General features: G+C 40.3%; 17 protein-coding genes across 23 annotated transcripts in view; 8 read left to right on the top strand and 9 right to left on the bottom strand.

The window, feature by feature from the left end:
- ggt5a (gamma-glutamyltransferase 5a) overlaps positions 1 to 7,174 on the bottom strand; it is an 8,862-nt gene extending 1,688 nt beyond the window's left edge. The window contains exons 1-9 of the mRNA XM_042488224.1: positions 6,943 to 7,174; positions 6,431 to 6,558; positions 6,243 to 6,338; positions 4,357 to 4,543; positions 4,095 to 4,255; positions 3,710 to 3,856; positions 3,344 to 3,462; positions 1,769 to 1,953; positions 1,407 to 1,498 (exon numbers count right to left, since the gene is read on the bottom strand). Of these exons, the coding sequence (XP_042344158.1) occupies positions 1,407 to 1,498; positions 1,769 to 1,953; positions 3,344 to 3,462; positions 3,710 to 3,856; positions 4,095 to 4,255; positions 4,357 to 4,543; positions 6,243 to 6,338; positions 6,431 to 6,558; positions 6,943 to 7,109 (1,282 nt within the window). The 5' untranslated portion in view covers positions 7,110 to 7,174. The remainder of the gene's footprint in view (positions 1 to 1,406; positions 1,499 to 1,768; positions 1,954 to 3,343; positions 3,463 to 3,709; positions 3,857 to 4,094; positions 4,256 to 4,356; positions 4,544 to 6,242; positions 6,339 to 6,430; positions 6,559 to 6,942) is intronic.
- A 3,409-nt stretch (positions 7,175 to 10,583) lies between these two features.
- Positions 10,584 to 18,012, top strand: asphd2 (aspartate beta-hydroxylase domain containing 2). Of its 2 annotated transcripts, none has more exons than XM_042488662.1 (4): positions 10,584 to 10,868; positions 11,937 to 13,135; positions 13,597 to 13,710; positions 14,529 to 18,012. In XM_042488662.1, exons 2-4 carry the CDS (start codon positions 12,271 to 12,273, stop codon positions 14,657 to 14,659), a joined length of 1,110 nt encoding a protein of 369 aa, XP_042344596.1. In that variant the 5' UTR covers positions 10,584 to 10,868; positions 11,937 to 12,270; the 3' UTR covers positions 14,660 to 18,012. The 2 variants fall into 2 exon arrangements, with proteins under 2 accessions (XP_042344596.1, XP_042344595.1); XM_042488661.1 differs by having other exon boundaries at positions 10,584 to 10,872.
- Positions 18,013 to 20,737: 2,725 nt separating this feature from the next.
- Positions 20,738 to 32,658, top strand: cabp1a (calcium binding protein 1a). The gene is made up of 7 exons (XM_042488418.1): positions 20,738 to 21,659; positions 28,724 to 28,754; positions 28,951 to 29,094; positions 29,194 to 29,303; positions 29,410 to 29,484; positions 29,592 to 29,664; positions 31,867 to 32,658. The coding sequence occupies exons 1-7, from the start codon at positions 20,904 to 20,906 to the stop codon at positions 31,890 to 31,892; spliced, it is 1,215 nt and encodes a 404-aa protein (XP_042344352.1). The 5' UTR covers positions 20,738 to 20,903; the 3' UTR covers positions 31,893 to 32,658.
- Positions 32,659 to 35,921: 3,263 nt separating this feature from the next.
- On the top strand, positions 35,922 to 42,064 carry mlec (malectin). Its single transcript, XM_042488463.1, has 6 exons — positions 35,922 to 36,135; positions 36,646 to 36,866; positions 37,381 to 37,559; positions 37,952 to 38,128; positions 41,098 to 41,155; positions 41,762 to 42,064. The coding sequence occupies exons 2-6, from the start codon at positions 36,665 to 36,667 to the stop codon at positions 42,004 to 42,006; spliced, it is 861 nt and encodes a 286-aa protein (XP_042344397.1). The 5' UTR covers positions 35,922 to 36,135; positions 36,646 to 36,664; the 3' UTR covers positions 42,007 to 42,064.
- Positions 42,065 to 47,726: 5,662 nt separating this feature from the next.
- si:ch211-170d8.2 (uncharacterized protein LOC571755 homolog) lies at positions 47,727 to 50,750 on the bottom strand. The gene is made up of 3 exons (XM_042488395.1): positions 49,816 to 50,750; positions 48,452 to 48,596; positions 47,727 to 48,305 (listed from the first exon to the last, which is right to left on the bottom strand). The coding sequence occupies exons 1-3, from the start codon at positions 50,240 to 50,242 to the stop codon at positions 47,960 to 47,962; spliced, it is 918 nt and encodes a 305-aa protein (XP_042344329.1). The 5' UTR covers positions 50,243 to 50,750; the 3' UTR covers positions 47,727 to 47,959.
- Positions 50,751 to 50,833: 83 nt separating this feature from the next.
- On the bottom strand, positions 50,834 to 61,430 carry hps4 (HPS4 biogenesis of lysosomal organelles complex 3 subunit 2). Of its 4 annotated transcripts, XR_006105917.1 has the most exons (13): positions 61,100 to 61,428; positions 60,518 to 60,608; positions 59,760 to 59,903; positions 59,538 to 59,645; positions 59,208 to 59,324; positions 58,596 to 58,690; positions 58,438 to 58,510; positions 53,935 to 54,053; positions 53,170 to 53,815; positions 52,918 to 53,044; positions 52,772 to 52,791; positions 52,519 to 52,630; positions 52,152 to 52,241 (listed from the first exon to the last, which is right to left on the bottom strand). XR_006105917.1 is itself a non-coding variant. In XM_042488392.1 (12 exons), exons 1-12 carry the CDS (start codon positions 61,129 to 61,131, stop codon positions 52,073 to 52,075), a joined length of 1,833 nt encoding a protein of 610 aa, XP_042344326.1. In that variant the 5' UTR covers positions 61,132 to 61,428; the 3' UTR covers positions 50,834 to 52,072. The 4 variants fall into 4 exon arrangements, 2 of the variants coding, with proteins under 2 accessions (XP_042344326.1, XP_042344327.1); XM_042488392.1 differs by lacking the exon at positions 52,772 to 52,791 and having other exon boundaries at positions 50,834 to 52,241; XR_006105916.1 differs by having other exon boundaries at positions 52,772 to 53,044; positions 61,100 to 61,430.
- A 3,738-nt stretch (positions 61,431 to 65,168) lies between these two features.
- LOC121944925 lies at positions 65,169 to 67,408 on the bottom strand. The gene is made up of 7 exons (XM_042488883.1): positions 67,073 to 67,408; positions 66,809 to 66,983; positions 66,629 to 66,699; positions 65,973 to 66,146; positions 65,797 to 65,894; positions 65,651 to 65,722; positions 65,169 to 65,564 (listed from the first exon to the last, which is right to left on the bottom strand). The coding sequence occupies exons 1-7, from the start codon at positions 67,086 to 67,088 to the stop codon at positions 65,421 to 65,423; spliced, it is 750 nt and encodes a 249-aa protein (XP_042344817.1). The 5' UTR covers positions 67,089 to 67,408; the 3' UTR covers positions 65,169 to 65,420.
- Positions 67,409 to 68,731: 1,323 nt separating this feature from the next.
- On the bottom strand, positions 68,732 to 71,486 carry LOC121944577 (cytochrome c oxidase subunit 6A, mitochondrial). The gene is made up of 3 exons (XM_042488410.1): positions 71,374 to 71,486; positions 70,008 to 70,150; positions 68,732 to 69,046 (listed from the first exon to the last, which is right to left on the bottom strand). Exons 1-3 carry the CDS (start codon positions 71,471 to 71,473, stop codon positions 68,957 to 68,959), a joined length of 333 nt encoding a protein of 110 aa, XP_042344344.1. The 5' UTR covers positions 71,474 to 71,486; the 3' UTR covers positions 68,732 to 68,956.
- Positions 71,487 to 73,171: 1,685 nt separating this feature from the next.
- Positions 73,172 to 75,722, top strand: asgrl1 (asialoglycoprotein receptor-like 1). Of its 2 annotated transcripts, XM_042488657.1 has the most exons (8): positions 73,172 to 73,190; positions 73,700 to 73,806; positions 73,899 to 73,982; positions 74,078 to 74,161; positions 74,240 to 74,284; positions 74,517 to 74,656; positions 75,104 to 75,219; positions 75,339 to 75,722. In XM_042488657.1, exons 2-8 carry the CDS (start codon positions 73,719 to 73,721, stop codon positions 75,490 to 75,492), a joined length of 711 nt encoding a protein of 236 aa, XP_042344591.1. In that variant the 5' UTR covers positions 73,172 to 73,190; positions 73,700 to 73,718; the 3' UTR covers positions 75,493 to 75,722. The 2 variants fall into 2 exon arrangements, with proteins under 2 accessions (XP_042344591.1, XP_042344592.1); XM_042488658.1 differs by lacking the exon at positions 74,240 to 74,284.
- A 22-nt stretch (positions 75,723 to 75,744) lies between these two features.
- pla2g1b (phospholipase A2, group IB (pancreas)) lies at positions 75,745 to 77,379 on the bottom strand. Its single transcript, XM_042488659.1, has 4 exons — positions 77,125 to 77,379; positions 76,872 to 77,013; positions 76,060 to 76,193; positions 75,745 to 75,863 (listed from the first exon to the last, which is right to left on the bottom strand). Exons 1-4 carry the CDS (start codon positions 77,171 to 77,173, stop codon positions 75,745 to 75,747), a joined length of 444 nt encoding a protein of 147 aa, XP_042344593.1. The 5' UTR covers positions 77,174 to 77,379.
- A 973-nt stretch (positions 77,380 to 78,352) lies between these two features.
- LOC121944867 (phospholipase A2-like) lies at positions 78,353 to 80,431 on the top strand. Its single transcript, XM_042488803.1, has 4 exons — positions 78,353 to 78,427; positions 78,853 to 79,009; positions 79,094 to 79,221; positions 80,141 to 80,431. Exons 1-4 carry the CDS (start codon positions 78,388 to 78,390, stop codon positions 80,263 to 80,265), a joined length of 450 nt encoding a protein of 149 aa, XP_042344737.1. The 5' UTR covers positions 78,353 to 78,387; the 3' UTR covers positions 80,266 to 80,431.
- Positions 80,309 to 85,570, bottom strand: prkab1b (protein kinase, AMP-activated, beta 1 non-catalytic subunit, b). The gene is made up of 8 exons (XM_042488802.1): positions 85,237 to 85,570; positions 84,877 to 85,040; positions 83,014 to 83,183; positions 82,824 to 82,917; positions 82,548 to 82,662; positions 81,764 to 81,897; positions 81,601 to 81,669; positions 80,309 to 81,057 (listed from the first exon to the last, which is right to left on the bottom strand). The coding sequence occupies exons 2-8, from the start codon at positions 85,021 to 85,023 to the stop codon at positions 80,980 to 80,982; spliced, it is 807 nt and encodes a 268-aa protein (XP_042344736.1). The 5' UTR covers positions 85,024 to 85,040; positions 85,237 to 85,570; the 3' UTR covers positions 80,309 to 80,979.
- Positions 85,571 to 89,879: 4,309 nt separating this feature from the next.
- Positions 89,880 to 91,272, bottom strand: LOC121944104 (transmembrane protein 233). The gene is made up of 2 exons (XM_042487781.1): positions 90,944 to 91,272; positions 89,880 to 90,032 (listed from the first exon to the last, which is right to left on the bottom strand). The coding sequence occupies exons 1-2, from the start codon at positions 91,100 to 91,102 to the stop codon at positions 89,880 to 89,882; spliced, it is 312 nt and encodes a 103-aa protein (XP_042343715.1). The 5' UTR covers positions 91,103 to 91,272.
- Positions 91,273 to 92,323: 1,051 nt separating this feature from the next.
- On the top strand, positions 92,324 to 97,817 carry unc119.1 (unc-119 homolog 1). Its single transcript, XM_042488493.1, has 5 exons — positions 92,324 to 92,643; positions 94,220 to 94,333; positions 95,307 to 95,415; positions 95,555 to 95,727; positions 95,853 to 97,817. The coding sequence occupies exons 1-5, from the start codon at positions 92,409 to 92,411 to the stop codon at positions 95,963 to 95,965; spliced, it is 744 nt and encodes a 247-aa protein (XP_042344427.1). The 5' UTR covers positions 92,324 to 92,408; the 3' UTR covers positions 95,966 to 97,817.
- A 1,552-nt stretch (positions 97,818 to 99,369) lies between these two features.
- Positions 99,370 to 101,627, top strand: c6h12orf43 (chromosome 6 C12orf43 homolog). Its single transcript, XM_042489046.1, has 6 exons — positions 99,370 to 99,499; positions 99,860 to 99,890; positions 100,691 to 100,789; positions 100,912 to 100,982; positions 101,094 to 101,181; positions 101,261 to 101,627. Exons 1-6 carry the CDS (start codon positions 99,385 to 99,387, stop codon positions 101,622 to 101,624), a joined length of 768 nt encoding a protein of 255 aa, XP_042344980.1. The 5' UTR covers positions 99,370 to 99,384; the 3' UTR covers positions 101,625 to 101,627.
- hnf1a (HNF1 homeobox a) lies at positions 101,548 to 109,664 on the bottom strand. Of its 2 annotated transcripts, none has more exons than XM_042489044.1 (10): positions 108,977 to 109,664; positions 107,081 to 107,280; positions 106,760 to 106,940; positions 105,312 to 105,571; positions 104,871 to 105,013; positions 104,645 to 104,786; positions 104,367 to 104,555; positions 104,175 to 104,290; positions 103,990 to 104,074; positions 101,548 to 102,272 (listed from the first exon to the last, which is right to left on the bottom strand). In XM_042489044.1, the coding sequence occupies exons 1-10, from the start codon at positions 109,279 to 109,281 to the stop codon at positions 102,142 to 102,144; spliced, it is 1,752 nt and encodes a 583-aa protein (XP_042344978.1). In that variant the 5' UTR covers positions 109,282 to 109,664; the 3' UTR covers positions 101,548 to 102,141. The 2 variants fall into 2 exon arrangements, with proteins under 2 accessions (XP_042344978.1, XP_042344979.1); XM_042489045.1 differs by having other exon boundaries at positions 105,312 to 105,514; positions 108,977 to 109,663.
- A 6,235-nt stretch (positions 109,665 to 115,899) lies between these two features.
- Positions 115,900 to 135,876, top strand: msi1b (musashi RNA binding protein 1b). Its single transcript, XM_042488269.1, has 12 exons — positions 115,900 to 116,036; positions 116,325 to 116,365; positions 116,898 to 116,979; positions 117,136 to 117,220; positions 124,510 to 124,551; positions 127,083 to 127,175; positions 130,512 to 130,560; positions 130,997 to 131,079; positions 131,169 to 131,286; positions 133,828 to 133,908; positions 135,294 to 135,350; positions 135,724 to 135,876. Exons 1-12 carry the CDS (start codon positions 115,978 to 115,980, stop codon positions 135,792 to 135,794), a joined length of 861 nt encoding a protein of 286 aa, XP_042344203.1. The 5' UTR covers positions 115,900 to 115,977; the 3' UTR covers positions 135,795 to 135,876.
- Positions 135,877 to 136,552: the final 676 nt, after the last annotated feature.

Raw genomic sequence — 136,552 nt, 5'->3', positions numbered from 1 at the left:
GACCAACAGTCCGCACGCCAGCAGCTCTGTGAGCCTGTACCTTGAGCAGGATTTTAACATCAGCATACTAACATACACACAATTTTTTAAAAAATGCTCGCACATTAATGTTTAGCGGGTACAATGTTTACTATATATTATCTGAGGCTAGCATGTTAGCATGCTAACATTTGCTCCTTAGCACTAACCAAAGTACAGCTGAGGCTGATGGGAATGTCATTAGTTAATATGATTTACTTGCATAAATAAAAAATATTCTTGGACAGAGAGGCAGGCTAAAGCTTAAAGGAGCATGTGTAAGATTTAGGGGGATTTAGTGGCATCTTGTGGTGAGGATTGCAGATTGCAACCAGCTGAAACTTGTTAGAATTCCTTCAATGTTAATTGTTTGGGAGGTTTTTACAAGGAGTCAAATTATCCCAAAACAAGTGGGGCCGGTGAAATCACTGAATAAAGCAGTTTTGTGTTTGAAAAATGTATCTTTTTTCCAACACTCTCATTGCAAGAGGACTGTTAACTACAGAAGCTGACGCAAAAACCTGAGTATCAACATTGTGGGTTAGTTGTGGGAATGGGTGCTGCGGCATTGGTTTATATGATTGAATATTGAAATATTACTATAAAATAGGTGTTGGACAGGACAAGAATGTTGCTTCTTCATGTTTCATTTTGGACATGAAATGTAATTTCTGACATGAAAGTCTTGCAAGTATTGAACAAACTGAAAGCGCTAGATGAAATTAGATATTATAATTCATCCTGAGAATAAATGTCTGCACAACATTTCATGGTAATCCATTCAAGGTACAAGTACAAAGTAGATTTATTTGTCATTTTTCTTCCACGGTTGTTGAGATGTATCATTCTAAACCAAAGTGGAGAACCGACAGACTGACATTACCATAGTCTGCAGTTCCATTAGTGGGGCTAAAAGAGGTTTGTAAGCCTAAACATGTTGTGCGCTGTTACATTATAAGAAGATCTTTGCCTGATATCTACATAGGCTGTGTGGATGCTATTAAAGCACTTCTGTGCAAGGTATTTAATCCTGTGCCAGAGGTCAGCTTTGCAGTAATGACAATATGTTCATTTGCCTTGTGCAAGTGTGAAGGTTTTCTTTGATTATTGGGGTAAACACATATAACATGGAGGGTTTTGGGGTCTTGAGCATCGAACACTTAATTTCCTACATTCTGGTGAATTTTTATGCACCAATTTTAGCACCATTTTAAGGTGGATATGTCTTTAATTTTGTCAAAATAAAAGTCCTCTGCTACTTTCATGTAGTGCAGTTATATGACAATAAATTACTTGTTACTGACAACAACAAAACTGTATTGTATTGAAAATGAAAATGTATTGAAATGATCTCACTGATGAGAGACGCATCGTGCTGATGTTATTACCAGGAAAGATGTTATCGGCTCTGCCACAGAAGTCAGACAGCTGATTGTTGAGGATGACTCCGGTGGTCGGAGAGAAGACCTTGGAGCCAAATCTGTGAAGAAAAGACACTAAATGAACCAGATCTACTTGTAACACAGACACACTTCTAAAAATTGAGCTTTTCTCTAGCTGTGCTGTTACAGAAAACTTTTGGTCTGTGATGACTGGAGTCTTTCAAGACGAGAGATTTATTTTCAAATTCCTTTTACAAAAACACTCATTTCTTAATCTCTTAAATCTTCTTACTCCTCTACTTTCAAACCAACAGTAATACGTGATGGTTGATTTCTCGCTGTGAAGCAGAAACCCGTCAGATACTGACATGTGGTTGATGGTGCTGGTGACAGACACAGCAGAGCCGTCCTCAGCCAACACAGACACATGCGTGGTGCCCACGCTGTCCAGAGACGGGGTGATGTTGTAATACTGTGGACTGTGAGTCTCGCTGCTGCTGATCAAGCTCCGTATGTGCTCGGCAAAGCTTTCTTCTGTGAATTTCTTGGCCATCTGTGACAGAAACAGAGCATTCAAAAACACACACGCACGTAACAAAAAAAACATTCATTTCAAAGGTAAAGTTATGATCATATTTCAGGCTTCTTGCTTTGTGGGGGATGACAAGAAGAAACTGCCAGAACATATTTGCAAGGGGAACTTCAGCCCATTTTAACCCTTTCAGTCCCTATTTTTGCACTTCTATCGCCCAACTATCGCCCAAATTAGATTTGTGCTTTTTTAAAAAAAAAGCTATAAAGATTTGAATGTAGTTTAACCCAACTTGGCCTACTGCAAGTTAAATTATTAAAACTACATGTTTTAAACATGATTTTCACAAGGTACATCGATGAGGAGGGGGTTTGACAATCACTAAGTGTTTACAGGGGTTACTTTTTGTTTATGTGGTTACTTAAAAAAAAGAAATTCTGTAAATAATAATATAAAATTGTAGATGTTTGATTTTTGGGTATGTGATGTATGCATATGTGTTAATTAGAGTATAGGTTTAAATTAATAAGGAAATGGCTAATCAAAATTCAATTATGCATGGAGTCTATCTTGAAGTTTTCATTTCAATATCTGGGGGGAAACACGTATGAAACGATGGGTTTGGGGGTCTACAGCATCACTTAACCCTTTGAAACCTGAAGCAACATCACTTTCCTCGTGCTGTTTTCAGACACATTTCACAGAACCTTTGAAGCCTGAGCTAATTGGTGCATTTTTACCCAAAAAATTTGGGGGAAAAAGGCAATGAGGAGCTTGGCATGAAATGTTCCACAAATTGAAAGAAATTAATAATAAATAATTACCTTGTTATTGTTATTTTTACTTTTTAAAAACCTTCTTAAGGGTATTTTTCAGGTACATTTTTTGCTTTTTACTCATATTTTTACACATTTTTGGGTCAGTTTTTCCTTTGTTGCTCAATGCCTTCTTACCATGTTAATTTTCTGGTGATACTTTCATGCAGCAAATTGTGCTTTTTCTACATCAATCTATGGTTTACATGTCTTTTTAATTTTTTTTATCTTTGCATCTCTTGTCTACACTTTTGCTATTTTTAATGGTGATTATTCTTTTAAATTTCTTAAATCATTTAATAATCAATTTTACCTTTTATATCTTATCTCTATTCTTTTATTGTAATTCTGTATTCTTCATTATGTTTTTATATTTTATTGCTCTGTAAAACACTTTGAATTGCCCTGTTGTATGATATGTGCTAGACAAATAAACCTGCCTTGCCTTAAATTTTGTCAAAGCTTCCTTCGTGTTTTTAATGGTGGGGAATATGTGCATTGTTGTTTACAACTTTTACTTAAGTGAAGGATATAAATACTTCTTCCAGAAGTGTTTATAAGCCATAAATGGACTTAACTACTTCAAACTAACTTACTTCCTCTGAGCTGAAGCGTGGATCACGGATGTGTGCCTTTAATCCATTGGCAAACTTGAAAGCTTCAATGAGGCGATGATAGGCCAGTGTCTTTTGTGATGCTGGATTCAAGTTATACCCTGTAAATTAAGAAAACTGTTTAATCTCCCCACATGTATTCCACTGCAGTATCTTTGATGCTTCCTTTCATGAAACACTCATGTTCACACCTTCGTTCAGTCTCCTCATTAAGTTGAATAACTCATAAGCAACAACCAAGCAACATATTCATTTGGCATTTCTCTGTTCAACGCAGCTAACAAGCCTCATTATGTGGCTTCAAAGTGTGGATGAGCCGCAGCTCTGCAGACTGTGTGCAGCAGGAACCTTTCATGACGTTGAGGATGAGGCTGAGGATGATGCCTCCTGCAGGGGGTGGGGGTATGTACATCTGGTACTCTCCCAAAGGAACGGCCCACGCATCAGTCACAGTAACATTATACGATGCCAAGTCTCGCGCCGTGATTGTTCCTCCTGAGCAAAAACATTGAAACAAGTGGCTCTGCTAAGCAGAACTGAACAAAGTGCAACTCAGCTCCACATAATCAAGACATTTAATGGATGCAGGCAGCTCACACTGGAGTCAGTGAGTGATTGCTGCAGTGCTTTACAGAGCCAATTGATTTGTTCATTTGTAATTAGATCATTGTGCCATCGTGGCAGAGATAGAAAATGGCTGAAAAAGGAGAGGATGAAACCCCTCTGACATTACCTGCGTCCTCTATGTCACGAATTAAGTCCTTTGCTATGTTTCCAGTGTAAAATTCGTTCGCTCCGTGTTTTGCAATTGTTTCCAAAGTGTCGGCCAGTTTCTCGAACTTCACAATATCATGAGTCTTCAGCAAGTTCCCATTCTCATCTGTATAGAACTTCCTAAAGGACAAATACAAAGAAAGAAAATATCACTTATGGGTTATGTAGAATGGTGCAATATTCATTTTGTTTCTGAGCCAAGTTTGGGTTAGCTTTCATACCGTAAGGGCTGAGTCAGGTTCGTGTTGATGTACGGGATGTATCGACCCTGGATCGGAGGGATAGGAAAACCTTCTCTGGCCAGTTTAATGGTCGGCTCGAAGAGGGTGTGCCATGGCAACTTCCCATACAGATTGTGAGCCTTCTCATAACCTCGAATTTCCCCTGGGACCCCAATCCATTCGCTACCTAGATGGATGGATAGAGAAGTAAGTTTCAACAACATTTACTCGAGGTCTGTGCTCAGGCACGATTTTAGGTGCTTCTAATCAACTAATTTACTATTAATTTACTATTTGCATTTAGAGGTCTATTGTGTAGGATTTAGTGGCATCTAGGGGTGAGGTTGGAAACTGCAACCAACTGAAACTTCTCCCCAGTGCCAAGCATGTAGGAGAGCTACAATGGTCGATGCAAAGACTGGAAGGACCCTATCTAGGGCTGGTGTTTAATTTGTCCATTCGGGGCTACTGTATAAATAACATAGCGGACTGTTGAGGAGGACCCACTCCTTATGTAGATATAAAGGCTGATTCTTAGGATCTGCAGACATTACGATTCTTACTTTTGGGTGATTAAACACTAATGAAAACATGGTACTGATTATTCTGCAAATATGTCCCCCATCAATTCTACATTATGGACCTTTAATGGGACTTAATTCTTCTACTCTACACCACATTTTAGCCAGAAATATTAAACTTTCACTCCATTACCTTTATCTCACAGCTGAAGTCACAAGTAACTTTACAGAATCATGTGGCCAACAACCCTTCTAGTTTACAAAACAGTGGTGCAAAATTAGCGTCACATTTTTAAGTTGTTTGACTCTCCATCAAATATCTCACTAGGTTTTAAATAATAACTGTTATTATCATACACCTGAATCTTACACCTGAACAATCTAGATTTATAAACAGTACTACAGGAAAGAGGAAAAATATGTATTTCCATGTTGGGGTAACTTCCCCTTTAACAACTTAATAATCCTATAAATTGTATACTAACACATTAGTCACAGGACCATTTTTAGTACATTTGCTTTCATACTTTAAGCAGATTTTACTGATAATCCTTCTGTACTTTTATTTAAGTAAGCTTTCGAATGCAGGCTAATTATTTAAGATGGGGTATTTTTACATTAGTGTATTGGTATATTTAAGTTAAGCCTCTTAGTACTTCTTCCACCTATAAGGGAGCTAGGTAGCCTAGAGCAGACAGAAAGATAATTGTTCACATCTACCAGTTTACTTAGATAAATGTGTTTATGGACTCTCTTCCCTGTAGATATGTTTAGCTGTTTCACAATGTTGTTTTCAGCTTTTCTTTTTCCTTCATTTAACTATTATACACTAAACAAAATTTTTTTCTGTCTAATAATGTTGTCATTATATCAGAGAGATAGTTCTTTCCCATCTACTTAAATAAACTTACAAGAGCACGGCATGATTAATAGCTGCTCTAGGACTCCTTTTCCGCTGTGTGTGGGGTCTTGGCTGAGAGCTCAGCTGGTGGCCAGTTTCTATGTCAGGACTGTTGGGCCCCGACAATGTATACAATAAGACCCAAGTGCATGGGAAGCATGCATTACAAAGAAAAAACAAAGACATTTGCATGTCCAAGAAAGGAGTGACAGTATCTACACCCCTGGACCTGACATAAATATTTCAACTTTGTGCCCTTATGTGGAAGGTTAAGTTCTCCAGATGTGAGCTACACTGAATACTCATCCTTGCTTCCTCGTGCGTGATAATGCATGAACCTGGTGACCTAATACCCGAAACAACAACACTCAGAGCGAGAAAAACAAGAAATGCTGAAAACAAAAGAATCAGGAAACGAAAACAATTGCAGGTCTTTTAGATAAGGTGATATGCCAGAGGAGTACCTGATATCATCTGGAAGGTCTTGGGGCATGACTTGAGCAGGTCAGATTTAAACGTGGCAGGCACAGTCTCTCTGGAGTTGATGATTTTCACATTGCCTTTTGAAAAGAGGGGTTATGATCAATAGTCTCCACCGCAGGGCACTGGTTAGTTCTGCTGCATTAGAGGGCTGAATGAGTGTGGCTGTTACCAGAGCTGTCCATCACTGTGAATATGGACCCCCCTCCGATGCCCATGCTCTGCGGGTTCATGACGGAGGTGCACAGCAGCGCAGCAATGGCGCCATCTACGGCCGAGCCCCCCTGTTTTAGTATGTCCCTGAAAGAGATCACGCACATCATGCCAATCCATTTCCGTTATGCTGCTTGCAGCCTTACCTGCCTGATAGGGAAATGGCGTGCTTATGTTTTGCATGTTATGAAAAACACGTTCTTGTTTATTAAATATTAAATATATAGACTTACATTTGATTCAGTGAGGCATGTTTATCAGAATTTAAGCTGTCACCCCTCTGCTGTGTTCTTTTCTAGCCTATTAAACTATGAATAGAATAGTAGGTAGTTTTGGTAAGTGCCAAATAGGCAGTGCGTGCTGTGCGTCATATGAACTCTGCTGCCTCTGATAAGCGCCTTGCAGACCAAAAAAAAAAAAAAAAAAAAATGGAAAAGTTTGTGCACCCATAATAACTAAAGCGTCACTCACCGTCCAATCTGCGAACATTTCCCAGAGTCTGCGGCCACAGCGGCGCTTGAGAAAGTGTCATCTGGACATTTGCGCCTCACGAGCACAGCAATACACACAATTATTGCAACCAAGCAGAGCAGCATCAGCGCGCAACAAGTGTACACCCTCGCCTTTGACCTCGCCATGGCTGATCTTATCCAGTACCTCCACGAGGATCATTAAAGTTTTATCTAACCTTTGTAGGTTATCACCTCTGGTTAATGAACTTTCTGACTGACTTGATGAGTAGGAGCACAGCAGACCCAATCAGAAGGGGCGTGCACGGCTCAGCCAGGCTCCACCTCCCGCCTGGGGCGCAGGAGGGGAGGAACTATATTTTGTCCCCAGCTGTTGTGCCATGCCTGAGGAGGTTTCACCTCGAACCGTACTACAGACCTGCCCCTGTGGCTCTCACACAGCAGGGTGATGAACTTCACTCAGGGAACAGATAGCAGGTTTCAGATGGAGATACACTCTAGTCTACTAATTAGGATCTTAGAAAGTGATCCAGATAAAAACAAAAAAGGTATTCCCACCTTTAAATCCCAAATTGTGGGATAACTTCACTTGTGTTCAACAAATGCCAATTAATGCTTTGACAAAAAAAAGGATTTACATTCAGTTTCTGGTGTTGCGCTCAGATGCCTTTCAAAAGCAATTTAATCCTTTTCAACTTGAGCAAAAATGGTTTGATGTCTTTTAAAAAAATGTAGGGAAATGCAATGTCCAACCTGGCAAGAAATGTCCCACACATTGTGAGCAAATATTAAATTAAGACAAGAGAATGACGTTTTTTTTTAAATGGGGGATGATTATTTTAAAAACATCAAAAAAGAGAAAAAATCCCAGAAAACTATAGGCTAAGTGTTAATATATGTTAGTATTATATAGGTGTTATGGTCTTTTTGTTTGTTTATTTTGTTTTTTTCGGGGCATTTCGTTGATTGTTTTTGTTGTTGTTTTTATTTGTTTTTATTTCTCCCCTTTTCAACTTATTTTCAAGTAATTTTCTTGTAACTTCTTATGAACCCTTGCCATGTTCCTTATGCATTTGTTGACCCAAAAAACCATTTGCTCAGGTTTCAAAGGGTTACAGCTCCAGACAGGGCCTGTCAGACTGATGTTCATGAGTTTCTGTTATTGTTGTTATTGTGTAATGATATGTTGCTGTACTTGTTCTGAGTAGTCATGCACCAGGTAACAAGGGTCCTGCAGTCTTTAAGGGGCCGGTGGTGTGAGAGCCACAGGGAGGAGCGTCGGGTCCCTGTGGGACGTGAGGTCTGCGGTTAGATCCTTCTAGAAAAAGTTGTCGTATTTTGTCATAAACTATCACCATCAAACTACTGCTCTATCACTGCTTGAGCGCAATCCAGCCAAGTGGCAATGCATCTTGGGAAATGCTGTCTGCAGTCATATCGAACTGTAGTCGAGGGGCGAGCCATGAGGCATACGGAAGAGGGAGGCTGTCAATGCAGTCAAGTCAACCTGAGATGACCAGAGCGACACCGGATATCAGGCAATGTTGCTTTCAAAGTAAAATAACTGATTTATTAAAACATGGAAAACAGAATATCGAGGGTTTTTGCAATGCTGCTATTTGATTATTTTATTTATGAAATGATTGAGAAAAACATCATGTCTCTATATTTTAAATAAATACTAATAAATCAATTATCAAAATGTTTGCAGATATTTTTTTCGTCATACCTTAATAAGTTGATTAATACATGAATCAACCAGTAGCTTTAGTACTGATTCTGTGGCTTCACAACTCAATTTGTTTTAAATTAAAAATGCCAGAGCAGAAAGATGTGACAGCTGTTGTTACTCTGCAGATTGAAATTGTGATAATAATGACATGAAAATACATCTTTTGTGATTACTTATTACAAAATCTAAATAATAATGTATAATGAATAAATATATCCAGCAGCAGTTAATAAAGCAATTAAATTTAGCTCTACTATTACCACATGCAACAGTAAAGTGATGCACACATTAATGCATCAATAATTCTAGTACAGAGACGTGATATATAGCATATTATCCCGAAAAGGGCCTAATAAGTACTTTTACTTTTGGTAAGTAAAAGTTAGTACTTTTGCACTTTTACTTAAATAAGAATATGAATGCATGACTTTTTCTTGTAACAGAGTAGTATTGCTACTTACTCCAACAGTGCAATAGTACCAATAGTACAGGTCGGTTCACTTGTCATTGAGAGTTCGAGCCAGTATGTGATAACAGTTGTATAATGTCCTCTGTTAGTTGGGAGCTCTGTGAAGTCTGACAAAATCACTCTGTATTTTAGAGAAAACCTGTGTTATAAACTGAGAGTACTGGGTCTGAAAGAGGAGAGAATTTAAAGGTCTGGTGTGTGGGATTTAGTGGCATCTAGCAGTGAGGTTGTAGATTACAACAGAATAAAACTTAACTAGTGTGCAAATGGTTGAAAAAACAACGCAGTAACACAAATGGTAACTACAAAACGCAGTAGCACAAATGGCCCCGTCCAGAGCCAGTGTTGGGTTTGTCCGTTTGGGATACTGTAGAAACAATATGGAAGACATGCTCAGTATGTTAACCCCCCCCCAAAAAACAGCTCATTCTAAGATAATTGAAAACACATCAATAATCATAGTTTCCGATGATTATACACTAAAGAAAAAAAATATTATGATCATACTTCATATGTGCCAATATATCGTTTCTGTTGGGCGCAGGTCACAAGCTTTAAATACATTGGTTGAGTGGTTGAGAAATGGTAAAACCCACTGACAGATGTAGAAGGGGGGCAATATATTTAATTTATGAGGAAAAAAAGGAAAATATAGAATGTGGAGATACAAGGTGTGTGCCCAGCAACGAAAATATCCTCTTAAATCCTCCACACTGGACATTTCATATGACAAGAAAATTCTAATGGAAGACGCTACCGTGTTGCATTATGGTAATTGTAGGATGCAGCATGTTTAAGTCTTGACTATTTCTCTTTTTCAATCTGTTGTTCCCAAATGGTGGAACAAACTTCCAAACTCTGTGCGTTCTGCTGAGTCCCTTTCTACTTTTAAGAGACAATTGAAAACTCATTTGTTCCGAGAACACCTAGGCACTTAACCTGACTCTTCTCCTCTTTGCCCTTTGGGGTAAATTAAGTCAGATGGTCCAAAACCCAGCACCTAATGATTATCTAGCACTGACAAAGTTGTGTGATGTTGTATGTTGACTGTCATCGTAAGTAGTGATACTGAGATTGTTGAATCCCAGATGCTGAGATCGCCACTGGTTATTACTTTGGTTCCAAAAAAAAAAAAAAGGTGTTGCTTGTGTTGTACGTCACTTTGGATAAAAGCGTCTGCTAAATGAAATTGTAGAATTGTAGAAAAGTGGCTAAACTGCTAAAGCAGTCCTTTAGGAGGAAACAGCAGAAATAGCTGCTCAGACTTGTTGACTTCTTGTTGTTTGGCATGGATATCACAGGACTTCAGAGTCGTGGTGGTTCCAGAACTTTTAAAGGCTGATGTCAACAAGCGTCTCACAGACTATTATTTTGAAAGGCCCAACCGGAAACACTGTCTTGCTTTCCTTTGGTCGCTTGTCGCTGGGTGTCTTCCCTGGTGGAGCTTCAGTATTTACAACAATATTGTCTGAAAGCCTGGCCGACGCTGCTGTCCATTAGAGACAGACAGGGAGTGAAACCGTCGCTGGGGACAGTCTTCTCACTCCTCTCTGCTACACGATGGCTGTGGGCTCCGGTTAGGACTTCTTTGGTGCATTTTGGAGATATTTCCTAGAATGTTGGCCAGTGATATCCGTCTACCGTGTGCACTGCAGTGGTGCGCAGCTTCGCCTGGAGAAACACCTGTGCGCCTCTCCTCTCCACCGGCCACAGTCATGAATGTTGAGTAGGTATGGATGCAAACCTGTGCACGAAATCAACGCACCAAAACATCCACGTAGATACAGACGAGGAGCTCGGTTAGTGCTTGTTTTTGACGAGGCTTATTGGACGTTACAGCTCGTCAGTGTGTTGGTGATCAGTTTGTATGGCAGCTTGGTCCCGTTGGCTCTGACATAACATGGAAACAGTGGAGGGATAAAGAAGGGTGTATGTATGTGTGTGTGTGTGTGTTTTATATGGCTTTATGGTTGGGTTTTGATGGTCAGTGTGTCCTAAAAGCAGCAGGAGTGTGTGGGGGCTGTGGGGGCGTCTTGATGCTGTCAGACAGGATGTAGGGGAGGATCTATTGGAGCAGGATTACCCGACCATTTTTGGTGAGGGAGCATCGTGGAGTTCTGATCACAGTTGACGCATTGCACTCCTCGCGTTTTGGCTGCTGGTCCATTATCATTATATAATCATATTCATGTAATCCAGTCTCTTTTTTTTTTTTAAACTAAGGCCTATACCATTACACAGACTACATCTCGCCCCCTCCCTCCCCCCGAGGATCCGTTTATGCAGCTCCTGCTGAGCAACCTATGAATGCCAATTATACATGTGGGTGGGTATCAACACTGTTTAAGTTTACATAATTCACTGTTTTGTGCGCGCGCCTGTGTGCGTGGTGCGCAAAAATATAAAAAGGGAGACATTTGTGTTAAATGCAGCAATGTGCCAATGACTCATGGTTTTATACAGTGCAGTACAGGAGTGTGTGAATCCCAAAATGTGTTCAAAGTGTGTGTGTATGGGGTGCAGTCATTTTGAAGTCCACAGTGTGTGGGTGAGTTTCAGCAGGTGTGTGTGTGTGTGTGTGTGTGTGTGGTGCATACAGGATCAAACTCTGAGGAGGACGGATATGTTTTCACTGTTATGATACCTGCATCAGGTTAACTCATTCTGGATGCCAACACATAAAAAGAGTTTGGAGTATTGATGTCATTTACAGCGACCCCCCCTCCCCAATATCAGTTACAGTATCACCCTCTCTCCTCACCCCTCTTTCTCTCCTTCTGTCTTTGTTTTTCAGAGAACAGATTTACCTAAGGCGCGGTGTCTGTCTGCATTTGTCTGAGAGAACCACAGAGGGAGCAGCACAAATACCGCACAGCCAGACATCATGCAAGGAGAAACCTTTCCTCGTTGCAGAGTGCTGAAATGTTAGGTCTGAAGAGCGAGTGTGTCAGATCAGATCAGCAGACTGTGTACCATAGGGGGGGCGATAAGAGCTGCTTGACACTAGACTCTCTAATGCCCTGTGTGTGCTTTAAGGCCCCTTTCGATCAAGAAAAGACGTGTTAACTGATCTCTCATCAGCACTTTTTTTTTTACCCCCACCGTCAGATTCAGCAATCTGAGCCGAGATGGAGTGGTCGCTAGAGAATGTGAGGGAGATGGTGGCCGGAGGGATGCAGTCTATAAGGGAGTGTGAGATCTGTGCGTTCGCCATAGCCATGTGTGTGCTGCTGCTTTTTATGTGGTATTGTTACAGGGTGGGCCGGGAGCACGGCTCCAGCCCTCTGCGTGGGAGGTATCTGGCTGGGCCCAGCCGGATCGGAGGGGTGGTGGGGGGCTTCATGAGTTCAGACTGCCGTGGCAGGGGGAAAGGGAAGCATGGCTCGATGTTAGAAGAGCAGAACGGCTTTGCTTTCTGCCAGTCGTCAGAGTGTTTCCGATGCACCAGTGCCGGAGAGAGTCTGAACCAGAGGCTCTATCACAGCCTGCAGGATTATGCCAAACGCTACACCTGGTCCGGGATGGGCAGGGTGCATAAAGGAGTCCGTGATCAAGGTCGATACCTTAACAGCCGACCGACCATCCAGCGGCCAGAAGTGTTCTTCCTCCCAGATCTCCCATCAGCTCCTTTCTTCTCTAGAGAAGTACAGAGACACGATGTGGAGCTGCTGGAGCAGAGCTTCCCCGCCCTCCTGGCCGAGTTCGAGAGCATCTACCACCAACCTCCAGCACGCAGCGGCTCCTCACTGCCACCAGGGTGGAAAGCCAACAACACCCCTCGGGGGCAGTGGTGGACCTACTACCTGGTCAACCAAGGCACCCCTCTGGTTCTTAACGTCAGGAGGTGTCCAAGGGCCTGGAGGGTGCTGGGCCAGCTGCGCACCTTCATCGCCAACAACGTGTTCGGAAACGCCTGCTTCTCTGTGCTGACGCCCGGAGCTCTGATCACTGAGCATTACGGTCCAACAAATGTCAGGCTGCGCTGCCACCTGGGTAAGAGAGCTAAAATGTTTAGTGAGCCGTAACTGATTCAGCCATGTGATTTCTGAGGCTCGTTGTGTGTTCACCTCCACACAACAGCAGATAATTAAAAAAAGAAAAAGTGAATCAGCTGCTGTCGAATTTAGAGACTAAAAATCTAGATCCTCTCGGGTCATGGTGGCACGTGGCTGAATTCAATGGCTTATGTGGTGATTTTTATTGCTGTCACTGCACCTGAGCTTTGATTCTATTTCCAACATTACCCCGTGAGATGGCTATAAATAGTGATGTTTATTGTTGCGCAGACAGGGTCTTTCATAAGGTGCTTTAAAACAGAATACTGTAATAATGCAGGACACTCTGAGACTAGGGCATTTTGTCAGGGATCTGTTACCTGGGAGATTGGTTGGCAGCACAAAACGCTTTGCTGTCTCATAATGACACATGGATGGTTTGCTATTTTTCTCTGGCAGGTCTCAGAGTGCCCCCCTCCTGTGAGCTTGTTGTTGGTGGAGAGCCACAGTGCTGGTCTGAGGGCAGCTGTCTGCTTTTTGATGACTCCTTCCTCCACAGGGCCTTCCACGAGGGTAAGATGGGATTAAAACTGAATCTTTTATTGCACTCTATCCTTTTTTATTTATTTCTTTAAGGAGGATTGACCTAAAAATGGTATAATCCATTATCATGAAAGTCAGTTAAGAGCTTGTCTGAGGCTGATAGGGTTTGATCCAAGGCTTGGCAATATCTTGAGATATCGATATCATGATATGAGAATAGATATTGTCTTAGATTTTGTAAATTGTAATATCCTAAGTGTTGTCTTTTCCTGGTTTTAAATGTTGTGTTACAGTAAACAGATGTAATTTTTTGAGCTCACCAGACTTTTCTAGCTGTTCTATTATTTGCCAATATGATACGATTCGATATGATACTATACAATACGATATGATACGATACAATACATTACAATACCATGGTAAAAGGTAAATGGACTGCACTTGCATAGCGATTTTCTAATCTTCATACCACTTAAAGCGCTTTTACTCATGTCACATTCACCCATTTACACACACATTCACACAATGTTGGCCGAAATATTGCACAAAAGACATATTGCACACACCCAGTGGCAAAACATGATTTAACTATTGCCCAGTTCCTGCAGAGTTTACTCACTTAGTCTTTACGTCCACATTACTTATGATTATTTATCAAAAATCTCATTGCGTAAATATTTTTATCAAAGCACCAGTAGTCATTCCTAATATCATGGCACTATCAATATCAAGGTCTTTTGTCAAAAATATTTGATTTTTTTTCCATATCGCCCAGCCCTTGTTTCACATCAAGATCATGTCAAAATGGGGCTCTTTGTTTTTCTGTTGCAATGTGTCTGTGTGTGCAGGCGGCGCAGAGGACGGCCCCAGGGTGGTGTTCATGGTGGACCTCTGGCACCCCAACGTGGCCGCTGCGGAGAGACAAGCCTTGGACTACATTTTTACTCCAGGTCGCTTAGAGGACAAGGAAGGGAAATAGGTGTGAGTGAGAAAACCATGTCTGACCAAGAGACAGATGGCGTTTAGGGAAGTGTCGGTAGGATTGGGGAGCAAACTCTTTTTCCGCCTCCAGACCAGCTCTCACATTCACTGTGTACATATTCTCCGTCTCATACAGTATCTCTCATAACTCCTCTTAGCAGATGACCAAACATTGGGCCTCTTTTGTCAATAGCGTTCATGTTTTTCCCTGGATAGCTGTATTAACACACTTGAAAGTATCTACTTGAGTTTTGAGTAGGAGCACGATTGTTCATTTAGTCATTGTATAAACATCATGGCAGGGACATTTTAGTTTACTTATCATTTTTTTATGGTGATTCTTTGAATGTTCAATGCATTTGCATATAGATGAATGATGTGACCCTTCAGTTAAAAAAAAATTACCCAGCAAGCAGTTCTCATCAAAAATATTTTTCATTTTCCCTTTCCCTCTAAATTTTGGCCAGTTCTTGAGTAAAATGATCTCAGTCCAACATCCTTTGTTTAGCTCATATTGGTTTTTATTTTAGTGGCTGTTTGAAATAGTTCATAGTAATAGTTCAACCGGCTCTTAGCATGCTGATAAATAATGCGTCACCCTCTTGCTGTCTTGCTTCACGGCATGTATGGGTGGGTAGGCCAACCTGCCCTATAAGCTATAAGGGACCTGGAGTCATTGAGTAAGCATCAATGGGCCTTGAACTCTTCCCAAAACATTCTGTGTAAAGTATTGCTGGTATCACTTTACACAGAAACTCACAAATTAAATACACATAAATTAACGCCAACATATATTTTCACAAGGGCTAAGAAATTAGATAATTCAACTTTTTTGTATTACTCAACACATTCAGCGACACTTTAGATGAACTTTTGATTCAAACCAAAACACAATTGCCAGTGGGTTTGCACTTTTTTTTCCGTTTCAAAACACCCACTTTCGAATGTGGGACATACTTTTGACTGTTTGAATTTTCATGAATGAGTGGAAAATCTCTTGCTTGCAGAACGGTGACACATTTTTCAGTGATTGTAGCGCTTACTCACATCAAATCACAGCTAAAGTAAAGCTAAAGAGAGGGCAGTGGTCTCAACCTTTTTCATGTCAAGGACCCTGAAATAGATGCACATTAGGTCACGAAGCCTTATTTTAACAAGATTTTGCTTCAGGCACCTCCATCTGAAAATATTTAGATTGTTAGTCAGTCCCTCCAGGATGTTGCAATGTTATGATGGCAAATTCATTAACACAAATTCAGCCAACGCCTGACAATTCTGTACAACTTTGCAATTATGTCTAATCACTGCAAGGTTACCAAAATAATTAACTATTTTAAATGGGTAAACCTCAGACCATTGTAGAGGTGCGTGCAGCATATTGAGTCGCTCAGCCTCTCTTTCTCCGTGTGTTTATCGTGAGACTATTGCTGTGGGACTGGATCTTTGTTTAGTGGACACAGTGGCAGGGCTAACTGTTAGCATCACACAGCTTACGTTACCCAACAGTTATTAACGGCTTTCATGACGAAGTCGAGTCGTTTTGATGTAAACCGCTGCTACGGGGCTCCTGCCTGAGCAGTAAAGTGTGACGTGTTGGTATGAGATCATGTTGTGCTGTGTTGGCTCCAGCTAATCAGGCAGAGAGTGGTCTTTTAGCGCTGCGTCAGATATCAGCTGTTGTTGCCCCCCCCCCCACTGCCTCTTTTTTAATTCTGTAGAAAACAATGAATGAGCCACAAATTAGTGACATCACAACTTATTTTGCAATTTTCACTTGCCCTCAGAATTTCTTTGAAAAAAAAAGTGCCTACAAACATCGCAACATGCATCATAATGTTAAGAACAGCTGCTTTGAAATCAGGCCGCAACTTTCCCAAAAACAGCCTGTAAAATTCTGGAAGGACTTTTTCGTTACGATTCAGACCAGAATTCTGTAGTTGTCAAGTACTGTTAAGGAGATAACTGTGGAGGAAGTGAAACCTTTAATTAGAATAGTCACTCTTATGACTCTTACTTATAGTGGATTAAATAGCGAAAATAAATTATTCTTCTACTCAATTACTCAAGGACCGCTGGGGGTCCCTAAACCCCCCGTTGAGAACCACTGAGCTAGGTGATCATTGCTACAGTGATGGAGGATTTTAGGTTGGTCAAAACATTGTCACATACACATCAAACCAGATAACAAATATGTCTAGTTGCACAGTGGCTTTATGAATACTGATTTATGATAAATAAGCAACTGCAGTGGTGTTGTGTAAATGTCATTTTAGCCGAGTTGAATACAGGATGCATAAATCGAGTTGTATGACTAAACTGGCTGTGGATATCTCAGAAAGTGCTTTTTTCAGTGTGATAGCATTATCTAAAGAAATGACTGATTTTTCGTGTCATTTGTCATATCTAGATGTGTTTTGATAGATGTGATAACTGAGGCCCAATGTTGATCATGACATGAATGTTTACAGATGCAGCTAATGTCTCTGTCATGACTCCTGCCAGTGTGGTAGTTTATTGTGCTCCCCTTTGAAAAAAAAAAAAAAAATCCTGCTTTCACAAGACATGGTTAGATAAGCACATTTTTAGGTCAAATCGTGTGAGTCGGCCTGTGCTGTAACACTGAAGAAGAAGCGTTTTTGGTAAATTTACTAAACTCTTGTAATTTGGTTGTATTTGATATCAGGTTTGTATTTCTGTAAATAAGGTTGAGGTTAAAGTAAAAATGAGCTGAACGGTCTGAGATGATTGTCTTCAATGCTATAACTATTGTGTTGTCTTGATTTGCAGCTAAAGCGATTTGCATCTCATCCTCCAAAAGGCCAACCGTGGAAAAAAATCATTTTGATATATTCGATTTGTAGATTCTGTAAAATGTTTATGAAGTACTCTCTCTCTGTTGTTCTGTGACGTATTTATTTTTTAGTCACTCTGTAATTTTGCGGCGCCACATGGCATCCGTTATCAAAGCCACAATTCTTCAAAAGCACTTCATGGATATATGTGCACAAAAAGGTAGTGACAGTTAATCTTCAGCAGCTTTACGGGTCCATCGCAATTCAAGATACCCATCTATTCTATTGTAATGTTTACAAAATGATTTACAAGCTGTTTACAACATCCGACACACCGACACTCACATTGAGCTGTCCATGATTAGGTTTAAAATCAAGAGTGCTGTTAATCCACGTATGAAAACTGTCATTCCCAAAGCATTTGCTTTATATATACAGTGTATGATGGGGCAACCATTTTGTTTACATTAGAATTAAGGATTTGTCCTTCAACACATTCTTGTGTGGATTTTGAACAGTATTTCTGTACATTTAATAAATGGTCGAGTATCTTATTTAACCAGCTGTTGTCAGAGGTGTCACTTTTACACACACATCACTGTATGTGCGCTCTTTAGTCCATTCTGCTGAGTCATGCATTTTGTTCTGTTACACTAAAATGCTGATTAAAACATACTGCAGGAGCTAAGTAGTAGTTCAGGAGCGGAAGAATCAAGTCTTCTGTGCAAATGCCACTCGGCTTTTGATGATACACTCTGCAACATACAGTAAAGGGATGAAATAGACTGTGTTGGCTCTTTTCAGGCAGATGCAGTTTTATAATCAGGGCACAGGGAGGCGTAGGCATGCAATGATGTGGTCGATGTTCTGTTTTCTCAGCAGTTATTTCCTGTCAGACCTGCACTGCCCCTGGAGGATATGAAGCCGTAAGCATTAAAATGCTGAGGCAATAACATCATGTAGTAGTGTCTCTGTTACACTTTAACGTCATGTTAATCGCTTCATTAAGAATTTAATATAGGGGGTTCATATTTGGCTGTGCATCTGCCTCCGCAGACGAGGAAAATTATTCTCAACACAAAATGGGCTTCACCTCTTCTGATCACATTTGTGTTTATCTAAAGGTGCACAGGTGTTGCTGGAGCTGTAGGCCTGTAGATTTGGTAGATGGATGTTGATGCTGATAATAATAACAATACAGAACTAATTAGAAAGCCCTTAGTGCTTGTATTAATATGCTGCATGTTTTATGGGCACAGACTTGTTTTGTTTCAGTGTCACAGCTCTTGAATTATTAAAGATAGCTATAATAGTTAATGCTGCAATATTGCTCAGTATACTAATTACAGTAGCAGTGTGAGTAACGCTCTATGTGTGTTTTAGAGAGAGAGAAAGCAGGATACTGTAGCATGTGTATGCATTGTCCTTTGAGCAATACATGCTCACATCACTAACTCATAGAATAATAAGATATGGACATGGGTTTAGGAATATGATAATATGCCTCATACAAGCCAGTGGGATGATTAGCTGTAGTGGAGTCCAGGGACCTCTAGGTGTAGCTGATGGAGTCCAAAGTGCCCCTGACAAAGTGATGAATAGTTTAATTTGACTTTAATTTCATTCAAATCCAGATAAGAAGCACAACTAGTGAAAGTGCATATGAGAGCCACGACAGCATAAACCCTTGCAAAGTGTCTCGAAATAATGCAGCCACACAACAATCGATAAAGTTTCAGTTAATGTAAAGTTAACTTACAAATATAATCCAAAGTGGGAATTACGTGATGGTTATTTGCTCAAAATTGATTGGTAATGTATTTTAATGTAAGTGCAATTATATACTGAGACAGAACGGGGGGGGGGGTCATCGCTAAAACAAATGTTGAGCATCAAACAATTAATTTCCTGCATTCTGGTTATTTTTATGCACAAATGTCTTTAATGTTTACAGGAGAAAATACTCATGCTACTCAATACTCACTACCTTCATGGTTTCATTGGTGGGACAATTGCAAATGTCTACACCTATGGCTAGATAAGTGCCTTTTTATTTTTGCATCTTTTTACTATTTGTTTTTCTAATTTTATATAAGTTGTATTGCCAGACAACCGCATTTGAGTTCAAATTCTGAGACCCCACGAGCCCTGCCCCTCCCTCTGCAACTTCCTTGCTCAGAGCCACTAATATTAAAACGAAAATCAAGTGCCCTGCGGAGCAGCATCCACGTCTCCCTGAACCACCTCCACTGGTGACATCCAGCCAGGTGTCGATAGTGTTTGCCCTAAAGGCCCAGACACACCAAGCCGATGATCAGTTGTATGCCCACACTGGGCCGACAGCAAGTGTCCACGGCTCTCATCCCCAAGCAGTAGTCCCGCAGCCTTGGCCCTCGACGGCTTTTTGTCCTCTGATTCAGCACGTTGAATTGGCAGCAGTGGCCGTGGAGCCAATCAGTGAATGAAATCACTCTGATTGGTCTTTCTGCTCAGCACACGTAAGGAGAAACAGACGTGAAAAATGTAAAAAAAAAAAAAAAAGGACTTAAGTCAAGAGCGAGTGAGTTTGAAACAAACTATATAACATATATATATAATATATATAGTAAGACTGCTTTTCTTCTGCCATTGAGCTCCTTAGCAGAAACATTTCCTGGTTTGTGTTGTTCACTGCTGTGCATTAAATATGCTTTGTGCTTTTAACATTAGATTGTCTTGCTAAGATGCTAACTGGCTGACGAGCATCATGGTGGTCGTCCTCAGAATATAAACACTGGTTGGCCGTCATTTTGCTGTGTTAATGTGCAACTTTTGGGCTGACACATAGTGACATGAGGTGACACAACAGGGGGTGTGTCTTGGCCTTCAGCCTTATAATAAATAAATATATAAGGAATTAAAATCTGTCACTGTATGTGACTTTATTTTTTAAATAATTATGAGAGGGGTGCCCTTTTTGGCATGTGCACCTGCTCCCTGAATTATCTGTGCATGCCCCTGGTCTACACTAGTGATGATTTTATTTTTTTTGGTTTGCATAAAGTGGATCATGCCATGTAATTTAACAGTTCCATATGAGGCAGCTCTTCATTATCTCCTATATCAGATTGGTGTAATGTTTATCTGATCAGTTTGTCTTTGTCATGGAAAAGTTTGCCGACCACGGATCTATCTTACTACCGTCCACGCCCACGTCATTGCCACGATGCCAGAAACCAGCATACACATCAATGAAAAGGTGACGCGCTCTGCAGCGACGTGTGTGCCCCTCTCTGCTCAGCTGCCTGCGCGCGCTCCGGCCGCGCTGCCGCACAGCAATCAGGTGGTGAAATGTAGCCTAACTTACCGCGGGCAGCCTCTGCTATGCTAGTATGGGTCGACAATGGCGAGAAAACGGTGTATGATGTCGACGATCAACCAACCGAGACAGACTAGACCAGATCCGCAGCGATGAGCTCCACCTTTCCAAAATCTGAATCCACGACCTCCTTACTGAAATCATCCTCTGCGGCGAGGAGACCGACACACCTCCCTGAACGCACAGCAGAGAGCCGGAGAAGTCAGCATCACCATCAGCATCAGCATCAGCATCAGCACCAGCATCACCACCGTCCCGCCGCACTCCAGAGCAGCAGCAGCAAAGCCGAGGAGTCCTTCTGGTCGGCCGAGTGCGACATCAGCGCCCGGAGACCCCTGTGCCATCCGTCCCTGATCGGCAGCCAGGACAGTAGTAACGATGCAGCCACTCGGGGCAAGTGTAAGTCACATGCCACCCACAACCAAGTTCCCGACCCGCCGGAGCCAAACGGCGAAGCGGGCCGAGGTGTGAGGGAGCGCTGCAGGTCATCTAAACCCACACACCGGCACCACCACCGCAGGAAGCACAACCGGGAGGAGCGTCCACCGGCGGCAGCGGGACCACCTGAACCTGAGCAGCCCCGTCGCTGTCACACGCACGCACGCCAGGTCCCCAGGGTGCCCTCTCTGTCGGACAGCAACGACGACAGGGCTCCCCTCTGTGAGCCAAGGGACCAGAAAGGGATCAGTTTGGCGAACAGCGGCGGTCAGGTCAGCAGTCCATCCCCGTCCTCTTGCTCCCTGGTCCCGCTGTCCAGCAGGTCCTCTCGCCGCTCCCGGAGGTCCAGTGCTGCCTCTTCTGCATCCGATATAAATTTACGCACCATCCTAAATTCACTGTTTGGGCAGGTAAGGCCCTAAAATACTGGTATCGCTCATATTTTTGTGTAAATAAGTCACTTTCATAATTATACAGTAGTATAAAAATATTTTTAAGAGTTTTGTGAGTAGAATGCAGGGATGTTCCTGGACATTTTGGGGCCCGGGAAAGCTGTGACAGTGACTCCCCAAACCTAAATCCTAATTTATGTCAAACCTAATCCTACATAAATTAAAAATAATAATAAATAGTATAAAATATGTATAACATAATTGGTTTTATAAACCCAGTATGAAATCATGTCTGTAGTACTGCAGGCTTTGTCTAAAAATGTAATGCATTAAATTCACTCTGGCTTGCAGTGCAGAAAATAGTGCTCTGTTATTTTTACAAAAGTGCATGCAGATTCGAAGTGGTTAAGTGTTGCTTCTGGCTACACTGACGTCCTGTTTACAATCCATATACGCTAATGTGCTCTGTGATGCAGTCTGCAAACACTGTCATTACTGGATAGGCTGGACGGGGAAAAGCTTCTTCTACACATCCATTTCTTATGTAATTTGTAAATACAGCGCTACCTCCTACAGACGCTCTCAATCGGGCAGACCTTTCTTATTGAAGTGGATCTGCTGGGGCAGATGAAATGCACTAGTATGGAGAGGTGGAAATCTCTGATGTGCTAATGTGTATTTGGGCAAAGATAAAAAAGATATATATTTATATTCCTCTGTCATTTAATCAGCAGCGCTGCAGTGATTGTTGTGTTTGAAGGAAATCACTTTCATGTTCCTGTTGGTGATGGAGGCTCTATTTTGGGCGTTTGACACAAAAGAAAAAAGCTCAGTTTGAAACGCTTTGGTTCCTGTCAGTGGTGTGATTTTGCAAAATTTTGGCTCACCGAGCTTAAGTCTGTTAAGCAGTTTTTAGTTTTACATCGCAAATCCTCAAAAAGCTCCACCTTGCTGCATTAACTCCCAATAATATGTTGTTTACTGACGCCATTGCTTCCTCAGGAGTCAGAGTTTAGCTCTCGCCATGTAGGGTGTTTTGGGTTTTAATCTGATCATGAATCAGGATTTGAATTAGGAAACTCTCAGAGACTGGGAACACGGAGATCATCCATTGCGGCTTTCGGAAGAAAAATCTTCAAATACTTATAGTATGAAAGCCTATTCTGCAAATAACTCGTGAGTCAGTCTATGAGCAGCTCTGTGAAAACATTAGTGTGACCTCAAAAAGGTCTTTGATGAGACAACTAGATGGAGAGGAGTTCAATGATGGGCAGAGATGGAATGCATGGTTTGAGAGACCCACACGCTATCTTTGAAATTTTGTCCGAACAATGCATTCAAAGTAAAGTGCATTTTTAGTGTTTCAACAAGCCAGGATGGGAGTACGTGTGAACAGATGGTGTTCAGGGATGAGAATTGTTTGAAACCTTTCACAAAGGGATGCATATCCCCACTTATGTTCTGTGCAGACTAAGATATTACCTCACCAGTCAGCTGTGTTCTGATTTTCTGCAGAAATACACACGTAGATGTAAATTTCACCATAACAGATGGACCATACAGTAAAATTCTTCACACAGTCTTCATGTGTTTCTCTGTGGTGCCATGTGGCGGCTGTAGGTCAGAGTGACCTTGTCTTTTTGTGCAGAGGGCAGAAGATGATGTGTGGGGGTTGTAAGGCAAGAAAAACAAAGGCACGTGCAGAAAGTACAATACATGAATTTAAATGCAATCCTAAAACTGCAATCTGACAAATTAATCTGCACTTGAGTGTGAGCGCACAGGTGAGGAGACTGTAAATAGGTCATTACAGAGTGTTCTTGTAAATTTGCCTGGCACTGATTTTCACAGCCTCAAAAGAGCAAACACCTCACAATATGAATGTGACCCTGGAGCAAAGGTCACTTGCTTGCCATACTATATTTTTCTGCTGGAGAGCGTATTTCTTTTGTTTATTCTTACGTTTAGTGCCTGCGAATCCGCACTGAATTGTCCACAGAATAACTGTAACAGTTTGGTCGGCGTGACATTCGGGTGAAATATCTCCCAGACAGTGGACCACCTTCTTTCCTTTAATAGGCATAATTCTGTTTCCCTCCTTGGCTGACTTCCCTCTCTCATTTAGCTCCTCACCCTCACTCTTCTCTTCCTCTCTCCCTCTCTTACGGTGTCATTGGCTGCTCTTAATATTGCTACGTTCACTTACTCAGGACAGTGTGATAGGGCGCAGTTTGCGTTTTTTTCAACCAGCTGTAGATTAGTATTCCAGTCTTCATGGGTCTTGCTCTTGTTCGTACTCCTCTCAAAATCCAAACTGCAAACTTAAAGGAGAAAAGGTCCTCATGGTCCTTTTTAGTGCCTCTTTTCTCCACTGGTATGGGAAACTGCCTAGACTGGCCTCTGAGAACGGTAGGACTGTTTTAAGCATGATGCATTGCTTTACCCTGTCTTTCTCAGTTTGTTTGGGGAATTTTGAAAGTGAAACTGCTAAATGAAACTGGACAGTAGTATCCTCAGAAATTCTTCAAAGTTGTGCGCACTTGTATGCCGACATTTGTTTTTGGATGTCTATAAAAATCAGTCATCATATTACAAAAAAAAACTTTAAGATTTCAAAATATTCTTATCTGTATGTGTATTTTTCATGATTGTACATGATGTAAACATATTACATGATGTAATCTCACATTAGAGAGGCTTTTATACTCAAAGAGCAATCCCCCTTTTTTTAAGTATTAGCACAACAGGTCTTGAATTTATTACATTCCTCTAGATGCTTTTTTCTAAGTTGTTAATCTAATCATGTGTTAAGATGTTCGTGCATTATGTGCAATACTGTTAAGTTCTCATATTTTGTTTACATTATGTGATGGCTATTGGCTACATCATGATCTCTTTATAGCCTAAGTATTGATTATTAGCTTACTTTGTTCCAATATAAGATCACCATACAAACAAGACTGTCTGTGTAACAACATATAAATTGCAGAAACAAGCTTGTAGCAAAGCTAAACTAAAATAATCACACTGCATTTGCCAATTCGACCGTTTGCCGAGACTCAGTTGGAATAGGCTTGTGTCTACAATGCCCAATCGGGCACAGCTGGGCAACCATCAACAGGCCAGAACCTGTTTTGGTGCCAGCAACAATTTCCTCCGACGGCCGTGTCTCAGCTGGGACAGGCCCGTCTCTACAATGCCCTAGTGGTCCCACATTTGGCAACCATCAACTGACAAGAGCTCATTTTGATGCTGAACGCTATTTTGTCCGGCAGTTGTGTATCAGATGGCATAGGCCCGTGTCTTCAACACCAAATTAAGCTCAGATTGCGCAACCATTAATGGGCCAGAACCCATTTTGGTGCCAACCACAGTTTCCTCTGGCAGCCGTGTCTCAGCCAGGACAGGCCCGTGCCCACAATGCCCAATTGGACCCAGATTTGATAACTATCATCGGGCCAGAACCTGTTTTAGGGCCAGCTGAGATTGCAGATTTAAAAAAATTACCAAAAAAAACATTAAACTGGCCAAAGCTGGCTCACATTTGACCTCCTGGAGCCAGAAAAGAGATGAGCCAGCAGACAGTAGGCTGCAATTTGGCTGAGTCCAATGGCTAACTGGGATCTGTATAGTGTTTTCGAAAGACATTCCATTACAATCATCATCATACAGTCATAATCGTTCTAAAATTTGGACTTAGGAGTTTTAATATCCCCACTGTTAAATGTTGGTGGTAATGACTTTTAAAATTGAATTTGAACTTATTCTGAAATTGCGCTGCTAGCAGTTGGTAGATTAATGTTAGATTAATGGCTTTAGCCTTTGTCACACTTTTAGTGTGCAGCAGGATCTATGTTCCTAAAAAAGTAGGCTACTGTATGTCCCACAGAAGAAAATGTTTCCTAATGTATTTTGTGATCACAACATATGTAGCCTGTTCTCCCTGGAACATTAGCTCTTCTCTCTGCCTCTGAGTGTGTTTACTGTTCCCGTGACAGTGTATAGGTGTGAGGTGCCAGTCCCTACAACGTGGCGTGTAAACTGTTATGAACGATGAGTGGAAAGTTGGCAACATGCTGTTTTATTGATGCATTTTGCCTTTCTGCCATGTTTTCATATTTTTAACATTGTTTCTCTCTCTTACATACACACATGCACACACGAAATACTTTCACAGAGATGTAAACATCTGTCTGCATTTAATGTACTGCTCCGATTCAAAAATATAGAGAGTCTGCATTGACTCACATGCCCTCTTTAAACTTGTATCTTTATTGCACTGTGCTCCAAAGCTGATCTCTAACACTGTCTCTGCACCCCTCTGGAAAGACGCTCCAGGATGCTGAGAGGAGATTCAGAGGGGTGCTGTCCAGTGAGGAGATGGGCCAGGCAGGGTATCTTGGCCCTTATCAGGAGTCCATTGTTTCCATGACACAAAACTGCGTTCTCATGAACAACATACGGTTGCATACCTGTGTCTTCCTGAGTAAAGGCATGGCCAAGAGCAGGCAGGCTGTACGTAAGTCTGGAAAAACACCTTTTTTTAAACTCTATCTGTGTGTATTTATATCAGCATCATATCTAACTTCGACAGGATTTCTATCATTAACAAACAAGCCGCCACAACAGCGATCACTGCTATGTTGTTGAGAGCCTTTCAATTACTTTCCATCACAATACTCTTACTATTTCCACTCCTGCTGCTTTTGTCTGGTATCTTGCCAGCAGTCAGTGGGGAACACACAGGTTTGAAAAATGACTGAGCCTGAGAGCTCACAATCGACTACAGTGTTTAGGGGCTTGTGCATAAATGCAATGCCTCATTTGCTTTCATGCCAAGAGTTGGGTAAGAACATTGATACCCCTCTCGTGTCTGACAGTTGATTTTGCAGCTTGAGCTAGTAGCCAGTTAGCTTAGCTTAGCTTTGCGCTAAGACTGGAAACAGAGGAAAAGCCTGACTCTGTCTAAAGGTAATAAACAATGTCTATAGCTAACACATTATATCTTTTTTGTTTAATTTATACAAAAGCAGAGTGTAAAAGGGAGATGTTGTGGTTTTACAGTGTTTTATCTTTAATTTGTGAGTTTTAGAGAGGGCTTGTAGGTGGATTTTGTCTCCTTCAGACAGAGATAGGCTAGTTGATTCCCCTTGTTTCGGCTCTTTGCGCTATGCTAAGCTAAGTGGCTGCTGGCTGTAAGTTGATATTTACCTTACAGACATGAGAGCTGTATTGATTCATTGATACAGCTGTCATGTCTGATAGTTGAATATGTAGCCAGAGCCAGCAGCTGGTTAGCTTCTCTTAATTTAGCTTAGCTTACTAAGTGCCAAGGTCATAAGCAGGGGAAAACAGCTAGCCTGGCTCTGTCCGAAGGTAAAAACTGTCTTTAGCTAACACATTGTATCTTGTTTGTTTATTTCATACAAAACCGAAGTGAAAGAATGAGAGGTTGTAGTTTAATGGAACGTTTCATCTCTAATTTGTGAGCTTTGGAGTTGCTGATAGATACTTTTTTTACCTTCTGACAGAGACAGGCTAGCTGTTTCTCCCCGTTTACACTGTGTGTGTGTGAGTGTGTGTGTGAGTGTGTGAGAGAGAGAGAAAGAGAAAGAGAGATAGAGAGAGAGAGTATGTGTGTGTACTCCTATTATTTTCTATTTATTTTAATTAATTAATTAATTAGTGTATGTGTGTGTAAATATATACATACATACATATATATATATATATAATATATATATATATATAATTATTATTATTATTTCATCAGATAGTGGATGACCTGAGGACCAGTTATAATACGGATATTTATACACATATTTACTCATGTATTTTGTGTGTGATTATGTATTTAGTTCTAGATATGTATTTACAGACATATACCTTGTTTGCGTGACTGTTCACATATATGTATTAAAGATGGCGTTTTGCAGTGTAAATCTACTCTGATTATGAGCGGTTGTGCTCGAAACATCACTTTGGTGGAATAAGTAAGAGATAACTAGAGCCCTTCTGTGTGCGAGCCTTTTTTTTTTTTTTTTTTTTAATTCCATGCAATACCAAAGATTAAAAACCATTGTTGTTTGATGGAATATTTGAGTTAATTTGTGAGTTTTAGAGATGCTGGGATTTTGTTTCGTTCAGACAACAGGCTGAATGCTTCGTCCTGTTTTCACTCTTTGTGCTAAGCTAACTAGCTGCTGGCTGTAGCTTCATATCTTACAAACATGAGATTGGTATCAACGTGCTTATGTAACTCTCAGTAAGAATCGGATAAGAATGTCTTCCTTTTCACTTCCTGTTACTAATTTATAACTCCATCTGTATAATCCACAGGTCACATGTCATCATGTCTACGCTTTTATAACTTAATGATCAAGCAGTGTACGGTGATAGCAGGAGAACTGCATGAAAATACTGAGCAGCGCTGATATTTTACTTTCAGTGGAAGTTTTTGTAACCTGGTGGGACTGGGACAAGTCAGTGTATAGAGGTGACGGTTGAAAATTGACAGTGATGGACTGACAGATTGAAGCCTTGGACTGTCCCTCTCTCTACGTCAGCAGTTCCGGTCAGGCAGTTTTTCGGGCCTGACGTCAACACACAGTGTTGTGTTTAGACGTCTCATTGCTCCTGCTGTTAACCCCTGAGAGCTCTGGGGATATGTCTGCCTCTCTCTCTGCCCTTTAAAGGTTGCATTCAATGTAAGCAAGCGCTGGAAAAAAAATAGAAACAGTCACATTCTTCTGTGAACTCGGGGGGGGGGGTTATGTTTCCCAGTCATGCTTCATAGGAATCAGCCTATTTATACTTGGAGGTTTTGTCATCAAGATGTGAGATAGTTTGAGTCTATTGGTAACACTTTTTCCCGTTAGGCATCCTTAGGTTGAGCTTCACGAGAAGGCTCAGGGTTCTTATGGAGGTGATCGCTGATTTAGGTTTGGGCATCACTAGAGTCACAGCGTTGTCAGCAGTGTGTTCGAAGGTAGCTCACACACAGACGAGTTGTGTTTGTTTTGATGTGTCATCTTGATGACTGCTTTTGTACTGACCAATGGTTAAATGTCATTTCTTAACAGGACAGAGAGCTGCGGCCAGAAGAAATGGATGGTAAGTCTCTCTTTCTTCATTGTTCCCTCTCTCTTTATTGATGTTTAGCAGTCTAACAAAATGTATTTCGCGATGATTCAACAACACAAGCTTTACAGGACAAAGATAAGAGTCCAATTAAATCAAAATGAGGGCATGTTTTAATATTTGTATTTAACATTTGATCGTTAATTATACGTGTGTTGTCGCTCCACAGAGTTGCGGGATGCTTTCAAAGAGTTTGACAAAGACAAGGACGGTTTCATCAGCTGTAAAGACCTTGGTAACTGTATGAGAACCATGGGATACATGCCAACAGAAATGGAGCTGATTGAGCTGAGTCAACAGATAAACATGAACTGTGAGGATCTAACTTGTGTATTCATATGTCATACCTAATGTTGTATCCTGTGTGTGTATTGTGGTTTGAAATTCTGTGCCAAAATCTCTTTTTCTTAAGTGGGAGGTCATGTTGATTTTGAGGATTTTGTAGAGCTGATGGGCCCCAAACTCCTCGCCGAAACTGCAGACATGATTGGAATAAAGGAGTTAAAAGATGCGTTTAGAGAGGTAAGAGTCTCTGGATATCTGCTCTCTGTAGCTTTTGTTGTGTGTTTTTTTTTTTTAGTATATGCTTTTCCACTTTTAATGCCGATTCTGTGCTCTTTGTTCCCAGTTCGACACGAATGGAGATGGCGCTATAAGCACATCTGAGCTCCGAGATGCGATGAGGAAGTTGTTGGGCCAACAGGTAACAGTAGGATGAGAGAGAGAGAGAACAGAGTCTCTGAACCACTCTTGTATGAATGCCCGCTGTGTGTGTGGTGCTCCACTTACTCCTGCCAACCTTTGTTCCAGGTGGGTTTAAAGGAAGTGGAGGATATCCTGAGGGATGTTGACCTGAATGGTGACGGGCTTGTTGACTTTGAAGGTAATTCACCCTTTACGAACTAATTATTCAAAGGGACAGTTCACCCCAAAATCAAAAACATACATTTCCCTCTTACCTGCGGTGCTATTTATCAGTCTAGATTGTTTTGGTGTGAATTGACAAATGTTGGAGTTATCGGCCGTAGAGACGTCTGCCTTCTCTCCAATGTAACCGCTCTAGCAGGGTTCCTACAGCTTAAGGCACGTCAGATTTAAGACTTTTTAATGTCACACAGAATTAAATTTAAGACCTTAACCCTTTGAAACCTGGATTGACATTGGTTTCCGTGTGCTGCATTCAGATGCATTTCACTAGCGTTTAAACCATTTAAAACCTGAGCAAATCAGTTTGATTTGTTTGGACTTTCTGAAAAATTAAAATAGGCAATGAGCAAGAAACTGTGACAAGAAAGTAACCTGAAAATTAAGTTTTGGAAAAAAAAAAAAGAGAGAGAGAATTATTAGAAAAAATCTCCAGAAAACTATAGTTAGGCTTTTTATGATTCTACATTTAAAATTGTGTTATAAAATGTCTATATTATATACATACACTTTTATACATATTTTTATCACTTTTTTTGTTAGTTGTTGTTTTTTACTTTTGTTTTCTTGCTAATTTTCAGGTAATTTTCTTGCAAAAATTTTAAAATCTTTTTACGTCATTTTTAGTTAAGTTGCTCATTGTTTTCGTCTCGTTTTTAGTTTTTAGCAAATTTGCTCTGGTTTCCAAGGATTAAAAAATAAAATAAAACAGGTAGTTAAAGACAGTTTTTCTCAAATGTTTAATGTAACATAAAACAAGATTTTTGTTGCTTCAGCTACCCTGATCTGATGTTAATGTGAGAGGCACAATTAAAATATATATATATATATATATATATATATATATATATATATATATGCTACAAGTTGCCTTGAGATTTTATTAACACAAGAAAAAAGGGATTAATGGAATGCTACTTCCTATGTCCCAAACATTTTTTAAGACTTCTAAAAGACTGACTTAAGACAATTTAATACTAATTAAGGCCTTATTTTCAAATGAATGAATTCAATGCCTTTTTAGACCTTTTAAGGATCCACAGAAACCCAGTCTATATGGCAGTCGGCTTGTGGTGCTCAAAGTGCCAAAAAATTACATTTGAAGAAGAACAACAACAACGTCTTATTCCAAAAATTATGACCAGGTTAATTAGATAATTCACAAGCTCTGTTGTGAGCAATTTAAAGTTGAAACTATTTTCTTTCTACTGAACAACACCGCCAACCTTATCACTGCACAGAGGGAAGCAGCAGTCCCTCACACGGTTTGTGATGTTGCCATCGCAGCAAGTACCACAAACTCAGCCAATCCCAGTGAATTCTGATTGCCCAATGACTGCAACTTTAACAGGTTAATCTAATTTCACTGAAGAGCTGCGCACCGCGAATTGATTCACTCAGCCCTGCTCTCTTTGTTTATCATGAGACTGCTACTGTGGGACTGGAGCTCTGTTTCTGGGACAGAGACACACACACAGTGATAGGGCTAACTGTTAGCATCACACATTACCTAACAGTTATTAACAGGTTTAACGAAAAATTTAATTGTTTGGTGTGGATGTGAGAATAACGGCTCAGCGTGTGATATTAACCATTACTACAGGGCTCTGGCCCCCTGAATCTGTGGCAGTACCATAACAGTTTTTGCAATTTTCACTTGCCCCTGCAATGTCATTGCAAAGAACACCTACAAACATCACAACATTAATCGCATTTTTTTTTTAGAAAAGCTGCAGTGAAATCCGACTTTTCAGGCCACAGCAATCCCCAAAACAGCCCGCGAAGCTTTTTTAGAAAAGCTGCAGTGAAATCCGACTTTTCAGGCCACAGCAATCCCCAAAACAGCCCGCGAAATCTTGGAGGGCTGGTCTACTAATGGCCGAGGGGCTTTTGGTTGTGACAGCATGTAAAATGTAAACATTAACAGCATCCTCCTTTGCTGAGCTGTGACGTTTGCTAGCTTAGTGGTGCTAGGTGAGCTATCGATGCAGGTGTAGTTTGGTAAAAAAAAAAAAAAAGAAAAAGAAAATAAGGTAGATATTGAAACTTCTCACCAAAAAATATCTTATTTTGATTTGGGGGCTGAACTGTCCGTTTAAGGTATGTTGTGTAGTTTAGTGCAACTGTTGCATTTATTCTTTATCCTCTGCTCTCTTCACAGAGTTTGTACGAATGATGTCTCGCTAAGATCATGAAATGATCGGTCCTGAATGTGAAGCTGTGTCCTTCTCTATACTTGACCAAGTACACCAGAGGACAAGCTAAGATCTCTGAGCCATCGAAAATCTGAATGACACTGGAATTAAAACTCCTTGAATGTTACGGAGCGAGGAATCACCTCACACTTTCTAATCAATAAGTGTTCTTCCTGAAAAGTCTCCAGTTCAACTGAGGCCGAATTTGCTGTAGCCTAGCTGATGATTGTCCAACTTATGTTTTTGCACTTTAATTCTCACTAAATAACTTCCTGTGTGGATAGATTGCTGGTGTCTTGTCTCATCCTCTACGTGGTAAAAGTAAGTCTCGCAAAATGTCGCCTTCGATGTACAACAAAGTCTGTCTGAGAGAGTGAATGCCTGTAGAGAAGGTGTAAAAGATCAGAGCACTGTTGAACATATCGGTATGTTTTCACACAGTATGTGTTTTAATAGAGATTATAAGTGGAATGTCCTTGTCCTGTGACATTGGGGCTCCATCCAGGAACCCATGTGGCAATATAACACCTGTATTGTAACTGCGTGACCATCTGTGATTCTTCACTGCGCCGGTCGAGTCATGTAAAAGCATCACTGTCTGACAACTACAAGCAACAATGAAGCAGATCTCTGATATTAATGAGAAACAGAACTCTGATGTACATTTCATATATTATTCCCTACGGTTTTAGATAAAGGGCAGTTAAAACGCTTCTTACAAAGATGCACAGCTCTTGCTTTGCAGCATGTCTTTCAAAACTCACATTTGAATTCCTAGAGTCTTTATCCTAGCTTTAGGAATGAATAATGTCTGCTTTTAATATTCATTTTAATAATGCTTTTCATATTGCCCTGTCTAAGATCAGACAGTAGGAATGACATATGAAGTGTAGCCTATTTACAATGGATGTGACTATGTTGTACCTGTACTGTATGTCAATGTCAATATGATTGTATTTGTGGTAACGTTCCACACATCTGTCTCGTCAAAGCAATTTTTATGCATGCCAAAGAGAGAAATTTATTAAATTCAGTATGCACATTTGCATTTTTTTTGTCTAACAAAGTAAACAAAATATTTCGCCAAGTTAACTGTAGAAAAATAAAAGGTGTTTACATTTGAGCCCCTTTTTCTGTCGTGATGTTGCCAAAGAAAACACAGGTGCAAAACAGTAATAGTAAATGGCTTGTTTTTCAAAATGTCATCATCAGTATATTAGTACAGCACTGCTGCTGTCGCTGCATGCCTTAAGGACAAACGTCCTTATCACATCTATTATTCATACACCTCTCTGGTAAGATTGCTGGCTGGATAAGCTTTACCTGCAGAAACACTGCAGAACTGCCACTGTGCAAGTCACCACACAAAAGTAACTGTAAATAACTGTGCTGTGTCCCCGTGTGACCTTTGACTAATTTTGCTTCTTTTTTTTATAGGCTATGACATATATAGTTACACATATTACTAAAGACACGTTTGATAATTACACCGTGTGGATAAAATGTATCTTAAAGAGATGTCCTACTTCATTTGGGAGGCAGAAACAGGCAGTATTTGCATGCTTTTCTTACATACCGAGCTACTGCAGTGAATTTATGTCACTGTTAAAAATATTTGGCAACACATGGACATCATAGTAAAAGAAAGCTGAGCAGATTAACATAACACTAGAATGTGCAGTGCAAGTGTTACTTTCCAGCCAGAAAAGAATAGAGGAGATTGTTGAAGCCACAGCAACACCCACGATAAAACTGCACTATTACATGGTGCTTCTGGGCCACGTGTCTGCTGGAGAAACATTTTTGCAAGCAGCAGCAATAAGCTGCCAGCAAATATTTGCAAATAAACTTATGCAAATTACTTTGCGGAAACGTTATTATGACTTTGCAAGGGTTTGCTGTGAATGTATAGCCGATTGATTAAATCTGCAGCACTGTAGCAAGCAATGTAACTATTCAAAACTGTATAGTCGCTTTTAAGGAAATACGGCGTTTCAGGGTATGTTTACCAACGCTGTGTTAGGTTAAAAAAAAACAAAAAACTCATGAAACACCTGTCATCCATAAAGGTATTGCTGTTGCCATAGCAACTATCTTCATTCATTCCTTTCTGGTCAACTCTCGAGTGCACTGTGTGCGCGCTGCGTTGGACTCTTATGATTGGACACGACACGGACCATACCATACCGGAGGGAGGGGGGCGTGAGGATTTCTTAAAGAACACGTGTGATATTACTATGTTTAAAAATGTGTATACCGTGACCCCACGAATTACAATACCGGAAACATAATGGTGACAGGATCTTACCTTTGGTTGTCAGTGTGAGGAGAAGTGGTGATTGACAGGATCCCGGTTTATACCTTCATGTGGGTGAGGAGAGATTGATGAGTAAACATGTGTGCAAAGGGAAACACTTTGTTGCAATATAATATAGTGCAAGTACAATTGTCATTTATAATATACCTTTTTTTCAGCATATTGGTAGTGTCATTTATGTAAGCATGATATATTGTACTATACTATAATGTACTCACTTTCTTTGACTTAAAACCAGTGTTGGAATGTAACTATGTACATTTACTCAAGTAGTGTACTAAAGTATGAATTTGAGGTACCTGTACTTGTACCTGTATTTTCTTTTTGTGCTACTTTATACTTTTACTCCACTACATTTGAGAGGGAATATTGTACTTTTTACTTCAATAGAGGAGTTGGCATGTTTTATTATAAATTAAATTACCAAATGGTTAATACAAGTACAGCTGTAACATTTAGCTGATTAATCAATCAGCTGATTCGCATAAAATCAACTGCCAATTATTTTGATAAACACTGAAGTATTTTTAATAGATAATTTAAATACTTTTTATGATTTTGAATCCTCACCACAGCGACCACACCCAGCTGAGGAAACTTTGGCTCCTGTTGCCAGTGAAAGGACAGGGCAGGTCAACCTTAGAGTCCCTGCCAGGTGAGCATCTGTCAAACATCACATGCCGGGTTTAAAAGGCTCCTTGTCTCCGCCTCCGGTGGTCCTAAGGTTGTGCACCTTCTTGATGCACAATGAGGAGGTTAGCCAGCGCCCCATACTGAGTCTACCGTGAGGGCTACACATGTCCACAGAAAAGTCCCTAAAGCAGCGTGTTGAAGAACATAGCTGCGACCAATGTAACCAAGCGCCTTGGGTTCGCCTAACTGGATAACTAATAAAACAATAACGGGAGGAAAGACGGTGAGACAGCTCCAACCAGTCTATGGCTCCAACAGCAACTGCCGGTGTTATATTTTCCTTAACCGAAACTCTCACACGCGCACGAGTCCCGAAAACAGTGCAAGTTCCCCCTACAACTTTTTCTTTTCAGGCCACACGGCAACTCCAGAGGGACACAACAATCCCCAGTAAGGTTAGATGACTACTGGCTGTTAATGAAGGCCTAATTCACGATTTCAAACAGCCGGGACGCGGAGTGATCAGAGTAAGAAGTCCCAATGCTGTTGTGCAGAGTATTAGTATTAGGCTTTTACTTGTAGAGTATATTCTTAGGATGGTTTTAGTACCAAAGTTGAGGATCTAAAAACTTCTTCCGCCACTGCTTAAAACTAACCTAGAGCCACGTTGTAAATGTTAAACTTTTTGATTATAAATGACCAGCGTTAGATCTGCTGTGAGGGGGGTGTGTACGTGTGTACGGTTGCCTGAGAGGATAAACTCAGGGCTTTAAATTCACAAGATTCCCCCTTTGACGTGGAAAAAGACTCAGTCTGCCGGCTTCTGTCAATCAAAGTTACAATATGGCCTTATATTTTACACCCCTCAAGAGCTATGACCTATGATATTCTTGGTGAATGTATTCACAGCCGTCATTTGTACATCGTTACAACAAAATGGGATGTGATTGGGCTGTGATATGAAATGGTGTTTAATGGTTAAGGGGATCGTAACAGGAGCGTGTGATTCGACAGGGAGTGTGTCAGTCACCGGCCGATGGGAAATCTGAGGTTAGGAGGAAGCACTGCTCCGCCTCTCCGCTGCTGTAGCTAGCAGAGCAAATGTTGGTTTGGATGCACACATTGAATGAAAGTCAGTGTAGCAGGCTGTTGCTACCAGCAACTGTGAATATCTGCTCACCGTAAAGTTAACTCACAGTGTCCAGGCACCTGGTCAGACTGTGTTAGCAGAAATAATCTTACACATTGGCAAAAGACACGATCGAGACATTTGTGGAAGGGGAAGGTAAGAGACATGAACGTTAGCCGGGCTCTCATAGACCAAGTATTTCTGGTTAGACAGGTAGGTTAGCTAACGTTAGCTAGCCTAACTGGCCAGCGTTACTCGCCGATTATTTCTCGTTATCTCGTCAGTTTTCCTTATTAATACACAGAAGTTATATCATGGTTTTGTTAGCTTTAAGCTAGCATACTTGTTTAAATTTCCACCCTTGTTTTATGGGTCTTTATATGCTTTTGTGCTAATGCTACGACACCGGTATTGGTGCTGTTACCGTTAGCATGCTGGCTAACTCAGATATCATGTTGCATGTCATCAAGACAGGCTGGTTAGCTGCCTGCGCTAGCTAACCTTATGTGGTTAATGTTACATGTGGAAGGGTCACTTCCGTACAGCAGCTGAGCGTATGCTGCAAGCAAGCAGGTAGATACCGACGCTGTGTGTGTGTGTGTGTATGTATGTGTGTGTGTGTGTGTGTGTGTGTGTGTGTGTGTGTGTGTGTGTATATGCGTCTAGGAGCGGGCTGTGTGTGGAAATGCAGCGGGTCACGGCGCGGCTCGTCGCCGGGCTGGTTGCAGCGGTGCTGTCGCTGCTGGCGGAGCAGTGCTGGGCGGACGGCGGGGGCCTCAGCCTAGCGGAGCGGGTTATCTGGGCTGTGAATGCTGGGGGTGAATCGCATGTAGACGTGCACGGGATTCACTTCAAAAAGGACCCATTGGAAGGGAAACTCGGCAAAGGTGAGTAGATGTTAACGGCTGTTCAGTGCTTATATGCGTGTCTTGCTGGGCTTCACCTGTAAGGTGGTGCTGAGAATGACATTGTGAGGGCAAAAATCTGTTCCTCAGAGAAACAGGCGTTTCTAGCACAGACCTCTTGTCTGCATGGTCTGGCTTCCGCAAGTATCCACAAACTAATGAAGAGTCAGCATAGAGGAGGAAAGCTCCGCCCCTCTCAGCATGTAAAGGAAGCAGGTGATGATATGATCACAGTGACTGTTGAATCATTTTTGGCTTCACTCATGAGGCCGAGATGCTGTAATTGCACGTTGGAGTGAACACAGTGCGGTAACTTGCCATTTGAGACAGAAGGGCACTGTGTTTCATTGAGTGCAGGAAAAGGTCAGGGCTTGCGCAATGTGGTGCTTTGCTCTACTTAAAACATGATCAGTTTTACAGGAATGCAGCTATTAGTATGGTGCTCTTGTGAACAAAGTGCACACTGAACCTGATGCTATATTCTCCCTTTTTGTAGCATCCGATTATGGGGTGCGTCTGCCAATTCTGCGCTCCAGTCCAGAAGACCAGATTCTGTATCAGACAGAGCGCTACAATGAGGACACTTTTGGATATGATATCCCCATTCGTGAGGAAGGAGACTATATACTAGTAATGAAGTACGCAGAAGTTTACTTCGCCCAGTCGCAGCAAAAGGTATGGCAATGAATGATCAGATATATTATACAGTGGTGTGTATAGAAGTTGTAGTTTTAATCTGCACAGTTTGAATGGACAATGTATGCACTGAACACATTTTTTATTAGTACTTCATTTAAACTTTCCATGTGCTAAAATGCCTGTCTTCCTTCAGTTCATATCCAGCGTGAACAGCATGTCATTTTTTTTCAGTTTTAATATACATATTGCTGCATGTTGTTCACACTGTAGCCTGGGAGCTGTTTGGAAACCCATCAGTGAACTCTATAGATTGCACTTTGAATGTTAGTCTGTCTTTGTGTGTGTGTGTGTGTGTGTGAGTGTGTGTGTGTGTGTGTGTGTGTGTATTAGCTGTTAATGATTGCTGATTTGGGTATACAATTTTCCAGGTGTTTGACGTCCGTCTAAACGGCCATACGGTGGTGAAGGACCTGGATATCTTTGAGCGAGTTGGCCACAGCACCGCTCACGATGAGACGGTGCCCTTTTCTATTAGACGTGGCAAGCTGAGCGTGCAGGGAGAGGTGTCGACTTTCAACGGCAAGCTCACAGTGGAGTTTGTAAAGGTGAGCTGTTTTTATTTGAATGAGCGGAGAAATGTCTTGTTGCCATTGTCTGTCAAACGGGAGTGCGAGCTTGCTTATTACACCATGACACTTATGAATAGCATTATGACAACTTCTTTTGTGATTTGCGCATCCAGTTCAAACCGGTCGTGGAGTCGGAACAGGAGCAGGTTATTTGAAAGTGTAAACTACTGCAGTATCAGTTACAGAGCTTCTAATCTGTGATAACTTCATTGGTTGATTTTTGGGTCATATCACTCTGCTGGCACACAGTGAGGTAGCGATTAAAGATACACAGTAGTCTAAGGAGAATTGAAGCTGCGCACATTTGATGTATCATAAATATAAGACATTGGAGTTTGTCTTTGTCATTTAGTTTTTTCTTTTTTGTTAACTGAGAAACAACTGAAAAAATCATATGCAATTCATATTATATCATGTAACGACAGTCACAGTGGATATTCTTTTATACTACTTTATTCAACTCAAAATGTGTATGAAAGCAGTGTGTTTCTTTTTTTTTAATGGGGTTTTTGGGCAGTTTTTTGGACATTGGGCAGCTCTGTGCAATGGATAGAGGTTTGGAGGATAACCAGGACACAAGTAATGTTACTTTGTATTGAAATGATGTAAAAAGATCGAAGTTGAGCCTTTTAAAATAACTACTTAATTAACAGTAAAAACCTCTTTACCGACAAAATTAATCAAAGTAGTTGAGAACACGTTGAGAAATGCAATTATTCCCTTTTTTTTTGCTGAACGTTAGATGAAAAAATGGACACCACTTCCTCATCTGGTAAATATGAAACTACCTCCAGCAGCTGGTTAGCTTAGCTTTGCATAAAGATTATGAAAGGGAACAGCGACTTGGGCTCTGTCCAGAGATGACAAAACACGCCCAACAGTCACTATGAACTCAGACTAATAAACATTTCGTTTCTCGTTTGTTAAATCAACATAAACCGAAGTGTAAACCCAACAGCTTGTTGTTTTTCCAGTGTGGTTTTTGAACGTTGAACAAAAAAAGGACAGGGGTCAAACAAGGTGCGTGAGGTACACCAACTCAGAAATGTAAATACTGGAACACCTAAGAGACATAGTAAAGTTAATTACTTTCAAGTGCGGGTTTTTCCCAAAATGTTGTTTCTTTTCTTTTCTGTTCCTTTTACATTACATTCATTTCAGACTGGAGCCATTTGGGAAATCAGCATCATTACATGTATCTGAAAGGGATACTTGTTCAAACACAAAACCGACATGTAAAATCGACAGCACATTTACATAATCAACTCCATGTCTGAATGGGCTGGTGACAGCCAGTTGGAGTGTGTGAGTGAGTGTGTGTGTGTGTGGGCCATACAAATGACTGACAGCAGTCTCACATCTGGTTGCCCTTTATCGTATTTGTTCACTTGTCATGCAGTGCAGCAATTAACTTCGCTCTCTATTTCCCACCAAACAACTACTGTTAATTAAAGTGGTTTCATATTTTTCCACTTTTTACTCCCCTCTTACAGTTTGCAGTCGCTTGCCTTTGTTCCCATGTTTCATTGACACAGTTGCTGCGTACTGTGATTGACGAGAGGAAAATACAACATCCACAAAAATGCTGTTTAGTTGGGCGGCTTTGGAGTCTGTGGCCTGGCTCTGAATAAGCTGTATGTAAGGCCATGAATCAGTCACCCTAAACAAGTAAAATTAGCCTCTTATCTATTATCTATTGCCGTCTTTGTAATGAGTTTAGTCATTCTGTCACGTTTTTTTCCCTTGTCACATTTCACTCTCTGGTTATTGATATTGATAACAAATTTAGCATCTCTTGCCATGGGCCCGCAGCAGTATTGATGTTGATTTATTTTACATTATCCAACATCAACACTCTACTTTTTAGATGCTTCCTACAACCGGACAGGTATGACATTTCTCATTTTGTTCTCCTCACAATCAGTACAGCAGCACCATATGACACTTCTGCACTATTGACTTTTTATTGACTTATAGACAGAACTGCCACAGTGCATTCATTTTATCTCAGGTGTCACTTATTATTTTGGTGAGTTGACTCAGCAGAGATACTGCGACATGAGAAAAGTTAAAGTAATACAGAATGCCTGAGAGCCTTTCTGCGTTATATTCCATTATATATACATTTTTTCTCTTTACATAAAAAAAGACATTTCTAACATAAATCGGTGCATTAAAAACTCAGCAGAATTCAAGAAATAAAGTGTTTGACATTCAAAATTTCCTGGTGGAAGACCGCCCTCTTTATATATGTGTAAATTGACTTCCAATTGGAAGTACTCTATCAACACTTGTTTGACACATACTTGCTTACTCGCCCATATTTGCGCCACTACAGTTACTCCAAAATATAAAAACATCACAGTCAGAGAGAGAAGCTCTGATCTGTTTCTGAGTTTGTGATCTTGCTGCAGGCCATCGGAGTAAAACATGTATATGATTAGCATTCCCTCCGAGTCCTGAGTTCTTCTGACGAATGAAAGATTTTGCCAGTGGGTTTGTAGAACAACTGGCTGTCGGCTAAATTTGAAGGGCGGCACACTTAAAAAAAAAAAAGAAAAAGTTTTTCTCCAGTGACCTCATTCATCTTTTCTTTTTTTGTATCTTTTCACAGATCTCTGGCTCTCGCTTTATTTTCTCTCTTTAAAAACATACTAGCGGGACACTCTGTCCGTTCTTTCTGCTAACGTTAAAACTATTCAGACAATGGCGTGACAAAATGTCTCTGGCACAGATGCTTTTGTTTTGCAAGGTCTACTTGTTCAGCAGAAATCCACCTGCTCCTAATGTTGATTCTTTCTCCACACTGGGACAAATGTAGAAGACAAAAGCAAAGAGGAAAGTCATTTTTAATGAGTGTTTGTGTCTAAAAAAACATGCACCTTTATCATCACTGACTGACTGAATAACTTCTTTTTTCTTACATTCTGCTCTCTATGTTTCAGGGTTATTATGACAACCCCAAGGTCTGCGCTCTCTATGTAATGAAGGGGACATTAGAACGTGAGTCCTGAGACTGCAAACATACCCTCGAGCATTTTGCATTAGAAGAAGTCAGTAAATTGAGAAGATTAAAATATCTTGCTGAACCAGATTTTACTGCTGTAGTTTTAAGGCCTATTGGCACAGCGCTAGTATTACCAGGTGACCTCAAATTACAGACATCGCAGACTCGCACAGGATTTTTATCACAGACGACGTCCACAATTGTCCACAAACTGCCAGAGGTCCTCAGGTAATGCTAGACAACAGGGCTGTAGGGGAAACTGTGCTCTAATCGAGTGCTTCGAAACATCCATTTGTGTATGCTTCCATTTTTTTTTATCATTACAAGGATACACTGAATACAACACATCAAAAGTTATATCAAATATATATCACAGATCATCCAAAATTATAAAAACGATTACTTAAAAAAATACATGGAAAAATTAGAGGAAAAAAATGGAAAAAAGGAGGAAAGTAATTAATTACACTTCTTTATCTACTTTCTTGCCTCAGTTTGATTTTTTTTTTATCCAGCACCCTGTAAAAGTTCTTTTGCTTGCTTGTTCATGTGATTTAGAAAAACCTTTCCCATCTTCCCTTTCGCATTTTTGCACTGGACAGATGTGCCAAAACTTCAGCCTCACCCTGGCTTGGAGAAACCAGAGGAAGAGGAGGAAGAAGAGGAGGATAGCGAAGTAGGCGAGGAAGGTGGGAAGAAAAAGGTCCCAGCAGGCTCCAAGAACAGGGTCCAGTCGGGCCCCCGAACACCAAACCCATACGCGGCAGACAACAGCAGCCTAATGTTTCCCATCCTCGTGGCGTTCGGGGTGTTCATCCCCACACTGTTCTGCCTCTGTCGGCTGTGAGCCGCAACCAACCATCGAGGAAACGTCAAACAGACAAGACGGACGTGAGACTATGAAGAGGGAGAAGGTGGGTGGGAGCGGGCGGGGGATGGGGGGAGTGGGGGGTGGGGGGGTAGGCGTGTAGACTGGCACCTGTAAACCCTGCACAGCCTCTGAGTGGAAATGACTAACATTGTTCAAAAGGGTCAGCAGAGGTGGATGCGAAACACATTCACAAAGAAGCGCAACAGCATACACACAGGAGAGAGCTTGAAAATCTTGACGACGGAGGACAAAAAGAGACAAAAACTTTTCAGAAAGCCACTTTTGCGACGATGCAAACGCTGCTGTCGAATTCTACCGCTGAGGAGAGGAAAGGAGATGTAGGAAGTGTATGCTGTTGCGCTTCTTTGTGAATGTGTTTCGCATCCACCTCTGCTGACCCTTTTGAACAATGTTAGTCATTTCCACTCAGAGGCTGTGCAGGGTTTACAGGTGCCAGTCTACACGGTTTGAAACCACATTTCAGCAGCTAAGGAATGCTCAGGAGTGCGTGGTCTGGGCCCGTTTTATAAACAAAAAGCATTGTTTTGTACTGGGTGTAGCGAGGAAGCACACTCTGTTTAACACTCCTGCTCAGCATCTGGTCAGACCTGCAAATTGGAAACGGTGCTGCTTAGTAAGTGGTTAAATAGAATAGGTTGAAATACAGTTGCCATATGAGGGGCTCCCATTTTTCTCAACTCGTCGCATTTTTGTGTCTTCCCACTCAGATCTTAGTTAGTCCTTTTTTGACGTGCCATCATCTGCTTAAGTTGTCGATAGAAGAAGGTATTTTGCGGTGAACCAGCTCTGAAGCTGGCGGGGTTATTTGCTGTCTAAGTCAGCTTGCCTTTACATGAATACATGTTGGTTTCACACGTCTATTTGTGATGTGTGGTAATGCATGACAGGCTTATTTTGCATCCTGCCACCAAATATTGATTCAGGGCCATTAAAAACATGTCCTCAACAGTGATCGCAAAGTCCTCTTTGGGGATTTTTTCTTTTTCTTTTTTCAAGGATAGATCCATTTTAAAATTCAAACATTACAAAGTGAGAATGTGGAGCATTTTTTTTCCACGATTACATTTAGTGAGAGTTAATGTTTATGCTGTGAAATGCTTAAGCTCAAGGAAGACAGGATCTTTACATCACTGTGTTTTCTCTGATCTTTGCCTTTTCTATTCATTCATTAAGTATGCATGACTGCCTTTCTGTTTCACCAAAGAATGTCTTTTTTATTTAGTTTGAAAAGGAACATTTGGTGGCCTGTTTTAATTTGACTAATGTCTAGCGAAATACAACTCTGTGAGGCTTCTGTGAAATCGGGTATATTTGGACGTATAGTAACCGTGGAAGCTAGTAAGAGAGGTATTTGAATTTTAACAGCCACTGAATACTAAACTAATATTGCATTTTAAACACCACTGAATTCATAGAATTGAAATGATTTCAAAACCATGTATCTTAATTTCTTTATTATGAATTTACCTCTTTGAAATTAAAATGTAAAAAAAAAAAAAAAACAATCAAATGAAATTGGTTACATTCAGGTTTAAAAAAGAAAAAATCAAGTGAAGCAATTTCAAATGGCTAATTTGGGGGGAAAAAAACAATTCAAAAACATTTTACTTACATTTTTCATTATTTAAATTTTAGGTCTGAGATTGAAATTTTTGACTGAATTTGCTATTTGAATTGGCTATTTCAAAGATTTGAAAATCTAATTTCCACCTTGAATTTTTGGATCTGATTTACCTTTTGATATTATAAACTTCAAGAAACTTCATATTTTAATTTCAACCCGGTGAATTCAGAACAAAAAATTCAGACACGTGTAAATAAATGTTTGTAATGCTGTGAAGCAACTTGTGTTTAATTTGTAATATTAAGTATGCAGTGGCGATTAAAATACTTAATTCCCCTTATTTCCCTCCATAAGTACCCCTCACCTATCAAATTAAACTGATTTAGAGGCATCAAGTGTGTGCCACTTTTCCAATATTAGCTCACTGGGAGAACGGTTATAATCATTTTATTTTTCGTCTTGGTTTGGTTAATGAATAAGTGTTTTTGATTGAGAACAGAATGCTGTTTTGACTCTGACGTCAGTCCTCTGCAGCTCAGTGATAATATAATAAATTGTGAGAATCTGTGCCAGTCAATGCACTTGTTTCATACATCCCCAAAAGTTGCTCTGCGTGGTCCCACAAGCCTAACCGCCTGCAGTCAGAGACAAGAAAGCACAACATCGGTGCAGGTAGAAAAATCAAATGTTTACTTGACGTTACAAATCAGCGTTTGTCGCCTCATTCTTCACTCGGCCTTTTCAGATCTGTTGTCTTAAAGCGTTCCGGTGTGGACTGTACCATTTTGTTAATTCAGTGTGAACTCTCAGTGCTATTAAGCTACATTTTCTAGTCCTTGAAATTGATCGAGCTAAACCGGGGACAAATCTTTTATCTATCTTAATCTGTCTTTGAGCCTTTCTTCCTATGTGGCCACGTTATCAGAGTCTAGCTCGGCTGTGTTTCCGCCTCAGCTTTTGGACGATTTTATCCTTTTTTTGCTTTCCATGCGGTCTGAAAAGCAGCTTTGTTCTTCATTTTTGGTGGAGTTGTGTTGTGAACCCTCCTATTTATGTATCTAGTTACCTCCCTTAAGTGCTTAGCTCTACTCCGAGGACGATTTTGTAACTTTGCCTGATTCACTAATGCGTCTTAAATGTCCCCCGACCCCCCCGCCAGTATTGCTGTTGCCATACGCAGTACTTGAAAATGGTTAATAATTCAGGTGGTGTGGATCCTTCCTCACTCCTCCATTCTCCTTCCCATTTTAATTGATGGTGAACAGGAAATTTGTGCCAGAAAATATTCGGTCAGTTGTCGACAGTTTTTGGGGGGTTTTGTTGTCTTTCTTTCTTTCATTGTTTAAGTTGTAAACTCGACTCATATTTAAGACATATAAGCACCTTTTTTTTTTCCTTTTGAAAAGATGCAAACATTTCATTTAATTCAGCACCAAAGTCACCGTGTTCTGTTCCTCTGCAAGTCTACACAGTTGCGTGTGTATATAAGGTACAAAAATCACACTTTTTATCGTGTGACAACCGTTTTGTTCTCATCACTTTTCGTGTTGTGGCTGAGGTGTGAAGGGTTTTTGTGTTTTGTTTTTTCTCATGAGGAAGACTTCGTGGCCTTTCTTGTGGAGACGAACGGTTGTTGGTACAGAGTATAAAAAATTTTAACGGGCAGCCAGATGAACTGACTGTTGGAAAGTCAAATAAATGAGATTATGTCTGAAAATGTGGGATCTTCCATTCTATTCTATATAATTTAAATCAGAGTGGGGCTGATCTGGAGATATTTTATAATACGCTTGGATTTGTATGTTTGAATTTTTTTCCTCAGGATCTATTTTGTTTTGAGTTTTTAAAACGTGATATTTTATTGGTGTGACATTTTGCACTGCCTCATGTATTTGAAAATCATGTCATTTTTGTGTGTGTGTGTTTGTCTTTGTTGCCTTGAATTATTGAATACATTGTGCTTTATCATCATTTGCCTTGAGGTTGCTCTTTTGTTTGGCTTGTATCAAATCATCCTCCTTTCTTTTTCTTGTGTTAAAAATACACTTTTCAGGGCTAGATTTTCATTCCACATGATGCTCTTGTTTGGAGTAAGATACGTCTGTAGGTAGAATTAATATAGCAGGAGTCTGTCGTTAACTTCAAACTTTTCTAGGAGCAAAGCCAGCCAAAAACAAATGGAAAGATTACTTAAACAGCCTAATTTAGCTCCTCACCAGCCTTTTTGGACCTGAACAGTCAGTGCATCTCACATCTGAATGAAACAGAGTGGAATGAAGATCTGCTCTTCTTTCTTTTTTTTTACATTACAACCAAAGAATTGCCGCCTTCCATCCAAATTCTTAAATGCAGAGTCCTAATGTGACACTAAATATTCTTCACTCCTTTCATTTACTTTTTTCCTCGCCTGATGAAGCAGTGAGGAAGGAAAACACGTCATGTCCTGTCATCATATTTTGTCATCACCACTAATAATTGCCCCGCCGTGACACCCAGTCTTGAAATTTTCCTTTAATTGCTCTTTAATGTCAATTTGTCTGAGGTGACCATTTTTTCAGCTTGTTGCTTTTCCTCCTTTTTCCTCATTTTCAAAGCAACTGAACATGTGAGATGAATTTAAACTGAAAATTCGAACAGCCAAACATCTGCTAACGTGTCCATCGTCCAGGCAGCGGACCACGCGCGCAAACGAGGTCCACCAGCCCAGCCTCCGATCACACGGTGTGAGAGTGTGAGACAGTGAGTGTGCGCTTAATTCTGAGTCCTACTGTTTTAGTTCTACATGTGTTGGATGAGTAAATGCTCCTGTGGGGGTGTGGGGGGGGAGGGGGGGATGCTGTAGGCAGCAGCAGGTGGAGTGAGAAATGTATGGGAGACCCCTGATCTGATCTGACTGAGGGGGCATATATCTGCAAAAATGGGAAATGCTGATAAATGCTGTCTCTTTTTAATAAATGTGCTATTTTATCAGAATGTGGTGCTGCTGTTTTTCCACTCTTGACACCCTTAATATGTTTTTTATACTTTTGTACTATACTTTATGTAAACAAGGTCTATTGGCCCTAAATTCCAAAACGAAGGGAAAAATGTGTGATAATGGGTTGGACTGAAGTAAGACAAGAACCGACAAGTGTATACTTTAAATAACAGTCAAACCAGGTGGGGTCATTTTGACCCCAGAGGACAAAAGGTGTATGGCAATCAGGAGGACATTAGGAGGGTTTTAAGTCACCTGGTTGAGTACTTTGTAAACTAGCTCGGTGTTTAAAGGGACAGTTCACTCCAAAATCAAAAATACATATTCATCCTCTTACCTGAAGTGCTATTTATCCAGCTAGCTGTTTGGGGTGTGAGCTGCTGAGTGTTGGAGATATCGGCCATAAAGTTTTCTGCCTTCATCCTATATAATGTAACTAGATGGCACCCAGCTTGTGGTGCTCAAAGTGCCAAAAAAATACTTTTGAAAAACTCAACAGCGATGTCTCTTTCCAGAAATCATGACCCAGTTACTCAAGATAAGCCACAGAGCTTGTTGTGAGCAGTTTCATGTAGGAACTATTTTCTTTCTACTGAAATACAACTCCCAACCGAATCACTGCACAGAAGGAAGAGTGCACCACAAGCTGAGTGACATCCAGTGTCATTATACTGATGAGACATTTCTGCAGCCGGTATCTCAAACACTCAACAACTCGCACAAAAACACTCTAGATTGATAAATATCACTACAGGAAAAGGAAAAAATGTGTCATTTTGATTTTGGTGGTGATCTGTCGCTTTAACAGTAGTCTTGTGTTAAATTTGATTTGTCTTTTAACAAGTGCTGTGCCTGTGAAACCACAGTGTCTAAAGTGTGAAGCATCTTGGAACTACACAAATGTTTTATAAAAACTCTAGCAATCTTAGCTTAGTTCAGCAGGGTCACAGCACATGCACAAAGCCTTTGTTTGTCCAGGTGTTGTTTCTTCCACCTTTTCCCACCAACTGTGAAAACCTCTTGAAATAGAAGCACATATCTAAAAGGTGTTGGGACCAGAATGTCCAAAAGAGGACCACAGCTGAACAAAGTCCACTGACAGAAACACTTCAGGTCATGAGCCATTTTAAGTCGAGCTTTAATAACCAAAGAATGACTCCATGAAGTCACAGTATATCATATTCACTATGTACACACATATATAATCTATATATTTTACAACAAAAAATAACATTTATAAATTAATAGATTTGACATTGAAGTGCATCATTTCCTCGTAGGCTTTGAGGCTTTATGTCTTTTTAGCAAGGACATAGATTCAGCTAATAAAATGTCTCCACGCAGAGCAGTCCAGTCTCAGTTTGACCTCATCTGTAGTACAGAGCCATGAAAGGTGTATGTGAGAGATGAACGCCGCCACTTTTGCAGGACACCCCCGATCCAGCCTGACTGCAGCTCAGGATCAGGCCCAGCTCCAGAGCAGGCAGCACGCCGGCAGCCCCATCCCCCCACACATCACCATCAGTGTCCTGCAGAGCCCCAGAAGCAGGCTTTTCTCCTGGTGGATGCCCCCTGGAAGAAAACACCACCCGCCGCATGTTCACCAAGCTGGGACCGCCTTCGGCACCACCTGCCGCCTCCTGCAGAGTCTGGAAAAGGGACAGCAGATCCACTCTGAGCTCCAGCGTGTTGCCCCGTGACCACAAGCTGTACCTGAGGGAGGCAAAAAAACAGCAGGGTTACCACCAGTCCCAGAGGCCATCAGTGAAATCGCTTTGTGTCCTTGGAGACTAAAATACTGAAATCAAGAATTGGTGTAACACAGGAAGTCCTTAGAAGATCACATTAAGAGTTTTTACCTTGTAGGAAGGTCTCTCTTTGCCATAAATGAAATCACTGGATGGATATCCAAATGTTGGGGGTTGGAGAGCTGGAGGTGAAGCTCAGCTCTCATGACTGTCAACGATAAAATCTCCCTGGTGAGGAGAAACTCCACATCTGAGCCTGAGGAAGAGGAGGAGAAGAGAGTCTGTCAGAGTCACAGAGCAGCACATGCACTCGTGTCACGCTCTGGTTTGATAAACCCCAGGGATCGGAGCAGGATCTCCTGCGCAGAGGTGATGTTTTCACTCCTAATGCCTTGTTAATCTGTCAGCGGGGTATCTTAACACCTCTCGGAGAGGACATTAAGGCAGCTAAGACTCATTTGTATGCAGATAACACCGTCCTCTATACAGCTGCATTAATCGAGCCATTAACATCCCGCAAAGTGCTTTTCAAACGCATCAGCTTGCAGTTCTGTGGCTCATGACATTCCTGCACAATGTCACCCTTTCAACACTACACTGTATATGTTTGCATATGGCTGCTTGATGCTTGATGTCTTTTTCCTGTTCAGATAATTCTGAATGTTAACTGACTGCGCAAAGGGAATGTAAGTGAATTAAATGATGAATGTCAACACTTCTAATGAGCAAGGCTGCTCTTTTTCTCTGTCACAGTGTCTCCCAAGCCTCTCCTTGAGTGCCGCTTGTCCTGCATGTTTTATACTTCTCCCTGCTGCAGCACAGCTGAATTAAATGATCGTCTTGTTATCGAGCAGCATCAGGAGTGATCATTTGAATCAGCTGTGTTGCAGCAGGGAGAGATCTAAAACATGCAGGACAGGGGGCACTCTACTCTTTGAGAAGTTTGGGAAACACTGCTCTATTACGTGTTATATTTCATATCACAGGCGTAGGTTTTAGAACATGGATATTTGTCGAATATTCCCATTCCCGAATAAAATCATTAAAGTACCAAGTTTTCTGACGGAGGAGCCCCAAAACCCTGCATGTGTACCCTCCCATTTTTAAACTAAGCTTATGCCCTTGTCTCGTACAGCTTTTTATGCTATAGATATCTTGACTCAAAGTCTAAGAAATACATGAACTTAAATGTAGGAATGGCAATGCTGTTTTGATGCAGACTGTTTCTTCATTGTTTGGGGGAGGTTTGCCCTCACTGATGTCTACAGGCCAACAGTGGAGACAACAGCTCCTGCAGTTACAATAACTACCTGTCTATGTTGCACTGAGTTACATTTAGGGGAATTAAAATAAAATGAACACAAACCTGATCTTTGCTTTTTCTAGTTGAGCTCACCAAAACGACAAAATTCACTTTTACAGAATAATTTTAAAAAGTTTATCACAACATGGTGTGTGTTTCAGTTGGATCTTACCTCCTCTCAGCCGACCCTGAATCCCCTTTATGCTCCAGCAGTTGAGTCCTTCCTGACAGCAGTGGTAAACCCGCCGGACGAAGCTGAACAGAGATTTTCCTGGGAACACCAGGCCCTGGGAGGCTCCTGGGGAAAAGGGCCGAACACGCAGCTGCAGCAGCGTTGCATTATCCTCAGGAGCTTGGCCTGTGTTTTCCAGCCAAGGCGCCGTCAGCTCCGCGCATCGCTCACGGTGCGTCTCCACAATCCCGCGCCTCCACCGCCTCGACGCGTCCGTGCGTAAAGTTGATCCGGACGATTCATCTGCAGGTTTCTGCCACTGTGACAAAAATCCCAGCGTGTCCACTGCGCGTCCAAATACTCCAGTGTTACTTGTCATCGCGGAGAGAAGAAATAGAGCAATCCAAATGCAGCGCGAGGAGCCCATGGTAATATCCCCAAATCCTGGTTCTTCACTGATGGATAACACGCAGCCTCTCTGTTGTGCCAACTCTCCCTCTGCTTGCTATAAACTTCACTTACAATGGGGGCATCTTTCCACTTAGAATTTGAATCCTGGCCCTCCTCAGAGACCCTGCCCCTCTTTTTGTTCGAGCCCTTAACCACCCATTTGCCCCCCCACTGCTACCTTTCAATGCGCCTGCATAATGAGGCGCCCCGAAGAGCGCCGACCCCGACCATTCAAATTCAGCCACTCAGCTAATGACTCTAATGACTCCATATCTGGGACATCAAGACCCATCTTATTTACACACACACACACACAGAGCGCAGAAACACTCGGACAGAGCGTGAATGATAACATTTTATGAGCATGTGCTTGGCTTTTTTAATAGCTTTGCACACTTCTGGGGGTTAGCTGTAACCATTTCGAAACGAGGCGTTAAGCCTGAGGTGGAAAACAATGAGGGCACATTGCAGGGTCACATGCAGGCCGCTGATGGCCCTAATAAGGCCGTGTAGCCCCTGTGGTTTCAAACAAGCCTTTACAAAAGTAGCTCACAGGACTCAACACTGAGAGGATCATGTATTCATTTAATTTCCACTAATAATGCACTACAGTGTTTCTCTGTGCAGCAAACTTTACAATACAAACATTTCTTAACAAATGACCCAGTCAACAAATAATAGAGTTGATCTAACAGCTGGATAGTTAAATAATACTTGTTTATGCTACCAAACGTGATCTGAAAAAGGAAGCATAGAACTGTCAGGCCAGAAAAAAAACCCCACTATCAGGTCATAACACGAAAAGTTCCTTGTTTTAAAAAGATATTTTATTGTTATAATAAGCTGTTTTCATGTTATAACAACTTATTTTTTTCATGTTTTACAAGATGTGTTCATGGTATATCAAGAAACGGTTCTCCTTGTGACTATATACTTGTTTATATTTGTTATAACATGAAACAGTTCATGTAATAACACAATCCCGTATCACGTAATAACGTAAAACGCTTCACATTATAACAAGGTAAGTATATTGTTACAAGAAGAAATGGTTGTTGTCATAACATGAAAATATCTTTCTTAACATGTGTAAAAAGCAACTTCTACTACCTGATACTGGTCAGTTGTTTTTTGTTTTTTTTGGGCCTGGCAGTTCTACACTTTTGTATGAAATAAATAGACATTTTTATTTTAAAAAACAAAACTATTTTAAATTATTTGATAAATTTGTGTAATAAATCAATACATTTTTGCAGTGTGTGCAGCAAGAAAAAAAATGATTCTGTACAGGTGCACCAAATTAAATATTAAGAAGATTTAATCTCACCTTTGTCAAAATTCTAAATAAAACTAATAAATAAAAGTAATAGGAATCATTAGGTTGGCTGCATTGAGGACGTGACTGAACGGAATATATATGTAAAATGAAAAGGTTGCAACACGTGTGCAGTGTTTAAACGGGAGTAAAGTTGTGCTTCTATGTACAAAAGGTGACATGTTTGAGCATAACGAAATGTGCACAAATTGTACTAAAAAAAACACAGAAATAACAAACTATGACTAAAATCTCATGTACACAAAACATCCTCTACCAGCCATCCTCTGTCATTCATGGTTACGATAAAGACTTAAAAAATGCAAAGTTCTGCTATGAAAATAAGTACCATTAGTTTTCACCTGCTAACGGTCTGCCGTGAGAAGAAGTAAACCACAGCAGGAAGCTTTAAATCACATTCTCAAATGTTCACTGTTGCGGTGCAGATTACTCACAGGGCAGCTCTTCATGTGCACAGAGCAGCTGTGTTGATCAGAGCAGGTTAACCCCGTGTTTCAGTAGCCTGTGTCGGGCCTTGCTGGGCAGCGAGAAAGCACTATCCTGGTGGTTTGGGATGCCAGAGTTCCTCAGCGATCCCCCGTGCTGGAAGTAAGTTTCCTGGGCCAGGCTGCGGGTCCCATACACAGCAGCTCCTGCGCTCCTGCGGTGAAAATGTCACATTTACATTTCAAGCATGTAACATGCAAAACAAAAGAGCAAAGCCATGCAATAAAGACATAAAACAATAGAACTTTGGTTTCCAGTAAATGTGAGCTGTTGGGAGTTTGATCTATTGCAAGAGGAGGAAGAACGTTTGTGGCGACAGACAAGATTAACTGACAGATCCGACCCCCACCCCCGACTTCTCCTTGAGGAGCCATGAAAGGCACGAGAAACCCCCACAACCTCCACCATCATCACGTCACTGCAGTACTGACCTGATAATAGCCTCCTGCAGAGTTTCAGTGTTACAGAAATGAGAGTGAAGAAGTGATGTGGCTCTCACAAAAGGACGCTCCGGGGCTCCCCCTGGTCGACCAGACAGGTTGGCTGCAGAGACACACAATAACAACGGACTCAGTGTCGTGGTGGCACATTAACTTGGACATGCATGCCTGCTGCAAAGGAATGCATCCAAATCCCCACAATCCCTAGTGCCCAGGTAGAGATGTCAGGGCAGGAGATACTCACTCTAGTAGAAAACTGGGAAACTGGAAAAGACAGAATTATCAGAAATATCAGAAATACAAAGATGAAAAGAGAGTAAAGACATATGCAAAGAGAGTCAAAGAGCGAATTAAGAGAGGAGGTACATCTGGGCGTTATGGAGGCCTCACTTGTCAGTGTGCTCTGAATGCAGTCAAAATGGGCAAAGGTGTAAGGTGTTGGAGCACCCGGGGCCCCTGGAGGGATGGTCCTCAGATGGGCTTCCAGTCCATTAAGTGATGCCATGCTGCTGTGATACTGGATAGAAACCATAAAGGTCGAGTCACGTGTTAGCATTACAAAGGAAAAAGCTCAACTTTCAATGTCATAATGTCATAAAAAAAAGAGAAAAAAATACCAGTTATTAGCTGGCTGATTCTCACCACTTCCTCCATAGACGCGGCGTCACTCAAGAAGCGCGGCTCCACCAGCAGAGCCAGCACCAAACCTTTCACCCGGTGCATGTACAGCGTCATGGGAATCAGTGGACACTCCTCTGGTTGGTCAATGGCACCAGAGCAAGAAGGAGGATCTTGTATCGCTGCCTCCTGGCCCTGAATACTGCCCCCTCTGCTGTCTTCTTCCAAAACCTTATTGTCATGTGGTTCCTCATCCCCAGACCCTCTGAACACTGCCCCACACGCCGTGTCTCCATGTCCTCCATTCAGATGGGAGTTTTCTTCAAACAATGAGCCGTCTCCTTCATTATTTATCTCACTGCCTCTGCCTTCGTTGCTGTGAAAACTGTGATAATACGACTCCTCCAGTGTGTCCTCCTCAGCTTCAGGGGAGTGTTTGCCGTTTGAGAGAGAAGGCTGCGATGGGGGGTTGAGCGGACTAGCGGCACTCTGTGATGGAGCTGGGCTAAACACCGAGCTGTCTGACATGCAAGGGCTGAAAGACACCTTCTGGGGAGACTGGGAGGAACCTGGATAAGATGGCTCTGACTCGGTGGAGGGAGTGTCAGATAACGTTCTTGACAGGCGGGTCTTTTTTGGGGAGGTGTCTTTGTGTGGAGTAAGGAGGGAACTGGAGGGGAGAAAACAGTTGAAGACAGAAATGGTCGACAGACATACAGCTTTAAAGATGCTGTGTAAGTCACATAGCTTCTGTGAAGACAACTGAAAGTCAGTAAAGAGAGGGGCTACCTGAAATCTTTGTCGACGGGGGCAGATTGCAGGTAGTGGAGTTCGGACATGGTGAGGAACACACTGGTGGAGCTTACAGTACCACCAAATGAGCTGCCTGGTCCGTTGGGCCTCTGGGCCTGAATCAAAATTGTAACATTGATTTAATTATTTTTCTGTTAAATAAAATATCTGACATTTTGGTAAACACACTTATTGGCTTTCTTGTCAAGAGTTAGATAAATACTACTCTCATGTCTCACACAGTGAATAGAGTGCTGCGGGGATGACCTTTGTTCACAGGCTGTTACGAAAGTTAGCATGACCCTGGTTCCTCATCAAAAATTAAGAAAATATCAATTATTCTTTTGGAATGACTGCAGAAAATAAGTTCTGTGGCAAACAAAAGTTTATGATACTCACATTTTGTTCAACAAGATAATAACCTTCACAAATTAACTCCACTTTTATGATGTTTTAAAGCCTAAATGTAAAGTAAAAAGCTAATGATGGGCTATATACGAACTACACTCACCACCAAAACAAGGCTCATTTCAGTCTCACTTAGCCACTTGTTAGCAATCTGTTTTTTAAATACCTACAAGTTTCACAATTAACGTGTGGTAATAACTGATATATTATATGTTGTAGAACAAGACACGAAAGTCTCTTAAGCTTGTATTAAACACAAAACATACTTCAGGCATGACCAAAACCCTGTCAATAACCCACCGACTTCAAAACAAGGGACGCTAAAGTTCACTGCTCTATATGTAGCTGGAGCCAGCAGCCCGTTAGCTAACTGGAAACCACTCTGTTCAAATGTAACATATTTCGGCAAGCATTAACTCTTTTACATTTTGGTTTTTGTACAGATATATACATAAAACAGATATAGTCAGTTAATAAGCTTTAGTGGGGCTGGTGGGCTAGCTGTTTTCATTTTTTAAAGTAGGCTAAGCTAACAGTTGATGCTAGAATGGATCGTCCGGCACTGTAGCTAACGTCACGTTAGCTACAGTGCCGTCGGTTATCTTTAGGTTATCTGACTGAACCCCCTTTCAGAAATTTGATAACTCTGCCGAGTTAAATCTCCATGAAAAGTGACTAAATTAATGTCAAAAAAGTTCAATATTTCCCACTGAAATGTAATGAAGTATTAGTATAAAGTAGTCCAATGGAATTAAGTAAAGCTACCTCAAATTGTAATTAACTAGCTACATTACCTGAGTAAATGACAGCCGGTATCATTAAGTTACGAGGCAGCGACACTCATCATTATGCCATGAGTAACTCCTCATACATGCAGTACATTCAACTCTTAATAGCATTTCTCTCTCTGCTTCAACTGAACAAATGACTGAAGTGGTTAAACAAATGTATGTTTTGTGAAACACTGATGTTGTGACTGCAGTCGAGCTGATTTAAAAAGAGGTCTAGATATGCAGGCTGAATATTTAAACATTTGATTTGTGTGAGTGCAGTCTATGCAGTTACTGTATGAATCGGTGCAGTTAGATAAAGCTGAAATCCTCAGCTTTATCCTCCATGTTAAAAAAAATCTGCCAGAAACTACACGCTGCTGTGATTGGTTGACTCCACTGTGAACATTATAGACATATATTAACTGTGTCCCAATTCATGGTGTGCCTCCTTCAGAGGGCGCAGCCTACACGGTCTATAGAGGCTCCTTCGGAGGCACCTCCGAAGGGCGCATCAACAGTTGTTAAACAGGACGGTCTAACCTTCGGAGGATTTCCAGATGTTCCCCACGTCACAATTGATTTCTGCTGTCAAGGCTCACCAGAGAGAGAATGTTTCTATGTAACTAAAACAGTATTTATATAATATGCGTCTAAAATATATTTCTGTAATGTATTTCATAATACGTTATTTTGCTTTGGCAACAATTTGACAAACATTCATGCCAACAGAGCTGATATGAATTGAAGGGGGGTGGGGGGGGGGTACTAAAACAAACAAAAAAAAGAAATGATGGAGCCAGGACTGTTGCTTTTATTTTCATTTTTTACTACTTTGCCTGAGGAGAAGAAGCGCCTCTGTCGGCAGCGGCAGCTGATTTATCTCCAGGCAGCAGAGCCTTGCTCAGCGGACGAAGCACTCCTCTGCTGCGGGCAGCACAGCAGGGCACAGTGCGGAGCTGGCTCTACATCCCCATAGCTAGTATTTTAGGTGGCTACATGTTAGCATTACTTATGTCAGGTATTATGAAAGAAATTATGAGGTTTTAATGTCCCTCTAAGTTTCACATATCTAGCATTTGATTTTCAAATGATTAAAAAACAAATTAAAAGTAAAATCAATGCTCCGATCTCCGCTCTGTGCCGCCATGGTGAGAATTATTTTTGAAGATCGCGGGCACGCAAGGAATCTTGGGAAATGGAAGGCCATGAAGGGCGCAGTAGCAATGTATCCTCCAAAAAGAGGGAAAAGAAGGCTGCATTTATGGGCTGCTGAAGGACCCTTCAAATTGGGACAGCCTTCGCACAGCGTTGTGACATAATCGGCCTTCGAATGCAGCCTCCGAAGGATGCAGACCCTGAACTGGGACACAGCTACAGAGTGGTGAAGAGATGACATGTCTTTTTAAGCCAGCCAAGAAGTAAGCATCGCACCTTGTCAAAAACCTTATGGGTTTTTTGAATGAGATTTTCCGTTATCCCCAAAAAGAAGCTCTCTGATAAACACAAGTTTAAGATATTTACACATTTTGTTCAGCATAATAATCATCACGGCTAAGCGTCACTTTTGTGTGTTTTGAAGCAGAAATGAAATCGCCAGAAGCAAAAAGCTATTGTTAGGCTAAACACAAACTACATCGTGGTCGCACGACTTAAACGTCACCACTGCAAAGACTGTAGAACACGTTAAAACACAATCAAAAAATATTATAAACAGATAAACCTACAAGTTCAAGTGCGAGTCTGTAAAGCTGTAAAGGCAGACAAGTAGGTTTTATGAGTTTCTGTGTCCAGTGTGATGACGTCTAACGTCCCCAACAAACACTGTAGTCCCATTTAGCTGCTTGTTAGCAACTGCCTTTTTTTTAAAAACGAGTAAAACCTTAAAAGTTGAAAAACTGGGTCTGTGCAGATGTATTTTATGCTGCAGGAAAAAAAATGTGTAAATATCTTTAGCCTGTGTTAACCACAGACCTTATTTAAGGCATTTTACAGAAAACCCATTCAAAAAACCCATAGACTTTAGGACGAGGGAACCGGAGGTGCTAAAAGGCTAACGGACTTCCGCGTTTTGAGGACGCATTACTTCACCACTCTATGACCGTATATGTGAGCATCAGATGACGTGCAGCGGACTTCCCGCGCTCCTTCCTCCAGATGATCATTCTAGCATCAACCTAAGTTAACAGGCTTCAAGATAGATGACATGAGAGTGATAACAAGCTACTCTGCTAACTTTAGGCAAGAGAGTGAATTAAATTATCATATTTCCAACTATTTTAGCAAAGCTACTCCTATATTGTGTCTTTCTGAAAATGCTTATCTAATAAAAATTAGTTACAAAAGTGGGTTCCAAGGTCTTTCTGTGACCTTTTAAAGGGCCCTTGGCTAGCTCTCAGCAAAAAAAAATTTAAAAAAATTTCAATCCCATTATTTAATTCAATTAAAGTGAGTACAAATCATTGTTGGGTAATATTCATGCCCCGTTTACACGTACACGGTTATTTTTAGAAAGGGACATTTCACCCTCTCCGTTTTCAAAAATAATTCCGTGCACACGTATCCGTTTTCAGAAAACTTTGCGTTTACACGAATCCGTGTATGTCTGCTGCCAGGACACTCCAAAACTGTAGGTGGCAGTGTAACGAGAAGCTGAAGCCCACGTTAGCCAATCAGCAGTGATGACCGCGACATCCTAAAATTTTCACGCCACTCCTCCGGGACAACCACTTCATTTACAAAGTTGTCCCACCAGACAACAGTTCTCCCTGGACGGACCCAAAACCGGCGACGCTGGCAGTGACGCGGACAGGCTCTTGGTGTTGGAGGGAGGAGAAGTTGTTGCAAAATTGCTGTCCTCCGAACACTCATCCGTCTCTGCTCCTCCATGTAATAAATCAGCTGTAGTTGTAAATGTAAGCATGAGAAGAGGGCTTGCACCAATGGCTGCTACTCTGAGGGGATCCATGGTTACCATAGCAACATGTAAACATAGGTCGCACTTTTGACGCAAGTGCAAGTTCTGACGCATACTGTGACGTCTACTGCCTGCGTTTTCTCCGTTTTGCTCCGTTTACACGCAAATGGGCAACCGGCGTTTTTCCAAAATCTCCACCCTGGCCGGAGTTTTTAAAAAGCATCGTTTTCAGAGGCGAATTCTCCGTTTGCATGTAAACGAAGGGTGCAAACGCAGGAATATTTCTCCATTTCTAAAAATAACCGCGTACGTGTAAATGGGGAATTAGTCTACTGTTTCAAATGTTATATACACGACCTTTGTAGCTCCCACTCGAGAATGCATGAGGACAGCATTAGCTCCTACCTTGATGTATGTTTCACACTCATGAACCATCACCTTCATTGTGAGCTCTGGAGACATCTGTGTGCTCACAACTCTGTGGAGAAAAAGCATATTTCAAAACCTGCTATTTACAGAAACTATCCCACTAACAAGTGGATGTGGTCCAAATGTCAGCTCACCTTCCTCTGAAGAGGATACAGCCGGCTAACACTAGAGGGCAACGCTGACAGGCCTGAAGAATGAGTGCAGCTTTGAGCAGGAGAAGTGGGTCAACCTGGGGATGAGAATTTAAATTGTGACCTTTTAGTTGCTGTAAAAGCACATACAGGTGATAAATATGCAATTTATAACCCCTTTCAGTTCAACTGTTAAACCAAGACACTAATAAAAGAAACTCCAGTGCTGGAATATGAAGTTTTCGAATGCTTCGTCATCTGTTGTATAATGTGACATATTTGGCAAGTTTCATGTTGCAAATGCTATAAAGAAACAATGGGATTTGACTGAAAGTGATTTCAAAATAGCACATTTTGTGCATTGTATTCTAACTTTTCAAGTGGCTATAAACCAGAAACATCCAGGATTTACTGGCATTTTCTTGGCAGCTTGCGCACATCTAAATTTACTCTCTAGGTGCAATGAATATGCAGAAATAAGCCTCTGAGTGTTCGCCAAGACACACTAAGCAGTTACACAATACCACAGGACATTGAGACATAGTCATATCCTGTCTGAGAGCAGCTTTATACAACAGCAGCATTAAATGTAGAGTTGTGACATTTTGTACGTACATTAGTTGAGTCAATGGTCCCCAGGCAGCTGAAGATGTGATGAAGCTCTGAGGATGCTCTCCGCAGGTGTGAAAGGTACTGCGCCCATCGAGCAGCCAGAGTCTCCTGACTGTTAAGCTGCAGTGCAAAACAAAGTTTGGATTATAATATGCACTTGAAAAGGACTGATAATTGGAGCTTTTGTAGATCACTCTATTATATCAGTCTTAACCTGATTCGGGGTATTACCTTTCTTTAAAAAAACATTTGAATCTCTGTTGGACAATCCAGAATTAAAAAAAAAAACAAGTCAACTATGGCATAGGACAGCTAGACAGCTGAGGACTGTACCTGGTAGCTCTGTCGGACACAGCCATTATAGAAGCAAAAGAGGTTTATTAGGTGATCCAGGAGTTCACAGACACTGACGGTGGGGACTTCCACTGAGCAGCCCAGAGCCTAGGGAAAAAAAAGAAAAGATGTTGCCAAAATAACCGTCAGAGACTCATATTTTGGAGAAAATAAAGAAACGATTTGAAAAGTTGCAGCCGGGCTAACTGTGTGCTCACTCACCCAAAAGAAGTCATCTTTCATGCGGATGGCAAACTTGTTGCGGCGCAGCCTCAGTATGCGCACAGGAGAGGAGGAGAGCTCAGAGACACAGCGGCCCGCGCCAGCAAGCTGACCACAGATCAGCTCTTGCTTATCTAAAGGGGTCTGACAGAAATGCACACAGTGCTGATCAACTTTGAGGTTACAGAACTGAAAACAGTGTCAAAGTATAGAGACATTAACAAGCCCTTGGGTGGTCATTATCACACTCAACATACTCATAAAGCTCCATTAAAAAAAGAAAATAAAATCTGTAAAAGAATAAGAAAATAAATGTTAAAATATAAAGAGGAAAGAATAAATAAGTACAAACACATCTGGAAATATGAAGAGAAACAAGAGACATAAAAGAAGAAATAAATGGGGAAAAAAGAGACAAATAATAAAATATAAAATAGAGTTGATATAAGCATTTCCATTTATTTTGACATGTATATGTTCATTTATCTTTACATTTTTTTTAGTATAAAATGATTTTTAAATAAATAACCTCATTTATCTATTTTTATATGATTTCATTTATACTTCTTTTCACTATTGCTTTTGCTTTCCCCTATTATTGTTACTTAATTTTTTATTTCTCTTTACTTTTTACTTCACTTTATTTATCCCTATGTATACTTCCTTTTTTTTAAACTACTATTATTCTTTATGGCACTCATATGACTTCATACAGTACAACCAAACGTGTATTTTGCAACAATTTCTGAGAGCCAAACCTCTTCAGGGTAGAAGTAGCAGATTCCTTCTCTTGTTTGGTCACCTTCACCTTTCACCTTGGATCCATCATAGAGGAAGAAATAATTACACCTGCAAAATACATACACAAAGAAATGTATAAATTCTTCATTAAATGACTAAAAGGTAAAAGCAGTTTCAGCTTTAGACGGGACACTGGCTGTTGTTTAAATCCATAACTTTATTCATATGATTGACAAGAAAATCCAAGTGCCAAACATTGATTACAGTAATTGTGATGCTCCAGTATATTTTATTTGATTTGAATCCAGGTGTAGCAGAAAAACCTGCAGCCACAGTGGCCTGAAATCTATGGAGGCAGCCCATTTACTTTTATGTGCATGAAAGGCTTCATGCAAAAGCATTGATGTTTGGTTTAATAATCTGTATAATTTCATTTTAGTGGCTGGATGATTTGACAGATAATGCACACGAAAAGATTAAAGCAGTGTTTATTACAGCCCAGTAAACAGAGGTGGGTGTTTACTGGTTTACTGGCAGATTCTGACTTGTTTGTGCAGTGAAAGTGGCCGCAGACTGAGTGAGGACTCAGCTGATCTTACCTTCTCGAGTCTGGCTGCACGAGCTCAGCCATCACCGACACGAAGCCCAGAAACAGCTGTATGTTCCTCAGTCATCGGTTATCTTGTACCCATGTATTTCCTCCCCGACAGGCTGAAGATGCACTCCGATGAGAAAAAGTAGAAGTGAAGATTTCAGCTGCGACTCGGAGTGAGACGTAACAATCCTCACTTCCTCTCACCTCTCACAACCAGCTGATCTATACACAGAAAACAAACTCTGTGCTACATGTCACACACACGGACGGTGTTTTCATCCACTGTTTGGGTTCAGTTTGGCTCTGAAGTGAGGGAGTTTGACAGAGCTGCTGCCAATTGAGGAATGCGGGTCAGTCACACGCAGTGGAAGTCATGTGAAAGTACGGAGATCTTAATGGGACAAACTAGTGCGCCGTTTACAAACGCTCAACAAGCCAAGCCTAGTGGTTTGGGGAATGCTGTATTTACAGATTTTACTAAGTATAAGTAGAGCTACCACAGTGTATAAAAAGAGGATCGATAATAATTCCTGTTTTTACTTAATATACTTACATAAGCTTCTAATATCATCGTTGCATTTGTGTTTGAGCAGCATTTTAATGTTACAGGTGGTAAAGCGAGTCTCATATCAACTACTTTACCTTCGGGTATCTCAGTCTGCAGGTTATGATATCATTATGCTTTGTATGTGTACTTTCCAGCTCTATAAATAACTATCTTAATATTTAAAAGGGACCACAAAGAATACCAATAATCGTGATAATAATAATTTCTTTGTCATAAACAGTGAGGAATCCATGGCCTGCTCTTTGAACATAAAGCTCAATCTTACATCCAACACCATGTGCTAAAATGAAGATTTTATTTGCCTCTCTAGATTGGATCTTGAATATTTCCCAAATATATACTAGATATGATATTCTCAATGTTCTAAACTGCAGGAAGCTCAATCAGAACAATGCCAGAGTTATTCACAGTGGTATGCCGAGGGTGAAATTCAAAATAATATAAGATTAGGCTACATATTAGCAGACTGTGATAAACTCAGGCTATAATATTTAAAGTGGCTCTCATCAGCTCTATAGCCAGTCTATTCTGTTTTTTTTTTTTTTTGTTACATATGCATAACTCTGCTGGAGATTCAATTACATGATTTAAATGATGCAAAGACAGGAAACCCCAGCCATCCATTTAATCTGCAGGGAATGTCACATATGAATAATAATAATAATAATACCAATAATCGTGATAATAATAATTTCTTTGTCATAAACAGTGAGGAATCCATGGCCTGCTCTTTGAACATAAAGCTCAATCTTACATCCAACACCATGTGCTAAAATGAAGATTTTATTTGCCTCTCTAGATTGGATCTTGAATATTTCCCAAATATATACTAGATATGATATTCTCAATGTTCTAAACTGCAGGAAGCTCAATCAGAACAATGCCAGAGTTATTCACAGTGGTATGCCGAGGGTGAAATTCAAAATAATATAAGATTAGGCTACATATTAGCAGACTGTGATAAACTCAGGCTATAATATTTAAAGTGGCTCTCATCAGCTCTATAGCCAGTCTATTCTGTTTTTTTTTTTTTTTGTTACATATGCATAACTCTGCTGGAGATTCAATTACATGATTTAAATGATGCAAAGACAGGAAACCCCAGCCATCCATTTAATCTGCAGGGAATGTCACATATGCTTACAGTAACTATACATGACGCTATGAATGGGACAGAGACTGCGTTAATAACGGATCTTTACTTTACCCCCCCCCCCCCCCCTTTATGCATAGATTTAATAACACCACAGCCATGATGAATCCGATTTTCAATGCTCGATTGAGGATGGCTTCAGATGGGACCGTGACCGCGCGCAGCTCGCTCAGCCAATGGCTGCATGTAAAGCTGATCAGACTTCAGCCTGCTCTGCTCAGCAAACAGATGCACTAGGTATAGCAAATCTATTCTGAAGTCGGGATTCAGCTTTATATCCTCGATCGACTCTGCATCGTTGGAGGTTATATTGTTTCACCGCAAATCGCTGAGCAGTCCGCCATCTTTAACGTGCAGATGCTCCGTGCGTGAGTGCAGCGCACTGTGTGCCGCAGAGCAGCTGCAGGAGGTCCAGACCTCTGAGACAGACACAGACCTGCTGCTGACCAGCGTGACTGCACCATGCTGCTGCCGACAGACAACGCAAACCGAGGAGAGGGCACTGTGGGAGTCCGATCAGGTTTAACCCCTTGTAACCTGAGAAAATTGTCTTGGATTTCTTCCAAAAACGGGAGGAAGGCGATGAGCAAGGACAGAAGAAATGACTCAGAAATTAGCAAGAAATTCTTTAAAAAGTACAAAGAAAAATTAAAAAAAAAACCTTACCTGAATATTATTTTTAAAAAATCACAAAACAAAAAGAAAAGAAAAAGTGCCTAAAATTATAGGAATGCTTTAAAAAAAATGTAATGGTCTAAAAGCAGCACAAAAAAAATAATCTTGCACTAGATTTCAAAGGGTTCAAACTGGTGTTGTGGACTGTTACATCTGTATGGCACTATCTGGACCACATAGCAGATAATGAACAAACTGAAAACGCCAAGAGCTTTGAGATACATTTTTGCTTTAAATCTCACAAAATATTATGTTTTCCATACAAAAAATAATAATAAAACACAAGAGAAGTGGAAAATAAAACAAAAAACAAGTAAAAAATAATACATATATTACACATATTAAGAAGCAATACCTGGTTTATTATTCAACATGACAAAAGGCTGGTTTTGAATAACCCAAGAGATTATAGGTTTTAAATGTGGTGACAAAATGAAATGCTTTAAAACTGAAAGCTTTTTACTTTCTTCCGTGCATACAACTAGAACAGAAAGGCAAAAAACTTTGCAATTATGATTACTTTTTAAAATAAATATGAGCCATCCACCAACAAAGAGAGAAATTATAAAAAGACACACAGCGAAAACACACAGGTAGCCTTGGAGCAATAACTGTCACTTCTAATGTAGAGAATTAAGTAGCCTCTGCTGCTGGTGGGTTAATCAGCTTCAGTTTTTTTTACTCACCATTATCTGTAACTCCACATCTTATCACAAATGTTTCAGCAAAGTGAGGCTTGACTCCAAATAATACACACAACACAACCATAAAGTGACGCTGACTGGCCAAGTTACCCGATCCGAGTCCAGCTGAGCACATGTTTAACTTGTCAATGACCAGAAGTCACTGCAAAGAATCTGCAACCAAATATGAATTATAACGACTTTCCTTGTGTTAACAGTTCCTGTAATACTCATCTGATGTGGATGTTAAGTGCCCTCAAACTGAAGTCACGCATTGTTAAATTCATTTTAAATCCAGTGTGTTGGCGTACAGTTTGTCAGTAAAAGCGCTGTAACTCGTGATAATAAAATCCTCCGGGGGTTTACAGAGCAGCTCCACAGGAGCTACACTTACGGTACAGGCGATTCTTCACAACCCTCCCACCCTGAATTTTTGCTGGGCCTCAAGTCCACTTTGGGGCAACTCTTATCGAGACAACACAGGAATTAAAATGACTTTCGGTCAACAAAACAGTCTGAGGTGTGCACTAGTGCAGTGGTTCCCAACTAGTCCAGCCACATGGTCCAGATTTCTCCTTAGTCACTGATTCAAGGTCCACACATAACATATATCACCACACATTCAGTTATATTTTGCAAAATGTAAACAACACATGGGCTTAAAGCACAAGAACATAAAACATTATACAAGAATAAAGTGCAATTACTTCAAACTTAGTTAAATAAAATAAAATAGCATCGAAACTAAGAAAGTGCATGTTATTGTTTGTTTTGATCAGTGAGATAAAATAAAAAATGCTGCAAAGGCACAGCATGTTGATATAGGCCAAATAATACCAAAAACAGGACAATAAAATAGTTAGTTAAAAAAAACTCTCTCTCTTAAGCAGGAAACCACACTTCAAAACAAAAGCTCTGTGCTGGAAATTCACAATACTTAAAAATAAAGTTTTGTTTTGTTTTTTTTTTTTCAAACTTGCAGTCCATTCAGAAAGGACCCACTTATGGACCGTGACCCACCAGTTGGGCACACTGCACTTGTGTTGTACTGTTGCATATGTAGAATTGCAAAGGGTCCAGCTCGTTATTACTTGCAGAATTGCTGGAGACTTCGATGCCCACTGTTGCAGTGAACTCCCAGACCAACATGTACGTAACAATTAATGTGACTGAAGCACTTTCTCACAATTATCTGACCTGGAATAAATCAAATATTTTTGAACACTTCTAGCATTTATTGACATGGTCACATCAGCTGCTTATCAAGTAATAACATTTCTTTCTCTATCTTCTTCATTTTAAGTGCTCTGTATGCCATCAGCTGGTCTCGGTTCTCTATCTCCTTCCTGAGGTAGGAGCAGTAAAGGGCTTTTAAATCGTCTGTCTGCCTCTGCCAAAGAAATAAAACAACACGTGAGCTCACATTGTTGTAATCTCTGTCGTTACCACAGCCCACAGCTGACGCTTTGACCTCACCTCTGCACCTCCGCCGTCGGTTGCAGCACATATTGAGTTTGCCGTCTCCTGGAAGCTGCTGCCGTTCACATCCTGTGTAAAATACCCATCCATATGTAAAGCGTCCAAAAGACAAACGCCTGGAGAATACATGTTTGAGCACTTACGCCTTCAAAAGGAGTGTCACTGACATCTGTCTCATCGCCGCTCAGGCTCTCTGGTTCTGTCTTTGTTACAGGCAGGAGGAGGACAGGATGGCCTGAGACTGTGGAGGTGGGGCCAAACATTGAGTTAGATTAGGGGACATTCCTGCAGGGTTTTCATCAGACATTTATACACCTACCACTGATAAAAGAGTTGTCAGATCCAGTCAGTGGCTCAATACAAGCGCTGCTAGGGAGGACCTCCACTCTCAGACTGTTGTCTTTGTGCTGCAGGACGTCTTCCTCTGCAGAGTTCAGCGACGGGGTGGTGGACCCCGTCTCATTTCTCAACACCTCGGCACGCCGTCTTTTTGCTGTATGTGAGAGGGGAAACGTGTCATGAGAAGTATTCGCAGTTGTTGTTGTTGTTGTTGTTGTTGTTGTTGTCACAACAGCTTCAGGAACACTCAGGTATTTTAAATCAACTAAATCCCTAAAATTGAAAAAATGGTGCATGCTGGTCAGGATAACTGACAGAAACTATGCCAACAGATCAGTCTGGGGGAATATTTGGAATTTTATCACACGATCTGAAAAACCTGAAATATGCTTTGTCTTCCTCTTTTTAATTTTATTAGCATTTTAAAATTTTAATAATTGATTTTTCAGGGGTGATGTTGACTTTTGTTGTAGCCCCTCTTGAACTGATCTTTTTTTTCTTTTGTTGCCAATGGGATGTCTTGTCTGATTTGTTAACCTGTCATGTACCAACCCATTCAAAGACAATAGAAATGTTAATTACTTTAAAAAAATAAATAAATAACATTAAAAAAAAGTTTTGCAATTCAAAACCTACCTGTTTGCACTATATTTTTATGTTTGACTTTCACTTGCTGCCATGATCTTTTGTAGCCGCTGTCCGATACCCTGGGGAGTCATGAGAAATGATACCATTTATATTACAATTTATATTGGAGTCCAAGTATTAAGAGTTCAGTTCAATAAGGGGAATGATGATGGGAATGAGTCTTCTTACGCGTTTATTCTGTCAGCAATTCTCTGCCAGGCTTCCTCTCTCAGTTTAGAGGCGCTGGTAGTGTTGGATTTGGCTGTCAGTATCTCTCTTTCTTCTTCATACAACTTTAAAATGAGTTCCTGCTCTTTAGAGCTGAAAAAATGTGCCCTCTCGTTTTTCCTCATCATCTGGTAATCTATAAAAACACAAAAAATAAAGTAACATGTGATACACATATTTATGAGTCTTTTTTTTTTTTTAGTTTTGTTTGTTAGGTCTCCTTACCTCTGTCTGTGTTCATGGGTTGTGATCCGGGTCTCGGCGTGCGATTGCTCTCCCCTTGATGGCGGAGCGGATGCGCGCAGTTATCCGAGATGTTTCAATGCTAGATTTAGTAATCAAATCGTAACCCAAAAGCGTCGCCAAACGCGATAAAGCCGAGCTTAACAGGCGCGAGAGTAAGTCACGGCGCGCTTAACGTTCATAAATAACTGTCTAAGCGACGGAAACGGGAAAAGATGACGGTGTTTTGAAGCTGGATACCCAGAGCTTTGTTAACCCAGGATTTTCTAATTCGGCTTAAAGCGCGTTCACGTGAAAGAGGTGGAGTCTTTAACAATAAGCAGGTCACGTGAACCTGGTCCAGAGCGTCATAAGAGATAATATGAGTCTGTTTACATGAGAAATGTCATGTAGATGCAAAAAGTCGAGTTTTTATGTGAGATAACAGATAGAGACTATTCAATGACACAATGACAGGTTACACTGTGCTGCCCTTCCCTTACAAAGAATACTGCATATATTAATAAACAGCAAAATTAGGGACTGTTCGTTAATTACAAAAGGGGACGGGGTGATACAAAAAGGGAAAGCCAATTCAGATTTTTTTTAAAGCATAGGGAAGGAGTTGTTTTTTTTTTCATATTTGGCTTAGAGGAGGGACATTCCACTTTAAATGGTCATATTCTGTATTCATTTAAATTACCCTCATAACCCCCACATCTACAAGTGGGTTTTTCTCCAAAAGTACACAATTTATCATAGCCAGAAACTATGAAATGGCAATTAATGGTGAAGGGAGGATCATGTATTTTCTCCCAGTCACTTGGAAAAGCTCAAGGAAAAATATTTATAGCTCCAGTGAGGGTCTTTTTTTTAATTAAAAAAATTACACACATACATCCCTCTACCCTGATAAGTAATCCCTTAGCACAGAATTAATTACTAAGAGATGTATTACAATCCAAATATGTAACTCTAGGGTTTGATGATGATTTGACCCCATTGAATTCAATGTATTTCCAATTAACATTAAGCCTTTTTTCAGACCGTGAGTTCAACATTTATACACAAGCAGGTACATGATTCCATTTCTGTAATTATGTAAAATCTTTTAAATCTCAATTGTGAAAAAGCACGTGAATTTAAAGGCTAGGAGGTATGCTGTATCACTGTGTTCGATTCAGTTTTATGGGATAATTGGGTGTAAATTGTACCACCTTTACTGGTCACAGTCACAGCGAAATCACCCGTGCGTGTGAACCAAAACTCTGCAGGGCTTTCACACTGCAAATAAACAGTGAGTTTGGAAAAGTGCAGGTGTAACCAATTACATTAACAATGGCTCCAGTGTTTTCTGTCAGCATGAGCGAATCAGTGAGCCAGCATACACAGCATCAGGACCCTGATATATCTATGCTGTTATTACCAGGACCTGTCAAAATGTTTACTGCGGAAAAGACCCATCTGTTTGAAATTGAGATTAAATGAAAGAAAAAAAGAAGTAATTTAACCCTTTTTGATCAAGACATTTTGTGCACCTATCTTACAATATATGCCAAGAGAAATACAAAAAAATCCAATGTTTTCTCCCTGTTCAACAAAATGTACGTTGACGGTGAAAAACCTCAAATCACATCACCACACAAGCCATAATACATGAAATGAGGTAATAAGAGTTACTTTATTTATGTTAATTCAGTTTCAGTCTGACATTTTGCAAGATGGTCCGAGTAATAGAGCTGTTGGTTCGGGTGCCCCGTGTTGAGAGCACAGAGGTAAATGCAACAAAAACAAAGAGTAAACTGTTAATAAATGGAAGTGTGATCAAGTAACAAATGCTGAGGGAGGACTGGTCCCTGTGCCAGTTATGAGTTCTGGATTAAGGTTTTACTCGTCGTGACCCTCATAGCCGTCAGGAAGGGCGTTCACGTGGGGGTTGTGGAAAAGGGATTTGGTGCCATCTCCCCACGGGAAACGCTGCAGGAAAATAAAGATTACACATAATTAAATACAAATACTGACAAAAGTGACATTTAAAATAATCATTTTAAAATGTTGATTATTTAAAGAGGACCTATTACACTTTTCCTTATTTTATGATGTATATATATATAATGTTACAGTGTCAGATGTTAATATTAAATGTAAGATTCAAATAATAAGGTAAACATCTGTAAAAGTAATCCATTTGAGCAAAAACCTCATGCTTAAGGACAATCTCTATACTGTTTACAATGTTTTTTTTAAATCTTTGGCTACAAACACTACTGCATGTGTTTACATTACCTAGTCTTCACTGCCACATCAAGCTACATCCTAACATCTAAACTTGGTTGCAGATGTTGTTATTTTTACCCAGATTTCAGATCATATTCCTGCTCGAACATATCTGGTCTTGTTTAGAAACTTTGATTGCTGATTATTAGCGAGAGAAAGTGCTGCTATACACAGTACTTCCCTGGGTGCAATTGCACTGCTGCATGTAGCTACATGCTGACATCAGTGACACATTACTCTTGGTTGCTGATGTTAAGTTCGCCCCGATTTCAGATCACATCCCTGTTGGAACATGTTCGGCTGTGTTAAGAGGATCTTATTGGTGATTTTTCACAGTAGAAAGTGCTGCAACTCTGTGTTTCAGTCTTCCTCATCTGCAATGATGGCGCAGAGACTCTGCGATGCAAAACACCCAGAAACGCTTACAGATCAGAGCAGACTGGGCTTTTTCAGGACGGGGGCTTTTAGAGACGGGCATTAAAACGGAGCGTTTCAGACAGAGGGTGAATACATGTGTTTCAGAACAGACGATATGAGGAAAATAAAGGTTATTTTTTTTTACCATTTAAACATATAAACATGTTCTAGGAGACAACTTGAATACAAATATGAAGCAGAAAATGAGCATAATAGGTCCCCTTTAAGCGTCATTAACTCAGACCTTGCTGCGAATGCGCAGGTGGGAGTATGGAATAAATTCTGGCTGCTCATGGCTGTGTTGCTGCTCTTTCAGGTACATGTTCAACATGCACACTGCAACACCAGGTACAGCAACGGTGAAAGTGAGGATCTTCCATGTCCTGGCTGGAAGAGAAAAACAGAAATGATTAGTTTGACCAACAAAAAAAGCAGTTAGCAATTTTCTTTTGGTTTTTCCTAATCTTTGATATCAGGAAATGTTAGCCGACATAAATGTTAGTTCGGAGAAGTTATGTTATTACCCAAGGTGTGTGTTTCAATATAACTAAAATGTGAAATGCCACCAGTTTACAACATTGGAAGCTACTATTCATAAAGATACGGAGCAAAAATAATAAGGTTTAAAACAACCCAGGGTTGACTGTCAAGATAAAGCAAACATTTTCGTGATGGGGAGAGTCTAGATTAAATCTCTAACTTTCCACTTCAGGCCAGTCACAACTGTAAAAGATTCAATCAGTAATGGGGAGTTTATATCACTTTCGATTGAATAATCACGATTGAATAAATGTGCTGTTTGGGGATCATCTAGCTCAGGGGCATTATTCAGCCGCTTCAGTTGAATTAAACTGCTACCATGGCATGCTTTTGACTAAGGTGACATTCAACTTCAAGCTTTTTGATCTGCCTTTATAGGATAAAATGAGCATCTCAAAAGCTGATTATTCGTAGTTTGATTCCTCTACTAAATAATATTTAGCATTAATACTTTTACATACAAATAACTAACATTCCTGCTTGTTTTTTCATCTGCCTCATTTATATAAAATTAAACGAAACTAAAACGACTATTAAGTGATACGTAAAATGCTTTAGTCACTCTACAATCCTGATAACTCTATCTAGCCTTGCTCTTGCTGCTATGCTCACATCTTCTGCACCGACGTATTTACCTTGACTGGTGTTAGTTTCCTTTAAAGCTATTCAAACTGTTTATTAATACCTAATATAAATGGGGAAAAAATCCATTAATTTCGAGTAACCTTTGACCTGATGGCACACTGTTGTTGTTCTTTAGCTTGAAGCGTATGTGACACTGCTCCACTTTCAAGCCGTGTAAATAATAAATCAAAGACAATAGAAACTACACTGAGACTTAATGAGGGACTATGTGAATACCTCAATAATGTAGCAGGCTGAAAGGACGATGTCTTCAGCTTAGAGCGTTGATATTTTGGGCAACTTTGAGCTGCTCGCTCAAGGATGTTAAGCTAATGCTAAGATAGCTATCGTTAGCTCAGCAAGGTCACTGTCCAAACGTCACCAGTCGTCCTAACAAATAACTCATTAAACACAACCGGACAGTTAAAATGAGGTGTTACAGTTACCTGACTGCTCGCCGTGTCCGGCGGTAGCAGAAAGCTGACGCCGGGTCTGGGTCAAAGAAGACCTCAGCAACGACTGAGAGAACCGTCCGAGAGACGCCATTTTCCTTTCTGAGGCACGCAGAGACCGGAAGGAATTTGTACAGAGATGTCACGTGGAGGCAGAGCAGCCATCTCTACTGAGCCGCCACGCGACGAGGCTGACAACTACATACACACTCAGAAAATACACTTCAAGGTTATGTTTGCTGCCATTATAGGTTCACGGGCATTTTACAGAAAAATGTGGAAAATTATAAAAACATCACCACAAAGGGATGTAGGGTAAGAAAGTGAATATAAGTGAAGTTTAAATCGAAATCACTGGTGAGTTTCAGGAAATAAAATAAGAGCGTAAGCAGTACAAGAACTAATGCACTGATAAATCAAAGGATAAAGATTTTTTTTAAAGTTAAAAAAAAATCATTATGACCATCTTTGTATTCAAAATGAAGCTTTAATGAGGTTAAACTAAAACACACTGAAGACTACAGTCCTTTGGCCTACACCATCATAAATAGTAAAGGAGGAGACAGAGAGGCTGGAGAGACTATTTAATGCAAAAATTGCACTTGAGGGAATGAAATTTGGAGGCGGTCAAAGAGTCTTAGGTCCTCCGACAGAAGACAGTAACCTATGTAAAGTGTGTGCCGAATAATAAAAGGCAGAACAGTGCACAATACAATTATGAGCTAAGCCTATTCATTATTTATGAGAGCAGAGTGCACAACAGGGGAGGCACTTTAGATAATTATTTAAATACTGGGGAGGAAGTTATATTTTTTGATTTGCATTAAGGGAGGGACATTCTGAAAGCATGTTTTCTTAAAAAAATCTCCAAAACACACCTTCTATCATAGACTGAAACTGTGAAATATTGAAATCTAGGTGACAGGAGAGTCATGATACATGTATTGAAATCAACAACTCAAAAGTCATACCCCAGCCACCCCCCCACTCGGATGAATAAAGCACAGCCCCTTACTGTTGGCAATGTGATTGACTTGATAGTCCAATAGTTGTTTTTGTCCTCTGAGCTCAGTGGTGGTTGAATAGCCTGATTGTGATGGACACTGATGCAAAGTTATATCACTTGTTTTACCATATAGTAACCCATATTTATATATTAATGTGCAGGGAATAAGATGTTTCCTGTTTCTGAGATATCATTGTATGAATCATCTGCATCTAAGAGAGTATAAAGTTTCCACAGCTTGGCCTACTGACAGGCAATAGTTCCCAGCCACAGAATCATGAATCATGAATCTAAATGGTCACAAAGATAGTGTAGAAAATAAGAAATAAACAAATTGTATTGATTTTTAGACATGGTTTTGCTTTTTTTTTCTTGAAAAATATGTCATACTTTGCTCCGAAAGTCCTCGAAAGCTGATCCAAACGAAAGGAGTTGTGATCCCCTGCCTTAAGGTGCGGAGAAGCCAGTTTTACTCACATATAGTGGTAATTCAGATTTAATATGGTAATAACAAGGGCATTAATTTGTGTATTGTGCATGTCATAAATGTTATATCACTTAAATTCCCCCTATAATTACCTTCACGTCATGGAAATGTCTCATACATCATCGGGTATGGGACAAACTCTTACCTACTGTGTCTGATTATGGGACAGTAGATAATGATAAAGAATAACTGAATAATAATAAAATGCTCTTTTTGAATTTGAAATCCAGCTGTGTTTCTCTTTAAATGGGAGGACTTTGTGTGATCTCATGGTCAGAGTCCAACCAGACAGATTCAGAGAGATTCTGGTTGATGAAGGTGAGTGATAACCGTTCACTTTGTTGCATGTTTGTTCAAGAAATTACTTTGCAATCATTATCTGCAACTTTTATATACATCCATAACTGTGTAGCAATGTGCATGAGTCACTGTGTTATGCATGTGCAAATAACACCATGAATTATACACTAAATAGTCAAAATGGTAATGACAGCATGATTATTTTTTTAATCCTGATCTGAATTTAGCAAAGCAAATTAGTAGTGTATATTCGAACATGTTTGCGTATTTTACAGTATATAATATTGCAGAATTCTCTTTTATTCATTGAGCCGTTAATAGTTAACATATTCAGCTTTAAAACAAACAAGGGAGATTAGTTGACCTCTTATTTGCAGAGAATCTCAAAATGACTACGGACTGAATACATTTATTATCAACTATATTCTTTTCTTCTAAATTGCAAAAGACAGCAACATGGTTAGAAATATTTTCTCTTTTTTTCCTGATTGATCAAAAAGTCCTAAAATAAATACATTTTCCAACAGAATCTGCTCTCTTTCGGGAATGGACTCTCAGTATAGCCAGTTTGGATCATCTGATAACAGCCCTGTTAGCTCTGTCCACACAGAGTACAGGACGTCTGCACAGACAGGTACAACGTGTACAGGTCATTTCGTTTTGATTCCATCATTTCAGATGTCACCTTCAAACATTTTTTAAAAAAATATCTGTCTGTATTTGCAGGCATGACAAAGATAGTGGCATATGTCCTCTATGGAGTCCTGGTGTTGCTGCTGATAATTCTTCTGCTGGTCACTGGAGTGAAATGTATGACTTTAAACTCTCCAATTTCATTAATGCAGTTTGCATGCAGCTCATTGACATCCCTTGTCTACTTTTATAACCATTTTTGTCTCTCAAAGTCTCCCAGTTAAACAAGGAAGTCACTGATGTCAAACTCAGCCTGGAGAGAATCAGCAATGAAAGACATTCATCGTCCAGTTCAGGTCAGGAGATGGTCTTCAGGTCTCAATAATGTAAATCCTTAGTACACCATTGTGAAAATTTGATTTTGTGAATTAAAGGTGCAACAGTGCATGTCCCCTTGGAGAAAATTGTCCCAGCTCCAGGTAAAAACTGAACTCTTCATTAAATTCAGAATTCAGTGTCCAATTCAGGCTCTTTGACTTCTCTTAATAACAATAAAGAAATATTTTTATTGGGTTATGACTATAGAAAAACTAACAAATGCATAAAACAATATATAAAACAGTGCAATACACACAATGCAGACCCTTAGAGCTAGAGGATAAATGGAAGTTGAAAATAATCTTTGACTTCTCTTAACTTTCATCAAACCAGGAACATGTCAGGTGGGATGGGTGTCTTTCCAGAGGAGCTGCTATCTGCTGTCCACCACTGGCCTGACCTGGCACAGAGCGGAGGCGCAGTGCATAACATACGGAGGACACCTGCTGGTTCTGAACACTGTGGAGGAACTGGTGAGGTTTAACTTTACACCAGTTTGATTCCATGTAGTTTAAGTGAAGTTAACCATTTGCTACTGAATGGCTTCACTGAATGAGTGTGTAAATACAGGGCTTACACATACTCAGCATAACACTTCTCAGAATCAAAGGCGTAGATTTTGGGAACATGTGCATTTGACCCCCACCACCCGAATAAGACACTTAAAGGTTTCAAATAATGCTCATTTTTAAGTTGATACCCGTACTTTTGGTTTGTACTAGAACATGTTGACATTCTTTAACATTCAAAAAACACCTCATTTTTCTCACACTGTCTGCCTGAATACACCTGTTTCCGCCCCTTACGTGAAATGCTCCCTTCTTAGTACCTGTCTCTTTAAATTAATGCAAAAAAAAAAAAAAAAAAAAGGCACAACTTGTTGCAGAAAATTTCACCAGAAAGTTTTTTTTTTCTTCTAGGACTTCATTTCAAAAATAGTTGAAATCACACACAACTACTGGATTGGACTTGTAGAGCGAACGCACGAGGGACACTGGAGCTGGGTGGATGGAACTGACTTTAGTACAACCCCAAAGTAAGAGAAACGTAAAGCTATATAACAGCAAAAAAAGCATGGGGATATACATTATTAATATACATTACAATATATGTAACTTATGAATTGTTTCTTATCCTTCCTCTGTTTGTGTTCAGTTACTGGGACATCGGTCAGCCTGACAACTGGGACTACAGAGAGAATGGCGAGGACTGTGGGCAGATTCATGGCTTTGACAGACGCATACGCAAGTTGTTAAATGATGCTGACTGCGGCCTGCAGTACAGATACATCTGTGAAGCCAAGGTGTGAGAGAACCTAAACCTTGGCTATTATGATAGACCTGATGTATTTGAAATAATGGGTCAAATTAAAACTGACGGAAATGATTTATTTGGTAACAACTGATTCATTTTGAGAGTCAAAAAAAAAAGGAACATAAGTTGCATTTACAGTACATGTGTGAGGCTTTTGTTGTATACATAATAAATCGACGTATACAGTGAAACCTGTTGATTTTCAATAAAGAAATTCTTCTGTGAGTTTCTATCTGAGTCCTTCGGCTTACTTGCAGCGGGCGCTGGGAAGATGGGCGTTTTCTTCGTTATAACCTGCTTTGGCGAAGCACATGGCTGCAATCCTGTCACACTCACAGATGAACCTCTCACAGGGATTGTTGCCATCTGGATGAAAAACACACAAGAGAGCAGCAGCAGAGTGAAGGAGCAGCACAGGAGAAAAAAACAACATTTATTTAAGAATTAAATGCTAAACAAGACTGACGTTGAACTTTGCGTTTTTCTAAACCTGTAACTTATTGTGTAATTACCGGAAACACATTAAACTTTGCTGTGTTTGGAAGTGTGGTTGATCACTCACTCAGGCAGGTGATGGTCTTGCTGGCCTCGTCACACCTGTAGCTGTATAGTTCAGTGTACGGGTTGTCCAGTATGGGCCTGCATTCCTCGTGCCGAATGGCCTTGCTGTAGCACCGGTCGTGGACCTGACAGCATCTGCAACACACACGAAGCGCAAAGAGGCCATAAACCGACCGTCTATACATCGAGAGGGAAAAAAAATCACATTCTTTCTTGACTCTCCTGAGATTTTAAATTCAAGTAGAGCTGCAGCAAATGATTATTTACATTTTTGGGCACTTTGCTGAGTCATTTAAAAAAAATAGGCCTATTTATTCTTTTATTGGTCTGAACAACATAAATAGTATTGGGGAAAAAAAAGATTTCAAGATACATTACCTAAACAGCTAAGTGCTACCGAAATTGTTGATGATTTTTTGTCGATTAACTTACTGACTAATCAACAAATACTTTCAGCTCTAAATGTGAATTAGTCCAAACTGGTACCAGACCTGTTTCCTGGTGAAGAAATACTCCCTATGTGAAAAAAGTGTCTGAGTGCTTTAAGCAGCACAAATAAAATTCCATTCACCTCCATTGTCTTGGAGGCTCAGAGGAAGATATTTCACAACCTTTGCACATAAAGCTGAAACTGACATATGCCATGACGCCACTTAAGGTAAGTCAGAAAATGTATTTATTACTATTGTTATTAGTAGTTGTAGTATTATTTCGAATTGACATTTTAAGTTGGATTGTGCTTCAGTTTGGGGACTTTCAGAACAGCAAACCTTAATAACCATCACAAACGTAAACATCACTTAGCAGTGTTACCTGTCAAGCTCATCAACAGGTGTGCCAGAGCCTCCCAGCCCGCAGTAGCAGCCATAGTCAGCGTAGTCAAACACCGGCCAGCTGTCAGGTACGGTGCAGAGGATCATCCCTCTGAACTGCCACACGGCTCGGTTACACAGCACTATATGAGGACAACGGAGACATTTCAGACAAAGCTATTACCCATCTCAAAACCACCGTAAAATCAAAACCTCACAGATGCGGATTAGTCAGACATAACTGTCATACTCACGTGCTGGGAGGCTGAGGAGCAGGATGAGCAGGGAGTCAGTCAGATGCATCTTGCCGGTGAAGATGTGGAGTTTAAAGCTAAAGCCTTATATTGACTCTTGACCCCGAGAGGTGGTCCTTTTTTGGCCAATTGCCAAGAGCCACCCGATCTCTTAATCTATACATTATGTAATGTGTGTAAGTAGAACGTATACAACCTGTATGCATACACAAACATACACACATGCAAAAACAAGCTTTCTACATACATATTCAGTCAATTCTTATTCCTGTGTTGTATCACATATTGTTTCTTTTTGTGTTAACATGAGACACTTAAAACAACTTGAGTAGCGTGCAGTGGAAAGTTGTGGGAACTCTGTCAGGTGCTGGCTATTTGCACAGCTGTGTGTTGGAAAGTTATTATAAAATCAACTTCTATTCAAAGAGGAAAAACATTGCAAAGACAAGGAAAAGTAAAAACGGATCAGGGAATATTTGATTAGGAAATTCAAGGAATCCGTGAGAAGATCAAAAGGAAATTGTTAATGTAAATGCTGTCTAACCAAAGAGGGGTGAATAAATGAGTCCTTGTTCACCTTGTTATATTGTATTTCCTGTGAATATCTTATCTTATTTGTCCCAAAAAGCTTCAGCTACTGAACAGTTACCTGAGCTGAACTTTAACAGGCATTAAAGAGCCATATGTTCTATAAAAATATTTCACATCCTTATAGCTTTTGTTGTACGATTTGGCATCAAACTGAGAAAAGCAGATCAGCTATCAGATGGTCAGACTATCACTCAAGCCCTAACTTGAACAAGATTTGGAATAAAATATTATTATGTCCATAATTGAAATTCAGGCCTCATTTATGGCTGGACAGCTGATGTGCAGCCACTAAGTATCCTGCAGGCACTAATACAGGCTGTGGAAAATACTTTAGTTCACAGCAGTTCAATGCAAAAGCAAAATAAAAGTGATTTTGTCGTCTTTTTGTCCGTGCTTGCTTTTGACTGCTTACAGATAGCTGAGGCTCTTCTAAAAAGGAAACAAATTATATGTTTTATTTGCAAACGGTCACACTTGTAATTGAAGGTGTTAGATGCATGATGCAAGTAAACAAAATTCACTGCAGAAACGCAAACAAATATAGGATTTTTGTTAAGTAACCTCTCATTTAAAGCTCCCTCCCTCTTGCCTCCCTCTTATCTCTCGCTCTCTTACCTTCTGTCATATAAGGCCAAGCAGTGCCAAAATTATGTTTTTTTTCTGACTGTAGCCATGAATCTGACCACTCCTGTGTTGCTCCTGCTGCTCACTGGTAAGACTGACAATATGTATCATCCTGAATATGACACCACAGTGTTTATGTATTAATGTTGTACCATTCTTTTTTTTGGGTTACACTTTTTCTCTGAATTGGTCATCATATGTTCTTATTTGCAATGGATTAGGTTTTGTTGTAACATTGGGTGGGGGGCACTTAATGAGGGGGTCCTTCAGCAGAAAAGTTTGAGTAACACTTCATTTCCTGTATTCTGGTGAATTTCTTATGCACCAACTTGTGGCTTTTCTGGATCTTTTTGTGGTATAAGGGTTCTTAATTTTGTCAAAACAAATGTCTGCTATGTTAATGTTTTATTTTGGGAGGACACATGCACATGTTCTAAATGTTAAGAGGGACATGTCCCCTATGTCACCCCCAAATGTTCACTTATGCTTATTTGTCTTCCTCATGTTTACCAGCCTGTGTGGCCAGCGGTGCGCTGCTGCCAAAAGCCTTATGGCAGTTTGGGAAGCTGATCCGCTGCGCTCAGCCCAGTGTTAACCCCTTAAAGTACAGCGATTACGGCTGCTGGTGTGGCTTCGGGGGGAGGGGAAGCCCTCTGGATGAAGTGGACATGTATGTATTCCCATCATAATTTTAAAAACAAGAGAAACTTTGGGTTTTCTCAAATATGCAAACTCTTTCTTCCTGTATTCTCAGGTGCTGTAAAGTTCATGACAAATGCTATGAAGCAAGCAGAAAGGCTCCTGGCTGCATGGCTATCGCTGACCTTCCCTATGTTCTTGTTTACGATTTCACCTGTTCCAATCAACAAGTGACCTGCTCAGGTAAGAAGTTGGCTAAATTAGGATGGTTTGACTCATTAAGAAATCAAATATAAAGCGTTTTATGACCTTTTGATGAAATTCTGCAGCAACACTAGTGAGAGTTAAAACAAACAGCTTTTTAATCCGGATTAAACAAAAAGAAAATCTTAAAGCACTTTTTGGCTAACAGAAAATACAGCACTCTCTGCAGACCACTGATACTAAACTTAAGGCTTGCAGGCCAGGCCAAATCTGGGCCCAGACAGAGTGCTGAGTGGCCCCCAAACTTGTTTTTAATTCACAATAAATATAAAATGATTCACACTGGGAATTGTTTTTGTACTGTAAGTATACATAAGGTGCAAGAATGCATAAAAAAAGCATCTAAATAGTAGCGCTTGTTATTTTTAAAAAAGAAATGCCAGTGGAGGATCCCCTGCACCCCACAACAAAGGTCCTTGCTAAGCCCCCAATGTCCTAAAACACTAGAATTGACCTAAAATCTGATAAGTGTCCCAAAATCCAAGAATCCATCCAATCCATCTGAGAAATGTCATAAAATCCTCAAAACATCCTAAAGTCCTACAAACATCCTAAAATCCTAGACACGTCCTGAAATCCTAATACATCCTAAAATCCTAGAAATCTCCAGAGATATTAGAAATGTATAAGGCTACTGCAACGGGCCCCTGACCTCCTGTCATTTTTGCAAAAGTGACAGCATTTGTTGCCATGTATGTAGCTCCTGTATAAACAACAACTGTATTTAAACAGCTATATATGGGAATGACACAACCAGGGATTGAGGTTTGAATCCCAGTTACACTTTCACACTGGCACTTAGTGTACGTAACCACACTATTCTGTGCAAGTGTCCCTTACACTTTGTTATTATTGAGCAGCTATCTGTTCATTTCCTGCTTCTACTCTGTCTCTGCAGCTACCAACAAAAAGTGCCAGGCTGCCGTGTGCGAGTGCGATCGGTTGGCGGCTCACTGCTTTGCTCAGGCCACATACAACCCTGACAACAAGAACCTGGATCCCAAAGTCCACTGTGTCAACTGAGTTATACAACACACACACACAAAAAATGCAAGAGTATGTTGGATTTCTGACATATTTCTTTTCAAACTTTAATTTCTCCGTAATTTTTACACAAACCGGATGTAAAAGGAATTTGATTTGATACAAAGGCATCAGTTTGAAATAAAGAAAGCAAGTGAGATTCTAACAGTGAGGCTTTTTAGTTGAATTTCACCCTCTCTGTGTGTCCTCGTGTCTGTTTGCTCACGTATGGAGCGGTTGTGCAGCAGAGGTTACAGCTGGGCTTATCGATGCATTGCACTTTAATATTCTTCCCAGTTATAAATTATTACAATTTAAGGTCACTTTAATACGTAACACTTTGTAAAGTTCAGAGTGTTTGGTCTCTAACAAACTAAAAATCTACTGACACATCTGGCTCAAGTGAGGCTGGAATGAAAGTATCAAAAACATCCACCTGTTGTTCTAGTGTCTCGGACTTTTCATAAGAAACAAAGCTCGGGGTTGTAGTTATGGTTGGATCATAAACTGAAAAACAATGCGCAGTGAGTGTAACTTCAAAATAGTTCCAAAACTTGAGATTACAGAAAGGTAAAAACAGATTTAGCTATTGTTTTAAATTGACTGAATGAGGAAGACATTTAGGTCCAGTACAAAAAAGTCCCAGCAGGTTTGTACAACAACAGATGAATTATTAGCATTTCAAAATAAAAGATTAGATCACAGCTCAGTGGATTATATTGGCTTGTAGAGAAGAGTGGTCACATACTTCTTTTTGTATCGGTGTGTTGCGCTGAGAACCATCACCCCATCCTGAAAGACAACGACAAGAAGAGTATTTGGATAAAAATTAGGTTTTAAGTTGAAGTTTACATTGATAAAGTTGAAATTATATAATTCTTTCCTAAATTGTAAAAGTATTGTGATTTTTGGCAACAAAATTGAGCTACAGCATTAACATTTTGGATAGTGATATATATCAGTACAAATAATAACTATCACTGTAGTATGACTACAGACAAAGAGGGAAATGAACAAATCAAATTTAAAATTAATAAAGACGACAGTTTCTAACGATGTCACTAACAATTGTTGTACTTTCAAAAGGCAGCACAAGCCATACCGATACTTATTATTCAACATTTTTTTTGTCGTATGTATGACACGCAGCACATGATGTTTATGTTCCGTTATGGCAACCAATGAGACGATAACATGTCCAAACATGTCAAAATCTATTTGGTTTTGTCAAAGATATTTTGTCTCACATACGGAGAAAGCTGATCCATAATTGTCCCCTAACTTCACTGTGATGGACAACATAAAAAGCACCCATGTTAATGGAGGGTTTCTTACCTTGATGGAGAGGGCGTACAGGTGATTGAGCATCACATGGTTGGGCTCTGGAAGTAGTGTCGGATCACACTGACAAAGATTCAGAGAAAGGAAGAATTTGACTAAATTACATGCTGTGCACCACTGAAACAATCACGTATCCCAGCAACAAGCCTGTACTCACAGAGACACCTGTGTCCTTGTTGAGCAGCACCTGCAGCAGGTGGGGAGGTAAGATCGGAGGATGCTTGATCTTGTCTTCTGGCTTGGTCACATACGCATCCTGAAGGTAGGGGCCGGGAGGGGAACTGGACAAATCTGGGAGAGAATGGATGTAACTGATGAATACAAACTACTTAAAAAGTTATCAGACATTGTTTAACCCCTTGAAACCGAAAATTGGCTTTGTTTCTTTATAAGAACATAAGAGGGCAGTGAGCAACTTTAACAATGACCCAAAAATTAGCAATACTTTGTGCATATGTGACCGTCAATCTACGTGAGTGACTGAACAGTGGAAAGAGCAACCAAGACTGTTTTTGTGAGTTTTACTTTGCTTCTGGTGACTTTGAACAGTGATAAAATGACTGTTAATTTAAATTAAACAATTTCTGGTTGAGGAAAGGGTCTACCTCTTAAACAAAAAGGTCTATCTCTGTAGGGATTCTTTCCATAATGTTGTAAGATACTTGAGAATCTGAGCCTGTCAATGGCAAAAACAAGCACTTTTAGGAGACGTAAATGAATGGCCTTGAATGGTTACACTGCAGCCTGTTTGCCGCTGTGAGTCAATACTGGACCAACTTAAAAAACATGAAAATAGGGTAAAAGTTCATAAATACTGGAGTTATTCTTTAACTTAAATTTCCTGTGTAGTATGCCTTTTTATTCTAACATTTAAATCAAATTTTAAAAACAATATTTGGCCAGTTTGAGAGTAGTTATTAATGAATGAACAGTGCGAGTACCTGAGATGTCTGCAGAATCTTCTGAGTCGATCCTGAGGGCATCGAAGACTTCAAAGTCAGTTCTCTTCACCTGAATGACATTATTTACTGTGCCAGTTTTAGACGTCATCACAGCCTGAGGGTGAGAAGGAAACAGAAATTTGATAGGGGTACTTATGAGTGTGGAGTAAGCAAAGGTACAAGCATGGAAAAATACCAGTATGTTGGTGACATATTACATATTACGATATATCATATTTAAGGTTGGTGCTCTTTATAAGTTCAGCTCTCACTCACCCCAGTAGGATCCAACGTCCACTGACCGTCCACACAGAACTTGTACTGGTGCTCTCCCTCCGGCAGGTCCACGATAGCCACAAAGTTTTTCTGACTGGGTTGCAAAAGATAATCATGTGCTACATTTCCATCAACACAAACACATCCAAGATGCAAATCTGTGTTAAGCATTCAGCTCCAGTCACTCTACCTTCTGTTGAGAGGGATCTTGGTGGCCCAGTTGTTAAAAGATCCGGACACAAAGACTTCCTTGGCGGCCCCCTGCCATCTGAACATGGTTGGTCTGGCCTGCGTTGGACTTTTGCTCTCACTCTCCAGGTCCTGCTGCCACGCCAGAAACTCCTGTATTTCCTGTGGAGCCTGGATGGCATGATATCAAGGTATTGTTGCCATGTTAATGAGAGCTCCTTCAGCCTCTGCCTCCGTCCCACAATACAACACTTCCTGACTGAGCGGCCTAAGAGAGGGAGCTGAGGACGGAAAAATCTACAGCATGTTTTTTTTGGGACCTCTTTGATCCACGCTTCGTTTTGTGCATCCTCCTCAGAAGAGTTCATGAGAGCAGACCTGACACAGCTTCTTGGACATTTTCATATTTGGTTTCTGTCGAGAATTTTCGGTAAGTTGTATGAATCTAAATCTGTTCGCTGAACATGTTACCTGGCAATTCAATAAGTGTATAAGAGGGATCAGAATTCATCTGGTCTGACGATCATTTTGTAATTGATTCACATTTTTTTAAAAATGTAATAATGCCCTGGATATCCTGAACTCCTCATAACGATTCTGTGTACAGCTGACCGGTGCAGGGCTGCCTTTTATTTGCCTCTTAAAGATGAAATGTCGTAAGATTGAAAACAGGAAATGAATTTATTATATATACTGATAAATATTAATATTTGTTTATTAACTGGCTCCGGCTTCCTGTCATTTTGCAAAAGTGGGCCTCGAGCACTTAGAGATTTATGTGCAAACTGTAGGACTTTGCATGAACATACAGAATATATTACCTTGTCTATATCTATGACACATATTTTGCACATCCTGTTTGCTACAGTTTTCTGTATTATTTTTGTTAATATTTTTGTTAATATTCTCACATCTGTAGAAAAGTGAATGGAATACGTATATCTTTACCATAGTAGACCACGTGGAAATAATTTTGACTTATTTCCTACTGCACATTACTGTATTTCAGATGTATATTTTTATACTGTATAAACTCATCAGCAATTTGTTTATGTGAGAACAGCTTCCTTTACAGCACAAAATTCAGTAAATGTTTTATGATCTAATATGTAAAGATTTTAGCTTAGACCACACCAGTGTTGTTTTTTTGCATGTTTTTGCCCTTTTACAATTATATTACTGATAATCATTATATAAACTATACAGGCAGCTTTTTTTTTTAGTTTTCTTCCTTAAAACAGTTTTGGCAGTTCTTTCAATATGGAAACAAATTTGACTTAAAGCGTGCTTGAAACAGGTTATACATCTTATTTAGCCACCTTTATTTTCAGTTTTAACAGAAATTGCACTCTCCAAAAAGATGGGACTGCTTTGTAAACACTTTGTCACAGTGCTCACTGGAAACTGGTTTGCCTTACACTTTAACATTGGTTATTGAACAGCAGAATTTTTAATGCAAGGAATTAAAACCACATTTTACTCTGTAAAAGACCCATGGCTGATCAATACAGATTTTTTCCCCTACAAAATACTGTATCAGAAGATAATGTTGTTTGGCAACTCGACTAAAATTTCAGATAAGCGAGCTTTTTACCACCATATGAATGTACCACCTAATTTTCAAAAATTGTTCTGGATTTTTTTTAGATGCATCTCTCCCACGTGTGATTTTGAGAACTAAGTATAGGTTGAGGTTTAAGGAGTGAATAGAAATCCAATAAAAAAACTTACTCAAACTGTTGGCATTAATCACAAGGAATTAATTACTGTGCAAGAACATTTAGGACACTTAGTTAGTTATTCTGATTTCATAACATGCAGTCAAGTGTTTAACACCAGTCCTGATTTAAACTTGTTATTGTACCTTTGGATCTTCTCTCTGGAACAGGTCTGCGTCCTCTGTGCTGTCCATCAGGATGTTGGGACGAGCCTCTTTCCCTCCTTGCTGTCCATCTCTGTAGGACCTGTCCCCCTGACCCCCGCTGGACCGGTCACTGCTGCTGTTCCCCATCCTGCTGGCATCAAACTCTGCAAGACACACATCAGCAGACAGTCATCATGTCTGGATGTCCAACCAAGAGCCCCACAGAGGCCCCTGGATGACCACCAGGGGCCATATGGTAAAATGACCCCTTGAGACAAAAGTTACCAAGCATATGTAGCTGGTGATTATTCATAGATATCATGTTATTGACTATAGCCAGAAGAGAATGTAAATACAAACCTAAATCTTCTCGGGTGCGGTTTTATTAATCGCAGGTCTCGTGGACATCTGTCTGTAGTTTCAGGTGTAAAAACGTCCTGTGCTCTGGTCGTTGTTGTTTCCGTCTTTGAGCTGCAGAAGTTTTGCTCTGGAGCTGAAACACCGTGAGGCGGAGCTGTTCAGCGTCCCGCCGACTAATAACACATAAACACTCTCTTGTGTTTTCTTTGAGTCTTTCTAATCCCTCTGTTTCTTCTTCTAATCTCCGGAGGTCAGATGTATGTTGCGCGTTTTCGCCATTTAGTGGAAACTTCAGTGTGTTTATGAGTGCGTGTGTGTGTGTGTGTGTATGTGAGAGAGAGAGAAGAAAACACACCTCTTCCGCCTCCTGTCCTCGAGCAGTTAAAGTTTAACCCGATTATCGCCAAATATTTTTTTTCGGAAACTCAGCGGGATATTTAGATGTAACCTAAATTGCACGATTTACATTTTTAATCCAATTTTTAGTTATAAAATACAATAAAAGGTTTTCAGTAAATTCGATCATTTTCAACATATATGCCTCGTTACAGCATAATCTTTGACCGTGGAAAAATGCAGATAAGGATAACTGAGGATGGAAAAAAAAAGCTGGTTTATTTCTGAAAGAATTAAAGGGGAAAAAACAGAAAGAAAAGACTAATATGAATACACAGTTACGAATTTTTTTTTTGAAAATATCCCCAAAGAGGAGCCTAAATCAGTGGTTTTAAACCTGGGGGGGTGCGGACCCCCAAAGGGTCACACAGTCTCTAAGGGACCAGACACACCAAACCAACATGACAGAACTAGAATGAATAGGTATCTACATATGAATGCAGATGATTTATTTATTATTATTATTATTATCATATTATTATTATTATTATTATTATTGTTATTATTATTTTAAAGGTCCCAAAACTAGCTTAGGTGTTAGCTGATTTGTTCTGAGATTGCATTTTGGCTGATTCACTGCTCCACACAGACTGTTTACCTGCTGTTCAAATGCTATTTGTTAACATTACTCAGACTATTGCTTGGACTACAAACGGACCACAAATGGAAGCCAGAACGCCTTCAATTGTAAACTCTTGTCCTATCATTGTCAATAAAGGTTAATAGGAACAAAACAAATGGCTCGGACACACACAAAAGGAAAAAACTCTACATTGAAGTAGGCCTATAAAGAAGAAGGGAACTAGAGGGACAGTAAAACAGAGCTTTTGAAGTAGCACTGACCGAGTGGGAGTATTTGTTTGGGTGCTGAGTTTAGATATTAACCATCTTCTCTAGAATAATTTCCTCCACCTTAAACAAGATAGAAGAGCAGGAAAAACATGTTGTTTTTTAAAGTTAGATTTAAGAAAAAGATTTTCCTCTAGTCTTTGCTTCTTTTCTTGCGTTGTTGGATAATATGACGCCTTTAGGCCTCTAAAAATGATTCAAATACTTACTTACTACCTGTCTACATGCCAATTGTTGACAATATGTCAAAAGGAGACATCGCTTCATTTTAAGGGGTAACAGCATAGATGCCATTCTCTCAGAATAATTTGTGGCCAAGATGTGTTTTGGGGTATTTGTACTCTTTAAATAAAAATGCCTACATTTTACAAGTATTTAATTGTAATTTTTTTAATGTATTTTTTGGATGTAACACAGAGATGTTTTTAAGATTTCTGCTGCTAAGCAGGAGAGTGCCCTTGTACCATCTCACACTGATTTCTGAGGCGTTCTCACGGCTCTCCTGTTTCATGTGCTTCACATGGGTAAAGCCTGAAACTGTACACACTCATAATAAAACAGAGTCAGCAGTATTTCAGTGTTGGGAAGGATAACCCTTTACCTCCATCATGGTTTGAGTGCAGAGCTACAGTACCAGTAGTTTCAGTCATTGATTTTTATTATTATTATTGGTGATAATAATTGCACAGCTGCATTTGGATGACCCTTAACACCTTAACGTCAACGTTCCCCTTTTATTTTCACTTAAGTCGATTTCAAGTTGGAAAAAAAGTTGTTTAACCCTTAAATCCCAAATGACATGTTTAGTTTTTTTTTTTTTTTTTTTAAACTGGGATCTAGAGTTTTATTTAACTTCTTTGGGTTTGAACAATGTTTGGCTGCACTCTGGCCATATTTTGTACACGGCTACAATCACTTATGCAAGAATGAAAGCAAGTGATCATCACCGACGCGTTAAAGTGGGCAGTGCTGGTTGTGGAAAGCTAGCTTGCTTGCCAGTGTTAGCTTTCAAACAAATGTTTCTATGTTCCATGACCGTCTCCCAACTCACAGCCAGCTAAGCAGCATTTTCATGTGAGGCAGATTATATGATCTGCTGGTTAGACGTGGAGACAATCAACGTCTTCTCCACACATGGGCTAGCCTACTTCTTTGCAAGTGGGTGAGGCTGCGACCTCGCCATTTAAAGTTCACCAAAGTCGAACTCAACGCAGTGTGAAGATTCAAAGTGTCTTTTCCATTCATTGCAAAGATTTTATTCACTCCTTAACTCATATTGAATGGACGTAAATTAAATTAACATTAATTTCACTCATGTGTGGCCATACCCTTAAGCTCGAAGGCTCTTCAAGTTGTCAGTCATTGTCTGAAACACACCCATGAACAGTTTTGATTGGCTCGACCTCAGCCAAACCAGCTGGAAATCTGTCTGAATTTGAGGAGAACCAGATGCATCTGCCAGACAGTATAAAGCATGAGTTCACATATTTGTCTGGTCTTCAGATTGTTTTTTAGGTGCTGGCCACAACAAAATCAGATCAAAAGGTGGATCAGACCCTTTTATTACAGATGCTTCCAGGATCATGGGGATAAATAAAACCTTCCACATTAATAAGTTGACAATTAAACTTTCATTTTCTTGGTAATTAGCGTGCTGGATCACAGCGCAGCCTGAAAATTATATGCTCTTATTTTTAGCCTTGTAACTGTGTTAATATTACATATCAGACTACATGATCCTTCAGACTCATTAAACTGCAACAGGTGTTAAAGATGGGTGTGAACTGTGGCCAGCTGGTCAAGCAGAGTGGGTATCATGAAGTCCACCCACTACTATTAGTCAGTATTTTATCATATTGTTGCTGTATCACACTGTTGCTTCGCCCAGTATCGGATATTATACAGAATTGACGCCAACAGAAAAATGTATTGTGTCATGTCGTTAGAAATATATTTTGATCAGCTTAAGTCATGAAATCTGCATTTCTGAACTAGTTTTCATTCAGTCTCCGGAAATATGAGCATGTGTCAGTAATTTTCTTACTTCTAAATTCAATCATACTGCGTTCACAGTTTTTGTTTTGTTTTTTTTAACTTTCCGACCATATTTTTGTTTCGTGTCAGACTTTTTATTTTACATTTTTATACTGATAACATGTAACATTTAGATGTGTGGACAATAGAACAATAGAATACTTAGAGTAAACAGTGCGATATAATGGAAATGTAATGCAGACCATTACAGCCTCTTAGTTACAGAGAAGCCCCACATCTCATCAGTGGAAGTGCTGAAAGGGTCCTATGCATAATCATTCCTCTCACCTTACAATTACAAAAACGGTACACAGTTTCACTGTGGGATCATTTACACAATATCTGAAACAAAGATGTTCCTCCAGCAGCACAGTGAGTCTCTGCCAGCTCTCGCAAAACCTCCAGAGCTGTCGATGACAGAAGCCACGCAGAGCTGCTCTGCATCCCATGGAGCCGATCTCTCATCACTTCTTCTCCACTTCCACCTCCTCTTCCTCCCCGAGAGTCACACCAAATGCTGCAGAGGAAAAAGATATACTTAAAAATCTGTCTATTCTTTAATGTCCAGTGTGTAGGATTTAGGGGGATATACTGGCAAAAATTGACTAAAATATTAAAAAATATGTTTCTTTAGTGCATATTCACCTGAAAATAAGAATTATGGTGTTTTTTGTTACCCTAGAATGAGCCGTTTACATCGACATAGGGAGGGAGTTTCTCGCTGTTGCCATGTTTCAGTAGCCCAGAATAGACAAACCAAAGACTGATTTTTAGATAAGGCCATTTGCGTTTTCACTTCGGCCACCACAGTTAGCAGCCTCTCCATGATGGGTAGCATTGTAAAAACACAGATTTTTTAAACAATTACTTTAAGGTGTTAACATTAAGTTATCTGAGAAGAAAAGGCGACTAAACAAAACAAAGTGCTGGGCAAGCGGAGATTCTGTGTTATGCCCAACAATGATCTGTGAAATGAAACTGCTTTTTTTGTTCTTGTTTTTGTTCTTTGTTTTTGTTGTTTAAAGATTTTTCTGGGTTTTTTTTTGCATTTATTATATATAAATATTTGTAGGAAAGCTTACGAGGACATAGCAAGGACACAGCCTCTGTATACTGGGCACCTGCTCTATTGGGTGAACTACTGGGTGTCCCACTTTATTCAGTGTTTTTACCAGTTTAAATCACCTTGTATTTGTTTTGGAGAGGAAGTTACCTCTGCTGATGAATTCAGCTCCTAGTAAAAACTTTGTGAACAATGAACTCTGAAAGAAGTCTCACCAATATAGGTTTCATCTACAATCCTCACCACTGGATGCCAATAAATCCCCTTAAGTCTTACACACTGTTCTTGTATATTTGCACCTTTATCTGCTGAATAATACCGTGGTAAAATGCACAATGGTGTACGCGGTGATGATCACAAAGCCGATGACAAAAGAAACAATCCCCAGGTGGAGAGCTTTCCGACCCAGACGCTTGGAGCCATCGTAGTCCTCTTCATCATAGCTCTTTTGGGCCTGAAAGGAAAATTCACGGTTCTGTGTGAAGAAGAAACTAGTCCCATTCAGCATGTCAGTAAGGCAATAAACCACATTGTAGCACATCTTTCATCTAGGGGGTAATCATTCCCCGCCTCGCTTTGCATCCAAACTTCTCTCTCAGCACCTGCCTTTCTTGTAATCTTTAATCATATTTGTATTGAAGCCAATGATAAACAGTGGATTGCTGTGCCTTCATGCCTCATCTTATTACTCACAGCTACATCGAGGCAACAGCTGCTGTTGGCACGTCGACTCAGTACAACTGTGTCTGCCCTCAGACAGCTCAGAGACTCGACACAAATGTCACGCCTTTCTGACTTCTTTAAACTTTGTGGCTTCATGACAAACGAAGAATACTGACAGGATATTTCCTCTCAATAACACAGATTGCATGCATTTATCGTAGAACATTACAGTGAGAAGTCATAAACCAGATTTGGCCCTTTGATAGTTTCTAAACTGAAAGTGTATCTGATCTGAGCACACATCCGTTGAAGCATTTGTTAATTAAATGGACGGCCATCTCAGTGAAACGGAGAGGCGTTTCCTCTATCTCATCATATTATGTCAACTATAAGTCATTTGTAGTATTACACAACTTGTTTGCTGCTTGAGCAATAGAGAGACAAACAACATAAATGGCAATTAAGTGCTAATGTGCAATATATCTACACATGTAGTAACCATGATCCCATAATGTACTCTGTTTTTTACCCACCACTGATACTCTGCTCTCTAATATATTTATCCATATGAGGCAACACATGTTGAATGATCTTTAAGTACTTCCTGCAAATAACCAAACCTCATAAACACATACTTAAAGTATCTCATGCTATAACTGTCTATAAATAGGAAACAATCAGGTCCAGAATCCCCAAACTCACCATCATAGAGAAAGCCAGCGCCACAATATTGATGGGCCATGCAGGGCAGAAACAGGTGAACATGGTGAGACAGAGGTAGTTCCTCAGAGGGGGGATCTCCTGGGCTTCCCCAGACTTCAGGTGGTCAGCGCTGCCGTTCAACGAGGACTTGGTGGTCATGACCGGCTGCCGTTCCCCCCGAAACAGTAAAAGCAGGGAGGTGAAGCACAGGGCTGAGACACTGGGAGGGAGGAGGTGGAGGCGAGGGAGGGGAGGCAGCAGGGCAGTTATAATAGAGGAGAGAAATCAGCCAGCAGAGAGACATGAGAGCAGGCTGCTGGAAAGTCTGAGTGGGCTGAAGACTCAAAATGCTGTTGTAATCTGGAGACAGTGACAGGAAAAGGAAGACATATCCCAGTTTTTTTTTTTCTTTTTTTTTACCTAGAAAATGATATAATAATGTAGTTCAAATTTAAAGTAATTTCCTTTAAATGTATAGTAAATTAGTCAAAATGCATATTAACTCTTTGAAACCTGGAATAATATCTTTTGTGCTGCATTCAGATGCCTTTAAAATCCATTTAAATCTTTAAAACCTGAGCAAACTGGTTTGATTTGCACAACAATGAGCAACTTGGCAAGACGTTCCAAAAAAAGAAAAAAAAAAAGAAAAATTGGGAAAGGTGACATGAAAATGACCAGAAATTTAGATTTAAATTAGATGGATAGATAGATAGATAGATAGATAGAATAGATAGATACATAGATAAAGATTGGGAAATTATTAGCAATTCAAAATAATAATTCTACAAATCCGGAAAATGTCCAGAAAACTAAATTCATGATGCTATTATTGTAATCACACTCTTGACTATTTTATCTATACATTTTCCTTAAAAAAAAAAACCAGCAACTATATTTATCTTTTTTCTACTCTTTTTGTTTATTTGGCAACTTTTTTTTCTTTCCTTTTTAGGGTAAATTTTAGGGTCATCATCATATAACTTCTCCCTGTGTCTTTAAGAGAAATCAAGCCAATTTGCTAAAGCTTAAAAAGTTAATTTAGTATATATATATATATATATATATATATATATATATATATATATATATATATATATATATATATATATATATATATATATATTAACTATATACTAGTATATAATATATAGTATTATATAGTACTATGCAACTTTACAATGAAATAAGATTAAATAAAACAATGTATAGAAAACAGTGTATGAAGCCTGTGTGCCTGTGGCTGTGTGGTGGGAAAGACAAAACGGGAGGCTCTGGGCATTAAACCGATCATACCCTCTTGGTAACTATGACAATCTCCATCGTTCTCAGCCAATCACAACCTTGCTTTTCCGTCTCCCATACACGTTTTACGCCATCTTGAAATTACACCCGCTGTTTTTTCAAGTCGCCCCCCTAATTAGAAAGCACAACAACTCTTTTCATTATCGCTCCAGCGTCCGGTATGAACGGCTCGCGAAACAAAGCGGCACCGGCGGTCAGCAAAGGGCAGACGGACGCAGACACCGGCTCGGAGACGAACCACAGGGAGCGAAAGACCGGAGGAGGAATGCTGAAGAAGCTGAAGTCGAGGCGCAGTCAGACGGAGAAGTGGCCCGTGGTCACAGAGGATGAACTCCGGGCTCTGGGCAGAGACATTACCCCGGACCATGTCCTGGGTCTCCGGGTAGTCACGGAGGGTAACTCATGTGAACGTTAACTTGGATCTTTAAGTCAGTAAAATCACACTGCTAAACGGGCACCGCTTACCATAACGTTAAGCTAATTGTGGCTAAGTGGCGAGTTTTCAGTCCATTTTACCATTAAGTGTTAAAAATATAATGAGTAACAATGTTAAATTTGTCCGCCAGTTAACGCGATTTGTCAAGCTATGGTGAGTTTGACATCTTAACTTTGTAGTTTTAACCGAAATATGATGTATACAGGTGTGTAGCAAGGCATTTTGGCCACCCAGTAGCAATAATACTCGGGCCCCCCTGATGTTCAAGCTGTGTTAATATTTTTTTTTTTCCTGACCACTATGGAAACAGCTGAAAACACAATGTATCTTCAGCTTTTATAGAGATATTACAGTAAATGTGTTATTACTCAGGATGTACAATAACGATTTTTTTTGCCAATATCTGAAATGCCGATGTATAACAACTAATTTGGCCAGTAATCAATACTGATGTGCCCCCCCCCTTTTAGTGATCATCAAGTCTCCTCTGTAGTTGAATTAACATCATATTATGCATACTCACCAGCAGATGGAGACAAGAAATACAGTCTTTTTCAATGCATGTAATATTCATTCAATGTGCAAAAATCAGAAAAATACTTTAACTTAGGGCTGATGTTTTGTACATGCTCACTTTGTCAATAAAACAAAATATCGTTAGTTAATACATAGAAAATAATCTGGCCTCACTGTTATCACCAGTCAGTCCCACACTCTTTGTGTTTGTCATTTGGTGCTGGCAGGTGTTGTGCATTGTGGTTTTCAGAGCTTGTTTGTGAAAGCAGCTACCTGCTAGAAATAAGGTTGACAGGAGTAGAGCTATAGGCCAGAAAACAATTAGCTAAACGTTGCTGAAACGCTCTGTAAAATTAAGGCAGGCTGCAGACTCAAGTGATTATTTGCTGATTTGCGGTTTCACATAGATCCATGTTAACTCCAAAGATGTATTAGTGCATCTCTAAGTTATTTAAATAAGAAACAGACATTTAAAAAGAACTTTTTCATAATTATAAGTTAAAGCAAAAACCTCTCTCAAACCTCTATTTTCATCGAAATCAGATATGTCTTTGGCCCCTCTCCCTTTGGTCCCCTGGAATTATCCCCGTTGCCAGTAACTACCCTGCCTAAACGGTCTGACTCAAACCTCAGGGTTTGTCACCAGACACCCAGTCTACCACAGTTGCTGCTAATACTTAATGCCTTCCATTGTTTTTGGCCTTTTCCCTGGACCAGACAACAATGGCGTTGCTTCCCCTCTCTCACACAACACTTTGTTGAAAAGCTGCAAGCCTGAGCTGTAGCATTACTCACCAGTACTGCAAGGTGCAGGAGCCAAAAAACAGATACTGAAGCCCTAGTTGCTCGTCGAGTGCTATCTCAGTTCTCGAAATAAGGGTGGCCTCAATATTCATCTTAAAAGTATTGCTGAATCTAATTAAATGTCAAAGAAATGTTTAATAATGGGTGCTTGCCAGCTGTTACATACTGAACTTCCCTATGATACGTCTAAGTCACGATTTTATTTCACGTTCCAGACTATCTGTGCAAACCTGAAGACAATATCTACAACATTGACTTCACACGTTTCAAAATCAGAGATCTGGAGACGGGAACGGTGCTGTTTGAGATTGCCAAACCTCCTAACAGCGGTGAGTGACATATTGAGATATTTAGAGATGCAGCTATTCACAGAGTTTTCTCTTGTTTCACCTAACATCTCATGATGTTTTCTTGAGCAGCCAAAGTTGTATTAACCCTCCCTAGGCTGAACAGTTCGGAGAATCATACGCACAGACAATGTGAGGCTGTTAAGTTAAAGCCCACAGGTGTTGTACGGTCAACAAAGCACTGTACCATGAAGCATGGGAACGGCAGTCTGTCACAGGGGTGTTCTGGGTAAATCTCTCACCACAATGTCATGTGTTCCCTCTAGTTTATCTCAAGCATTGTGTATATATACGAGAACAGAAAGTCCCACAACAAGAAGCAATGTTTAAACAATGAGTCATTTTTATTGCTTCATTTTTATTAGTTGCAAATGTGTGTCACATATTCAGTTAAAAAAAAAAAAAAAAGAATTTGCAAACCTCAGTGTGTAACTACTTGATTTGATTCTTTTGGCATTGCTTTTACATACCATACTATACCAATGCAATCAGTTTTATCATTGTTTTTTTTAATAGAATAAGTGGTTAGTGATAATTTAAATACTTCTGTGAAAAGACAGAGCATTTAAAGGAACAGTGTGTAAGATTTAGGGTATTTAATGGCATCTAGTGATGAGGATTGCAGATTGCCAGATTAGAATTCCTTCTGCGTTCAGGAGGTTTTCAACGGGAGCCGAATTATCCACAGAGGTCTCTTCCTCTACAAAACAAAGGCCCAGGTGATGAAAACCACTATAAACACTAAATAAAGCAGTTTCACATCACCAATCAGTGTTTCTCCTACTCTGTATTACATTTTGTAGATATAAATGGCTCAGTGTTTATTATTTTCAGGTGATTATTTATTAGAGAAAACATACCTATTGTACTATATTGTATTTCTGTAGCAGTATATAATTTTTGCCTGCCCTGCGACTATTTGATGCCGGCCAGCTGAACATGTTTTCTGTAATAGGTCCTGTGGAGGGTGAAGAGGAGATCGGAGATGTAGACACCAGTGCGGGGCGTTTCGTGCGATATCAGTTTACACCAGCCTTCTTGAAACTGTGCACCGTTGGTGCAACGTAAGTAAATGGACATTGACTCTCAATCATCATTTAAAAATAGCTGAGACCATAATAATCAGACGTTATTATTCAGTCCCAGAAGAGTCAAGTTTCTGTTACAACTGAAATGTAAATTTTGTCTCTCTTGATTCCTCAGTGTGGAGTTCACCGTGGGCGACCGGCCCATTAACAGCTTCCGTATGATTGAGAGGCATTACTTCCAGGGACGCCTTCTCAAGAACTTTGACTTTGACTTTGGTTTTTGCATTCCCAACAGCCGCAACACATGCGAACACATTTATGAATTTCCACAGCTTCCAGATGACCTCAGTGAGTGTATTTTGCTCAGTCACCAATGTTAATGCTGTTGCATGCACATTTTCACATAATAATCCATAAATTAATCTTTTTTCCATCTGCTTCCTTCCCCTCTTTTCTTCATTCTCCCCCTCTAGTCCGCCAAATGGTTGCGCACCCTTACGAGACCAGATCAGACAGTTTCTACTTTGTGGACAACAAACTCATCATGCACAACAAGGCAGACTATGCCTACAATGGTGGTCTGTAACACCAGAAGGTAAAAAAATGTTTGCAATACTTCCCCAGGGGATTGATTTCCTGGATTACAACCACCCAAAAGCTTCTTTTGGACGGGGCAGAAGCATTCAGTCCTTCGTGGACATTCCCCTGAACGTGACAGCATTCTTCAAAACCACCAGACCACATCTGCCTTCACATGAAATCATGGATCCATTCATCAGTACCTCACAGAGCTCAGTTTTCTGGGACTCTGAGGAACGTTCCGCTAAATGTTTCTCTGTTAAATTGGACTGAAACCTTTTTGTTCTCTCTTTGGGTTTGTCATACAAGTATCATGTTACTGCTTGAACACTGTTGCCTTAAGTTTCTTGCCGTCTCTGCTGGAAAGGGACACTTTGAGTCACAGACCTCTGATAGACTGTGTTAGTTGTAACTTCATTTTCTTTAGCATAAAGCTGTTATCAGTGGATTATTTGAGCTATCTTTCAAAAGTGACAACTGTGTTTCCCGTATGGAGAAGCGAGCGTTGACTAGATGTTTTACAGTATTGTTAGTCGTAGATGATCGTGTAGCACTAGTTGGCATTGTTTGAGTTTCATTATTGCTTCAATATTCAATATCAGTTGAGAGTTTTTGGGATAGTTTTTTGTCGGATATTTAAGCTTGGTGTCAGTTTCATGAGGAACATTGAGCTGACCGATCTTATGTTTAGTAGGATATTTTTCTGATTGAAGAAAGAGCTCTTGTCATGATGCCAGGTCTCATGTATCCCTGCTAATATCTAACATATTTTTCACAGCAGTTTTTACGACATCAGTTGCTGTTAACAGCAAATTAAGTGTTTGTTCAAACTCCGTAACCTCCACTCACATCGGGATACATGAAAAGGACATGATAGCAGCAGAATCTGAGTTACAGGACGAATTTATATGCCATCCATTTCTAAAACGGCCTTGTCTCCCTGCTTTATCCACTCCAGTCTGTCCTCTTGGTTTATTTGGCACAGCAGCACTGTGAATCCCATTCTTTAGGAGCCATGCTTGTCCAGCAGCGGGGTATACCTATCAAAGTGGCCACTGAGTGTCTCTTCTCCTCTCAGGTTCTCAGTCTAACAATGAAATAGTAGCACATGACATGAACAGTACAGAGTGATGTATCGTGGTAGATGATGTAATTTCGCACAACAGCCCTGCAATTAATGCCACCGTATTTCAGCTTGCATTGCATATTTTCGATGACACTATCATAAAGGTTGGTTTGATTACGTTGTCATTAAAGAGGCTGTGGTGCTGTTGATTTGTACTTCACGCACTGAAAGGTGTTCCTAAAAGGTTTGGATGTCTGCAAGTTGATTGAACACACCAACAATAAGGAGTCTGAAAATAGTCCCCTCTTGCTGCCACGCCATTTCCAGCATAAATATCCACTGTGATTAGCTACTTCCATTTCTCTGATTTTCCATATTGTGCAGACATGAATGGAAATCAGCAGCTACCTGAAAGGCAGGAGAGAACTCTGAGACCTTGTAAATGGTCGGCACTTCTCAAAGACTATTATGTAATGCCTTTAAATCAAGCAAAACCACCAGGACATTCTGGAAGTCGTTTTCAGTGCACAGATCATCTTTTCACCGTACATTGTAACATTGATTCAGTGTGCCTTATGTCCAGGTATTCATTGTCCGGTTGTTGTTTTTAAATGTAAGGACTTAATGCATCATCCACCTGTGAGGTAAACACTGCAATAAGCTGAAGGGAAGAGCAATTCACTCCTACATCTTGCGGTACTGCCTCGTGGGCAACGGGTATAATACAACATGTGTTGAGTCATTTCATATTATGTACTTTAATTTTATAAAATTCTGCATTTTGCCGCTTGAAGGATTAGTGACAAGTCATTATGAAGCCCCTTATTAACCCCGACAAGTGTGATGTCAGGCATACATTTGGGCAGCCTTAGCCTTTTCTCTTTGATTCTGTACAACCTCTTTTTTTTTGTCAATGGGACTCAATGGATGTTAGCAGCAGTGGTGTTACAGGAGCTAGGAAGACCACATTGTTTGTGGTATTTTGTAAAAAAAACACACAAAAAAAAGAAAATCTGATCAAAATGCCCATAAAGAGGGTACACTTTTGCACAAAAAGACTACATGACTTGACCCTCCCCCCTAAAAAATGTATGGATCCATTCTGTCACTTGTTTCGTAAACTGGTTTTTATATTGACGTAATTTTGCAAGTGATGCATTCATGTCGTATCTCATTTATTGTAAATAAAACTTTCAGATTGCAAAATCATTCACATTGAGAACTTTAGTGATCATTTTTACACAGATTATCAGGGATTTCGGGGGCTATTTATCCTCCAGCTGGTATAAACACTAAACAAAGACAGATAATTTCAGTATGGCCTGTCTAGGACAGAAGAATGGCTTTATATATGTATATTAAGACTACATCAGCTCTACCAATACCTCACGAAAATGTAGCAAACTCTGCTGACTTACTTAAACCCACACAATTTTGGATGGTTGCTGTAAACTAAATATTTTGGATATGACATGAGTATGGCATCAAGGTTTTTATGATTTCTATTTAATTTGGTTTTCCACTGCTCTATGTTGGAAATGTAAAATGAGAAATTTATGAAATTGTTTAACTTTTTATGGAATAATCATTTTTGCACAGCTCTTGTTTTTTTCCCTTGACTTCCTCTGTAAGTACAATGAGGACTTAAATAAAATTGTGTCGACTTGTTTTTATCTACTGTGAAGTGGTGTTATTCAAACATTAGTCTCAAAGTTGTATGAAGACAGTGATTATTAAAAGCACTTTTCGGAGTAAAATGTCTTTTTTGTCCAATTATTCCATACATGGTCAAGCATATTTACAAATGTTATGTAAGAGTTATGTAACAAACAGGAAATAGGACACTGCAAACAAAACATACGAAAAAAAGACAGAGAAAAAACATGCAGGACAAACTATAAACATCTATTTACATATATACATAGTGGTATTGACCAAAGTATGAGACAAAAATATTTAACAACTTAACAATGTCCATGTCTCAGCTTTGCTATCTATCAGTCCGTGTAATTTTTGGATGTAATGTTTTATTTCTATTTTGAATTCTTGTATTTTGGGTTTCTCTTGAGCCCACTTAATTTATTAATATTTCCCATTAAAAAAATAAAATAAAAACAATTCTGACTATTCAATCACTTTTTATCACACAAAAATATTATATGTCTTTTTTTTTCCAATTGAATTCTTGAACTAGTCTTTTTTTTTTTAAAAAAAGAAATGTTCTATTTACACCCAAAATAATTTAACGCAAAGGCATTCAGAAGTAAAAAGTCTTCGTCTGTTCGCACGGTGCCCTTTGACTCCATTACCCAGAATGCTCAGCTCCAAACACTCAACACACCAGCGGCGCGTGCTCCATCATGGCGGCCCCCGCTGTAAAGATGGTCGGTGTTTCTGACTCCAGCAGCAGCGACGACGAAGTGCTGAAACGATGTCGAGAGGCAGTTTGGGAGACACGAAGTGACAAGAAAAAAGGTGAAAGTTTTTCTCTTATGTTAGCAATGACAGATACAGAAAACGCTTCAGTACAGACGGATAAACTGTTGTCAAAATACGACATTAGCTTGGTTAGAAATCCAACTGCTAATTCACATTAACACACAGTAACGTCAACTAAGTTTTCATTAACGTTGGCTAAAGCTACACGACTTTAAGGAGTATATGTATTTTTACATATTTTGTTGCACTCATAAGCTCATTGACTTGCTTTAACTTCTCGCAGTGTTTTGATTTTAACTTTTGGCGCCTATAACTAAGCTTTCTAGTCCATTTAGATAATATTTTATCAAATGTATTATACTTGTTGATGACTGCTGCTGTCTCTGCTTGGTATAGATGGGGACAGCAATGTGCAACAGTCAAAGCGGTAAGCACTTTTGGTTATCACAGCCTGTCATTGTAAACTGTACCAGGAGGGAAGGAAAAAGAGCTGCTGTAAAATTATGTCTGTATCTCCACACACTGTATGTGGCTTATGTAAATAATATAACTTTCTTACCGAAGTTGAGAAGTTAATTACAATCATTAACCTTTTAGTTACCTACAATTAGGAACTTCAAATAGTTGGAGTATCTCAGCTACAGCAATATAATAACTGTGCAACGTGTGCACCTAAGGGACTGTATTTTATTTATCACAGAGGGGGCGTGAATGGGGTATGATTTTGTTTGTTTTTTAATATAAATATGTCATTACCCTGTCCTAGAGCAATAAATATTTTTCCTTGAGGCTCCCCGAGTGACTGGTCAAAAAAACATACATGACCCTCCTTCCAAAATAAATAACCATATTTCATAGTTTATGGCTAGGATAGATGGTGTTATTTTGGAGTATTTATTAAAAAACAAAAATAAAACATGTCTTTCAAACCCACTTTGTACAGAAATACAAAATACAACTTTTTAAAGCTGAATGTCCCTCCCCTAAGCCAAATCACAAAAACATAACTCCCTTTCAGCCCAATCCGGCGGGGGTGATTTTTAGTCTGTTCAGACCTGCCACCCTGGCTCTGCCTCCTCTTTCTTTCTTTATTGTTGCTGCTCTCTGGCCTTTACATTTATGTCATAATTGCTGATCAGTGACCCTAGGATCTTCATTGAGTGCTTATCCTTTTCTGGAGCACAAGTTTCTTGTGTTTTAGTTGAATATTTTTCTGCTGTGTAACAGTGTTGTTGTTGCTGACCACGACCACGATGGCAACAATCTCCAGGTCACCCAAGGGTTTCAAACACATGTTGCCAAAAAGCTGGGGCACTTTCTTGACAGGTAAATAGTTTGACTGTGTTGAAAAGTTTGGTATTGTAATGCAGTAATCTCCTCATTCTGTGAGGAAAAGATGCACATATACTGTATGTATACCTGACTTATAATATAACTCTTACTGTTAGTTCCATAACAGAGATGAAGATGGAAACCTTCTCCAGAGTGCAGTCAGCAAAATGTGATGATGATGATGGAGGTGATGTTTCTCTTTATTTTGGCACTTGCTGCTTTTACGTGGATTCTGCCATCTTTTCTTTAAATGCATGCCTAACCACGTTTTCTTCTGTTCTTTTCTTCTTTTTTTTAGGATTTCGTCTGTTTTCTACGTCCGTCCCGGGACAGACAGTTGATGATCCTCCAGCCCCCGTGAGGCGGCGGCCTGTTCCTAGCTCAAGGTTCTTATTATTTTCTTTAAAGAACTCTTAATTTGCATACTCCTCAATTTAACATTATAAATTCCTCCATTGTTCACAGTGACAGCGACAGTGAGATGGAAACAAGGCTGAGGGAGGCAGCGGTGTCGGTCAAACATCTCTTACCCCCATCATCACTGCCCTCGACACTCTCCGCTCCCTCAGCAGAGCTTCCGTGCTCTGAAAAAATAAAGAAAAAGAGGAAAGAGGCAGAGGGAGAGGAGAGCCATGTTGTAAAGAAGAAGAAGAAAAAGAGGAAACAGACTCAAGAAGAGAGTGAGCAGGCGGACTCTGTAGGTTCTCCTCTTAATGCTCACAGAAACGGTGAGCACGGGGACTCGGAGCAGGAACACACACAAGTCAAAGTAAAACGGAAAAAAAAAAAGAAGCGAGAATTACACACAGAGGAAGCAGCTTTGAACTGAATTTCGTATGCCCACGGTTTTTGGAAGCTTGTTTGTTTTCCAGTCGGCCCAGCCTTTAAAAATATTTTCCAAAACATTTTGAGCACATAATGGAAATCCATGTGTTTCAGAAGATGAGGCTCACGGTTATTGTTGAAATAGCCTTTACTTGTTATGAAAGATACTCATTAAGAGTGTGAAAAAGCAGTTCAAGGCAATGACATAAAAAAAAAAATCCAGGTAACATGCAGTTTCAGCTTAATGTACAATTCCCAAATGTTACTATAACATGTTAATAAAAATACATTTTAGTGTTGATTTTTCATGTGATTGTCGCATCAAAAGTGAATCTTCGCTAACGTCGATCCTTGTTCGTATTACAGCGGTACAGAGTTTCAGAGAGTCTTTGAAACGTCAGAGCTGAATCGTCCCCGTGCCCCTGAATTAAGGTTTTCCTGGAAATTTCCACCAGAGGTAGCTGTCCATCCAAAACACCGGCATGCTCCTGAGTCCTGCTGATAGTGAGGAGAGAGCACTTCTACTGCGCGGTAGAGACCATTTGTGTAGGGATGTAGGAGCTGATGTCTGTTGGTGAAGGTGAGAGGAGGTGAGACTGATGGCTTTCTGTCGTCTGAGACGCAGGATACAGCTCGAGGCTCTCGGAGGAAACTGGTGACAAACAAACCAAAAAAAAAAAGGATTATCAGGGCTGGAAAGCTTTTGGTAAAACTTGTTTTCAGATGCACAGAAACTACAAAGAGACTGCAGGCAGTAATGTTATCTTTGATGATGTAGTGCTGAAGCTGTATAGGAGAAGTTTGAGTGTTACTCCTTTTGTACATGTGGAAGGCAATGAGGACAGGGACAAACTCTCCTTTCCCTAAAATCGATGTCAAAATCATTATTTTTTACATGCAAAAATTGTGGCAAGTATTCTGGGACGTCAGTCGCACACGAAGACATACAAGGCTTAAAAAAAAACACTTCATAAATGATGTTAACAGCCAGCTGGAATACACACACTGAAATGTAGCTTTAAAGAGAAACTGATTAACTTCTTCCCACTATTAGGAGCAAAAATCAGCTTGGTAAGACATCATTGATAATATTAGGGATATTCATAATGGCTTATTTCCCCAACATTTAAACTGAAGTTAAACTCCACCAGTCTGAAAGTACAAAAACAATATCCCCCAAAAATTGTGTACCTATATAACTGGAGTCGCTTGAAATTAATCACATAATTTTAATTTGAAATTCCACTGAAATGTGGGGCACTTTGCGCTGTGCATTATGAATACTGCACATCATCCTACAAAACATGACAATAACAAGTTGTTATTGAAAACAGCATCCTTTGGGAAAATAAATCTTAAGGAAAAGTACCTGATTAATACAACGGTATTTTAAGTGAATGCAATCACATAAAATAATTTTCAAAAGAATTTTAACCTACTGGTGTTTCTGATGCAAACTAGCGAGGGTGACAGGTTCATCTGATTAATCAACTAATTGTGCATATTCTTAGAAATTAGTCTTTTAATTAACCATCGAAAAGCAGAGATAATATCATTATTTATTTGGTTTATTTGTGGCCTATCCTCTGCTCCACACCCATAATGCACCCATAAACTTGTTTGCCACCCAGCAGTAATACCCAAAGACATGGATTTTTTTTCCTCATCTCAAATACATGCAATACATTTATTTTATTTATATGATGACAAATGCATGTACAGGAAAAAGCATAGTTTAGCTTACCATAAAGACTGAAAACAGCTTGAAGCAGCTCTCATGGTTGCAAATTTGCAAATCCGAGGATACTGAAGGAAATACTGAAGGCCGCAAGGCAACTAGTGGGGCTCATCAAACCAGGTACTCCACATTCAAATTGACTGAACAGATTTCACAGTGGTATCAATCTCCTCATCTAACTCTCGACAGGAGAGCAATACAAGAAATATTTCCCCAAAATATTGAACTACTTCTTTAACATCTTCTTGAGCATTTGAGTTATATGAGAACATTTAATTTGTGAGTGTCAATTTCAGCAAAACATTAGTGCAGAACATTACAGTTTTCTCAAATTGATCTAAGTGGATTAAGCCCAGCTTGACTGTGTTATGCTGAATGTCAGAAATCAATTGTAGGTAGGTGGTCCCTCCAAAGTTTGCGTAACTAGACATCACATCTGCCTGCAACCCCTCACCAGTCTGTTAGAACAGGAGAAGCCTCTTGGATGAGAGTCGAAAAGAAACTAAAGAAAGTCCAGTCGCTTATGATACAGCACTTTGAATTACCAGTCTACACCAACATGGACATGACATCATCCGAAATTTGTTGTAGTGGGATGTCAAAGAGTAAAGCTGTATTTACAGCTGTGTACCTGGTACAGGTGTGTGCGGCTGCAGGTGTAGAGATTCTTCTTGTAAAGGTGGCTCTGTCTGTTCCTCAGGATCTGCTGTTAGAATCTACAACAAAAAAAAAAAAATCAGTGTTTTTGTTTCTTTTTTTACCAAAATAGGGTAATTCGTGCTTTAACAAATCGACCAACCGGTCAGACCCAGTTACCTGTCTGACAGCGGTGAGGCTGGTGAGCGTCCCCAGGCTGCTGCTGTCAGTGATGACCATGGCTTGAGACAGCAGACTGGACGAATGGTACTGAGGCGAGTCCGACTTGTTGTACACTGTGATGAGGAACAGTTAATGAATCTTCACTCAGTGTAACAAGCCAAACTCGTGTGTTTGTTGCTGTGGCCTTACTGTGACATGGCAGCTGCGCCATGGTCGCCATGAAGGGACTGGCTCCCATGTGACTCTGGAGCTGGTGGGATATTGGTTGCTGGGGAGATGCCTGGAGCTGCTGCGGAAAGGAGATTGGCTGGAGAGTGGTGAAACCGCCGCCCACATTGTTGATGACCGGCACGGTTTGAGGCTGCGTGGAGGCTAAACCTGTGAATCAGCCAGCAAAGGTTTTCATCTCTGATTTTCTCTTTTTATTCGTACACAGAAAAGAGAGAAAACCAGTGAGGAGATGTTACCAATGAGAAGTGAGGACTCCCCCAGGCTCATGACGCTGGGCAGTGAGGCCATGATGAGGCCCTGTGAGGAAGCGGGGGAGGCAGACAGGCTGTGCAGGGAGGTCAGAGTGCTTACTGGGGGCAGTGGGCCACCGCTGGACACCTGGGGCCAGAGGACAACATGGTCACACAATGGCAGCAGAGCATACAGGTAGTCTACAATATAAACTAGGACACATGTTCTCACCAGCTTGGGGTTATGTGTCTCGAGGAGTGTGTGGCTGGGCTCCAGTTGGATAGGGCTGACCACCAGACGCCCCACTCTCTCCCCTCCGCTTCCGCGGGCTGAGCTCACGGTGTCACACAGGATTTGCTGGCTGTACTTCACACCTGGGAGACCAAAAAGTCAGGCCCCACAACACTCACAGGGTTCATATTTCATATCAATCACACACATCGGTTAATGGCTCCAAAGTAACAGAAATATGAGCATCATTTCAGGAACCAGTACAGTCATGTCTACAATTGTGTGCTGGTTATTGTTTTTTTTACACCCGCAGGATCAAAAAGACAACTAAAGATCTGATGTAGGCAAGTCTAACTTTGTCTCAACAGTTTTTGGAGGCAGTTTTGATTTCATTCTTGAATTTCAGTTCAAGCTTGCCTGGACATTGTTGTTTTGTATTACCTTGCTCAGGACTGGGTGGGAGGTTGGGGTGAGAAGAGGAGGTTGATTGGCTGGTAAAAGGTGTATCCAGAGCCAGTTTGTGACGGAAGGCCTCCTCTTTGCGGCGATTGGCGAACCAGTTGTAAACGCGGACCTCAGTAACCAGGTTGGAGCCCAGGCCAGCGAGCTGGGATGGAGACACGCCCCTCTGATGGCACTCTGCCCTGAGGGAGGAAGAGCAGGGTGTGGCACCTTTGGCGTTGTAGTCAAGACTACCTAAACTGAGACCAATATCAAGACCAGAGTGTATCGAGAGCAAAGCCAAGGCAGGGTGAGACTGAGTTAGGACCAAGAGCAGACCAGTGCGAGTCCCACGCTGCATGACACACATATGATCAAATTTGGAACCCCGAAAAACTCCTCAAAATGATCCAAAATATCCGTACTATCATGAAAACACCCACAGAAAACAAATGAAGATTCCTCTTATCCATCTTTTTCATCCCCATATTAACTATATGCATGAGTGTCCCATGAGAAATGTCTTGCTAAAATAATTAAAAGGAATTGCAGAGAAAAGGGAATTTTCCCTTTTTCTGTGAGCAAACAAATACAAATCAGCTGTGGTGTTGAATGAGACATCAAGAAAAAAATCCAGATTCTTATTTGTCTGGGGCCAAGACGAGATTGAGTAAAATTGCGGTCGAGTCGAGATGAGAAAACATTGGTCACTAAGGTGGGCTATTTGTCAAAATGATTTTAAAGATGCTCTCCAAACCTTTTGGAGCTTGATCAGTCAGCTACAGGTCGTAACGTGCTGTAGGTGTTAGCATGTGCACCGCACAGACCTATCAGGAAAGCAGGATGTTTTTTGTACTATTATGTTATTGGATACTGAAGCAGGTTTATCAGAAGTACACTGTAAAAACCGTCACTCCACTCAGCCTCCACATACACAGCTTTTAGTGGCTTCAATAATTACTGTGCACCTCACTAATCCGGGCCTAAATGTTAAACTACGATGGATTTCAAAAATCCTGTTTTGTCGGTGGATTCAAGTCAGAATTAACTTGGGACTTGATTCAGACTTGAGTCACAAATTTGATGACCTTAGACTGGGTTTGACAAAATCCAAAAAGAATTGCAACTTGACTTGGACTTGCACAACAATAGGTTACATCATCTAAATATGTTTTTAACATACTTAATTTAAATACAATTCTTAAAAGGATTCATGATTTGGGTAAATTTAACGTATTACTCTGAAGGACTCTTATATTTACTGAAGAGCAGGCCCATGACTTGTTTCGGAACAACATCTGTAAGTTAATGATTAAAGACTTGACCTCAGGAATTGCATGTCCTGACCTGGGACTTAGGACTTGACTTGCGAAATAAGTGCAGAGACTTGAGACTTTCTTATGACTTGAAAAAAGGACCTGGTCCCACCTCTTGTCACTATGTCTCACCTGTTACAGTCCTCCACTAAGCCCTCTCTCTCCTCCTTGCTGGGGTTCTTCTGTCGCTCGTAGGCGTGAAAGAGGATCTGCAAGGACGCTGGGCCCCACTTGAACCGGTTCCTCCGCCCTTTCCTGGTCTCCTCTCCTGGCTCCTCCGCTGATGCAAGGCCATGTTTGGCGTTGGTAAATTCTGAAAGGTAATTGGCATTTTTTTTAAATCTATCTTTATACCTCTCTTTCAGTGTCACACACTTCTAGAACTGATATTTGACCCACGTGGGAGAGCAGAAATGAGGGCGTTTGCAGCTCCACAGCTGCTTGTGTACTCACGCTGGCTGATCTCGCATTGCTTCTTGACGTACCAGGTGTACAGAGAGGCCCTCTTCTGGTTCTTCATGGGTGTGCCTTTGTTGAGGTGCTGGGAGAGATGGGACTGGTTGAGTCCTGTGGACTCCACCACCTCTCTTTGAGGGAGGTTGTGTTGTTGCATGTAGCTTTTTATCATTTTGGCAACATGCCAGGGGTCCTCCCTGTTAGACAAAGTCATCGTTTTAGTGTGTGCTTGACTACGCCGGAGTTTTAGGACCACATTAAGGAAAAATATATATATATATATATATATATATATATATATATATATATATATATATATTTATATAATAATATATGTATATTTTTTTGTAGACTTCGAAAATAAAATTGTAGTATTATGAGAAAAAGTCATAATTTCACGAGAATAAAGTTGTAGTTTCACGAGAAAAAGGTCATTGTTGGATGAGAGTAAACTCAATATTACAAGAATGAAGTCGTTATTTAAGAGAAAAAAGTTGTAATTTCACGAGAATAAAGTCATAATTTTACAGGAAAAAAGTCAGAATTTTAGGAGAATAAATTCAGATTTTTACTAGAAAGGGAATATTATATTACGAAAATAAACATATCACCAGCAAACTGTAAAACAGGCGAGAGCACAGGTGGCTGCCTTGGCAACCACTGTCCCCGGTGTTGTGCCGTGCTGCAGACATGTGCTCTCACCTGTTTTATAGTTTGCTGGCGATATGATTATTTCAGTAAAATAATATCCCCTTTCTGGCAAAACTACGACTTTATTTTCGTAAAATTACGACTTTATTCTCGTAATATTACGACTTTATTTTCATAAAATTACGACTTTATTTTCATTAAAAAAAATGTTGCTTTTTTCTCCTAAAACTACAACTTTATTCTTGTATTATTGCTACTTTTTCTCATAATATTACGACTTTATTCTCTAAATTCTAGCTTTATTTTTGTATTATTATGACCTTATTCTCAAAATCAATCCCTTTTTCTTCTGTGTGAAACCCTTTCTAGAAGAGTTTGTCAAAACATTAGATATAGAGCGTGGCCACTTAGAGGGAAGTAGACAGAGGCTTATTGACAGAGAGAGATAAGGGAAAGCACACAGGGGCAAAGTCCAGCCCTTTCAGATCACTGGAGGGGAAAAACGTGTAAAAGGTTTATGAAGCCTAATTTAACGCTCTCTAACTGTCAGGTCAGGAGCAAATAAAAAAAAAAAAAACATTTCAAAAACTCTCTGACTGTACTAGATACAAATTCAGCACACAAACACCTTTTAGATATTGTTAAAGCCAGTCAACCATAATAAGATATATTTTAAAAAGCTGCTTAGCAAATATTTTAATACTTAAAAAAAAAAACACATCTCAGTCAAGTGACCAATAAGATATCCACATATTCCAAATATGAGAAAAAAGATGTTGTTATATCACTTGAGCCTTATGTAAACATTGCCTCACATGACCAGCCCTACTCCATTAATCTTCACCTATGCATGTAGCTTATTTATTAAGAAATGGCCAGAGAATAATGATGGGGGTGGGTAATTAGTAACTAGCAAAGGAGGAAGCCTCTTTAAATTCGCCTCAGAAGCCAGATTGTAGAGGGAGAGACACAGACAGAGAAGCAGGAGAAGGAGAGAGAATTCGGTAAAGAGAAGAGATCTGGGCGTAAGAGGAATGAAGTAAAAGAGGGGATGTTATCAGGTAAACTGCTGTGTTAACTCTCAGGTGCTTAGTTTTGATATACATGAGGTGAAGAAAGAACTTGACGAGGCATTTTAAAATTTGACCCGATCAGGTCCTGCACAAATGGTTGTGTGAGAATTGCAGTTAGTGAGAGATTAAAGTGATTTTGCTGTTGCCATGGAGCTTTGGATCTACTTACTGCAGTAGCCGGTCAACTTCAGCCCTCAGTTTGGCCAATTCCTCCGGGGGAAGCTTCTCCAGCTCTCGGAATATAGGCGGTGGGAAATCCATCTCTCCTTCCTCTGAGCTCTCGCCATCCCCCCTCTCTCCCCTCTCGGCGCCAGCACTCGCCCTGTCTCGCTCCAGCTCCCCTATGGCTTGGATCAGGACGTCCCGGGACAGTCCAGACCCCAGCAGGGCCCAGATCAGCTGCTCCTGAAGGGCAGTCAAACGACTCGACTTCCACTTGGCCGCCACGGCCCTCTCCTCTAACCTCTCCTCCATGACTCTGATGCCTTACCTCGCTACCGCAAACAAACTCTCATGTGCACGGCCACACTCAGATGAGACAGGCAGCATTAGCTCTCATTGTATTTGTACTCCTTCAGTTTAAAAGAACGTAAACTTTCATTTTCCCTGGGTTGAATTTTCTCCCGGTGTGTCCTGAGCTGCCTGGTTTTAGCTCTCCACCTGCTGTTTTGCTTTCAAAGGTCAATTTTCTTTTTTTTAACCTTCCTCCTCTTCACCCCCTCCTCCTTACATGCGCCCTGTGAACTTTGTCCCCACTCCCTCAATCCCCAACAGTGGCCAAAGTGCAATTTAAAAACAATAAATAAAGATGAGGGGATGTTACAGTTGCATGCAGGACTATAGAGGCAGCAGATCACCTCTCAAATAGAAGACAAGTAAAAAAAAACAAAAAAAAAACCCCCAGAAAAGTCGTGCAGTGTTTATACATGTAGATATTTAAGATATCACAGTGAAACAAACTTTTGGAACACACACAGAGAAGCTCGTCTTACTCTTTTGTTTAAATTATGGACATTATTCCAAACTGTAGAAGTCATGTAGTTACAAAAGGTCATTATAAAGGCACAGTCCAACATTAGATAAACCAAGAAGGAGCATGGCTTGAGTCCACGTACGTGCCACTAGAGAGCGCTGTTATGTCATGTTTACATCTGAACAACGGAGTTTTTAGGAGGTGTCTCGCACCAGAGTTACTCAACATCAGTGGCTGTTGTGTACACAAAGTGTCACTATGTTGAGGATAAGCTCAGTCACAGAGTGAGAAAACAGCATTATGGCACATTTAAAATCAGTATCCGCTGGAAAAGTTATTTTTATCAAAAGGTGTTTTTATACCTTGATTTAATCCTTTGAAATCTGGAGAGACATCACTTTTTTGTGCTGCTTTCTCAATTATTTACACCTTTGAACCCTGAGCAAATTGGTGCGATTTCTATCAAAAACATCAGCAATTAGCAATTTAAGTAGATAAGAAATAAGTAGATTAAGAAAAGTGCTTAAAAAGTTTTGGGGAAAATGTCTTGGGGGGGGCGGGGAGAAATCTAGGGGAAAAATCATGTCTAATTTATTTATGTTTATTTGTTAATTTTTTCTTATTTTCAGGTAATTTTCTTATACTTTTTGCTAATTTCTTACTAGTTTTTGGGTAATTTCTTCTTTCATTGCTCATTGCTTTCTGCCCATGTTTTTGAAAGAAATCGAGCCAATTTGCTCATGTTTCAAAGGGTTAACAAGGACAATTATTTTGCGTGTGTGTGTATGCTGTGTGTGTATGTTGGTATGTGTATGACATACATACTGTTTATAACATGCAATAGTTGAAGCAGTGCCCATCTTTTAGATACGTCAGGGTTTGTCCTAACTTTTTTGAATGGGGGTCAGATTAAGTAATGTGAAAATAGGTGCCCCCTGCATCATGTGATTTAAATATAACACACACACACACACACACACACACAAATGAGTCAAACACAACTGTTTCACCTGTCAGTGAAAAAATATTCAACTTTCCATCACCACTAAAAGCGGAAGCCATTGCTGCTTCTTTGCTTTGGCCATGTCTTCCACCTGAAAGGAAGTGTTTGTTGTTAGGTAACCATCCTTTGTTTGCACGTTCTTTTTGGAAACACATTAATTTTGAGTGTGTAGTACCTCTTTTGTGCATACTGAATGATAGTCCTGTCATTGTGCGATGAATGGAAATATTGCAAAGTGATCTTGCTTCATTGACTAATAGCCTATTGTGTGGTGAGCTAAATATTGTATATTTTGAAGACAAGCCACAGGCCAGAATAGGCCTCTGTGCTGGACTTTGGGAATGCCTTAAAAGTACACTACCAATACTGCAATGGAAAAAAAAACTCCATAATAAGTGAAAGCACTTCAAGTAGTACTTTACTGTACTTAACTTGCACTTAGGTAAGAGTACAGAAGTATTATCAGCAATATTTATTTAAAGTAACAAAGGTGAAAGCATTCCTATCATATAAAATTAGCCCTGTTACTCACACATTAGTATATCATATATTATTAAGTTTGTTCATTTATTACTAATAAAGCACTGTGTGAATAGCTTGTTGCTCTTAATGTAGATGATCAAAGTGGAGCTACTTTAAACTACAGTTTGGTAGTTAAGTCCAGTTCACAATCTTGAGGTTGGGCCACTTTCAAAAGGTCACAAGATAAGTGAGGGTTGTTGTTAGAGAAGATTAGTTTGGAACGAAGGAAGCAGAAAAAAAGTGCTGTGACACAAATATGTATACATTTTCGTGGTCTCTAAATTTTTTGCTTCTGTGACATATTGGAGAGTTTTGCCTCTTTGGGCCTCAACAGTTGAAATTAAACCATGAGAGACGTTCTGCAAGGGATCTCCCTTTTTTCGTGGAACCTAAAGGCATCTGAAATGTGACACAAAGCCCTAATTAGAAATGCTTTATTATAAGGTGTCACAAGCAGAAAAGGGTCAGGAAAAACTTGTTGATATTTAACGATTATATATATATATATAATATTTTCTAAGCATATCATATGTTTATAATGTCAAATTTGTAGTATCTAGTAAACAACTGTCAAGCGAATGTAGTGAGTTAAAAGTACAAAATTTTCAACTTTTTTTCAAACATTTTAAGTATAAAGTAGCATAAAATGGAAATGCTCAAGTTACTGTGAGTGCAAGTTCCTCAACATTGTATTAAAGTGCAGTAAAGTCTCTATGACTTGAAGTTTTTATGGTGTGCTACTCTCACCTTGTATGGATATTTTTACTTTCATTTTCTTTGTTAAGCACTTTGTAATTGCAGGTTTGAATGAAGTGCTACTCAAACAAACTACTGTTTACTCCGGTGTTATTATTTTATAGTCCATTTGCTCACTTTTTTAAAAAACTGTTTTTATCAGTATCTTTGTTACCACTCATCTTCATAAAAACACATCTTCTCTTTACTTTCATGGTTTTGTGTGAGGGATCAGGACGTCTTAATGTTGCAGAATGCAAAGATAATGACGTTTTGTGCAGTTAATGCTAGTAAAAAGCAGCTGTGTGCATGTTGGCATATCTTTCAAATGCCCCAACAGGTGGTGTGTCATTATTTAGGTAGACTTCTCTATGTTGAATCAGCTTTTTTTTTTTGTTTTGATTTCCAAATTCAACATTTCTTATTCTTTGATCCACCGTCTTGTTTTTTTTTGTCCAGGAAAGTTGGCAGGAATGAAGAATTGGAAGCGGACTAGAAAGGGAAAGAGGGCAAACTGAATGGGAGAAAACCTTTGAGAGTTAATGTACTCCTTTATCTTTTCTTCCTCTTTCAGTGTAAAACGCTCACTTTCTCTGCCTGGATCACCTTATACCATTCTCAGGTTCAGCCTATCAGCACCTTTTTGTGTAGAGCTCTTGTTACCCCACCCCACCCTTGGGAAGATGGCATTATACTGTATTTGGAAGGGTAACAGAGCTCCCTCTATCTCCCTGAGACATGCCACTGACCTGTAATTAAGTCCCATTGTACTATTCAGAGAAAACTCCTCACCAAAACGGACAGAGGGCAATGTGTGTGGATTTCCAACAGCTCCGATACCGCTGTGACTAATGCTCCACCACACAAGCTGGGTTTATCAAAATGGACCACATGCAGCACACATTAGGGCTCGCATTTTCCCCCTCCAGAGAACTCAAAGCTATGTTGATTGATAATGAGATACAATCCACTCTGTCCATCTCTCATTAGTGAGCCATTGCTGGCTGCCTCTGTCTGTGTTCTCACCGCTCCCTCTCTTTCTCTGCCTCAGCCTCATGCCCTCCCCTCCACCCCATCCCCGCCATTCAACCCCATTGATCATGCATGCAGAAATTTAACACACCCCTTAATTCCTGTCCAAATAGCCCCTGTCCCACTTCCAGAGCTTCATCTGCTCGTCTGCAGAGGACAGAGTAGGCCTGTGTGTGGGCAGGACACTGGCACTCAATGAGGATAAACTGTGTCGAAGAGGACAATCACAAACATCCTGCATTACACACTTGCTCTTATTGAGGTGTGTTTTGGAGACATAAGAGGTACTTTAAATGTGAATGCTCAGAAAATATCTCCAAACTTTGCACCAAACTCTGAGCCTCGTGTAGGACAGCACCTATTTTACACCCACTGCAAGTCTTTGAGTTGCTCCTGCTATTGATTGGGCTTAACATTAGTCACATGTTGAGTCAGTGTTAGGAAGATTAGTCGGAGCTGGCTTTGGCACTAATTAAATACTTAAACCCCAGCAATGAATAAGCACACAGCGCACAAACCTCCTGTTATACCACATCGTATAAGCTGGTTTGCAGTATGGCAGTGTGTATTAAGACAGACACATTGTTGCTAATGATATCCACAGCGAAAAAATCACTCACTTAAAATGACTTAACAAGTAGCACATTGGTGAATTGGAGAGGTTTGTGAAGATATTAGCTTAGTTGTTAGCCAGTGGTAACAGAGGGATAAAAGAAATACAACAAAGTTTCATTCAAGCACATCAGACACACTATAAGAGCCCGTTTATTAAAGGAGTGGTATGAATCCCTATTAGAGAAACATCGGCATCATACTGACTTATTATTTTGGCCAACTGCTGGATTTTAGATCTGTGAAAGTCTGCTAACTGGCTGATTGTCAGTAGCTGTGATACTGATTCACTTTGTGGCTTGATTAAATGTTTCATGAACACTGTTTAGGACAACCCACCATTTATAGAGCCCCCCTGGACCCCCCTTTAACCTTATTTAATTAATGGTGAGCATAATTTTCAGATAACAAAAATAAAAGTTACATTTGTGGTATGTCATAAAGTGTCAAAGATTTTTGCACGACTTTTTCCTTTGAAGCACTTCTCAAAACAAAACAGATGAAATCACATTTGCAGATTGGTTCTTGCAACTGTAAATTGTGCCTGTTCACACTTTATCTCAACCAGGATGGAAAATGCATCAAGTTGATTAAAATCAGCCAAAATGTGACAGGAAGTTCTGAGATTCTGCGTCATAATAAAGGCGTAATGTTTGGCTCTGTACAGAGAGTGAAGTTGAAAGCTCAGATTAACAGAATCAGCTTCATAGTACTTGTGGTTATGATTTTCTTATTTTTTTTGGTCAGTTTACATGATCTTAACTGACATCTTGTAGACGTTTTGCACATGTATTGTTTTCTTTCAATTCAGTCATGGAAAGCTCATAATAACATATAATTATGAATCGACTTTTACTAAAGATTACTTTTTAAATCACATTTCATTTTTCTCTTTTTTTTTCTTTTTATATGCATGCATTCAAGCTCACGCAATCTATCTGCTTGTATGGATGTCAGTTCTCATGAATAGTTGTAATAAGAATGCACATTTTCCCCACATATCTCCATAAAGACTTAGACGTACTACCCCAAGGCCATAGCAATGGCTTCAACATTTGGGGACCAAATCTGCTGGGGCTCACCCATCCAAAAAAAAAGCAAAAACTTTAGAAAATTATTTCCCATAATATTAAATCATTTATAACACCAACAAGCAGGTAAAGCTATACATTAGACTATACAAATATGCAATAAATGAAAGTTACTACTGTCTAAATAAAATAGGCCTTCATATGCAGCAATAAATGTGTCACACTTTAACACTCATATTAGCGATTAGCCTACCATATAGGGTTCTGCTTTGTTTAATACATTTTGAACATAATGGATTGATCATATTTTAATAATGCATATTATAATTACTGCTTTGTACTACTCAATGCTCCTAATGAAATCCCATAATCTTTTTTATCTTTGCACTGCTTGTCTGCACTTTTGCTATTTTAATTAATACTTTATTTATAGAGATTTTTCAAGTTATCAGACAAGACATCAACATAACATATAATCTTAAAGGACAAATATGAGCAGAAATGGAAAAAGACATGGAAGGAGAAAAAAAGAAGAAATTATAAAGTCACAAAACAAAACAACACATGTGCATCATAGTGCATTTTAGCACATATATCAGACAGACCACTTACGGAGGTATGAATTCAAAGTTCCAGGCCAGGCTGATTATTCAACTTTTGCTATTTGTAATGGTGATTTTTGTTTTAGATTTTTTTTTTTTAAATCATTCAGCAATTGATTTTACCTTTCATATTGTCCAGACATCAGACCCCCAAGGCCTAACCATCCCTTAACCTCTGATCTCAAGATAAGACCCATATAAACAGAGCATAATACACCTCAATATCTTAACTCTTTACTCTGTTATCGTAAATCGGTATCCTTTATAATGTTTTGTATTCTATTACTCTGTAAAGCACTTTAAATTGCCCTGTTGTATGAACTGTGTTGCATAAATACAGCTTCCTTACCTTGCCATATGGTCATTGTCGCTTCTGTCGTTTTATTTTGAAAGGCTGCGGCGGAAGCGGTGTGGTTGGTAGTTGTAGTCTTGCCGCCGGAGCCGCGTGCCTCGGTGGTGGGAGGATGAGAGAGAGACAGCAGCGGGACTGAGTGACTGGAGGAGGAGGTGGAGTCTGTCCCAGCCTGCATCTGGCCCGCTCCCCTCTCTGTCACCCCGGGCCAAACCCGCCCAGCTCCTCTCACTCACTCTCCGCCTGTTGTCCCGCACGGCTCGGCTCGGACACACGCAGACACTCAAAACACACCGCGAGGACACGGAATGGAGACGGAAGGGAGCCAGACCAGCCTGTCCACCACGGACTCCCCTCACGACCCCTGGTAACGAAAAAACAAACTTTTTAAAGAAAACTCTGTTTGCTCGCACACCTCCGACACAAACCGGGTATTCTGCGAGAGGACTCTGCAGCCACACACACACACTCACACACACACACACACATTAAATCAGAGATGATACACTCTCAGATTCTGCCTTTACCTCCTGAAATACACTTTTAAAACCTCAATAACAACTCTCACTGCGAAACCCATTAATATGACACTCATTGAATCCTCCCTTGGTGAAAATGTAAATATAACATATTTTCTCTCTTTTTTTCCCCACAGCAAAATGTTCATAGGTGGACTCAGCTGGCAAACAACACAAGGTAAATCTTTTTCCACCACTACTAGCTCTCCCAAAATGCCACTATGTCTGCAAAACTGCTGGCATGAATTAGATATAACTAATAGAAACTTATTTGAAAAGCTGTATTTTTTAATATTCCGTTTATTTACATTGAATTTGTTTATTTGTTTTCTTCCTTTTTTTTTTTTTTTTTTTTTTAGTTTTGAGTATGACTCCTGCTCCAGAATGAATGCACCCATTCAGAACTAACATAGAATGAAAGAGTGACTCTTATTGAAGGGGTGAAATCAGATTTTTCATTTTGTTTCAAGATGAGAACATTTAGTTGGAATTATTATGCACTTTTAAGTTTTTTTGAGTTGCTCTGACAGGAGATTGTATGTTTGACAGATTTGATTGAAAAATGTATGACATTTGGTGAGGGAAATCTCAGCAGAGTGACTCTGTGGCCAAAGCCCTTGCTGAATTTTCATAAAAAAAGTTGTCATTTCCTGTTAACCTCTTGTTAAACAAATTGACGTGTCTTCTCTCCGCCTTGTTCCGTTTCCCAGAGGGTTTGAAGGAGTACTTCTGCAAGTACGGCGAGGTGAAGGAGTGTATGGTGATGCGAGATCCGGTTACTAAGCGCTCGAGGTGAGGGAGCTGTGAGGCCGGCTTCTCCGCCGAAGCTGAAAGTTTATCTGACCTCCGTGATTCCTCGCTGCTCATGAAGTATCATTACATGTCAACATCAGTTTCTGTGTCATTAATACCTTCTCTCACCCTCCTCCCTCCCTGGTGTGTCTGCAGAGGGTTTGGATTCGTCACCTTTGTTGATCAGGCCGGCGTGGATAAAGTTTTGGCCCAAACCAGGCACGAGCTGGACTCAAAAACAGTGAGTTCTCTGTATTTGCTTCCCACCGCCGGCTAATCCCATTGCTCAGTGTTTGATTAGTGGATTTTCCAATAATCCGCTAGAGAGGTGTATCATTGCTACATTTTAGTATGTTTACTGAGGTTCCACTATGTTGATGTTTTTGTCAAATCTGTGTCCGCCGCCACACCTCCTATGTGAGCACTTTGCATGATGAAGTCAGTAGTGAACAGCAGAGACACATGGGAGAATGTGCTCTCTCTTCGCTCTTCAGCCAAGAAAATGTTACCCAGTGTCAATTTCCATAGAAACAAGGGGAACCGGACAGGGTTGCTCTCACTGCCAGTCTTTGATTTGGTCTCTAGGAAGAGTGTAACAAAACTTTCCCTCTGCTTTTTTTCCTGTCCCAAGGGGTAGAAATGACCCTAAAAAGTTTATGAATGGAAGCAACAAATGCAACCTGAAACCATCATGTTGTGAAAGCAGCAGCTCCTCACAGCTTCCTGTTGAGGAAGAATAAAACTGTGACGATGAAGCCCTTTCACCTATGTGAATTGTAACTTAAAATGCATTAATCGCCTGTGTTGCAGTGTGTGTGATTGTGTGTGTGTGTGTGTGTGTGTGTCTTTTTGTCAGTAATGAATGTGGGCCGGTCTGGGAACAATGTGGCCCGTTGGTCACCATAGGGACCACTGCCCCCGCCTCTCTCCTCTGTGGGAGTGGTGATGGCTGCTGGTTAGTCACTGTATTGAAATGAGGGGAGGCTGTTTCTTCTTTCCCCTTTTGTGCTCTGAGCGATGCACCTTCTCAAGTCTTCGGAGGATAAGTGGAGGTGCTGAGGAAGGAAATGGAGAGTGGGAAGAAAAACAGGTTGTTACAAGGAAATGAGACATTTTTGTTATTATGAATCAAGAATGAGGGAGGGTGGAAATTGTTTGTTTAGTAGGAGTAGGAGGAATAACCAGAGGCCCCACGATACGATATTATCGCGATACGATATTATCACGATACGATATTATCATGATACTTACGTCAGGAAACAATATTATTGCGATTTTAATTCTTTCGCAGTATATAGTGCAATTTATTGCCTTTTTTCAACTGCAAGTTATGTCCCCAAAAGAAAAAAAAATCTATATTGGTTTTATCCGTTAAGATAATGTTTATAGATAAGGTTTCTCACTTCAATCATTTTTATTGCAGCAAAATGTGTCTTGTGACTGATTTAGTAGGCTATTGCATTTGACATATTTATATACATATATATTTAAAACAAAATAAATGGATACTGGTGGTCCATGTATCGATACAATATTGCCACATAAAATATTGCGATACTATACTGTATCGATTTTTTTTTCCGCCACCCCTATATGTTTGCAGTAGAAGGTTGCAAGAAAATGAGACATTTTTGTTACTATGAATCCAAAATTAGGGACGGTGGAAGTTGTTCAAAAGTCAGGGTGGGAATAACCAGAGGCCCCACGCTAAGATATCTTTACAATACCTCGTGAGACAAAACTTTTGTGATTTGCTGAGTATCACAATAACATGTATTGTGATCTGTTGCAATTTATTACCTTTTTTTCAGCTGCAAATTAAATGTTCAGTTTTTTTAAAAATATTGCGATACTCTTCTGCATCGATTTTTTTCCCCTCACCGCTGTTTGGTATAAAATGTATTTGTGTTTTTTTTTCCCTACTGCTGTGGTGTCACTTTCAGGCACAACGGCTATTACAAGTAGCGGCATCATGGTTGGACGCCGCTAACTCGCCATGGGGTTTGTTTCCATAGTGACCCCCCCCCCTTTTCCCATCCACAGCTGAAGAATGGCTCTGTCACAAAAGAAAAAAAGGAAGATAACAATGCACATCATTTACAATCATTTCTTGGATACCAGAAATCAAGACAGTCACAGATACTTGAGGTCATGATGCTGAGAGTTTATCCTCATGTCGCCTCTCCTGATATCACCAACTTATTATGTTCTCCAGAGATGATTCCTTTTTTAAAACTTCCTTTTGAAACTTGTGCATGTGTTAACTCGGCGCAGCCTTGTGGGCCGTAGCAGGTCCCTTGTGGCTGGCGATTGGGTGTGTCGGTGGCGTTCGGTGGGGGCTGTGGCAGCCTCAGAAAGTGTGTGTTTGGCGTGGAGAGGGCTCAGCGATCAGCCACAGGGGTTGGATGGTGAGTAGAGTAGGCCTTTTTAGACCGCTCACCCTGCCCCCCTCTCCCTCTCTCTCATGCTAACAGGTTATCCTGTTAGAGAGGGGAGAGAAAAGTTCTCCAGTGGCAACAGAAAGAATGTGCCATGCTGTGACGGACTGAACCGCTCCGGCGCTGGAATTAACAGAGCTTTGCACAGCCCAGAGGCTAAAGAGCAAATACAGTGCTTGCAGAGGAATTTATTGGTACTTATTGTGTTGAAGGACAGATGCGGCCCGGTTCTGACCAATGCAGGAAGGCAGGTTTTACTGTGATTTATGTAACTGCTGCTCGGTTAGTTGCCCCTTTGGGTGCCCTCCTGGCTTCCTGCTATCTGTAAAGTTAGTGACGGCCGATGCAAACTGCACCTTTGTGGGACAAAGTTTCCATTCAATTGCAGCTCCAAGTTGCAGAGCAGAGAGTTTTACAACAAACTCTTTGCAGAGTTGCATCAGGCATGTTTGTGGCCCCCGTTAACCATTTCCATGCTGACCTGAGTGGAAAGAAAGCAGAGTGGGGGGAGGCAGGATAACCGCGTCTGTGATTAGTATGGCTCTCCTGACTAATAGGATTGGAGTCAACAAGCTTGAGTTGTTCCACCAAGATGTTGAGTGCTGCCCAGTCGGCACGTTGCGATAAGTGCGTTCCCAGCTCAGGCTGTGACAGGCAGCGAGCTCGGCCAACTGTTGCATAGCTGGGATGTAGTTGGTCAAAGGGGATTGCCCTGATTTCATAAACCTCTCTTGGAATTACGTTCAGCTTCTTCTGCGTTACCTCGCTGTGAGTGCAGAGAGGTTAGGCCTCTAAACAACGCCTCTGACACCTCAAAGTGACTTTACATGTCTTTATTTAGAACAAAGTGAAAGACCCCCTCCAGACATGTTTCATGATGTGTAAAAACACTGCTTGGATTAATAATTTGTCAGTGTTTTTTTTTTTTTTTCACAAAAAAAGTTCAATTACCATCTTAAAAATTCTCAGAATTAACGGTATTTCTTCTCCCTCATTGAAAAATCTGTATTTTTTGTTTCACAAGTTGAACGGCTGGACAGAAGATGTCTCTTACTTTACTAAAATAAGTCCATTCTCAGTTGTTGTGCACCTGAATTTTTAAGTTATCAAATAACTTGTGTAAGTTGCATACTGGGCCATGATTGGCTGTCAGACTAGTTGTGATGTCACTAATCATGCTTGTATGTAAATGTCTTAAACTCAGATTTTACTGAGGTACAAAAGAGACGCCTCCCTCAGATGACTTTGGCCCTGTTTACACCTGGTACTAACATGCGTATTGGATGATCCCCCACTGCATGTGGACAGCTCAAGTTTGTCATTTTGAACCTGGCGTAAAAATGCGTCTCCATGTGCATCTTGAGCGACCACTTGTGATTGGATTTCACTCCCCTGCTAACATGTAATAGACCACGTACAAGAATCCTGTTTGCAAACAAATGCTGTTATTTTTCACCGACAGAAGGCAGCAATGCACTTCTCATGACTAGTCCTCTGGAAATCAGAGGTTTGGACAGGTGTAACTTGACTTGACAAAATAAATAAATAAAAGAAAGTCAACTGGACTTGAACTATTACTTGACTGACTCGTGACTTCACTTAGATTTTAGCCTTTTGACTTGAAAATATTAATACCTCCCCCTAAGCTTTTGTCTTGAATAAGTTCATTGCCCTACATTTGTATCAGTTATTGTCGATGCTGTTCATTCCCAGAGAGCTGACACTTATTCTCCAGATTCACTTTGTTTGAACCAGTATGACAGCATCCAGTCAAGCTGCAGAAAATATCAGGAAACTAACATTACATTACTAAGCATTAGTCCAGAAAAAAAGTTATACTAAAGATAATTTCATTGATGTAGCAAAACTACACAGTGGTCAACAAAAAACGAATTACATTATTCGAAATGTGAGTTCAAAATGACAGAAGGAGACACAACAAAACATTTGTTTGACATACGTGACGCGGCAGTTTTCTACCCCAAAGTTATTGAAATTAAAAAAGTTCCGATTGTGATTTGGTCGATATCATGGACTGTATAAATGATATTGGTCCATTAGCAGCTATATGAAAGGGGTTATATTGCCGCCTACCGTGGTGGAGTCGGACAGTCAATAATTGGATTCCCCCCGGTGCTTGTATACTGGGACAAGGACAGTTGTCTAATTAAATGGCCTAATCGAGCTATAACCGTATCTCCACTAAACTGTGCATGTAAACGCACTGATTGAGGAGGCTTTGGTAGCATTCACACCTGTACTAAGAGCTGTCCGCTTGTGGTCCAACCACCAGGACACATGTTAGTACCAGGTGTAAACAGGGCCTGAGAAAACCACCTTATAGTGTCAAACTCTGCACAGTGAAGCTCAAACATCCTGGTGAAGTAACAATAAGAACAATATATTTTGGGGGCGTAGGGGGACTTTTTTTTTTTTTATACATTTCTTGACTTTGCTATGATCAACATTTTTTTCCCCCTCGCGAAACAAACCTATTTCATGAATACAGCCACTTTTGTGTGTTTAATGTCCACAATTTCCTCCCCACGGATGTGCTGTGTGCTGCCATGTGTTTGATTTTGTTTGTTTGTGTGTGTGTGTGTCTGTTTGTTTTTGAATGTGCACAGGAGTGTTGGACATCAGGAGGGTTGGTGACCGGAGGTGACTATCAGAGTAGTCTAGCCACCATAGAAACTAAACAGTAGACTCTGCATCTGATCCTCCAGTCTTAGCCTATAGTCTTCTCACTCTGCTCTCTAGAAACAAAAGAACAGAAAAGAAGAAGAAGAGACTTGCGGTGAACTTTTATTCAAGTAGAAACAACACTGTTATCCTTACTCTGGTAAACGCATGTGGTTTACCATAGAGGCTCTAGCTCTCTACTGTAGTTCAACTCTACCCTCTCATGGTTACGGACTAATCTTAGCGCTGTACTGTCTCACCATCTGTTAGTGTAACAGCAGTACAGTGTGGCGTAGTCTAGTTGTTCTCTAGCTCTATTAGACCAGTATAGACTAATATAGAGGTCTCAAATTCCAATTTTACAGCCTGTCTATGATTGCATCCTCATGGCATGGTGTGGTTCTCTCTCCAATCTTAACCTTGGTGACATTCAGTGGGCTCGGCCACATCATGCATCAATTTCTGTTTTCTTTTTTTGTAGTTGTAGTGTTAAGATTAATGTCAAAATATGCTAAAAAAAAAAAAAAAGGGCTTAAAAGCTGGTGCTTTTTCCCGGGTGTAAGTGTAAGGAACTGCAGGGCAGAGGACGATCCAGATCACCTAAAAGGGTGCAGGAGGATGAATGCTCCCTGTTGTTGTCATCACTTCCAGTCAAAAGGCAAAAACAAACAAACACAAACAGACAAAATTGCTGTCAGTGTGGGTTTTACTTGTGATTGACAGCTCCCTCTCCTCTGTCCCGTCCTCCTCCTCTCCTTCCTCGGTCCCCTCACTCTCTTTCGGACACGCTTGTCCTCACTCGCGGGCTCTCCTCGCTGAGGTGAGGCGCATTTGTGATTGTAGTGCCCGTGTGAGATTCCAGGAGATCACATGTCACACGGTAGTGACGAGAGAGAGAGGCAGGGGTTCACTAGATATTCCCAGGCATTCCACCTGAGCGCACACACACACACACACACACATTTACATTTGCCATTACATCAAATGTATGTGTTCTTACATCATTCACATACTGTAATATAAACAAAAGCAAGCTTACATTAAAAAAAACTTGGGATAAAAGCACTTTCACATAGATGCACAAACACACTGAGGGTTGTATCCTTGTTTTTATCCCAATATAAATATGTGTTATCATATTTCAGTGTTAACATCACACAACAGATGTAGAGTATGGTCTATGAAGATATGATATTTTAAAGGTGTGCTTCACACTAATGAATACGATTTTCTCACTTATACCAAGAGGAACAACCCAAGGTAGTTTTTGTTTTTCATTCCCAGGTTTTGAGTATCTATCTTTGAGATTTAAAAATAAGAAAGAAATTCAACAGTGCATTTTCCAGAAACATTGTTAAAGTTATTATGGATAAATCCCAGACTGCACAGTTTTTATTTGAGCTCCTTTTTTTACCAAAATAACAGTTCCTATGAAGTCTGTCAACAGGGTTTTTTGTAGATAAATCAGAGTAACAGCGTAGTGGCAGATCTTCCTAGAAGCGCCACCTGTACATTGATAGAGCACTAATGAATATGGTGAAGTGGAGTGTATGAGCAGAGTATTAGGGTAAGAGAAAATGAAAAGGCAAATCCAAAGGATACAATACAAAAAAAGAATAACTTGATATTAGCAAATTTGCACATAGGGTATTCATTTATTGTTTGATATTTATTTTAGTTATTTGTTTATAATATATATATAAGTTTATTTGTTTATTTATGTCAGTGACTGTTACAGTGACATTGTTTCTGGAAAGCGATGCTGCATTTTTTAATTTATTATAAACTGCTGATCTCTCAGAATCTGGATGACAAAAGCAAAACTATCAGCAACTCCAAGTAAGCTGCTTTTTTTTAAAAAAAAAAGTAATTTCTGAGAAGTGGCCATTCAGTGGAAATAATTCAAGTTTACTATCCCCTACTGGATGTCCAATTTATACTTTTTTTTCTTTCATCTACAGCTACATCGCTGTCAGAGCGCACACACACGTGCACACACACAACTACTAATAATACTGTCCAAAGCACGTTACAAATACAAAATCTGAGGATCATGTTTTGATCTCAGCCTGTGTTGATTTGAGGACACATTTTGTACTTGATGTCATCCAGATTGTCCTTCACTGTTATAAATGTTGTCATTCTGTTTTCCAGCACAGTGAGGCCCGAAAACGATCCACTTTAAAACAAACAGGTGTCTTTGACATCACTGCTTTGATGTAGGACTGCTGAACGGGTTTCTAGGCCAAAGAGGAGGATGACATGGATATATTACACGTTCACTGATGAGCCGTTAAAGATGAGGATGTGATGTCAGAGTAATGCTAAGGGAAGGCGACAGGTTGCTGGTTCATCTGTATCACGGCAGAGCACTAACCAGCCCTCTCTTTTTCTGTACTCTCTCCTGCAGATCGACCCAAAGGTTGCATTCCCTCGCAGAGCTCAGCCTAAGGTGAGTCAAAGCGTCTCCTTGTGTTAGTTGTGCGTGCATTGTTTGCTGTGTGTGTCGAGCGTTTCAGTCTCTTATAATACCTTGTAATCTGATGAACACGAGCAGCGCTGACATCACTGAGCTGTTACGTGACCGCGCGCTAACAAAAACCTTCACATCTTTAGAGACACTCATTATTGTTAAACCCACCCAAACGTCCGTATTGTGTTTCAAGTACGCTGTGTCCTGATCTTTGCCGGTTTGTCTCTTCCGTTAACAACAACACAGTGTCAAACTGAAAGGATAGTTTAGTGAGGCAAACTGCATGAAGGGATACTGGCCTCGTAACATTTACCTTAACACAACACATTTGCAAAAAATACGGCTGCGTCATAGGTTGATAGGTTGCTGCATCGGCTATGGCAAAAAGTGCCACGTGTGAAGTGTTGACAAGGATGGAATAATAACATTTACAGCACATAAAAGAGTGACGTGAATCACTGAAATTGCTCAATGTAATATTGATGGATAGTTTCGTCCCATGATGTAATGTACAATGGAAACGAACGAGTGAATCACTGCTGGATGAAAGAAGAGGTTGCTCTTGCAGACAGCGCAGAAAACGAATAAATTGAGTAAAACGAACTTGCAAAGAAAATTTAATTTGAAAATGTTTAGTAATGTAATGTCGCTGTGTATTCACAGCTTGTAATAAACCCTGTTAGTATAAAACAGATATTTTTTTTTGTATGCATACTGACCAAAATTTGCATCATATTGTATATGGTATGATAATAATCTCAGATGCACCGCCAGTATAAATGGGTGTAAATTTAGCTGACTACCTATTTCCTAATGTTTGATTCATTGCTAAATTCCAACAAAATTGCATCCACCTATAATCAACACACACACACATAACATGTAAAAGTGTTATAACACCACTTTTATTGCGATTTCATGAAAATTGCGCTGTTAGATTCTGCTTGGCTCCCCCTTTGTGTTACTAAAGAGCTAATTTTGCTATGAATGAAAGCAGAAGTGACGCAAAATCCCAGAGTAAGTACATGGGCCAAATGTTTGCTGCACCCAGGATTTACTTTGTGTCCAAGCGCTTTTTGCTGAAAGACCCCGTATGTGCTGTATGTCAGCCACATCACACACCTAACATATATAGATAACATTAAGGAATTCGATTTGTTGCTTTTTTTGGGTTTCATAGGGGCGTTTAACCATCACTGAAGTGAAAGTCTTAAATTATGGCCCCTGTCAACCCAACTTTGAATAAAACAAAACTAAATAAAAAATGTAAAATGGCCCTTAAAGAGTATAGAACTCTGTCACGCCCAATAGTCCACAGCCACATCTTATTTTGTTTTTACATTTTTGGTGGCGTTATAATTATACTGGTTCTCTCATGAAACCAGTGTCCCCGAGTGCTTCATAATGACTGTTTTTTGTATGAAGTTTTTAGCACATGTGTAGCAACCCCGGAGGATTACTGTGCCCGTGAATGTGGATTGTGATATGTAGTCGTGTTGAGTATTTCTGCAGTCGGCTTTGTTTGTCACAACTGAACATTACTATCATCTACTAGATACATGGCATTTATTCTGCTATTGCTAAATGTGAAAAACAAAAGTGAAAAATTAATTACTTTATCAGCCCTGTGATTTGGATAGGCTCCAAGATATAATGGGCTCTTCCCTACCACCACATTTCATGAAAATCATAACTTTTATGTTTTCTGTAATCCTGCTGACAAACAAACAAACCAAAAACAGAACCTCCTTAGCGGAGGTAAATATAATCATGAACGTGTGTCTACATTTAACAGTTGCTCAGTGAAAAGTTTTAACATTATTTTCTCCTTTTGGTAAGAAAACACACATGAAGCACACTTTACAGAGAAATAAATACCATACTGTAAAAACTATTTTAGTTAATTGCTCAAAACAGTACACTTGTTAATGTTTTTACCTACCTCAAAGTATTTTTTAAGAGCAATTCCTTCAAATACTTGTTATAGTTCTTTGTCTCCACACCTCTGAATTGATGGCTACATCTTCACTAACTTTAAAAAAATGTACATAATTCCATTTTCTCTTGCGTCAAGTATCGAACATTTACAAATACAATATGTTTTTATTGTCCTTTTACAAGTTTGGTTCCACCTAAGGAAAGTGGAGTTTTCTGCTGTTTCTCATCTCAAAGAGCTTTTAACGCGAGAATAAAGACTATTGTATTTGGGATTTTAGAGACAGTGGTAAGAAAAGTGTTTTTTGTGTAGTAACAATTACAGCAAAAATAACATGTTACAGAGTAGTGCACATTTAGACACATGTGACACTAAAAAAACACATTTATTTTAAAGTATTGGATGTAATTGTAAACAAGTAACTTTTAGGGTAAAAATACAAATTTTAAGCCGTAGCATTTTAAACTGCTATCCTTATGTCATGTGTGTATGTCCTTTTAATTAAAATGTACAAGATGACAACAGACAGTCAGTAGAAAAAATGTGTTTATCCGTGCCTTTCCTCCTCTTACAGCTGGTGACTCGAACCAAGAAGATCTTTGTGGGAGGACTGTCAGTGAACACAACCATCGAGGACGTGAAACAGTATTTCGACCAGTTTGGGAAGGTGCGTGATGTCTAAGGGAGTGTTAAAGTGGTTTGGATGTCTCTCTTTGGTGGTAATTTTAGACGGAGCATCAGCAATATCGCTCCAAATGGAAATTAGGAATACTTTTGTCAGTTATAACGGCTTCACATAAGTTTGTGGTTGTTGGCATTAGTGCAGAAACAAATCAACAGCTTAGGAACATGAACTGTAGTACCACGTCCCACCAGCTCAGTCGAGTCTGATTCACCGAAAATTTCTCTGAGAAAAACTTCACTTGGAGTCGAGCGACCGCCTTGAAGCGAAGGGGTTACTGCGAGGAGGAGGAGGAGGGCGAGAAAACGCTTGGAGAGGGCAGGAAGGGAAAAATAACGAGGCTGAGAGGCTCCAGGAGCAGCAGGCGAAGTTAGGGGGACTTGAAGAGGGAGCAGAGGAGGGGAGGGAGAGGAGGGGGAGAAAAGTTTTGTAGTGAGTGTGTGGTGATGGTGAGGAAGGAGGAGGGATTATCAGAATCTGAATTAATCTGATGTAACAGCTGCTCCTACCCACAACCCCCTCCCGGCCCGTTACCGTGGTGACCTGGCTTGCCCATTGTCCCCAAGTAATTCTGCGGGTAAGGGGGTTTTGTTCTGAAGGAGGAGGGATGAGGTGGTGTTTGGGGGTGTTAGCATGAGAGTGTGTGAGTGTGTGTTGGGTGGGGGTCAACTCGGGAGTTTGATGACAATAAATGCAAGTCGACCAACGCTCAAAAACCCGCAAACTTACCGATTAGTTTTCATTTTTTTTCACGGATTTGTTTGTGTTTTTCTTTAATATTTCTTTATAGAGTTTTGTCCAAGTTGTTATATCGTGCGGACTGTGACAGACATGAGGCAGAGAATAGATGGTGGGCTGACAAAGGCTCCGACAAGAGAGGGAGGGCCTGATTGAGAGAGGTTTGCGGAGGCGGAGGAGAGGGAACTGGGGCAAAGATGGGGTTTGGGGGGAGTTTACGGGGGCCATTATGCCTCTGTACAAAGCTAGACAAATATTTTGTTAGTTTGTCCAGAAGTTATCTGCATACTGGAAGTTTCTCACTCCTGCATTTCTTCTAATGTGAAACTGACCATCGATGATTTGTGATTTAAGTGCCACATGAGGTTTGGTTAATCTTGTGCAAAACAAATTAGACAAAACAAATAAAAAAAAGAAACATTTCTTTAGGTAAGTAAGTAAAGTTTTTTCATTTAGCACCTGTCACAGATAAAAAAAAATCACAAAGAGCTTTTTGTTAAAACAGATAACAGCAATTTAAAATGCAAAATCAAAGAGTGGTGACAATCAGCGCAGAGCTGACAAAGTTAAATCATCGCAACAACAGACTCGATGTGGGCAGAGACACACACACATATACAAACAAGGCATAAAACAAAGAGATATATAATAATATGGATAATACATTCTAACAAAAAGCCAGTCTGAAAAAAAAGGTTTTCAGCTGCTTTTAGCGAATCACAGGTGGACAATCTGCACCTCAAGCCTGCGAAACTTTTCAAAGTCAAACATGCGACAGCTCCGTTTTTCACGTTTCCGACCTCATGGCACTTTATTTCCAGTGCCAAAGGCTTGGCCTTCAGTTTCCCCCATGCTCCCTCCTCAATCATAACGTCTAGATGAATTTTGCCGAGAGAGATATCGAGGGATGGACGGTGAAATGTAGGCTCCAGCCATCCATGGAAGTTCCTGATTAGACTGCCTCACTGGACCTTTTGTGTCCCGTCCTGGTGAGGACAAAGGAGCGCGGAGAGGGATGGGCAGGGGATAACAGGGAAGATGAGAGGTGGAAAAAAAAAGGATAAGAGGGAATATTGTCCAGCGGTACGCCATTAGAAATGCCCAGTGTTTGAAATATCAAGCTATGATGTGCAATTGACTCGGGGCCCACGGGCGTTGCTGTGGTGTTTTGAGGGTTGGGATTGTATAGCTTCCTGTGTTTTTGTGAAGTTTAGTGGCGTGAATCAGTGCGCTCTTGGTGTTTTGCGGTGTTTCTCTCTCGCTGTGCAATTTATCGTTTCAAAAATGTGACAATCTCAGGAGCTCCTGCTGTCGGGGCCTCTTGGATCAACGTGTCAGCTAAATGGGAAAAAAAAATACAGCGTTGTTTACGCAGATAGAGAGGCGAACGTGGAGCAAATGTCAGGCTGGAAGGAAGCAGTGATTTGAGAAGCATCAGAGTAACAGGTCCTCTTTCACGCTGACACTCCACGCTCACCTTTGACCTTTCTGTAGGCAAACTGCCCTTAGGGGTCCACACGCACACACTCGCGCTGCGTGTGACTATGACAAATCATTCAGTGGACTATATCCAGTAAACTTATTATAGAGCGCAGATTAATTTACCAAATGTTTATCTGGACCTCTGTGTGCAGAGCCGAGTATTATCGTGTCAGCTTTTTACCAGAGAGGGGGAAAAAACAGCAAAAGAGTAGGTCAACTTTGACATAAGAAACTCGCTCCGTGTGTGTGTGTGTGTGTGTGTGTGTGTGTGTGTGGAACAGACACCTGTGTCTTTGCTCTATAAAGGGAGGCCGGGCCGGAGGGAGAGGTCAAAGGGAGAAGAGGAGGAGGAATTATGGCTGACTGTGCCAACAAACAAAGCCTCCAGGCCTCTTTGTTCTCCCTCTCCTTTTGTCTCTTCTTTCTCCTCCCTTTCCACTTTGACCCAATCTTTTTTTCTTTCCCCTCTCTTACAGGACTCTCTGTGCTCTCTTTTCACCATATCTCCACCTGTCGCTATTCCTCTCGCTATCAACTCTCCCCTCTCATCAAGTCTCCACCTGCCCACAGGATTCACCTTTCTGCTTGTGACTGATTTTTTTTTTTTTGTGTGTGTGTGTGTCAGTGTTTCTCTCTCTCTTTTTCGGCCCTCTTTGTCTCACTGGCACTCTCCCACTATTCATAAAGCATATTTGATGTTGGCTCGAGCCCTTTTATATGGACTTTTTGTACAGTTGCCATGGGAATGTCAAACTTTGGAGGGGAGGAAGGCGGCGGATTATGGGCTCTCTGTGAGAAGGATTGTGACCGGGGCAGTTTAGCAGCAAATACGACTTCCATGCCACCCATTATGTCTGTTAGTCATACAGCAGCGGGCCTTGTTGTACAGTATTTCTTCATATTTCCCCGTCTTTGCCCCCTCGGCCTCCTCTTCGTAACCTGTCGCTCGTCTCGCCCTCCCTCTTTCTCCCCCCTCCTCTCTGTCCATCTGTTGCTGAGCCTCCCTGCAGAACTTGAGAAGGGCTGAGGTCAGGCAATATGCCGCGTGGCAAAGTGAGAGAGCGCCGCCTAAAAAACTCGTGTTGTTTGTCTCCCCCCCAGGTCGACGATGCCATGCTCATGTTCGACAAGACCACCAACAGACACAGAGGTGAGACGGAGTGACCCATCTCCCTGTCCCGTTCTCTCCCTACACCTCTCCTTCTCTTCGCTTCCTCCAGCCCTTCCAGGGTATCTATCGATCCCTCCTCCACCCCCCACGGGCCTCCTTCCTGTGGGCTGAGCTGGAGGAGACGAACGGGGCTAGTCTAATTAGCCAGTCCGTTAATCTGGATCAGGATAAAGCCTCCTTAAGCACCTCCTCCCCACCCTGGGACTGATCGATTATGACAGCCTACCAGCTTTGCCCGGGCCTTCTGGCCAGGAAGGGAGGGAAAAAAGGATGAGTGCAGGATAGGAGCAATGTGTTAAGCAGCTATTACAGCACTGATTACTGCAGACTATTAGCTGCACAGAAAGGCCTACTGTCTAAATCCACCACATTGTGTGAAATTGTCTTACTCATAAACTTGCCGCGTCGTCCGCAGGCTTCGGCTTCGTGACGTTTGAGAACGAGGATGTGGTGGAGAAAGTCTGCGAGATCCACTTCCACGAGATCAACAACAAAATGGTGAGCGGCTCGATTTACGAACAACACTCGTAGCATCATTGTGTTGTTTAAAAAAATAACTGACTGGTCTTTTTTTTGTGTGGAAACAGGTGGAGTGTAAGAAAGCCCAGCCCAAGGAGGTGATGTCCCCCACGGGCTCAGCCAGGGGGCGCTCTCGTGTCATGCCCTATGGAATGGACGCCTTCATGCTGGGCATTGGTATGCTAGGTAAGGTGGTATTGATCAGGACAGGAAGGATGTGGCTGCATGCATGAACACCACAATAAGTATTCCATCTTTAAGGCCGCAGATGTCTCAAAGGTCACATGGGGCCTCATGTGGAGAAAGCTGACCACTTCACTGGGCTGCTGCTTGACTCAGCTCACCACCAATGCAGCCTTGATTACCCAGAGTTCAGACTGCACAAGTGGTGACAAAAAAGATCTACTGCTTCGTAGAAACAATTATTAACACATTAATTTTAACATTAATTTTATATGCATTTTTTTTACCTGCAGTTTAAAATATTCAGACTTGGTGTTGTACATGAATGGCCCAATAGAGTCATTTAACGTGCAGATTGTAGAACAGCTGAAAGTTGAACTGATCCGTTTACTAATGAACGTTTGTAACACCCACCGACGTAATAACAGCCCAAAAACGTAATAAACCACAAAGATAATACATTTCCCACAAATGTTATAGCAAAAACTAAACAGAGAGAGAGTGACAGAGAACGAAGAGAGGGTAGACTGCTACTGCTATTATGCATGTGGGAAATGTATAACGTTTGTGGGATTATTATATTAAAAGCTGCAGATTTGTATTAGGCATGTGGTTAGTTACATTTGTGAGCTGTTATGATGTTGGCGGGTGCTAAAAACGTTGGCGTCATCAACTCTTTTAACAGGCAACAGTGCTCATGCACTGGGTGTCTCCTGTCAATGTTTGTTTCCCGCTAAATCTGAACCAAACTTTTTTCTCTTATACGAAGGCACTACGCATTTAAATTAAAGGAAATACTACTTGACGGGGGAACTGACTTTGACACAACTGTAAAATCTGGCAGTTCAGACCATGCAGCTACCACTACTGCTTTAGCCAGTTAATATGAATATTTGAAGTTGTGTTTTATGAAGAAAGCGGTACAGATTCAGGCGGAAAAAAATTCACGTTTATGCAAATTGTGATTAAAAAAAAAAAAAGATTCAGTCGGCACTAAATTTAAAACATGTTAAGCTGAAGCATCCGATCAGTCTGGGGAAATATCTGCAAGTCAGAGCAATATTTTATTAATTAAAATATAAAACTAGTCATTTTTTGGGACTGTGATCTTCAAAATTCAAATTGTGAACCATGAACCTGAACTAGCACACTTTAATCTGTGTGACCTGAACTTTGAACTAATACTTGTAAAGTGTGAACATGCACAAACTACTGATTAGTTGGGCATATTCCAGTAATATATGGCGTCATAGTTTCATAAGTTTCATAAGTATAAGTTTAACATTGCAGTGAGTACTCCAGCACTTCAAAATTGCACTTTCACAAAGTTTTTGGGACTCCCAAGTGACGGATTAAAACAAAGAATGGTCAAAATAGCAGCACCAGAGGCAGAGGATACCCTGGCTCGGTCTCTAACAGTCCTTGATTACATCACTATGACATCACCAGAGCTATAGATGTCAATATAGATTGATTTTGGAAATCTCCCTTGATATTTTACAGCTGTTTTGTATTGTAAAGGTTTAAAATGGCTGTTAAGGCTCTTTACTTAGTCCAGTCTCCTCATTGCCCTGAATGTTATCCTGTACAGTTGAGCCGACTCATTAACAGATCTTCATTGAGCTCACGTAGTCACAACCTGTTTGTGCATCTGAAGCCAAAGTTTCCACACTGATACTGCCACCTACTGTTCACTGTGGGAACTGCATCCTCCTTTTCAGTGCTTTAACCCTTCGTAACCTGAGTGAATTTAGTTGATTTCTTTCAAAAATACAAGGGAAAAAGCTAAGAGCACTTCCCAAAAAATGTGCCACAAATTGCTGGAGATTAGTGAAAGGTGAAAAGAATATTCCATGAAATTCATGAGTAAAAAAATAAATAAATAAATAAAAAAGCAAATCTTGTGAAAAATATACATACCCATTTTTTGTTTTTGTTTTTTTGTTGTTTTTTTTTTATTTTAGGACTTTTTTCTGGTCATTTTCTTGTTTATATTTGTTTCTTATTTTTTAGGTAATTTTCTTTTACATTTTTACAAATTCTTTCTAATTTTTGGGCCATGCATTGTTATGTTGCTTATTTCCTTTCCCCATGGTTAATTTAATTTAATTTATTTTTGTGAAGCAAGACAAAATAGGGTGAGAATAGCCAAGACAGGACAGAGCTTACACTGGGTGAAAAAATATAAAACAGAGGGAATCAATTTAAGAAAATACAAAAATATGACATTGTTTGTGGTATCTTGTGGTGCTTGTAATAAATACCATTATTTTTATCCATCTAAATGATGTTCTGAGGTCAGTTCTCCAGGGCTGCGTTTGTTGTATTTACAGAAAATCTCTGTGATGTGCGCTACTGAGAGTGAAACAGAGGCTCAGTCCCGTGCTTGTGACGAAATTACAGGTGTAGAATATCAGCCACCTGCCTGTCTCAGACTGTACCAGTCTTCGCTGTTAGGGGGCACACCTGATCCTCATTTTGTGCATACTGTGATGTTGGTGTTTGCAGCGATCCAGATGTTGACACTGATTTTTTCTTCTGCAGGTTATCCAGGTTTCCAGACAGCTACTTACACCAGTCGGAGCTACGCTGGCATCACTCCTGGATATACCTACCAGTTCCCTGGTAATCACAGCACACTTCCTGCTCCAGCTACACTCTGTTGTTTCTGCCACGCATACAGAGAAATAGATACACAGCCATATTTAGTTAGCAGGTGTATGTGTTCATTATTGTATGTGCATGATGATCAGTCAGACATAAACTTACATTTAAGCAGTTACCTGTCATGCAGTGAAAGCACAGACACTGAAATCGTCTTTGTGTCCATTTTTGCGTACACACACTTAAACATACACTCCATTTAGGGATAGAAGGGAATAAAAAGTTCTGCTTTTTGTGGTTCAAAAATTAAAATTAAATAGATTTTACACACGTTATGATATGTTAAAAAAAACATATTTTTGTAAGCTACCAGGGACTTCCCATGTTCTTGTTGGGGAACTTCAAATTAGAAATTCTTAAATTTTTTACGGGGGGACAGCAGTATATGTTACAGAACACACATCAAGATAGTTTCGTTTCCCCTGCTGTTCAGATTTTCACAAATTTGGGAACTTGGTATAATTTGGAAGAGATGCACATAAAATCTCTGAAAAATATGTCAGGAGGAGGCTTGAGAAAAAATTTCAAGAAGTAACCAGCACCTTGTGAAGACTTTTTTTAGCAAGCAGATATCAAAATACCAGAAATATATTTGGGGAAACTGTGGCCTGATGATGGAGCAGGAGAAAGTCAGAGGATCGCTTCAGTCATCAGAATTTATTTAGCTTGTATATAAAAAATATCACATTAACTAGTGTAATAGACGCAGCAGAGCTAACCCCGTAACACCGCATTAAACCATTTAACGCGGATGATTTTGGTGTCAGTGCTCCTCTGTATTAAACTGAAGCCAGTGTGCTAGTGTGTTGACCTGACAGTAGACACACTGTCACAAATACAAACATGTTTCCACAGAAGCTCATGAAACTCTGCGAGTGTAAATGGCTGCTTGTAAATATCAAGGAGTGGAATCGAAACTACGTAGCTTAGCACAAGTGTGTGTTTGTGCGCGTGTTAGCGTGGCAGTGTATTCCACTTGAGTGCATGAAGTTAATCTGGGAGTTGATTCCAAACGTTAGACACACTGATGAAATCACTCTTGAACTGAAGTTATTAGCTTGTCTGACAAAGTTGTAACATTTGCTGTATTTCTTGCTATTTGATACTGATTTTAACAAAACTTTATTGCCTGTCACACATTCTTCCATCCTTTAAGTTCCTGTTTGCATCCCTCAAACCCTGTGTATTCCAACATGTACTCTCCGTGCCTCCTGCCTGTCGTCACCTCGGAGGTGTTTCCCTGCCTGTGTGTGTGCGTGTGTGTGCGCGTGCATATGTGTGTGTGTGTTCTCCTTGCTGGCGGTGGTGGTGTGTGTCTCAACAGCACTCTGATGTTTCTGTTTTAGAGTTCCACTTAGAGAGGACTCCCCTTCTGACTTCACCCCACCCCCCTGAGCTCACAGGTCAGTCAGTCCCTCCTCTGGACTTTACAAGCAGCGTGTTGTCAGTCTGCTACACTCTTTGGTTTGCATGTTTGTGTTTGTCGGTCCTCCTCGGTCTCGATCTGAAGGCAGGATCGCTGGCAGTAATGAGGAAGGTTTCCCTTTAAAGGCTCGCTGCAGTGACCCCATCAACCTCTCTTTCTCATCATCAGCAATACTTTCATTACCAGGTTTTTTTTTTTACTTTTGCCTCCTTGTATTTGAAAGGGTTGGTTGTAATTATCAGAAAGTTCCTGGGGTCCCTGGAGTGAGACTTTGGAGGTATGTTCCTAGATAGTTATGTGTTTTCACATCAAGATATTTAATCTGGAGCTTCTCTTTTCTGTCTCTTCAGCCATTCCTCTCACAGCGTACGGACCAATGGCAGCAGCAGCGGCGGCAGCAGCAGTAGTTAGAGGTATGTGACATTACTAACATGTGAAATTAAAGTGACCCACTTCCTGATATACAGAATTCAGTAGAACAAAAAAGCAGTTTTTAAAAGTATTTAACTTTTCAGCAGTTTCCACCAGCACTTGCTTACCACTCATATTGTGACATGGCACCAGGGATTGACAGATTGTCGGCCCGGACGATATTTTGCATTTTTCATTCATCTGTATCGTATTTTAATGATCGCTGATACAATGAATTAGTGAAAAAGTATCTGTAGCACACTCAGCCAACACCAGGGAAAGCAGTCTGCAAAACATACAAAGAAAGTATCGGCATGGGAGCTATTTTTACTTATACTTTTTTTATCTTTTAAATTTTCATTGAACTTTATAAACAAAATGATGGGAACTTGCCGCATATGATTTTGATAGTTTCACTTTTGATTAAACATTTGCTAAAGGCATTTAAACAAAGTTTTGTGTTGGAGTTTGTTATATTCCAAATTCTAAATTTTGACAAAAATATTTTAATCGTTATTGTAAATGTTATTGGTCTCATTAAGTACTAATCGATATTTGGAATATTGGAATCAGCCCTGAAAAACTAATATCGGTCGACTGCCTACATGGTACCGAGCATCTTGACTCTGCAGTGTTATGATGTAAGACCCCCTGGTAAGCAAGATATTGTACTGCAAAACATCCCACATTAACAGAAAAATATCCCACATTAACAGAAAAAAATCCCACATTAACAGAAAAATATCCCACATTAACAGAAAAATATCC

This window comes from Plectropomus leopardus, chromosome 6 (genome assembly GCF_008729295.1).
Source record: "Plectropomus leopardus isolate mb chromosome 6, YSFRI_Pleo_2.0, whole genome shotgun sequence".
Classification (NCBI taxonomy): domain Eukaryota; kingdom Metazoa; phylum Chordata; class Actinopteri; order Perciformes; family Serranidae; genus Plectropomus; species Plectropomus leopardus.
The sequence above is the reverse complement of the archived record's forward strand: the minus strand, read 5'-3'. Positions and strand labels throughout refer to the sequence as shown.

What these genes read in the sequence shown, in the direction of transcription:
- asgrl1 (XM_042488657.1), top strand. Translation starts at nt 73,719, where the DNA reads ATGGACTCTCAGTATAGCCAGTTTGGATCATCTGATAACAGCCCTGTT. An exon ending in CAGGACGTCTGCACAGACAG is followed by an intron (nt 73,807 to 73,898) that starts GTACAACGTGTA and finishes CTGTATTTGCAG; the next exon opens with GCATGACAAAGATAGTGGCA. An exon ending in ACATTCATCGTCCAGTTCAG is followed by an intron (nt 74,162 to 74,239) that starts GTCAGGAGATGG and finishes TGTGAATTAAAG; the next exon opens with GTGCAACAGTGCATGTCCCC.
- prkab1b (XM_042488802.1), bottom strand. Translation starts at nt 85,023, where the DNA reads ATGGGGAACAGCAGCAGTGACCGGTCCAGCGGGGGTCAGGGGGACAGG. An exon ending in TCCAGAGAGAAGATCCAAAG is followed by an intron (nt 83,184 to 84,876) that starts GTACAATAACAA and finishes CATGCCATCCAG; the next exon opens with GCTCCACAGGAAATACAGGA. An exon ending in AAGATCCCTCTCAACAGAAG is followed by an intron (nt 82,918 to 83,013) that starts GTAGAGTGACTG and finishes TTTGCAACCCAG; the next exon opens with TCAGAAAAACTTTGTGGCTA.
- si:ch211-170d8.2 (XM_042488395.1), bottom strand. Translation starts at nt 50,242, where the DNA reads ATGGGCTCCTCGCGCTGCATTTGGATTGCTCTATTTCTTCTCTCCGCG. An exon ending in TCAGGGTCGGCTGAGAGGAG is followed by an intron (nt 48,597 to 49,815) that starts GTAAGATCCAAC and finishes CCTCTTCCTCAG; the next exon opens with GCTCAGATGTGGAGTTTCTC. An exon ending in AAGAGAGACCTTCCTACAAG is followed by an intron (nt 48,306 to 48,451) that starts GTAAAAACTCTT and finishes TGCCTCCCTCAG; the next exon opens with GTACAGCTTGTGGTCACGGG.
- LOC121944104 (XM_042487781.1), bottom strand. Translation starts at nt 91,102, where the DNA reads ATGACCACCAAGTCCTCGTTGAACGGCAGCGCTGACCACCTGAAGTCT. An exon ending in CGCTGGCTTTCTCTATGATG is followed by an intron (nt 90,033 to 90,943) that starts GTGAGTTTGGGG and finishes TTTTCCTTTCAG; the next exon opens with GCCCAAAAGAGCTATGATGA.
- pla2g1b (XM_042488659.1), bottom strand. Translation starts at nt 77,173, where the DNA reads ATGCATCTGACTGACTCCCTGCTCATCCTGCTCCTCAGCCTCCCAGCA. An exon ending in GCTCCTCAGCCTCCCAGCAC is followed by an intron (nt 77,014 to 77,124) that starts GTGAGTATGACA and finishes GTCCTCATATAG; the next exon opens with TGCTGTGTAACCGAGCCGTG. An exon ending in CCTGTTGATGAGCTTGACAG is followed by an intron (nt 76,194 to 76,871) that starts GTAACACTGCTA and finishes TGTGTGTTGCAG; the next exon opens with ATGCTGTCAGGTCCACGACC.
- unc119.1 (XM_042488493.1), top strand. Translation starts at nt 92,409, where the DNA reads ATGAACGGCTCGCGAAACAAAGCGGCACCGGCGGTCAGCAAAGGGCAG. An exon ending in TGCCAAACCTCCTAACAGCG is followed by an intron (nt 94,334 to 95,306) that starts GTGAGTGACATA and finishes TTTCTGTAATAG; the next exon opens with GTCCTGTGGAGGGTGAAGAG. An exon ending in CTGTGCACCGTTGGTGCAAC is followed by an intron (nt 95,416 to 95,554) that starts GTAAGTAAATGG and finishes TTGATTCCTCAG; the next exon opens with TGTGGAGTTCACCGTGGGCG.
- mlec (XM_042488463.1), top strand. Translation starts at nt 36,665, where the DNA reads ATGCAGCGGGTCACGGCGCGGCTCGTCGCCGGGCTGGTTGCAGCGGTG. An exon ending in GGAAGGGAAACTCGGCAAAG is followed by an intron (nt 36,867 to 37,380) that starts GTGAGTAGATGT and finishes CCCTTTTTGTAG; the next exon opens with CATCCGATTATGGGGTGCGT. An exon ending in TCGCCCAGTCGCAGCAAAAG is followed by an intron (nt 37,560 to 37,951) that starts GTATGGCAATGA and finishes ACAATTTTCCAG; the next exon opens with GTGTTTGACGTCCGTCTAAA.
- LOC121944867 (XM_042488803.1), top strand. Translation starts at nt 78,388, where the DNA reads ATGAATCTGACCACTCCTGTGTTGCTCCTGCTGCTCACTG. An exon ending in GTTGCTCCTGCTGCTCACTG is followed by an intron (nt 78,428 to 78,852) that starts GTAAGACTGACA and finishes CATGTTTACCAG; the next exon opens with CCTGTGTGGCCAGCGGTGCG. An exon ending in CCTCTGGATGAAGTGGACAT is followed by an intron (nt 79,010 to 79,093) that starts GTATGTATTCCC and finishes CTGTATTCTCAG; the next exon opens with GTGCTGTAAAGTTCATGACA.
- msi1b (XM_042488269.1), top strand. Translation starts at nt 115,978, where the DNA reads ATGGAGACGGAAGGGAGCCAGACCAGCCTGTCCACCACGGACTCCCCT. An exon ending in ACGAGCTGGACTCAAAAACA is followed by an intron (nt 117,221 to 124,509) that starts GTGAGTTCTCTG and finishes TCTCTCCTGCAG; the next exon opens with ATCGACCCAAAGGTTGCATT. An exon ending in CTCGCAGAGCTCAGCCTAAG is followed by an intron (nt 124,552 to 127,082) that starts GTGAGTCAAAGC and finishes CTCCTCTTACAG; the next exon opens with CTGGTGACTCGAACCAAGAA.
- hps4 (XM_042488392.1), bottom strand. Translation starts at nt 61,131, where the DNA reads ATGGCTGAGCTCGTGCAGCCAGACTCGAGAAG. An exon ending in CCGCGTCTATGGAGGAAGTG is followed by an intron (nt 53,045 to 53,169) that starts GTGAGAATCAGC and finishes GTTTCTATCCAG; the next exon opens with TATCACAGCAGCATGGCATC. An exon ending in CTGCAGGAGGCTATTATCAG is followed by an intron (nt 52,242 to 52,518) that starts GTCAGTACTGCA and finishes TTTTCACCGCAG; the next exon opens with GAGCGCAGGAGCTGCTGTGT.
- c6h12orf43 (XM_042489046.1), top strand. Translation starts at nt 99,385, where the DNA reads ATGGCGGCCCCCGCTGTAAAGATGGTCGGTGTTTCTGACTCCAGCAGC. An exon ending in AATGTGCAACAGTCAAAGCG is followed by an intron (nt 99,891 to 100,690) that starts GTAAGCACTTTT and finishes GCTGTGTAACAG; the next exon opens with TGTTGTTGTTGCTGACCACG. An exon ending in ATGTGATGATGATGATGGAG is followed by an intron (nt 100,983 to 101,093) that starts GTGATGTTTCTC and finishes TCTTTTTTTTAG; the next exon opens with GATTTCGTCTGTTTTCTACG.
- hnf1a (XM_042489044.1), bottom strand. Translation starts at nt 109,281, where the DNA reads ATGGAGGAGAGGTTAGAGGAGAGGGCCGTGGCGGCCAAGTGGAAGTCG. An exon ending in GCAATGCGAGATCAGCCAGC is followed by an intron (nt 106,941 to 107,080) that starts GTGAGTACACAA and finishes ATTACCTTTCAG; the next exon opens with AATTTACCAACGCCAAACAT. An exon ending in GGAGTCCTCACTTCTCATTG is followed by an intron (nt 104,556 to 104,644) that starts GTAACATCTCCT and finishes GCTGATTCACAG; the next exon opens with GTTTAGCCTCCACGCAGCCT.
- asphd2 (XM_042488662.1), top strand. Translation starts at nt 12,271, where the DNA reads ATGGAGTGGTCGCTAGAGAATGTGAGGGAGATGGTGGCCGGAGGGATG. An exon ending in CAGGCTGCGCTGCCACCTGG is followed by an intron (nt 13,136 to 13,596) that starts GTAAGAGAGCTA and finishes TTTCTCTGGCAG; the next exon opens with GTCTCAGAGTGCCCCCCTCC. An exon ending in CCACAGGGCCTTCCACGAGG is followed by an intron (nt 13,711 to 14,528) that starts GTAAGATGGGAT and finishes CTGTGTGTGCAG; the next exon opens with GCGGCGCAGAGGACGGCCCC.
- cabp1a (XM_042488418.1), top strand. Translation starts at nt 20,904, where the DNA reads ATGAGCTCCACCTTTCCAAAATCTGAATCCACGACCTCCTTACTGAAA. An exon ending in GCGGCCAGAAGAAATGGATG is followed by an intron (nt 28,755 to 28,950) that starts GTAAGTCTCTCT and finishes GTCGCTCCACAG; the next exon opens with AGTTGCGGGATGCTTTCAAA. An exon ending in CGGGCTTGTTGACTTTGAAG is followed by an intron (nt 29,665 to 31,866) that starts GTAATTCACCCT and finishes CTCTCTTCACAG; the next exon opens with AGTTTGTACGAATGATGTCT.
- LOC121944925 (XM_042488883.1), bottom strand. An exon ending in TAAAAATATAGTGCAAACAG is followed by an intron (nt 66,147 to 66,628) that starts GTAGGTTTTGAA and finishes TCTCACATACAG; the next exon opens with CAAAAAGACGGCGTGCCGAG. An exon ending in CCGACGGCGGAGGTGCAGAG is followed by an intron (nt 65,565 to 65,650) that starts GTGAGGTCAAAG and finishes TTTCTTTGGCAG; the next exon opens with AGGCAGACAGACGATTTAAA.
- LOC121944577 (XM_042488410.1), bottom strand. Translation starts at nt 71,473, where the DNA reads ATGGCGTCTCTCGGACGGTTCTCTCAGTCGTTGCTGAGGTCTTCTTTG. An exon ending in CGGACACGGCGAGCAGTCAG is followed by an intron (nt 70,151 to 71,373) that starts GTAACTGTAACA and finishes TTTCTCTTCCAG; the next exon opens with CCAGGACATGGAAGATCCTC. An exon ending in ACCTGCGCATTCGCAGCAAG is followed by an intron (nt 69,047 to 70,007) that starts GTCTGAGTTAAT and finishes ATTTTCCTGCAG; the next exon opens with CGTTTCCCGTGGGGAGATGG.